Below are 130,023 nucleotides of genomic sequence, written 5' to 3'. Positions count from 1 at the left end.
AGCCGCTGAGACCCTCCATATAATGCTTGAGTGATTCCGACAGATTCACAGTCTGAGCCGGTGATGTGAATCAAGGGGCTTAATCTGAATGAAGTTGATGGGCAAACACACATGCTGATCAGCTGAGAAATGTTGTGTGGCTTTGGGAAACTGCTCCTTTGAAATATATTGAATCAGTGCATGTGGATGTGTTTTATACACACAGCTACGTCAGAGGGGACGATGATCCTGGAGGAAAACATAAAATCATCACCGATAAAGTTTGCAGATGACACCGAGCTTGGGGGAGGGGCAAACAACGAAGAGGCCAGGTCACTGATGCAGAGTAATCTGGATCGCTTGGTAAACTGGACATAGGGAAACAATAGGCCTTTGTAATAGGGCCAACTGTAAATTTATTCAACCAGGAACAAAGAATGGTGGCCTTGCTTACAGGATGAGGGACACTATCCTGGGAAGCAGTGACTCTGAAAAGATCTGGGGAGTTGTGGTGGATAATCAGCTGAACAGAGCCCCGAGTGCAATGCGACAGCCGAAAGGGCTAATGCAGCCGTACCCAAACTATGGGTTGCGACCCCAAGTGGGGGGAGGAGGGGTGTCACGCCATCAGCGGATGGGGGTGCAGCAATCCTGAGTGTGCGGGATTGTAAAATAGCATCCTCTGCACAGCATGAGCGTGCAATATGGCATTCGCCAGGTCACGCCGCATGGAGGATGTCATTTTGCTCTACAAAATGGCATCCTCCATGGAGCATGACCTTGTGTACAGGACGTGTGTGAGCTCACACTGTGTGGAGAACGCCATTTTAAAAACGAGTCCTCTAGGCTGTCTGGGGTCACGGGAAGCAATATATCTGAAAATGGGGTCGTGAAGGGGAAAAGTTTGGGAACCACTGGGTTAATGCATAAAGAGGGGAAACTTGAGTGGGTGTAGAGAGGTTATTTTTACCTCTGTATCTGGCACTGGTGTGACCACTGTGGAATACTGTGTCCAATTCTGGTGGCCACAATTCAAGAAGGATGTTGATAAATTGGAGAGGGTTTAGAGAGGAACCACAAGAATGATTAAATGATTGGAAAACCTGCCTTACAGTGACAGACTCAAGGAGCTCAATCTGTTTAGCCTTACAAAGAGAAGATTAAGAAGTGATGCTAGACAAATTCTAACTGGAAATAAGGCATACATTTTTAACAGGGAACGTAATTAACCATTGGAACGATTTGCCACGGTCGTGGTGGATTCTCCATCATTGGCAATCTGTAAGTCAAGAGTGGATGTTTTTCTAAAAATTATGTTCTAGTTCCAACAGAAATTTTTTCAGGGAAGTTCTATGGTCTGGGTTATACAGGAGGTGAGACTAGATGACCACAATGGTCCCTTCTGGCCTTGGAATCTATGTATCCTGTAGTTAAAGCACTGGAAGTCAGGAGATCTGGGTCTTACTCCTGGCTCCCTGATAGAATCGCTTGGCTTGACACTGGTCTCACACACATTGATGTAGATGCCAATGACTTCATGATCTTACTCCTGATTCATATCTGTGTAAGTGAGACTAGACTCAGTACCACTCTGTGACCTTGGGTAAGTCACTTAACCCTGGGGCAGTTCAGATTCCCCATGGGCTATTCCTATCCCTCTCAGTCTCAGGCTGACTTCATTAATATTTCTGGAGGAGCTTTGTGATCCTCGGGGGGAAGGGACTTTATGAAGTTCCCTGTGTACAGGGACAAGGTGATGTGATTGGACACACATGGAGGGGACTGATTCTGACCTCACTTCCGCTGGTGTAACTCCACTGATGCATCAGGGTAAAACCACCATACAGGAGCCCACAGGCCCTCATTCTCCACTCACACTCATTTACGCAAGATATAACTTCACTAACGTTACTGGAGTGACTTCCAATTGACACCAGCAGGCCCGAGAGGACAATCAGGCCCCACGGAGTGACACATAGATCTGACTCAGACACACACTCTCTGTTACTCCAGTTTCATGCTGCTGTAATGCCACTGAACTCAAAGGAGTTACACTGTCATAAAACTGGAGCGACGCCTGCCCATAGTGTCAGGATGTCTTGTAAGACAATCGAGGAGCCAGGCTGATGTGCTCCAGTTGAGGATCTGGTCCAAAGTCGTGGGGAATGAGGACGGGCACTGTCTTTTGGTGGAGTCTCTCCCTTGTATAATCTCATATAACCCACTCAGATGCCAGCTACCGAACATACGTTCTGCTGCTGGGCCTCCTTGGCCCATGTTTCTTGGCAAAGCCAACAGCCCCAGAGATGCAAAATTTACCCATCAGTGACAGAAACACAGTCAGAAGAGTCACTTCTCCTCTTAATGAAATGCAGGTCTCCTCCAGAAGGAGGCTGAAGATGTATCGAGTTGCTTTGTGCTGATCCCTTGGACTGTCCCCAGGAGGTTCGAGTCAGGGCACAGTTTATTCGGGCAAGAGCAGTCAGAGCTCAGCCAGCCACGGGAGTCAGAATGAATGACTCAAGTGGCAAAGCTGTGTGTGACCGTGCAGGGCAGTTCTGCCTTTGGTGCACTTGGAGAAAAAAGAATCCATTCCCTAAGAGTCTAAATTTAACGTGCAGCTGCACCTGCTGGAACTTTCAGCCGGAGCTAATCTTAGAAGCCGGCTGAGGGAGCAATCTGCTGGAGAGACACTTAATGAAAGATCTGGTTCTCCCCCCACCCCCCAACCCACATGAGGTTAACCCCACTACTGTCTTGCTAAGCTACAGCTGATGTTAGAAGCCAGCTTGGTGTAGGGGAAAGAATGAGGAAGGCCTGAGTTCTAATCCCGGCTCAGTGCCCAGCCTGGGGCTGAACAATGTTTCATTCCCTGGCCATTTTTAAATCAAGATTGGATGCTTTGCTAAAGGATCTGCTCTAGTTCAAACAGGAATCGTTTGAGGAAAATCGTCTGGCCTGTGTTCTACAGGGGGTCAGACTAGATGATCACAATGGTCCCTTCTGGCCTTAGAGTCTATGAATCAAAGTCACATGTGGTCCCAGTTTCCTCACCTATGCAATTCTGTGGGGATAGGGAATTCTAGCACTTGCCCATTTCCCTCACAGAGGTGTTTTGAGGCTCGCTTCCAGGTGTCAATGCTAAGCATTATCGTGTTTCACTCCTCCCGTGATCAGGTTCTCTCAAAGGACCGAGAAAGGCAGTCTCCACCAGGAGACGTCGTTACAAACAGTCGCTGCTTTAATTACATGTGGCTAAAATCCAAAATGATTCCACCATTGCACAATCCCAACAAATTCCACCATTGCACAATCATCAGAGGACAAAAACTTTTCACAGCAGCCAGATTATACCATTAGCACCAACATTCTGCACTGATGTAGGGGCCAATCCAAAACCTCAATGGAAAGACCCCCCTTGACTTCAGTGGGTTTTGGATTAGGTTCTTACACCCTATGCAAACCCACTGAAATCAATGGAGAATTCAATTCGGCTTTTGATCCGGTATGTCACTGTGACCCCATGTGGGACACTAGAGTGAAAGAAACCATGACCTATGTATATTTCAGAATCATTTTACTCCATATTTACCTAGTTACTCCTTCTCATAACACAAGAACTAGGGGGCACCAAACGAAATTAATAGGCAGCAGGTTTAAAACAAACAAAAGGAAGTATTTCTTCACATAATGCACAGTCAACCAGTGGAACTCCTTGCCAGAGAATGTTTTGAAGGCCTAGACTGTAGCAGGGTTCAAAAAAGAACTAGATAAATTCATGGAGGATAGGTCAATCAGTGGCTGTTAGCCAGGATGGGCAGGGATGGTGTCCCTAACCTCTGTTTACCAGAAGCTGGAAATAGGCGACAGGGGATGGATCACTTGATGATGACCTGTTCTGTTCATTCCCTCTAGCACCTGGCATTGGCCATTGTCAGGAGACGGGATACTGGACTAGATGGATCTTTGGTCTGACGCAGTGTGGTCATTCTTATGTGCTGCTCTCTGGAACTGGGTTAGGTCCAGTCTCAATGATTTGCTTCACGTTATGACCCGGAAGCATAAATAAACAACACACTAATAAAACTGAGATGATACCATTCAAGAGGGACAAAGAAAAGAACAGGATCTAGAGAGATTAAAGACATGGGTAAAAAATGAGATTCATCTTGGCAAAGTTGAAACTAATGCATAAGGGGGAAAATAATCCAAAACCCAGATATTCAGTGGCAGGGAGAATTTGGAACCTGGCTTTGAGCAGCCACAGCCCCCAGCCCCAAAAAGCAACACTCCAACGGACACGCAGCTTACAAAACCAGCTCCTAAAATGCTGCAGTTTAAAAGCCAGAGAAGACGCTGCCTGAAAAAGACAATCAAAGTAGCTGAGCAGAGGCAGTGGGCTGCTGGGCATGCAGGAATCACCATGGCATCAGCGATGTTGTGTGTAAAATGGCCATGCAGCCCACGCACAGCCAGCTAAAAAGCAAGCATTGCATCGTGATGGGTTGTGTCTCTCTCGAACTCCAAGATGCAAAAACATACAATAGAAACAAAGAAGATGAAGAGCTCTACAGCGATGCCCTCTTTCCCACCGTACAGTTGTAGGAACTTGCTTGCATAGCTTAAACCCACCTGAGCCAAATGGAGCCAGTCCCCCAGCAGCAGATGAGAAACATCCAGGTCCCTGGCTTACAGACTCCTTGAGCTTCTGCCAGTTCAGGGGCAGCCCTTGGGACAGTGTGCCGTTTCCATTAGCTTTGGTGCATGAGCAGAATGGGATGCAGCTGTATTTGGTCTGTAATAAAAACTGATTGTCAGTTGACGAGACAGATAGGGTCATATCTGAGACTGTTGTTATCACAAACTCGGTGACACTTTGCAAGGTTCCCGTATCTTGAGGAGTCTCTGTTGTCTTCCATTCATTTCAGCTCATTATCAACTGGATGTTTCCCTCCATCTTCTGGATGGACAAATTGCTCCACAGATAATAAGCTGGAGATCTAGGCTTAATTCCTGGCTGTGCCTCAGACTTCCTGTGTAACCTTGGGTGGGTCACCTAGTTCCAGATTTTCACACACACTCAACCACCCAGCTGCTTCCTTTCTGAATAATGGGTCGGGTGTTTGGACTCCAGGCCAAACCAGGGTTTTGGCTTTGATGGCACTGAAGTCTCAAGAGCTGTTCTCGCAGACCTCCATCCCCAAATGACAACACTTTGGTGAGATCAATTGATCTTAGGCGGCTTCCACCATCAATGATAGAAAACTCAGGAGAGCTCTGCCACCTCTAAACTGCACCCAGATTAAATCTAGGAGAAGAGGCCCTCCTCGGTCTGGAGCCATCCAGATTCCAATACAACAGTGGTAAGTTCAAATCTAAAGCCCAGTCTATGCGGAAATTGCACCGAGTTAAGAAAACCTGTCTCTACGTAAAATTAGTTAAATCGGTGCACTCTTCTTGTGTGGACACTCTTAAATCATTTTAGGCCTGGTCTACCCCAGTTTTTTTATTGGTATTGCTATTTCGGTGAGGGCTGTGATTTTTCACTGAAATAGTTATATCAGTAGCAGGGCTGTAGTTATTCCAGTATAGACAGCTGCCCCCCTTCAGGTCGGAGAATAACCATAAGGCAATTTTATACGAATATAACGATGCCCACACCAGGGAGTGGGTTGTACTGCTTTAACTACACCAGTAAGAGTGGCTGATATCTTTCTGCTGATTTAATTACATTGATTTAATTAAATTGGTGCAATTTCTGTGTGCAGACCACCTCTGAGGCTATAGATTAAGGGAAGAAAATAAAAGAAACTTATGTACCAATTTTACAAGAGCTATGAATTGTTATACTGTAGTTACTCTCCTCACGTCAGTCTGTCAAAACTAATTTACCTTGTCACAATCTTCAGGTACACAGCAATTTTCCTTCTACCTGTCTTTGTCTTGTTCACACATTGTTATTACATTACAAGAACTGCTTTGAGAAGCCAGCATGTATCCCCATGAGTTTCAATCAGGCTTTTTTCTGTTCCCCTGATGTGACAATGCCAGAAGGATGTTCTGTCCCAATGGAGAAGACCTAACACAAGTGAAAACCAAGATCATAGAATATCAGGGTTGGAAGGGACCAGGAGGTCATCTAGTCCAACCCCCTGCTCAAAGCAGGACCAAACTCCAATTTTTGCCCTGATCCCTAAATGGCCCCCTCAGGGATTGAACTCACAACCCTGGGTTTAGCAGGCCAATGCTCAAACCACTGAGCTATCCCTCCCCTTACCCCGAGAGAAAAGGAGATCTTCTCTCCTCTCTGGGCCTGTCTATACTGGGGGTATTTGTACTGATTCATAAATATAAAGTAAGGCTAGAAAGTAGGAGTGGCAGAAGGACCCTAAAATTTGGGGGACCACAGGTCCGAAATCATGACCCCGCCCCCCCCGCCCCCGTGCACTGGGCTGCCCCCAAGGCCTGACCCACGCACCGTCCCTGCGTGGATGTAAATTTATATCCACGGATACGTCCGCGGATATAAATCGGTGTCTGTGGACCCGCTGGGCTCTCCCGGGAACCGCAGCGGGGAAAGGAGAAGAACGTGGGGGCACCGCTCCCAGGAGCCAGGGCCCGTCTTCATCCCCCACGCCAGCAGCTCCTCCGGCAGGGCTGTACCGCCCCCAGTACCCCACCCACTGGGGCAGGCACCAGGCTCACCAGCAGCTGTCCCTGGTTGCGCTCTCGTGTTCAAGCAGCACACACTCCCCCAGACGGGAGACACAGATGGGGGGCAGGGCTGGGGCCAGGGCTGCCATGCCGGAAGAGCTGCCAGCATGGGGCACTGGCTCCTGGGAGCGGCAGCCCCATGTTCTGCTCCTTTCACCGCTATGGTTCCCAGGAGAGCCCTGCGGTTTTGCGGATACCAATTGATATCCGCCGATATCCGCATCCGCAGATATAAATTTGTATCCGCGCAGGGCTCTTGTGGTTGAGCCCCACTTCCAATAGGGGTAGACCACACCGTTGCAAACTCTAGATTACACTAACGCAGCACATCTGCACTTGGGGTTCACATCTACGTATATTGATACAAATGTCCCCAGTTCAGACAGGGCCTTTGTGTCTTTCAGGCTAGGTCTACACTGCACAGTTAACCCAGGTTATTAGCACCCAGGTCTGAGCACAGAGGTTAGCTTAGCCCAGGCGTGAGCAGCCCCATGGCCAAGCCCTGCCCAAATTACTGAGTCCTCACTGCTTCTGCTCTCACTGGTGTCTGGGGGCCTGTCCCAAGGGTGGTTGTGCAGAGATGCTCTAGGATTCTTGTAAAAGCGGCAAAGGGTCCCGTGGCACCTTCTAGACTCACAGACATACTGGAGCATGAGCTTTCGTGGGTGAACCCCCACTTTGCCGGATGCCACGAAAACCCACGAAAGCTCATGCTCCAATACGTCTGTGAGTCTAGAAGGTGCCACGGGACTCTTTGCCGCTTTCACAGATCCAGACTAACCCGGCTACCCCTCTGGAGCCAGGATTCTTGTGTTCATTGCCAGCAAACTTGTCTGTCCTTTGGGGGAATTGTGGGAAGGGACTAAAGCACCATCAGTATCCGAGGGACTTAGGCTGGGACTGCCCATTTTGCAGTGCGGAGGCAGGCTGAGGTGAAGCGGAGCTCAGGTTCCAGCCCCACCCCCTGCTGGGTAAGCTAGCTCAGGTGCCAAGCACCTCCAGACCCGGGTCAAAGGATTTTCTGTGCGGATGGGAGATGGGTTAGGGCTAAAATCTGGATAAAAGACTGGGTTAACTGTACAAGGTAGGCGCACCGATCATAATAGTTGGGAGGGGGGAGGGAAAGAGGTGCAGGTTAGGGGGCAGGGATTGACCTTTGTAACGGAAACATTGCAGTGCAAATTGATGTCTGAAAGTAAAAACTATCACTATATAGTGATAACATAACGGTATTTATAACAGGTTTCAGAGTTGCATCCGATGAAGTGAGCTGTAGCTCACGAAAGCTCATGCTCAAATAAATTGGTTAGTCTCTAAGGTGCCACAAGTCCTCCTTTTCTTTTTGGTATTTATAACGGTTCCCCTGCCTGGTTCATCCATTGTAAAACGCTCCCATGAGCTTTTTGAGCTGTCACAAATTTGCTTTATTATGGTCACTATATCTTGGCAGCCACCTCGGAGCGCCGCAGGGGTCGTGATGCTACATACCCTGGCCGTTGGGAACGCCACAGAGACAGCAGCAGAGCTGGCCCCCAGGCTGGATCATCTTCCTCAGAAGTTATTATGAAACGTGCGGCCCTTTTTTCCCATTGAAAATTTGTGAATTTTTTCCAGCTGGCTCTAGATAGCAGGGAATAGTGGGCAACAGAGAGGGAGGACAGCCCGGTGAGTAGGGCGCCAGTCTTGCGTCCCGGCTCCACCAGACTCTGTGTGACCTTGGACAAGTCACTTAAGCTCTCTGTGCCTCAGTTCCCCCTCCGTACAATGGGGATAGTAGCACTGCCCTGCCTCCCAGAGAGGATGGGAGGAAAAATACATTAAAACCGTGGGGCCTGTTCTGACACAACAGTGACGGGGTTCCATAAAAATACCACAGACAGAACAGACCCCAGAGCCGCATCCTCCAAAACCACAGGACCCTACCACATGTTCTGTGGGAGAACCTCCTTTAGCTGCTTCCAGTAGAGGGCTATGACACACAGCTAAGCATATAAAACACTCCTCCCCCCACCAACAGTTACCCTGGAGCAGGTCACTGGAATGTCTCCCTTCCCTTCCCCTCTGCCCCCCAGAAAATCAACTATCCAAATGACCGGGACAGCCTTAGCTGCATCACACTGACAGTACGATACGACACCTCATTGCATATCTCCAGATTTAGCGTCATAGTGTATTTTTAGCCAGGTGAGTCCTGCACTCGAGGTTGAAGAGAGGGAGGGGGAAGAGGGGTAACAAACCCTACAGTTCACCGGCTTGGGGGCTGGTTTTTTTTCCTTTCTGATTCATCTGAAGGAAAAGCTTTTTCACCTGCGCTATGAGGAAGGCTGCCAGTCACACGCTGGCCTTCCGGAAAAGCCCAGCACTGATTCATGAGCGGACAGACCATTCCCAATGGGTCCAGGCTGCACGTACAGCTGTTCCTCCAGCCCCCTCCCTTCCCGGTTGTCCAATGTGTCCTATGAGAGGGTGATCGGCTTACACATGCTCCAATATGGGGGCCTTAAGCTTTGTGAGGCTGCGGTTATATATAAAGCCCCTCGCTGAGGCCGCAGCAGACAGCCAGTTGTATTAGCAGCAAGTGCTTCACATTCTTAGGGCTCCAGCTGTCAGGAAGCAAGGGAGAGCTGCACTGCTTCGGGGAAGTCTCTCGGCTGGGAGATAGGGGGGGAAAAAAAGGAGAAGAGCAAACAAGCTATTACTTTCAAGCATGACACTGCCAATAGATCAAGCAGAAGAGCTGCGTCTCTACCAGCAGACGCTCCTCCAGGATGGGCTCAAAGACATGCTGGACCACAACAAGTTCCTGGATTGTGTCTTGAAAGTCAAGGGGAAAGAATTCCCCTGCCACCGGCTGGTGCTGGCAGCCTGCAGCCCCTATTTCCGGGCAATGTTCCTTTCAGACATGGAAGAGAGTAAGAAGAGGGAGATCGACCTGGAGGACGTGGACCCCGAAGTCATGCGCAAGATCCTCCATTACATCTACACCTCCGAGCTGGAGCTCACCGAGCAGAACGTGCAGGACATTTTCTCCGTGGCCAACATGTTCCAGATCCCCTCCATCTTCACAGTCTGTGTCTCCTTCCTGCAGAAGCGTCTCTGCCTCAGCAACTGCTTGGCGATCTTCAGGCTAGGCTTGATGCTGGATTGTGCCCGCCTGGCAGTGTCCGCCCGGGATTTCATCTGCGACCGCTTTGCCCTGGTCTCCCGGGATGAGGAGTTCTACAAACTCTCCCCTGATGAGCTCATTGCTGTCATATCCACTGACTCCCTTAACATTGAGAAGGAGGAGGCGGTCTTTGAGACGGTGATGAAGTGGGTGGAAGCCAAGGACCGCGAGAGCCGGATCCAGGCCTTGCCGGTGGTCTTTGAGAGCATCCGTTTCCGCCTCCTGCCCCAGGACTACATCAGGGACCATGTGGAGAAGCACCCCATTGTGAAGTCCATCCCGGAGCTGCTCAAGAAACTCCAGGTGGTGAAGGACGCCAGCGAAGGCAAATTCATGGTGGTGAAAAAGAAGAAGGTGAAGAAAAGCAGTGAGACAACAGCTGGGGACAATGCTGTCAATGGAGAAGTGGCCGAGGGGGATGATAATGAGGAGGATGTCCTCCCAGGGATCTTAAATGACACAATGCGCTTTGGGATGTTCCTCCAGGACCTCATTTTCATGGTGAGCAGTGCTGGGGCGGTGGCCTATGATCCCAGCGCCAACGAGTGCTATTTTGCCTCCATCTCGGCTCAGATCCCAAAGAATCATGTCAGTCTGGTAACCAAAGAGAACCAGATCTTCATAGCAGGTGGACTGTACTACAATGAGGACAACAAAGAGGACCCCATGAGCTCCTACTTCTTACAGGTACCGGCTTTGTTACTCTTTTGCTTCTATGGTCCACTAGAAGGATCATTGATTTTTAGGTTCTGCATAGCACAAAGCCAATGCAACTCACCGTCATGTGTGTTAGTTGTATTTGGCTTGTGTGTCCCTTATACAAATGCATGCCACAAGCATTTTATTGCTCTGTCAGACATTGTAGAGACTGATTGAATATGGCTCGCTGTTACGCATTAAGTCAATGGCTTGTTACATAGTAATATGTAGGCCATGAAAATATTTAGATACTCATGTGATGGTACTATAGAAAACTCTGAGACAGACAAATTAGAGAGATAGAGAGAGTGAGAGAGAGTGTATGGAGATAGATAGATAGATAGATAGATAGATAGATAGATAGATAGATAGATAGATAGATAGATAGATAGATGTGTTGCAAAAAGTTTGGAATTTCCAAATAGGGCTAATGTGGTGACGACTGGGTGAGGATCTTTGGCCTGTGTTATGAGGAGGTTGGACTAGATGATCATAATGGTCTCTGCTGGCCTTGACATCTATCAGGGAGGTTTTTATTTCAAAGCTGGTTTGTCCCTCTCTAACAGCAACTTGTCTTGTGAGCTGGCAGCAGGCTAAGCCCTGTTTGATTTTGCAGCCCTGGTGAGCAGTGCTGGGGTGGGAAAAGCACAGAACCATCATTTTATTCTTACGTTACTTGGGGGAGTGGGCTGCATTATGGAAAATGCACAGTTAACTCCCATTGCCAAAAACTATTCTGATTAAATCTCTTTTGAAGGCTGGGAGACAGAGCTAAAGCTGAGGTGGTTATGGTATCAGAGCTCCTCCTGGCACAATGATTGCTCAGTAACCGAAAAATTTGAGACCAGCTCAGCCCAAGGAGACTGAGCTGTATAGAAACGTGCAAAGTCATCGTCGAGTAGCCTTCCATGAAAAGAGAAGAGGCCATTTCTACAGGGCACTTGGGTCCTGTTTATCACCATACGTGTAGGAGCCCCCATCATGGAGCAGGACCCCACTGTGCAAGGCACTGTATGAGCCCGGAACAAAAAGACAGTCCCTGCCCAAAGACCTTGCAAGCTAAGTATAAGACAAGAGCCAGCAGGTGGATACAACTGGAGCACATGGAAACAAGCAAGGAAAGGACCCGCAGAGAATCTCCACCCTGGGGCTGCTTAGCAGGAGGCTGCAGAACTGGGCGTGCCCTTTGGTACCTGTTGGAATGGGCTCAGTGCTTTGTCACTGCATGCTTGGCCCCTGATATTTTATTTTAATTTAACAAATTGACAGAGTAAGCAAATCCATTTATACGTCAGAGAGGGACTGGTGCATAGAATCATAGAATATCAGGGTTGGAAGAGACCTCAGGAGGTCATCTAGTCCAACCCCCCGCTCAAAGCAAGACCAACACCAACTAAATCAGTGCATACTGTACCCTCATGGCTATTCGTTTCCTTGCAGTATGATCACCTGGACTCTGACTGGCTGGGCATGCCCCCTCTGCCTTCCCCCCGCTGCCTCTTTGGCCTGGGAGACGCAGAAAACTCCATTTTCGTGGTAGGAGGGAAAGAACTGAAAGAAGGAGAACAGACCTTGGACTCCGTCATGTGCTACGACCGATTGTAAGTGCCTGAGAAGCGAAGCAGCTAGGCTGGGGTGTGAGAATGAATCCATCTGTACAGGGACCTAAAAATTGATGTCACATCTAGAGACAGTCTCTGAATGCTAGATCCAGTCACCCCAGCAAGTGGAATTGTCCCAAATCCAAATCCCTCCCTTGCAGCTCTGATCCATCTCCGGTACCATCTGTTGGGTTTATTGCAATTGAAACCTCCAAGGGAAAGGGGATTGAGGCCGTTAAGGGGCAGCCAATCAACACTAATTTTATCAAGGGCTAGACTGTGCCTTTGGCTATATTCACACAGGAACTGCCCGGAGATCTCAGAAGGCAGGATATGGCCCTTAATGTTTTGGGCACCGGGGCAGTCTCATGGGTGTGTAACAGCCCTAAGTGCAGCCATCAGCAAACATGCCCCTGGTAGATGGTCACGGGCAACAAAACTGGACTCTGGTCACAACCGCTTTTTAGAATGATGCCGATAAAGGGATTCAAAATCTCTCAAACCCAGACCTCTCAAGGGTCCAGATCCTTCAAGGTTTTGTGGAGGATACTCAGAGGATCAGGCTCATGGAGAATCTGTTGGCCTCTATTTACAACCAAACTTGAAATGACCCTTTTCCTGGAGGATTGCAGCCCCTGACCCCAATACACCCCATAGGGTGCTATCCTTTGCCACCCAGCTGTTGAACATCATATGCTCAGAAGCATGAACATCAATTGCCCTTGCCATCTCAGTCCCAGCGAGCGTAGCTGTGGACAAGAATAAGCGATCCAAGTGACTGCTTAGGACTGATCTGGCACCAAAAGGACCAGCCTGATTTCCCTCCCCTCTGGCAATGAGACCAGAAAGGGAGAGCGCACCCTACCAAATTCTCCTTCATCTATGGGAGCAGAGAAGGTGGTGTCATACCAGTCATTTCCCTGTAAAGCTAGTTGCCTCATTAATATCATGCAGCAGGGAATTCCCAGGGTTAATAATACATTGTGGAAAGTATTTCCCTTTCTCTGTTTCGAGGTATTTGCATTCCAGTTAGGTTGAGAGCCATGATGCACAGTTTGAAAAATTAAGCGTACACCCACCCCTCCGGCTCTTATATTTTCCATTATCCAGTCATCCAGTGCAACCCATTATGGACTCAGCTGTTAAAAAGCAAGAAGCAATGAGTCATCTGGAAAGATGGAGGTTCACCCACTTCCATCCAAGACAAGGATAGCACATAAAAGATATGGTCTAGGTCAAACCAGAATTATTTGGGGGAAGTTCTATGGCCTGTATTATACAAGAGATCAGACCAGATGATTACAATGGTCCCTTTGGGCTTTATCATCTATGAATCTGTGAATCATAACATATCTATTCCCAACACCTAGCTTTAATCTACTCTGCAGAAAGCCACATGTCCCATGCACTGTAAGTTCTTCTCATTGGAAAAAAGCATCAAACTGTCTTTTCCCACTAATCTGGAATTACAGGAGCTGCCCGGCTTCCCCACAGTGGTTAAGACTAATCTTAGCATATGCTTTGTATACTGCACTATGAACTGCCTGAAGTATTAAATCTCACTGAAAGGCAAACAGAAATGCCAAACAATCTCCCTGTCGGCCTGCAATAAGCTAGAATAGCTAGTGAGCTGGAGTCTTTTACTCAATTTATATTTAGACATGTCTGAGCTGTTTTATTTAGGCATGTCTGTTTCATAGGCAGAGATTTCAAACCAGTTCCCATTCCTATCAACCATGGTGTTTATCTGTGCCCTAAAACTCTCTTGGGGGCGGGGGCTCTCTTTGCTAAGTGGCCTGAAGTGCATGCAGCTGAAAAAGATTATAACCAGGGAGAGCTTTCAGACTGTCTTCTATGCAACTGGGTTTCAAAGTGACCAGCACAATAATCATACACGGCCCCACTTTATTGACAGCTGAAATTTCAGCAAACAGTCTTATCTTTTGATGAATGGATTATTCCTGCTTGAATTAGGGGGTTAGACTTGGTAGATCTAAGGCCAATTCAATCCAGAACTTTTTGGTTTCTATGGAAGTGCCTTTCTCTGGTCTTCAGTCTGTAGAAAGAGAAATTTGTCCTTGTGTGTGAGGGATTGTTTGTACAGCATGGTGGAGTCGTGTGTGCAGTGTTCGTACAGAATGGTCGAGTGGCTACAGAACAAGATGGAGTCAAGAGATCTCCATTCTAGTGAGGGCTCTGACTGTGACCTGCTTTGGGAACGCAGACGAGATACTTAGGTCCAGATTTTCAGATGCGGCCTTGAATTTTAGGTGCCTCCATATGTGGGTGCCCAACGTTAGAAAACGAGAGCCTGATTTTAAGAGGTGCCGAACACCCAAAACCCCAACTGAGTGTCACATGTAGGGCACCTGAAAACTGAGCTACCCCCAAATTAGCGGTAACTTCTGAAAATGTGACCCTTAACCTCTCTGTACATCAGCGCCTCCCCCTCTGTAAAACAAGGATAATGCAGGACTAGCTACCTTACAGAGGTATCAATCAATGAATGTTTGCAAAGTGTTTGAGATCCTGGGATAGAAGGTGCTGTATAAATATGAAGCCAAATATAACAAGCTAAGCTGCTGAGAGGATGCTACAGAAAAGAATGCGTATTATAGCAAGTATCCCGTATGGCGTTTCTTTTTCTTAGTGGTTGACTATGACTTTTGTTAATGAGTTTTTAGACTCCATGCACTTTGGGCAGGAACTGCATCCATCCACCTACGGGGTTGGAAAGCCCCTCGTGTCTTCTGGATGCTACCCCCATCTAAACAATATAATACCCTTGCTTTTCATAATCCTTATACAGGTCATTTAAATGGGGCGAGTCAGATCCGCTCCCCTACGCAGTCTATGGCCATGCTGTGGTATCAGACAAGGATCTAATCTATGTCATCGGAGGCAAAAGAAGTGACAAGTAAGTGAAAGAGCAAGGGATATAAAAGGAGTGGGAGGGACAAAACACCTCTGATGGCACGTGGGTTTGGCTGCTTTCATACCCTAGGTCATGACTACAAGAAGGAAGTTGTGGAAGGAGCTCTGTTGGGTACATAAGTAGCATTCTAGGGTAACCAGCAGATTAAGGAGTGGAGGGGAACAGACGAATCAAATGGGACTGTGGGGGGGCCTAAGACATGGAACCCTTCACTTCCAGGCTTCTGGTCTGAGTCCAGCCTTGACTGTGTTGCTAAAGTTTCTCTCAGGGCCCTTGGACCACCTGTCTAACTCCATTGAGATCAATGGGTGATCTGCACAACGAAAAAGGACAATATAAGGCCACAATGGAGAAAGGATATCCTCCTCCTTCCCCATGTTAACAAGCATAACAAATAGCAGGAGAGGACAGAAGAGACATGAGAATCCCTTAGCAGGGAAGCTGCCTGTCATCAAACCAATGAGCCCAGCCTGGGAGAAGGCTGGTGTGGCATAGCAAGATCCAGCTGTCGCAGCTGCAGTGGTAGAAAACAACTTCACAAAACAGTCCCTCACTCCCAGTTGCCATTTATTATCTGCAGGGAGCAAGGCCTCAGCATAACCTGCCTTAAATGAAAATTCCAGCCATTGTAAAACAGCAAAAATAAATATTGACAAAATAAGCCTGGCCTACCACAGCAAAGATAGGCCCTGCACCAAAGAGATTACAGTCTGGAAAGAGGGTATATACACAGCCATATACCTCCTAGATTGTAAGCTCTTTGGGGCAGGAACTCTTTTTATTAATTTCTGGTACAGTATCAAATTTCATCATCAGTACTTAACAAATAAGGCCTGCTGCTGGGTGCATGCATACAGATCCCTGATTTGCATATAGCTAGACAGACACATAGCTAGTAATGAGTGTACACTCTGATGGGTTTGGACCCTTTGGGGTGTCACCTGATGTGCTGGGATGCCACTAAGCCACCCTATTCTGCCAGCCTGGGTCCCCTTTACCTGGCCTCTTCCAGCCAAGCACACAGGCAGGGCCATGCCCAGCTGTACAGAGAGACAGAGATCCATTGTGGGATGATTCAGGGTGCTCGCCCCAGCACTCTGGTGCCCACTCCCTTTAAGGGGTACAAACCCAAAGGTTTTATGAAATTTGCCCCTTCCCTCAATGTGGAGGGAGATATGCACAACTTCTCCCCCCCACCCCCAGTTAGAAATTACATAAACTGAGTTATGAACAAGAAATAAGTTTATTAACTACAAAAGGTGAATTTTAAGTGAATAGAAGAGATAACAGACAGAACAAAGCAGATTACTGAGCAAATAAACCAAAGTATTCAAGCTAAGCTCAATATACTTAAGAAACAGGTTACAAAATGTAATTTCTTACCCTAAATGTTATTTTAGGCAGATTGCAAAGTTTCTGTGTTTCAGAGTTCCAGTTACATTCCTTTTCAGACTGGCTCAGTCACCCCTGGCTCAGTCTGGACTCCTCCTTGTCTTCCCTTCAGGTGTCTTTTTCAGTCTTTCTTCCTGGGCAGACAGGTCTGGAGAGGAGGAGTCCCATTTGCCTTCCTCCCCCCGTTTAAATAGGATTTACATAAGGCGGGAATCTTTTGTTTCCCAAAGATGACCCCCCTTCCCTTCCAGTGGAAAGTTACAAGAAGTCCAAGGTAATGTTTAGTATCAGGTGACAAGACCACCTGACTCTGTAGAATCACAGCGTCCATGAGTCAGTGGCTGTGTGGAAGGTCTGCTGGAAGGCCAAGCCTTTTCACAATTCATTGTCCTCTCTGATGGGCCATCAGCCCTGTCTGGCTTTTCCATTGTTGTACCTGAAGTGTTAGTGGTGGGCATTACCCACAGCAGCATAGCTGAAATACAGATACATAGTCAATATTCCTAACTTCAGATACAGAAATGATACAGGCATGTAAACTGGATAATTGCATTCAGTAAATCATAACCTTGCCAATGATATCTTACAAGACCCATCTTGCATAAAGTACATCTCAGTTATGTCATATCCAGACCATGAGCATATTTTCATGAAGAATATGGAGTGAAATGTTACATACACAACACCAGGGTGCTCGGGGTCAATAGCGTGTACACAAGAAAGGTGCATGTTGTACAAAGGAAAGGCATCTATTGAACTGGGCTCAACAGTAAAACGCACCGACCCCAATTTCAAGTGTAGCAGCAGAGTCTGAAAGTTGCCGACTTAGATCGATACTCCAGAATTCCCATCCCTCGGCCCAATGGAACCATTCCATGTAATAATTCAGTGAGGTTGCTTTTCCCTCTTGCCCTTTCGCAGGAAGTGCCTGAACAAGATGTGCGTCTACAACCCGAAGAAGTTTGAGTGGAAGGAGCTGGCTCCCATGAAAACTGCCCGTTCTCTGTTTGGAGCAACCGTACACAATGGCAAGATCTATGTGGCAACTGGCGTGACCGACTCTGGCTTGACTGACTCGGTGGAAGCATATGACATTGCAGCTAACAAGTACGTACCACGGCTCATCCTTGGGATGAAAATGCTCTAGGGAGCAGTTGCAGGAATGTAGGAAACAACCTGCCCCCGATCAGCCAATGATTTGAAGCTGTCTTGGCTCCAACCATTCAGTTCCTTGTGCAACTGATGCACCTCTTCATCTGGTGTTAGTTACTGCCAATTGCCAGTGCTGGGCCAGGGGCATTTGTCTAGCTCCAGAGGCTTGGGGCGATATCAATAGCTTGAATGCCCAGAGAGCCTGGAGAGTGGGGTCACTCAACCAGGATGGAGGCGGAAGGCCTGAGCCGTTGCATCCCCAAGCATTGGGATGGGGTCTCCTTCCTGTCTGGATATCAGGATATATTGCAATTTCCAGGGGCAACTCTCACTTCTCAGCCTGGCGAGGGTCTGAACGAAACTCAGCTGGGAGGGGAGATTTCTGACTCCTTCCTGCTCACTAACAGCTTGATCCCCACTGACTTCAATGGGCGTGAGATCAACCCCTGAGAGCGCTCCGTGCACAGGCCATATAGCTCTAGGAACTCGGAAGGGGAGGAATCCTCCCCAGGGCTGTAGTAGCCCTCACACTGACCACGCTGCCCCTCCATGGTTTTGTGTAGTCTTAGATCTACTCCATTGCCCTACCCCAAAAGCCCCTGGTGAGTTTGGTGCTCTGTAGTATGCAAGGAGGTGCAAACTCTCCCCTCTCCCCGCCTACACACACTCAGCAGAAGCCCACCAGTCACACTGTGTAAAGCATGACAAGCAGGCACTCATACTGCACTCCTTACTGGGGCATATAAGAACCTATACAGATCAGAATAGGACAGATTGTTTCTGGTGTGTCCAGGGTCTTCTCCATCTACCAAGGGGAGTTGTGGGGGCTCAGCACTCCTGAAAATCAGGCTGTGGATGTCTGAAATAGGGCACCCAAAACTGGAGGCTGCTTTTGAAAAAACTGGACCTAGGAGCTTGTCTGAGGGCCACACAAGCCGGCGAGTCACACTACTGGGATTAGCGCTCCGAACTCACCAGATTCCAGGCCCACATCCATGCTGACGTAGCTGCACTGATAGAGGGTGGCCAGAACACCTTGCTAACGAGTCTAACCTTTCTGCCCGGCAGGTGGGAGCCCTTCACTGAATTCCCCCAGGAGCGCAGCTCTGTCAGCCTGGTGAGTCTGGCTGGCAGTCTGTATTTACTTGGTGGATTTGCCACAGTGGAGACGGAGTCAGGAGAACTGGTGCCAACCGAGCTCAATGACATCTGGAGGTAAGGGACATAGCCATTGCGAGCAAAGGGCATGGCTGGGGGCTGAGTTCTTCTGGGGTTTTAACTAGTGACGGTTTAAAATCCATTATTCTCTTGCCTTTAAGCAATACTCACTTCTCCCCAGCGATTTTAAAAAGATTTAAAAAATGAAAGAGGGTACAGAAATGAGGGCCACAAAAACGATTCAGAGGCTGCCGAGGATGCCTCACAGTGAGAGATTTAAGGAGCTCAGCTGGTTTAGCTTATAGAAAAGAAAACTGGGAAATGACAAGCACAGGGTATCACCTTCATGGGGAGAAAATACCAGGTCCTGAAGGGCTCTTTAATTGAGCAGAGAAAGACAGAATAAGGGCCAATGGCTGGAAGTTAAAGCCAGACAAATTCAAACTGGAAATAAGACACCATTTTTGTTTTTGAACAGTGAGGGTGATTAACCACTGGAACAAACTAGCAAGGGAAGTGGTGGTTCTCAATCTCTTGATGTCTTCATATAAAGCCTGGGTGCGTTTCTGGAAGATACGCTTTAGCCACACACAGGTTATTGGGCTCAAAACTGAGGTAACTGGGTGAAAGTATATGGCCTGTGTTATACAGGGGGTCAGACTAGTTGATCATAAAGGTCTCTTCTGACCTCAAAGTCTATGAAACTGGAAATTAAATCACCCTTTAACCAAGGCCTTGTCTGCACTAGAGAAATTTTGCACAAAGTTTCCCGCTATTGCTAACTCTGGGGTTGAGTCCCACTGGTATGTGCTTAATCTTGGTGCCAAAAGGCAACTCAGTGTTCTAAGTGCAATAGTGACCAAATCTGCTTTGAACCAAGATGAAATGCGAGACCGCTTCCAAAGCAGGTTGATTGTCAAGACCTAACAAACTTGGGAGGAGAGGGATCTATGGGATGAGAGCCTCAGCTGTGTCAATTCCCTGAGCTCCACTGACTTCATGTGAGCTATGGCATTTTATACCAGCTGAGGATCTGGCTCTGTCACTTCTCTGGCATGGGATCATAGCAAAGCTAGGTGCGTATTTACCAAGCGATGGGGGTTGTTTGAGTCTTGGGGGCCTCAGTCCAGTCCCCAGTGGAAAAATACCTACTTCCCCAAGACCGCTCTAACTGGCACCCTTGTCAGCAGTCTCAGCAGAGAGACCACTGCCATTCAGTCCGTAGGAAGTGACCTATCCCTCCCCACTAAATGTGCCCCATCAGGGGCAGGGGGGCAGGTATACTGGCAGGGTACCATAAGGAAATTTGCTAGTTGATGCCTGTACTGTAGCAGTTCTGTGGAGGGGACTCAAGCCTCCAGAACTGTCAGTCTGGCATTTTTCATCAGCTCTAAGAGCCAAATTCAAAGTCTCAAGACTTCGATGGACTTTAGATAAGGCCTAAGTCGATATTCAAATGACAGATACTGACCAAACAAGTCCTTCCTGCCAATCTTGTTTACCAAACACCGCACTCTGTCTGGAACTCTACACACAGAGACATCTAGTGGCTGAATAACATACTACAAGTAAACACATCACTAGAGCAACACTGAATCTGACTATTTGTTGTAGCCAAAGCTGGGATGGGGAACACAGTTGAGAATAGAGTTCTTTGCTGACCATAATATTTTGTCTCCCTCCCTTCAGGTATGACGAAGAAGGGAAGAAGTGGGAAGGTGTCCTCAGAGAGATCCAGTATGCCTCAGGTGCCACCTTCCTTCCCGTGCGCATGAATGTTTTACGGTTAACAAAGATGTAAATGACGTGATGATTTATGTTGTTCCTGGGTTTTTCTAAGTTCACATTTATTGATGTGAATGGGGTGGGGAGGGATTTTATTGGTTAAGCCAGAGAAACATTATATCTGTGATTTGTTGCCATTTTACTTCACCCAGCAGGGAAAGGGGAAGGGAAAGAATTAGAATGGACCCTTACAGGAGCTTAAAGGCTAAAGCACTACTTAGAACCCAGATCTGGAGAACGCAAGGAGCTGTGGTGGCCTGAGCACTGGACTCATTCTATCTCTCGGAACAGATTTGTTTCCCTCTTCCTGGTCAGGAAAGGAACAGTAACCACATTTTCCCTTCAGGGTAGAATCCTCTGTTTTTCAGGAATTCACATCCTCCCCTTCCCCATTTTCTCCCTCCATCCAACAAGGCCCTTCATCATCTCAACCACGCTTCTGAATGGGGAAGGCTGGAGGCCGATCCCAAAAGAATGGAGCAAGCCAGAATGGCACAAGGGTCACCCATGCAAGGGAATCTCAAACTCAGCTCCTCCCCACACCCGGTAGCCAGCCTTACCACACAGGGGTCAGTTGTCAGCAGCAAGGGAAGCAGGAGGTCTGTGCTGTAGGCATTTGGAGCTGGTCTGAAGCATGTAGCATTAAGCCAAGTGAGAAGTCTTGGCCGATCTTTTGAGCGGAACTCACCATAGAAAGAAAAGAGTAAGTGTTGGAATGGGTAGGGGGATTTTGCATGCTGGAACAGCAAACAGCGCACGAGAAAGGTAGGGCTAAAAGGAGTGAGCACTGAAGAACAGATGCAATCAGACCAGACCAGACCATGGTGATAGATGTCTCAGGACAGACACACACCCTCAGACTGACCTCCACACCTGCCTTTTGAGTTTTATTTCCTGGGCCTCATTTAATCTTTGCATTCAGATGCTCAGTTTCTGCTTCCTTTGAACAACTGTTACAGAGGCAGAAGGGGAAAAATGCCTTCTTGATGTCGTCAGTTATTAGCTCTCCTTCCCACTAAGTAGAGGACCTTCATCTTTCTCTTCCTTCTAATGTAATTAAAGAACCTCTTCTTATTGTCTTTTATGTCCCTTGCTAGGTGTAACTCATTTTGTATCATAGCTTTTCTGATTTTGTCCTTACCTGCTTGTGCTATTCTTTTGTACTCCTCCTTAGCAATTCATCCATGTTTCCACTTGTTGTAGGATTCCTTTTTGATGTTCCGGTCATTAAAGACCTCCTGATGGAGCCATATTGGCTTTTTACTATTCTTTCTATCTTTCCTTTGCATCAATGCGTAAAAAGTAAAGGTAAAGATCTATAACAAGTTGATATATCTATTTGCTTAAGAGCAGTACTTTGATGCCTGCTCCAAGGAGGTGAGGGCTACAACGTGGGAGAAATCCTCTATATTTGTGGTAGCAGCTGCAGAAGCAGTTGACTTGTCCCTATAGTCCCGGTAGTTTTATTTCTGTTCAGTTTGATTAACTACCTGGAGTCTGCATCACCCTGTTCTTCACAATAATAGAACCAACAAGTCACAGACTGCAATGATCACACACAGAACTTTGAAAGGCTTTGTTGCATCAAATTTCATTTTTCATGGGGTTGTTTTATATTTACGATGTCACGGAAATTTGTAATGTCCTTTCCTTATTTTCTCTTAAATCACAGTTTGCAAAATAGATCAGTAAAAATCAAGATCTCAGCAGCTTTTGAATCAGTGGAAGCATCCTACCAATGAAATGTGCATTTTTTAGGCGCCGATAACAATTTTTGGTAGAAACACAATTATACTTCTAGTAGACACAAATCTTTGTTGAAGTGAAAGTCTAAGGACTCTTATGTTACTTGACCAGTGTTGTATTTTACAATAAAAAATGTGAAAGACACACAGTGTGTTTATGAGTGTGTGTGTGTGCGTGTGACAGACAGAGATGAGAGATATAAGTAGGAGCATTGCCAGATCCAGGGACGTGATCATTCCCCTCTATTCGGCATTGGTGAGGCCTCATCTGGAGTACTGTGTCCAGTTTTGGGCCCCACACTACAAGAAGGATGTGGAAAAATGGGAAAGAGTCCAGCAGAGGGCAACAAAAATTATTAGGGGGCTGGAGCACATGACTTACGAGGAGAGGCTGAGGGAACTGGGATTATTTAGTCTGCAGAAGAGAAGAGGGGGGATTTGATAGCTGCATTCAACTACCTAAAGGGGGGTTCCAAAGAGGATGCATCTAGACTGCTCTCAGTGGTACCAGATAACAGAACAAGAAGCAATGGTCTCAGGTTGCAGTGTGGGAGGTTTAGGTTAGATATTAGGAAAAACTTTTCAGTAGGAGGGTGGTGAAGCACTGGAATGGGTTACCCAGGGAGGTGGTGGAATCTCCCTCCTTAGGTATTTTTAAGGTCAGGCTTGACAAAGCCCTGGCTGGGATGATTTCGTTGGGAATTGATCCTGCTTTGAGGATTGCACAGGGGGTTGCACTCCTGAGGTCCCTTCCAACCCTGATATTCTATGATTCTGTGACCATTTCATAGCAACTAAACATTAGAATCAAATTGCAGCTGCATTGAACAGGTTGGAAACTAATTGTCATGAGCTCAGCTGGCTCTGAGCCTCGGTGCTAGGCAACCCAGCAAGCTCATCTGGTCCCACTGAGCCTTCTTCAAATGGTCCTGCTTCCTAACTCGGCACAGGAGCCAGTAGCCCGCTACTTGAGTCTGGCAGCTTCAGCAGCACGGTGGGTGCTCAACGTGTACCATGCCGTGCCCTGCTTTTGCTTCCACTTCCTGCTCCAGCCCTGTTCCTGCCTTGCCCCTGGCCCACTTCAGTCTAGTCCTTCCTTTCCTGCTCTCATTCTGACTCAGGCTCTGACCTTTGGCATGGCTCCTCACCTGACTTCAGCTTAGGGTTCCCAATCCTGACTCTGGTTCTGATCTTTCGGCTTGGCTCCTCGGCCCAGACTCTGGCTTCATCCTCAGGCCGGGACCTGACTCCTGGATCTACCTTCACCATTCCTCCACACTGCTGCCACACCCACCGGGCAGGGCCCTGCTCCATCCACTAGGTCAGTTCAGTGCATTGGTTAAGTCAGTTCAGTGCATTGGTTATTGTGCCAGCAACCTTGACCTTGATTATCTGAGGTCACCCTTCTTTCATGCACACGTTAAGGAGAACACATCATCTATCTAAGCTTTTATACCAACCTAATTCCTATTATTATATTTATCGGTGGCATCATAGTAGCAACTGGAAGCCCCCGTGGAGCTTGGGACCCCACTGTGTTGGCTGCTGTACATAGCCGGAGGCAGTCCCTACCCCCAAAAAGTTTGCAATCTAAATAGACAAGACACAGGGAGGGAGGGGGAACAGGTAGGTGAAGTATCTTGCTCCCAGACCCACAGGCAGTCAGTGGCTGAGCTGGGGACAGTGTCAGGCACTGCCTCTGACAATCAGGCCTAGTGGTTGGAGCATGGGTCACAGTGAGGTGTAGGGTTGGGCCTGAACCAAGGGTGGACCTGGAATCGAGATCCAGGGACAGGCCAAATTGGGACCGAAGCCAGGGTCCAGATACGCGTCAAATGTCAAAAGCCAGGGAGAGTCCGAGGGTGTCAGGAGGATCAGGAGGTGGAGGCCAGGCAGGAGCAGGTCAGTGGCGAGGCTGGAATGAGGTTAGTGCGGGGCCAGAGCAGGGCTCAGGCAAGGCTGGGGCAGGAGCAGGCTGCGAGTCTCTGGAGCGAGGCAGCAGCAGGACGGTTCCTGGGCAAGTAATGCTGTTGCTCAGACTGATCTGCAGCTCTGCCAGGGCTGTGGAAATACCTGGGCCAGGGGTCATCTGACCCAGGCTCTGCTCGGGGATAGGTAGCTGCTGCCTGCCTGAGGGCTGACTCGTCGCAGCACCTGAGCGAGTAGCTCTGGTTTGTCTCACAAACAGAGGCCAGGTCTCCCAAGTCCTCGTCCCGTGTCCTGTCCACTGAACGACACATACAGCACAGCCTGTGCCAGAGCGTTGGACTCCTGGCGCTTTGGAGGGGTGGGGGTGGGGGTGGGTCTATAAAACGTGGCCGAGAAGCAGCGGTAGGGATTTACCACCTCAGCCGCGTCGCCCCCTGGCCTAGCCGGCCATGGGGAAAAGAACGTCGCCCAGAACAGAGCAGTAGAACAGTGCCTCGCTCCCAACAACCCAGCGCATGCCACTGGGTCAGTTGTGGGCCTAACAGCCACTCACCATAGCTCCTGCTCTGCTCCTCTCATCTCCCTCTCTTTTCTCCCTGAAAAACAAAGCCTTTGGAAGCCACCAATTATTTCTGTTCAGCTCTGCCCCTGCCCCTTCAATCAGTCTCCCTGCCCAGCCCCATCAATTGACCACGTGTAGCTTTCCCTCCCCATTTCCCCCAGCTGGCCAATGCTACGGGGTGCCCTCTGCTGAGCTGCATGGTGGTTCGCATGCAGATGCATCAACGGTGGGCAGAGAGAAGGAGATGAAGATTCTTGGCTACTTCAGCTAATTTCCTCTCTCATGCTGACAGAGGCAGGATGGCACCAGATGCTTGATCCCCCAACAGAGGAACCATGATTGCTCGGTGGCTCCAATCCAATATCTTGAGCCACTCTCCTTGGGCCCATTCTTATCTTACTTCTTCTACCAGCATAAACCAGAAGTGGCAACAAGAGATTTACTTTAGTGGAGAACGAGTGAGAGGCTGGAATCAGGACTCCCGCTCCCATGTATCATCTTCTAATAGGATCCAGTGTTAAAATATGAGAATTAGGTGAAGCAGGGCTAAAATGTAAGGGCCCGATCCCACAAACTGCTGAGCACTGGAAACTCACATCAAGGTCGATGAAGGTGGAGAAAGATCACCATATTCCAGGACTGGGCTCCAAGTGAGAAAATCCAGGACTAAATTGTATGGATTGTACCTAAAACTTCCACAACCACAACAAAATCACACAGATTTTGCGGGAAAAACTGAACAAATTTTGCCAACGTTCTCAGCAGTTTCTTGTTGTCCCGGTATTCAAAACCAAAGAAAGAAAATGAGTCTTATTTGTGGCCATATTTACGCTACCTACCCAGAGGATAGTTTAAAAACAAAAACAAAATAATTATTTTTGTAACTTTGTGACTTTTAGTCCTTACCCGGAGTCAAAATGAAGCTGAATCGAGGAGAAAAGAAAGGAAAGCGAGCACCCCATTTAATGAATATACGGTCATTAGTTTCATTATTTAATGCTGAAAGAATGTATTGTTTCCGTCTTGTGAATGATAGTACTGCTGAGTGCATAGCATCTATCAGAGGAAACAGACCGAACACAGACCACTAGTAATTATTAGCACCAGTGGACAGAGATGCCTTCCCCCACTGCTTCCCCCCCCAGAGATGCCTTCCCCCACTGCTTCCCCCCCCCCCAGAGATGCCTTCCCCCACTGCTCTTTGTCTAAGCACAGCTACAGGAGTCTAACATTATAATGCTATGTACACAACGCTGTGGTTATGAGGGAAAATTATTAATCACGGATACATACCTCCAACTGGCTTCTTTGTTAAACTAGGGAGGGGCACTGTGAGATCCTGGAGCAGTACAGGGTGTGACTGCTTGCTTAACTTTAAGCACATGCATAGTTCTATCCCTATTCAGCAAAACTACACTGAAATCCATGGAAGCAAATTTAGGCGCCTAACTTGAGGATCTGGGCCTAAGGGCCTGATTCAAAGCCCATTGGAATCACTGGGAGACTTTCCATCGACTTCATGGCATGGATCAGGCCCTTGGCCACTTGCTCAAAATTAAGCATGTGCTTAAGTGCTTCTTCTGCAGCCTTTGAAGCCAATGGCAAAGCTCTCCGTGGTGGGAGATCAGGTCCCATGTGACTACGCCGATCTGGTTTTGTAGCCATTCTTTTATAAAGCAGCACTTACGCTGGTGTAAATCGGGAGACGAAACCGCTCAGGCTATGTGGCGTCCCAGTAGATGAAGATTTGGGCCAAGGTGCAGAGTTGATTTACAAAGAGAAGGTAAAATCTGCTCATGTGAAACAACCTGCCCTTTCTTAAAGTGCACCCGCCCCATCCCCAAAGCAATCTACACACAAATGGTTTTCAAGTACTTGACACTGAGGATGGACAGTTTGGCACAAAAGGGTGGAGTGAACCCAGGGTCCTGGAGGCAGCTCTAGGTGAGGGACCAGGGAAGCCATCTCCTTCCTCTTTCTCCTCCCCGACAGCAGTGTGGTTGATTCCTGAAAAACTCAGATCTTTGGACTATCTCTCCCACCTTCCACACCTATCCTTGGTGGCTAGGACTCTGTTAAAGAAACTGGGGAAACAAGAAAAGTCTGGGAGAGCATCAGTGACACATGCACACAGAAGCGTGTGCTCCTGTTTGGAGATTGTTCAGTAGGACACAGTTAATAAGGTATAGATTCACAGATTCCAAGCCAGGAAGGGAACATTGTGATAATCTAGTCTGATTTCCTGTATAATACAGGCCAGAGAACTTCTCTGAAATAATTCCTGTTTGAATTAGAGCATATTTTACACAGGAATCCCACCTCAACACCCTGAAATCAGGTGAAAAATTCCAGGTGTTGTAGCTACAAATTTGGGGGAATGGGACAAAATCAACTGCCAAAAATTGACAGCACTGGTGGTGAATTCAGTCCTCTGCCATCTCCAATTGCAGCATGTTCACTCCAGTCTCCTAGATGATCATTTGATACAACGCTCTTTAAAACATAACAAAATGAAAACTGTCTCCAATGAGTCTTTAAAGCCTAAATTCATCCAACTGGTGTTGGAATGGTGGATGTACAAGATAAAACGATGGGGGCAGAGGGGAGGAGAAGGAAAGATGCACTAGACTTTCAGATCTTCACTCATGTGTTTTACATCCAGCTGAGCACATGATTTGCAGGAGCAGAGAACAACCGCAGGGTGTCCCATTCGAGGTGTGCAAAATATCTATTAGCAAATGAAAATCTTCAGCGTTTGGGAGGGAGGGTTCCCTTTTTGTTACAAACTCAAAAATCATCCCATTTTTCTGGAAAATCTTACTACAGAATGCAAAGCTTCAAGAAAAAGAATTTGTAAACCCGTTTTCCAGTGAGACTAGGGATGGTGCCCAAGCAAATATACAACCATTGGTGAGCAAGAGCAGCCTTTGTATAAAACAATTTTTTTTTAAAAAAGCACACACTTCTTTTGAGTTTTTCATGCAACATTTTCCGTCCTTTTGCCTAAGTGAAAACAAATCCTGCAACTAAAATAGAACTTGAAGGGCTATGAAACTGGTTGAACTGGAGAAAACTGTCATGTGAGATTTTGCAATTAGTAAGTGTGTATTTTCCAGAGCTCTGGTGTATGTGTGTGTATCAACATGCACATAACACACATCCTACATGTTCATTTTATCGAATGTAAAGGATTCTGAAACCTTTGTTAAACCCTTTGGAGGTGGGAATGGCAGTTCACACCCTCCACTATAGAAGCAGTCTAAAAACTGAACAGTTGACCCTAACCCAGTTCACCCTTCCCCTGAAATTCTGTACAGTGAGTTAAATTGTACAAACTGCAATTTTGTAGTGCAAACTCTGCTGCAAACCATCCCTGTTTTGAAAAGTTAAAACTGGACTGATGAGCTTATGCAAAATTCAAACCCAACTGTGATTCCCCCCCTTCTCATGTGCACCCATGACTGTCATTTAAGATGTGTTTGTACAGCACTTAACACAATGGAGTCCAAGCTGGTGTGATCTTTAAGTGTTACAACAAATTAAATAAAATAATAATAATAATCATCCCCACTGATAACACAATGCTGGTTACTGGTGCATACGGAAAGGGGACAAATGTACTCCTTAGATTTTGCAAGATACTGATAGTTGCAGCTGTCTAATCCAGATTTTCAAGCAACAAATTATTCAGGCAGACATGCAAACATAAGCACACAACCAATGCACCTAAAAAATGGGACAGAAGACCTGGAGCTTGATCCATTTACGGAACATCCTACAGAATTTAATAGTGTCATGAAGACGACACCACGATCCTGGGAGTGACGTGGGTGCCTGGAGCAGAAGTGACGGTGGCGAGTCGTTACCAGAAGAGGGCGCACTGGCTAACAGAGCTGATCCCCGGGACATCCAGCATGGGGCGCCATGGTGGTGAGTCCCACCCCATCACTGGCCCCAAATCAGTAGAGCCTTTAAACTCCATCTTAAAGTTCATCTGTACTCAGAACTGCACTTACCTCTCTTAAGCCTTTCCCATTCTATTGACTTCAAGGAGACTTTGGCACCTGCTTAAGCGCTTAAATGAATCAGAGGAATAATGGGGTTCTACAGAACAAAAGCCAACAGAATTCAATAAAGAATGAGATCCTTTCTATAGGCTTCTTTTAAATCCAGCCTACAGCAAGGGTATCATTTATGTTACAGGAGAAAACTTCAACTCAGAAAATCAAGTTCTTTTTGAAAATGTGGTCACCAACTACTTTTATAGGTAACACCTAACCTACCTTCTCTCATTCAGTATCAAAAGGTCAATTCCCACCTCTGATCGGCCCATGTCATCCTCCATTGCTATGTGTTATATTCAAACAAGCACCTTCCCACTTTCTTTTATGCTGCCTTCATGCTTGGGAGGAGCTCCCTGTAAACATCTGCAAAACTAACTCATTATCTTCCTAAAGCCCTCCTTTCCTGTGATGACTGAAAGAGTAACAAGAAAACGTTCTACAAATACATTAGAAGAGGAAGATTCTCACAATCATGACAGCGGGACCAAGGACTTTAAAAAAAAACAAACAAAAAAAACCCCCACCAAATATCACGAGGTTCATAATAAAAACCACAAGAGTTGGCAACACTGAGTATCTTACTCCAGATAGGTTTCAGACTAGCAGCCGTGTTACTCTGTATCCACAAAAAGGAGGACTTGTGGCACCTTAGAGACTAACAAATTTATTTGAGCATAAGCTTTCATGAGCTACAGCACTGAATGCATGTGATGAAGTGAGCTGTAGCTCATGAAAGCTTATGCTCAAATAAATTTGTTCACCTCTAAGGTGCCACAAGTCCTCCTTTTCTTTTTACTCCAGATATAATCTCCTTGAAATCAGTGGCTCCACCTATGGAATAAGATACTACTCAGCATATGTAAGTGTATCAGCATCTGCTCCCTGATTTTCTTCCATGGATATGCACAGCTACAGACTAGGGACCGAATGGCTAGGCAGCAGTTCTGCAGAAAAGGACCTAGGGGTGACAGTGGACGAGAAGCTGGATATGAGTCAGCAGTGTGCCCTTGTTGCCAAGAAGGCCAATGGCATTTTGGGATGTATAAGTAGGGGCATAGCGAGCAGATCGAGGGACGTGATCGTTCCCCTCTATTCGACATTGGTGAGGCCTCATCTGGAGTACTGTGTCCAGTTTTGGGCCCCACACTTCAAGAAGGATGTGGATAAATTGGAGAGAGTCCAGCGAAGGGCAACAAAAATGATTAGGGGACTGGAACACATGAGTTATGAGGAGAGGCTGAGGGAGCTGGGATTGTTTAGCCTGCAGAAGAGAAGAATGAGGGGGGATTTGATAGCTGCTTTCAACTACCTGAAAGGGGGTTCCAAAGAGGATGGCTCTAGACTGTTCTCAATGGTAGCAGATGACAGAACGAGGAGTAATGGTCTCAAGTTGCAGTGGGGGAGGTTTAGATTGGATATTAGGAAAAACTTTTTCACTAAGAGGGTGGTGAAACACTGGAATGCGTTACCTAGGGAGGTGGTAGAATCTCCTTCCTTAGAGGTTTTTAAGGTCAGGCTTGACAAAGCCCTGGCTGGGATGATTTAACTGGGAATTGGTCCTGCTTTGAGCAGGGGGTTGGACTAGATGACCTTCTGGGGTCCCTTCCAACCCTGATATTCTATGATTCTATGATTCTATGATTCTATATCTTTAAAACATTCCATGACAGTCTACATAAAGGAAAATCAAATCAGAAAAACAAACATTTTAAAAACAAATGAACAAACAAACCAACCCAAGCTGACTGGGTCTTTTTAAATGTTACAGGATGGTTAACAATAAAATCCACAGAAAGGTTAATTTCTATTAAATTCTACAGGACTTTTCCCGAGAGGACACAGAAGACTTCCAAAACTAACTGGAGAAGAAACGTCACATATACAATAGCTTCCATAGCATAAAATCAATCAATCCATCAATCAGTCATTTCCTGGCAAAGCAGAAGAGCACCTGTAGCTGTGGGGTATTTGGACACAACCACTCATTTTTATTGCTGGGCTCTCAAAAGCAGTCAGTTGGCGATAAGGTATAAATATATATATAGTTCCTTATGCTGGAGGCTACACAGACATGCAAACCATCCCTGTGATGTTGTGTATATGCGAACAGATGATCAGAGGCCACCCGTTGGCATCGCAATTAACAGGTACCTCTCAATAGCAACTCTACTGATAGGAAAGGGTTGACATAAGTAACATGTGGAGGAGAAAGAAAGTGGCACCTTAGAGACTAACAAATTTATTTGAGCATCTGCTTTTGTGAGCTACAGGAGAGTCACATGAAGCACCCACAAGCCAACCAATATGACAAATGGATTAGAGACCATCCTAATGTTGTTCCCCTATCACTGTCCCAGAGTTAGTGGGTCTGATTCTCAGCTCCAGTGAGTAACTCCATTGATTTCTGTGTAGTGACTCCAGATCTACATGCCGGCAAGAGATCAGAAGCAGACCCAGGATTTTCTGCACTTATCCCACTTGTGTGTTGTCATAACCCTTCTCGCACGTACTGGATCACTCCCCAAGGAGGAAAAGGCAGCTCCTTCTCCTCGTTACCAGTTCAGAACTGCCACTGTGCCGATGACAAGTGACTGCTTCCAGAACAGACTGCACAGCCAGGAGGTGTCCAATGTGAAGGTCACACACTGGAACCTACTATGCCCAGCTGGGAATTGGACACAGGCCTCCTGAAAACTACTGAGCATAGTGCTTACTAGTGTGAACGCTACATCAAAGTCAGTGGCCCAGTTTTCCTACCTGTGCTCATGCTGATACCTTACTCTCCAAGTCTTCCTGATGAAATCAACAAGACGAGGTGTGGAGCATGGCAAAAGTGGCAGAACAAGGCCCATTGGGATGATACTACTGTACTTTAGCAGTGTCTGAAGGATGGGGCCTTTCAAGAATTGTCCATCACTCACGGACATTAACGGAATGACTCCCATTGACTTCAACAGGCACTGGACGAGGTCCTTAGTTCATAAGAGCCTCCACAATCCACATCCCTGGGGTAGAACTGAGGCCCAGCGAGCAGCTCACATGCTAATCTCTTGGGGCCATGACTCCCAGTGACTTTCCTACAGCCCAGAGCAAGAACAAGGCACCTGCTCCACCCCACCGAGGCGATACTTAGAAATCTGGAATGCAGCCCAGGAGAGATTCTCAATGGCTCTGATCAAGAAAGCTCAGATGTAACTGAACAACTTTCCCGTTCCTCAAACGTCACAAAATGGAACATGGCAATGGCTGCGAAGTGGACTTTCTCATCCTAAATATGTCCCACCAGCTAGAAGAGGCAGCCTCTGTTCAACACCGGAGGGGGTCAGGAGCGTTCTGCGTTATGGAACTTTCAAGAATGTCCTGCTAAGGGGCCACTTGTGGAAAAGTCCTATGGAATGTATTAGGGCAGAAATTGGTAGGGGCTATAGAAACCACTTTTGAAATCCTATAGATTTTAATGGACAGTGAGGTCCTTCCTGAAGGCTATGTTTAATCAGTCCTACAGCACAGATAGAATTCTCCATTCAATTCTATAGGGCTTTTTCATGGAGATAGCTTAAGAACATAAATTCACAGGGACAAACCATTGAAGCACCAGCAACTTCTAGAATCACTGGCATTCTGAGGTGATTACTCTACCAGCTGTGCAAAAGGTGCAATTTCTAAGCGTTATCAAAAATTCCTCATATTCTCCCAAGCCACTTCATCTCAGATTGTCTTGACCCCAAGGCGAGATCTTCATATACCTCCTCTGAGAAACCCTGCCACATGGGCCCATGTGCAGATCCATTCCAGAGAGGGGTTAGAGGCGTATGTGGTACACAGGATCCCACGTTTCCTGCTCTGCCGATGCAGCTGACGAAGCTGGATTCCAACCAGCTCCCAGGCACTGTCTGCAATACGTATCTCATGCTTTCGGCTGCGGTGATTCATGAGGCTTCCTCTGGTGGTACAGGGGATCTACATAGAAACCACCAAAAACACACAAAACGACACTCAAAGACAGCTTGACAAGACATAGTGCAGGCACTCCTTCTCTCACACACACTGCTAATCCCAGAAAGCAAGGTTGCGTCTAGTGAATATCTCCACCTTCCGTACACAGATATACTCTTTTCAATGACTGATGTTCTTGGACTCTGTCTCAGCAGCATTCCGGTGCAGCGTCAGTTCTTGGCTTCCTCCTGCCGTTCCCAGCCCAGGTGCGTATGTTTGCATTCAGAAAAAAAGCTTTTCATCCCACCTGGGGCCCCCATACCTTTGTGGATCCAAACACATGTTGAAGTACACACTGGCACAAGCTGTTGGGCACTCCAACATAAACCGGGGAGTACTTCACACAGCTATAATTGGTGGAGAAAAAAAGCAAAAGATAACTGAGGATCAGACTCCATTAATAAGAGCTATTTGTGGGCCAGTCAAGCCAATCTCCTTCCCCTTCCCTATGCTATTATCTTAGACCAAGCCTGGTACATGATATCAAGTAGATCTCTGTGCAATACATTTTGCCTTAGAAGAGGGTTAATTCCCACCAACACCTTTCTGGCACTGGGATACCCAAGACCTGTTAATAAGAACCAGGTTTTTGAGTGATGCCCCGAGCCAGTCGATTCCACACCGCTTGGTTCCTAAAATATTTTATCCCATGGTTCTTTAGCTCACCAGTGGTCCCTGGATCATGGCTGGAGAATCACTGAGTAAGGCAGCTTCAGTGTCCTCAGCGTCTCACCCTGTAATTCTGTCCTGCAATGGAAACTGCTGATGAGTGCCGAGCAGATTCCCTTGCTCTTCAAATTCAATGTACAGCTCCAGGAGTCAGGGCCAGGGGCCAGAAAGGAGACTAGGGCTTTTCAGCTAAGGAATCAGTCCCGCCCCCAAAAAAGAAAAGAAATGGTCTTACAGATAAGAGGGCCAGATCCTCAGCTGGTGGAAGCCAATGTATCTCCACTGACGTCAGTGGAATTGTGCTGCTTCACATCGCCAGCTGAGGACATGACTCAACAAATATTCACAAGATGATCATTCTCCCCAGAGGTGCTAGGTTCCTGGCACCAACAGGCTGGGTAAGGCCAATGCTGTTATTCAAACAGGGACATTCTGACCCGCTGCTGGCCAGACGGGCAGACGAAATAACCTGCCTGGTCTCACTTTTCAGCTCCGACACGATTCCAGTCACAGCTGCACATGGAGACAAAACATTAAGCCACTCAGCAGCACAACAATGCGCCGGTCCCACCCACTGTCCACTTCAACAGCCACTTTCAATAATGCCCCAGAGAAATATGTCCGCATCTGTCTCCTTCTCTCTCAAGCCACCAGCTAGCAGTACACACTATTCTTTCAGGGCCCGACCCAGAAGTTGTGATGTGGGTGCAGCAGGATTGGGCCACAAAGTACCAAACGGGCCAATCCTCCAGAGCCCCTCTTCGCCACAGGATTTCCTGAAAAGGGGGCAAGAGACAGAAAGTGATGGGCTTGAATGACAGCTAATGCTTTCTTTTATAAAAGGCAGATTGTTTATTGGTTCAGGCCTTCCTCTTGCGACCTCTTTGGTAACAGTCAGAATATTACTGTGCTGGTAGGGTGCAGACCCAAGGGCCTGATTCTGATCTCGCACACCAGTGCAACGCCCTTGACGTCCATGGGTTTACTCCCCATTTGCCCTGGTGGGAGGTCAGAGTCAGGTCTCAAAGGGTGACCACAAATTCAGCCCATGGAGATACGCAATGCGGTGCACATTCCTCCTGAGCAGCTGCAGCTGGCAGCTACCAGAGCACGATGGTGCACCTCGAGCTGAACAAAAGACCACCTGGATGGAAATGCACCCTGGGGTCTTCGTCACAGGTTTCCCTCCAGCGTGACAGACAGTTGCGATCTCAGGCAATTTGGTGCAACCCTTGCAGGTTCCCAACCACTTGCCCACGTGGCTCTCAGCTGAGCCATATTGGTATGCACCTGCTGTAGCTGCTGGCACAATGGCCCTCGTGATCTCCTCCCACATGAGAGAGGATAACCTTTGCTTTCCCACCCTCCCCGTACATCAGACCATCCCAAAGAGAGTGCTGCCGAACTTGGAGTTAAAGATAAACATATATTGATTACACCTGGTCATTAAAAAAAAAAAAACGTCGTAATAATACATTTCCTAGAACATTACTTAAGATGCTTTTGGAAAGCATCCAAACTCCCCCGACCCCCTTCCCCGTATCTACACAGAATAAAGTGCTTCATTTATTTTGTTCACAACTAGTAGAGCCACCGATACACTCTTTACTTGGCATGTTTGGGCAACAGATACTGAATGCCATAAAATAATACACAGCCAAACGTCAGGCATTAGAAACTAGTTTGAGGCAAGTGAAGTGCGTGTGGGTTTTTTTTCCTGTCCATTTGTTTCCTTTAAGTTCCATGCTACCGAGGTTGTTCTTTTATTAGGTTCTACCCACCCCTTCCCTTCATGGATGACGTGTCTCTAGGCAGGGCTGTGCTGGAAAGCGGCTTCCATCCATGCGGACCAAAGGTGTCTGTCTGTCTGCAAAGAGTTAAAAATCAAGGTTGTCCAGCAGCTGATGCCAATTTGCTATTGCACTGTGTCACAGCCATCTCAGTCCCTTACCCCTCTGGCTGCGTTCTCGTTATGGCTGTCGGCCAGGGGGCCAGCCCTGCTTTATGAACACTATGAGGCAAACTGGTCTGGCCTACCAGGCTCCTGGGAAATTGCCCCCTCCCTGCAAGTTCAACACAAGAAAATGAGGCAGGGCGAGTGGGCAGGGTTGTGTGTGTGTGTGTGTGTGTGTGTGTGTGTGTATAGAGTTGTTTGCTGAACGTTCATTAACTGCTAGTGGAAATAAAGCCCCTCTCATACTCGTGGTGCATTGTAGGAGGGATGCGAGGGGTTAAGGTGCAAGAATTCAAAGAATAAAATGCTTGACAAGAACAGGCCAAATTTCTCCCCTGGTCAAACTCAAGAGGCTTTGCAGGAGTTCTACCAGGGACGAACAGGGGCCAATACGCTTCTGGAACCATTCGCTTCAGCTCTCGGTAGGGTCACAAAAATACCCAAATCGACACATTCAGACTCAATAAGGGTGTAGACAAAAGGGTTGGCAACGGCGCAGGATTCCTGGAGGCGTCTCTCAGTCCTGGCCTTGGGGCACCAGGGATCTGACTCCCCAGGGGTCCATGTGCATGTCCTGCTCTGCTGTCTCCAGGCTGCTCTCTGGGCAACGTTTTAAAATGAATCCAAATGGGCAAACAGGCGCGGATGGGTTCTTTATGCACCAGGGTCTAAGCCGGGCAGCTGCAGCAGCTGTATCACCAAGTGGCAGAATTCTCCTCCCGCTTACACCCGTTTGACGCTGCCTTCGGTGGGGCCACGTCCAGGTCCCCTAGCGGCATGCTGTGGCAGCTTTAGTAAGACATGCAACAACTCACTTGCACATCTTAGGCAATCCAAAATAGCGCCCTCCACGCGCCGTGACCTCGCATGGGCGAGAGCACACTGGACGGAGGATGCCATTTTGTTTTACAGAATGGGGTCCCGCGGGGGTGCATCCCACGGGTTGCCAGTTGGACAATACACAGCCGATTGTGCACGCAATGCATGTGTTGCGTACACAGACGGCATCCCACTGGATTTACCCCCGCTTGTGGGGAAGAACAGGCCCCTGAGACAGGCACACTGAGAAACTGCAGCAGGCTGGGGGAGAAGTGAGCGATTCTGATCAGATTCTAGGCAATTAGTGACTTTCCCTTTTGGATAGCGTGCACTTGTGCGAGTCGATTCAGTGCTGGGGAAAGGGACCGGTTTCTCGGCCATGGAGACTTACATTTTCTGGCCACGGAACAGCCCCATTACGGGCAGTGCTACCTTTCCTCACGGCGCCCTGCTCACCTGCCGCAACCCTGACGTGGAAGAACAGGAGTGGCAGGGGAAATCAGTGCGCACAACCCTTTCTTTCCATGACCTCTGTTGAGACTGCCCACAAGGGCTAGGCAAGAGGGACAATGATGGAGGTGGCTTTTAATGACACGAACGCCGAGCCACTGGGATGAGACCATCAAACCCCCTATGGCATAGGCCTTCAGCCAGCCATCTTCAGAGGATAAGACTTTCCAGTCATGACCAAAGTGAGTTGGGTTCACACCAGTGACCTAAATGCCTGAGTGTCTTAGCTCATTGCCAAGCTCTTGAGCCATCAGGTCTCCTTGCAGACACATGTGATATCTGAAAGATGCTGGACAGTCCTAACAAAACCCAGGACGCTGGACCTGTGGAAGTAGCTGAGTTGGACACCCTGTCCCATGGGATATCTGCCACTGATCCGAGAAGCTGCAAGGTGCTCACAGCCATACCGGCAGCCCATTCAGCGGCCGCCTCACTCTACATGAAGCAGAACCACACTGTCTGTGAGCACAGAATCTACAATACACGACGTTAACTGATTGCGATATAGAGGCTGCGGCTGACACAGGCAAGAGAAATGGTCAATGGATGTGAAAAGCGATGTGCCTTTCAGTGCCAGCTGGTGCTCGAACGAGGAAGTGCCAGGCATGGGGGACAGCACAGGAGGTGCGCTTGGGATGCCAAGCAGGAGGGAAGTGGATCAGTCATTTAAAAGTGGGTCCGTCATTTAAAGTCACAAGTCAGCAGTCTTGCCCTAGTCAGCAATGCACTTAATCTCATGCTTAACTTTAAGCACATGGTTAAATCCCATTGACTTCAATGAGGCTTAAACACATGGCTGTTAAATAAAGATGGCCTTCAGCATGTGTTAAATGCTGTGATGAGTTGGGGCTACAAGGACACATCACTGCAGCTTCTGCCTTAGCCAGACACGGCTCAGAATCTCCACGCATGTAGGTGTCTCAACTGAAGCTATAAAGCCAACACAACAAACTGCTAACAAGAAAGGGCTTCTTCAGCTGACTACATGTCTTCTCCCTCCTGCCTCCCTTCTTCATATCCCAGTGGCAGGGCTCACATTGCCAACGATGAATCTGGCCAATGTACTTTTCTCCTAGATCCTGCTCCACCACACACTGGCACCATTAAGTAGACACCTAAGGGGCAATAAAATGACCACAGTCAGCACTGCCCTCTGCCACTCGGCAAGGTGCTGAGCAGCTCTTAGAGTGGTGCAAAACACCCTCCAACACACACCAATGGGAGTTGAAGGAGTTGCCTCCTAGCAGATGCTTAGAATCTTGCAGGATCTAGCCCTGAGGGCTTGTCTGGACTAGGGAAAGCCACTAGACGAGGGTAATTACATCAACGTGGTTACACCGTTGCAACCTTCTAAAGTACAGGACACCACACTGCTGCAAAACAGGGCTTATCCTGGGGTAAGTCAGACAACTGCGAGCCCCACTTTTAGGCCATGGCAGGTAACAAGAAAGCCATTCTAGACAGGGCCTAAATGATCTGCCACTCCAGGATGATGGCACCTGCCATCAGGGTTATAAGCTGTACTCCACAAGCGCAAAACGCTCCTTAATAAGTGAAATGCAAGATGAGAATTGTCAGTGTAAGAGACAGAAAAGCCCACATGAATGATGCAGCTTCAGACAGAGCCAGCAGAGGCTGGGATTGGTACTGTTCGGCCGAACTTCAGTGGCCTGAGCTATCTCCCCCTAGAGGCCAATGCAAAAAGGCTTCCCTAGCCTGAAATGGCACTCAAAGTAACGTGGCACAATCCCACATCAGTCGAGCGGTATCCTGGAGCCAGGCGAGGGAGTTAAATTTGCCGGGCCTGAAGCTCACATGGGCTTGCAACATTTTATAAGGTGCTTGTCCTTCTTGCCAGGCCCCTTCACCTATAAGGCAGCCTCTGACTAGAGGGCCACTGAACTCTAGTTGCCAACTCCATGCTAAAGCCCTCAAATACACTCCCTGTGTACAAAGGCTCACTGTGCTGTGACTGAAGGCAAAACTAGATTCCTAAAGGAGAGTTAAGTATTGGGGCCGAGGGCCTATCAGATAAGACATGAAAGGAGGAAAAGGAGATTGAAGGAGCTGAGCCACTGCCCTTCCTTGGTACTACAGGCAGGTTATCAGATCTGATGTGCAGACTTCAGGCTAACCAGACTCCCGAGCACACACCGGGAGCTTACTTTCAGTAACTGTAAGGCACTATTATGAAGAGTAACCTCCAGGGAAGTTCAGCCTAGGACTAGATCCTGCTGCTCCGTTCAGGCTGGAGTGCAGCGACTTTCCAACCTCTCTTTTAGTCTAAAGACCAATGGAGCGCTCACCACGGGAACGCTGCAGCTCCATGGCCATGGCCACAGACAGCTTCAGCCCATCTCTAGAAATATGGAGCTCATTTCTAGCACTGGAGCTGGGATTATCATGGGTCTTAACCCCTTTGGGGAAAAAATCATATCCAGCTAGTGAATCCTTTTATTAAACCCAGCTGTCTGGGTTGGGGCTTTAGTCTAAGAAATTGCAGAGGAAGCGGGGGGGCGGGGTGTGGAATCCCGGTTGGGAGGGAAGACATAACAAGGGCTGCTAACGAGAGCAGGCTGTGATGGTGGGTTTTGAGACGTGGGCCACTGCCCACGAATACACAGCCCCCTAACTCACGTCATGTGGACCACTGGAGATGCCAGCTAGTGGTAACGTCTCGTCCTCCCTAACCTGGCTTGGATTCCTGTAATGAAGTGGTGAACTCATCGAAAGATCTCTCCTGCAGCACCAGCCTCTCAGGACAAGGGACGGGCTCAAGCACAAATACGCTAGATTACCTATAACAGCCACTGCCTCTAATCTGCATAGCTGCCATGAAACATTACCATCCTTTGTTTTCATAGCCTGTGTCACTTAGAAACCCCCCTCCGCCCACAATGCACAGAATAACGTAGCATCTCTGCCTTTCCTTGTGACTATTCCTGTGGCTGACTCACTGTGTGAAATATCCCGCTGGCCAATCTCAAAGGGAGTCTAGTTTCCATGCCTTCGTGCATCTCTGTGTGCCCATGCCTTGTGCCATTTTCCCAGAGGATGATGATTTGGGCTGAAAGTTCCATTTCGGTGGTTAGAGCAGGGTTACCAAAGGGTTGGTCTACACTGCAATCAGAGGGGCGTGACGGCAGCACATGTAGGCATGCCCCAGGCAAGCTTTGATCTAGCTAGATCCAATAACAACAGAGGTGAGGCTACGGCAGTACAGACTAGCTGTTTGAGCACCTCATCAGGACCCTGGATGGGCTTGCAGAGCCCGTGCCCCTGCAGTTTCACTGCGAGCGTTCATCAAGCTAGCTAGCTCAAAGCTATCTCAGGTACGTCGACGGGTGACGCAGTGACACCTCTGACAGCACTACAGACGTCCCAAAGCGTGCAATGTGGCAACCCTTATCTTTACCACAGATGCGTAGCAAGCAAAGACTACAGCTCCCAGCATGCTCTGTTCCTTCCTTCTCCCAGCAGAAAGCCATTCTGAACAGCACTGCATGCTGGGACCTGTAGTCTTTTCAGGTTTTTTCAGCAGCATACTAAAGAGGGGCGGAACCCTGATTAAACATTTCGCATAGGATGCATCGCGGACAAGTTCCTGACTAATAGCCAGAGGCAAAGCTAAAAGTGCTGCCTCACGAGACAAAAACACCCAAAAAAACCTTACTGCTGCTGTGGGGAACTAGTGGAAATGGCTTGATGGAGCTGAGCGTGAGTTGTGCACTTCGTTAGTCTAACGTAATTGCACGAAACATGCAGGTACACACAAAAGCGGGAAGGCATTGTGGCAAGGGCTACCCTGATACAATAGTGCACTAGGCGGCAGAGGTAAACAATGCCTCGTGAGGTGGGAGGAGTCTGAGCAGGGCTTGGGAAACGCTAAAGCCATGGAATGAGGAGGGAAGGAAGAGCCGTTTGTCTACACCCTGATTGAACGCTGGCACGCCAAGCTGCCTGGGAGCTTGCTGTGGCCCAGAGCACCTGTCCTTTTGACGGAAGGCTGACGGGCTCATCATAAAACCATGGGGGGGTAAAAAAACGAAAGAGAGAGAATTAACCGCCTCCCTCCTTCTCCCGGCATCATGCGAACAAGCAGCCCGCTGGGCACCCCTGCGTGGCAGAGCAGTCCGTGCACACGCTGTCCTAGTTGTTCGAATTGACCCGCCCAGCTGGGAACAGGGGAGGTGGAGGCGGCAGGTGCGGAGGAGGGGGCAGGGGGTGGAGCAGCGGCAAAGGGAGGGCGTGGGGGTGCTGCGCCAAGTGAGGCAAGGGGGCACCCTGGGGAGCGGAGAGGCTGCCGCCGTTGTTGGCGGGGTTGGCTGTGTCCGAAGCCAGGGGGTTGCTGACCCGGAAGCACTTCTCCTTGTGGGCCTTGAGCATGTTGGAGAAGCGGAAACGCTGGCCGCACACGTCGCAGGGGTAGGGCTTTTCTCCCGTGTGGGTCCGGCGGTGGCGCTTCATGTTGGGGCGGCTGGTGAAGCTCTTGCCGCAGATCTCGCAGATGTAGGGCTTCTCACCTGGGGGATGAGGGGATGGCTGGTTCAGGGACCACTCCCACCTCTGCGTGGGGGTGCCCATCTCCCCCTCAATGGAGGGCTTGGCCCTTGCCACCCATAGCCTCCCCCACTTAGCTCGGGAGAGCTGGAGTTCCTCCCAAGCCTATCAATGCCATTCCCAGCTCACCAGCAGAGCCCAGACTGAGGAGCTCCCTCCCCGGCTAGGAGGTTAGTTCCTCCTCTCCGTAGGGTGGATGAGTAATCCCGAGCTCCATTTCCCACCTAGAGCCAGATTTGCGCTGGGCCTGTTTATGATCACCCAGCCCTTCGACGGGAGCAGCAGGGCTATCCCGGGATCTCATCGGCTATAGCTCCTAGGCATCGCTAATGTTCCCATCTCATTATTATCCAGGTGCCAGTGAACAGCCCATTGCAGAACAGAACCTGACCCGACACACTGGAATTGGGGCGGGGGGGAAGGGGAGTGTTAGGATATAGATATTCAGGCCTGTCTGCAAAGGCCTGTACTTTAAGAATTTAGGTGTATTCTTATCACTTGGCTAGTTATAGAGGTATAAAAGAAAGAATCAAAATCACTGTCTGCCAGTGTAAGGGCCTTCTCTTACTGTGACAGTCTGAGGCCCTGTTCTTAGGCTAAGGCCTTTGGCTAAGCAGCAGAGGCAGCCATAAGCTGGGAAGCGATGGGCTGATAGGATACAATCCTGTCCTGATAGTGCCTATCACCGCCAGAGAAAGGGCAGTGCCTAGAAAATGTAAAAGGAAACTTAGTTTGATAGCATCCTGTCTGGCAAGAACTCACTTATCAATAGCTGGGATGTGAAATCCTCACTTCTGTATTGTTTTGTCATTATAGTTCCCACTTTGCTATTGTTTGTTTGTATAATCTCTGTCTGGTTCTGTGATTGTTCCTGTCTGCTGTATAATTAATTTTGCTGGGTGTAAACTAATTAAGGTGGTGGGATACAATTGGTTACATAATCATGTTACAATATGTTAGGATTGGTTAGTTAAATTTCAGGAAAGTGATTGGTTAAGGTATAGCTAAGCAGAACTCAAGTTTTACTATATAGTCTGCAGTCAATCAGGAAGTGGGGGTGGGGTGTGTGTGTGGGGGGGAAATGGGAACAGGGAATGTGGGTAAGGAAATTGGAATCATGTTTGGCTAAAGGGGGAAATGGGAACAGGGAATGGGGGTAAGGAAATTGGAATCATGTTTGGCTAAAGGGGCAAATGGGAACAGGGAATGGGGGTAAGGAAATTGGAATCATGTTTGGCTGAAGGGGGAAATGGGAACAGGGAATGGGGGTAAGGAAATTGGAATCATGTTTTGCTAAAGGGGGAAATGGGAACAGGGAATGGGGGTAAGGAAATTGGAATCATGTTTGGCTAAAGGGGGAAATGGGAACAGGGAATGGGAGTAAGGAAGTTGGAATCATGTTTGGCTAAGGGCAGGAATGGGAACAGGGACACAGGCGTAAGGCTCTGTGGTGTCAGAGCTGGGAAGGGGGACACTAAGGAAGGAAACTGGAATCATGCTTGCTGGAAGTTCACCCCAATAAACATCGGATTGTTTGCACCTTCGGACTTCGGGTGTTGTTGTTCTCTGCTCATGCGAGCAGGACCAGGGAAGTGAGTGGGGTGAAGGAATAAGCCCCCCAACAGGGAGCAGCAAAGATATTCCTTGCTCCACACCCCAAGAGGTTCTTGGGGGAGGCAGAAGCTGAAGCAGGGCGCCCCCGATACCTGGGGGGCGGGGGAGGGAGTTCTCACCTGTGTGCGTTTTCATGTGCTCGTCGAAGTACTGTTTCATGTTGAAGTCCTTCCCGCACCACTGGCACATGAACTGCTTGTGCCCGATGTGGATGCTCATGTGCGAGCGCAGCTGGTACTTGTACTGGAACCGCTCGCTGCAGTTCTGGAAGGGGGAGGAGGAAGTGAGAGGCGAAGGCAGGCGGCTGAACAGCAACAGCCCAGAACAGGGGCGGAGAGGTTTTCAGCTGCAGCGGTCTCTCACGCATTCAAGCCCAGTCATGGGCGGTGATCTCTGTTTTACAGAGGGGAAACTGAGGCGCTGAGGGATTAAGTGACTTGCCCAAGGTTCACGAGGAGTCAGTGGCAGAAGAGGGACTCCTAGATATGAACTAAATTTTATCATGACCCATTCCAAATAACTAGGCTTATGAGCAGGGGCCAAACCCTGATGCCTTTACTCAACTTCTATTAAGCCCTTGCTCGGTTTTTATTAAGGCCTCTCCTAAAGACTTGAAGATTAATAGGTCAAATAATAATTCAGCCATGCATAGTGCACTAAATCCTGAAAGGGCTCCAGCTTCCCAGAAAGAATCCCTCTTGGGCTGAGCTAAAAGCGGAAGGGGCTCGCTGACCCACGTACGATCCCGTCTGAGAGCCTAGGTACGTACTCAGGTGGTTTGCCCCTTCTGCCGTTTGTGCTTCCACGGATACACTTCACACGCTAGCTCCGTCAGGGCTAGCATGGCGATGGCTGCTCAAGGTGGACATTCCACCTTCCGACTCCAGGGTGGACATACCCAGAGAGCCTGCTGACGTGCACCATCCTAAATCAGCAGATCAACTGATCCTAGGGGAAAATATCCTGGGGGGTGGGGAAGAGGGGGAGGTAGTTTTAAGAGGTGGCGGTGGATGGAAAGGTATATAAATCCCATTTCCAAAGCTACCGCTGCAAGATTATTCTTCTGCTTTCAACTCACACTGGTACCCAAATGGCTTAGTCTGCGCTGGCTGTAGAGTGGTTTGTAAGCTCCTCAGGGCAGAGATTTTGTCTGCTTATTAGTTTGAGCAGCCATAACCACATGGAGAAGCAGTGTTTTACTGATGTCAGGACCATTTAAGTAACAACTGGGTGGGTCATTGGCAGGGATTGAACCTAAGAGCTCTGGGAGGGATAGCTCAGTGGTTTGAGCATTGGCCTGCTAAACCCAGGGTTGTGAGTTCAATCCTTGAGGGGGCCATTTAGGGGCAAAAATTGGGGATTGGTCCTGCTTCAAGCAGGGGTTGGACTAGATGACCTCCTGAGGTCCCTTCCAACCCTAACCTTCTATGATTCTATGACTGCCTGAGCTATCGGACCTGGTCCATTAACTTGAAGGAAGGAGTCCATAACTGCCTATATGTCATCCAGCTGCTAGAGAGGGGACAAAGATCCTGGTATCAATGTGGGTTACACCAAAACTCCTAAAACAAAAAGAGGGCAGTTGCGCTAACCTCTGTAGATTGTCCCACTCGATGGGACTGCACTTGAGTACCAAAGTTGAGATCAGAGCAGTAACAGGGAAACATAAGCAACTATTAGCACAGGCACTGCGATCTAGAGCAAAGAGGAAGCCCTGCACTAAGCACCACAAGTTCTTAATTCAAACAGTGTTATGTTTATTACCATTTAAAAAAAAAACCATTATGGAGAAGCACGGTAGAGCGCCAGAGCGAAGAGGCCTCCAGCGCAGGGCTCTCTTTGCATCCACCCAGTAGCAACTGCAGAGGCAGAGGTGGTGCAAACTATCCCCAGTGCTGCCTTCTCAAGGTGCTTCAACACAGAGCCAGGAGGACCCACTCAGTGGGCGAGACAGTCATTCAGTCTGGTGCCCATTCAATCCTTGGCTCCCTCTGCTCATAAGAACGGCCACACTGCGTCAGACCAAAGGTCCATCTAGCCCAGTATCCTGTCTTCCGACAGTGGCCAATGCTGGGTGCCCCAGGGGGAATGAACAGAACAGTTAATCATCAAGCGATCCATCCCCTGTCACCCATTCCCAGCTTCCGGCGAACAGAGGCTAGGGACACCATCCCCGCCCATCCTGGCTAATAGCTATTGATGAACCTATTCTCCATGAATTTATCGAGTTCTGTAGCTCACGAAAGCTTAAGCTCAAATAAATTTGTTAGTCTCTAAGGTGCCACAAGTCCTCCTTCTTTTACCCTGTTATAGTCTTGGCCTTCACAACATCCTCTGGCCAGGAGTTCCACAGGTTGACTGTGTGTCGTGTGAAAAAATACTTCCTTTTGTTTGTTTTAAACCTGCTGCCTATTAATTTCATTTGGTGACCCCTAGTTCTTGTGTTATGAGAAGGAGTAAATAACTTATTTACTTTCTCCACCAGTCATGATTTTATAGACCTCTTTCATATCCTCCCTTAGTCTCTCTCTTTTCCAAGCTGAAAAGTCCCAGCCTTATTAATCTCTCCTCATATGGCAGCCGTTCCATACTCCTAATCGTTTTTGTTGCCCTTTTCTGAATCTTTTCCAATATATCTTTTTTGAGTTGGGGTGACCACATCTGCACACAGTATTCAAGATGTGGGCATACCATGGATTTATATAGAGGCAACATGATATTTTCTGTCTTATTATCCATCCCTTTCTTAATGATTCCCAACATTCTGTTCGCTTTTTTGACTGATGCTACACACTGAGGGGATGTTTTCAGAGAACTGTCCACAATGACGCCAACATCTCTTTCTTGAGTGGTAAGAGCTAATTTAGACCCCATAGTTTTATATGTATAATTTTCCAATGTGCATTACTTTGCATTTATCAACACTGAATTTCATCTGCCATTTTGTTGCCCAGTCACCCAGTTTTGAGAGATCCTTTTGTAGCTCTTTGCAGTCTGCCTGGGACTTAACTGTCTTGAGTAGTTTTGTATCATCTGCAAATTTTGCCACCTCACCGTTTACCCCTTTTTCCAGATCATTTATGAATATACTGAATAGGACTGGGCCCAGTACAGATCCCGGGGGACACCACTCTCTCCATTCTGAAAACTGACCATTTATTCCTACCCTTTGTTTCCTTTCTTTTAACCAGTTACCGATCCATGAGAAGACCTTCCCTCTTATCCCATGACAGCTTACTTTGCTGACGAGTCTTTGGTGAGGGACCTTGACAAAGGCTTTCTGAAAACCTAAATACACTATAGCCACTGAGGGTAGCGACTAGTGCCAGTTGTGGTGCTGATTTTGTGGCATGGATGCCTGTCCAATAAGAACTGGGCAAAGATCCCTCATAAAACAGCCAGTGGTTGTGGACTGGTGACCTGGGAGGTGTAAACCTCTGTATCTCAATACCAATCCCCAAAACATCCCGCTGCTTTCCTCCACGAAACACAGGAATTGCCAAGCTGGATCAGTCTCACGGTCCATCTAGTCCAGTATCCTGTCTCCAACAGTGATCAGCACTAGCTGCTTCAGAGGGTACATCAGGTAGGTACTTTATGGGATAACCTGCCCTCCTGGGAAAGTTTCTTCCTGACCCCCAATAGTTACAGGTTGGCTTAAGCCCTTAACTTACTCCACAGGACAATGAGTGAAAGCTGGTAGCAGACAGAAGTAATGGGATTGTGAGTAAGATGCAGTACTGAGAGCTAGGACTCCTGGGTTCCTTCCTCAGCCTGGCTATTTACTCATGAGAGTCTGGGCAAGTCAGAACCTCTAAGACCTCAGTTTCCCTGCCTGTAAAATAAGCACAGTACTAATGTAACTAGTCTGCTGCCCACTATGGCTACTGATGGCAAGAGTGGCCATCCACATAGACCATAGCTTACCTGGGCTAGAAGGAGACTGTTGGCTATTCAATTTACACCCAAAAGGGGGCAGTGATGAACACTCACACTAGTGATGAGCAGGGATCCTCAAAATCCGTTTGCTCCGGAAAAACACGGAATTTGAATTTTTACAGAGAATCTGGAGGGGCTCAGGCCATCAGATTTCATTTTAATCACAGAAAAATCCGGATACGTATGGGGTTTTTTTAGGGCTGTCGATTAATCGCAGTTAACTCATGCAATTAACTCAAAAAAATTAACTGCGATTAATTGCACTGTTAAACAATAGAATACCAACTGAAATTTTTAAAATATTTTTGGATGTTTTTCTACATTTTAAAATATACTGATTTCTATTACAACACAGAATACAAAGTGTACAGTGCTCACTTTATATTATTATTTTTTATTATAAATATTTCCACTGTAAAAATGATAAACAAAATAAATAGTATTTTTCAATTCACCTCATTCAAGTACTGAAGTGCAATCTCTTTATCGTGAAAGTGTAACTTACAAATGTAGATTTTTTTTGGTTACATAACTGCACTCAAAAACAAAACAATGTAAAACTTTAGAGCCTAAAAGTCCATTCAGTCCTACATCTTGTTTAGCCAATCGCTAAGACTAACAAGTTTGTTTACATTTACGGGAGATACTGCTGATTGCTTATTTACAATGTCATCTGAAAGTGAAAACAGGCATTCGCATGGCACTTTTGTAGCTGGCATTGCAAGGTATTTATGTGCCAGATATGGTAAACATTCGTATGCCCCTTCATGCTTCAGCCACCATTCCAGAGGACATGCTTCCATGCTGATGATGCTTGTTAAAAAAATAATGCATTAATTAAATTTGTGACTGGACTCCTTGTGGGAGAATTGTATGTCTCCTGTTCTGTTTTACCCGCATTCTGCCATATATTCATGTTACAGCAGTCTCGGATAATGACCCAGCACATATTCGTTTTAAGAACACTTTCACAGCAGATTTGACAAAACACAAAGAAGGTACCAATGTGAGATTTCAAAGGATAGATATAGCACTCGACCCAAGGTTTAAGAATCTGAAGTGCCTTCCAAAATCTGAGAGGGAGAAAGTGTGGCGAATGCTTTCAGAAGTCTTAAAAGAGCAACATTCCGATGCAGAAACCTCAGAAACCGAACTACCAAAAAAGAAAATCAACCTTCTGCTGGTGGCATCTGACTCAGATGATGAAAATGAACATGTGTCGGTCCGCACTGCTTTGGATCGTTATCAAGTAGAACCCATCATCAGCTTGGACGCCTGTCCTCTCGAATGGTGGTTGAAGCATGAAGGGACACATGAATCTTTATTGCATCTGGCATGTAAATATCTTGCAACACCAGCTACAACAGTGCAATGCGAACGCCTCCTTCTCACTTTCAGGTGACATTGTAAACAAGACGTGGGCAGCATTATCTCCTGCAAATTGTAACCATTCTTGTTTGTCTGAGCGATTGACTGAAGTAGGACTGAGTGGACTTGTAGGTTCTAAAGTTTTACATTGTTTTATTTTTGAATGATGTTATTTCTTGTACATAATTCTCCATTTGTAAGTTCAACTTTCATTATAAAGAGACTGCACTACAGTACTTCTACTAGGTGAATTGAAATATACTATTTCTTTTGCTTTTTACAGTGCAAATATTTGTAATCAAAAATAAATATAAAGTGAGCACTGTACACTTGGTATTCTGTGTTGTAATTGAAATCAATATATTTGAAAACGTAGAAAACATCCCAAAATATTTAAATAAATGGAATTCTATTATTGTTTAACAGTGCGATTAATTTTTTTTCATTGCTTGACAGCCCTAGTTTTTTTTAATTAGAGAATTTTGTTTTTTTTATCACGGAAAACTAGGATCCCTGGTGATGACTAGCCGGTTCGTTAGGTATTATATCCTTCCCAGGGGCCTTATGGAAGGCTAAATTAGCCTTTGTTAAGCATATGGCGAGGCTTGGATGACAGAAAGATCCTCTGGGTTACAAGAAATGGAAGAGATTAGTACGAAAGGGTTCAGATGCCGAAGGGCTTCTGGTGGGGGCCAGGCATGAGTGTGTGCTAATTTCAGACTGGAAGTCTCCAGCAGAAAGCAGGTGACTCACCATGTTGAGGGTGTGAGGGGAGGGATTTTTTTTTGCGGAGGGGGGTGTCTGCAGAATTTCTTCTCTTACCTCACATTTAAAAGGCTTCTCTCCAGAGTGCTGAAGAGAATGGACTTTCAGGGACATGCTGCGTTTGAATGACTTCCCACACGTCTCACATGTGAACGGCATATCCTTGGTGTGAGCTACAAATGAAGACAAAAAGGCAATAAGGCCTGATGGGGGAGGTGTTACGTCATGACCGTAAGAGTGAGAACGCGCTGGTGCTCCCGCCAGGTGGAGCCTATTGCTGGCACGCCAAAGCAAGGCGATCTGGACTTCGAGCCTCCGAGGGCTGCCATGTGAATGAACGTGAAATGGAGCTACTTAACGTCTGTGTAAGATTAACAGCTGAGCCAGCTCAGAAAGATGGGGCAAATGGCATGAAGTAATTTTTAAAAAAAACAGTGATAACTTTTATGAAACAATACGCACACCTCCCATAACTCACTGGCCACGCTGCCTAGCCGCCACTGTATTCTCTGAACATTTGTATTCATCACCCTCTCTTTCAATATTTATGAAACAAAAAATTATGCTGTCTCCTATTTTGTTTCTTTTTAATAAAGAGTAATAACTACTGTCTTTCAATAAATCCAGATCAAACTTGCTCAGTAAAGAGGTTTTTTCCTAACCAACAGCCCTGAAAACTCTTCCTGGGATCTCAGAGTCCAGCTGGATTCTTTCTTTCTCATGCATATAACAAACGGGCCAAATTTTGCCTGCCCTACTTCCTTTCAAGCACCACTGCCCTCAATGACTGAAGAGCAGCCTTTGACCATGTAACTTAATTAACAATCCTGTTGATCATGCACGAGGAGGAAGAGACCCTAGCTCACCCTCCCATAGCTGTGTTGGCTCTGCAGGGCTAACAAGCACCAAAAGCTCATCCTGCCTCAGTTTCCTCTGACTCTGATTGAGAGCCATTGGAAAGAAAGGGTCACATTTATATAGTCACCTTTCTGAGCAGACCCCCACTTGAATTCTGTCACAAGCCACTTGAGACCTGTGACAGATATTACAACTACATGCATCATCTTTGGGGCGGACATATTGTATTTTATGATTAAATCAGGCAAACCTCAAAAAGGCATTCTTTTGAGACGGACCAAACAGTATGAACTATAGACTATTCCTAGCCCTCTGCACTGATACAGGCAACGTGTATTTGAGTGTTCTTGGCCTGTTGAGTTGGTTTCCTGCAGAATACGGACTCACCAGAGAGTGATTTATGCAAAATTTCAAAACTGGCTATGTAGATTCCCAGCCTTTGAAGCTTGAGCTCCTGGGGCACTGGGGGAGCGACTGATTTTACCCATTTTCAGGAGGCTGGAGACAAAGCAAGACTTCGGGTATAAAAGGTTGAGTTTAAAGAGGCTTCCTTTTGATTCAGCAGACAGACAGGACCTTTGGTCTTAGGGCAGCCCCAAACCTGGTGGAAGGACTGGAAAAACTAGCGCTCCCTCCATGTGGAACGCGGGTGATTCCTGGTATGTCTGGTGAGTGTTTAAATCTTTTTATTGGTTGGTATATGTTTTCTTGGTGATGCTTTTGCCCTAAGAATAAATGTACTTTGCTTTGGAAGAGCTGTGTGGTCACCGGTAAAAAAACAACAACCCTGTCATTATCTTTGGAGAGAAACTAAACACCGGGGGACAAGGAGTTTGTCAGATCCGCTGGAGATATCATAGGGTGTGCCAGGGGGCTGTGCAGCCATAAACCGCCAGTCAGAAGGGAGTGAGACAAGGGTCCCTGCCCAGAGACAGGTGATGACTGGAGGCCAGAGACCAGACTGGGCACTTCTGAAGTGGATCTCACAGGGAAAGTACAGGTGCAGTTACCCTGAAAGTATGACAACCTGCCAGTACTAAAGATTCACCGTAAGAGTTGCTTTCTTTTAACACTAAATGAGGAACTTTATTAGCATAAGGAAAACAGCACTGTCTCTAAAATGCCCGTCTCTCATCTCCTCCATAAACTAGTTCTGGAGAACACTTACATTTCATTTAGTGCAGGGCAGGGTGAAATTTTTTGGCCATTCTTTTTTTTCAAGCAAAAATGCAGGTTTGACAAGACCCAAACGTTTCACGAATTCAGGTGTCAGTTTTGCTGAACTGTTCATTTGAAAGCAATTCAGAAAAATGAAAACGTTTTGTTTAGACATTTTTTAACCAAACGGTTTCAATGTTTTGTCTTGAAACAAATTTTATTTAAAAATTTCAAGTACATTAAGAATGGTCAGAATTGAAATGGCTTGATTTTGTCCAATGAAACATTTAATTCAACCGGAATCTATTTTTTCCCGACTTTTCAGAACTGCCACTGAACTGAAAAATCTGTCATTTGCCCAGCTCTAATTTCATTTTTTTAAGAGATACGTGGGAAACCTCTTCAGCGCAGTATGGGGGTAGGGTTAAACTGCATCTCCATTAAGCATGATGCCCCTGCGGCCTAAGCACAAACACCCATCCACTCACCAACCATGTGTTTCCGCACATGTGCCATGGTGTAGAATTTCTTCTCACAGATTTCACAGGAGAACTTCTTCTCTGCATAGCCATGGACAATTTTATTGTGTTCGTGGAGAGACCAGAGTTTCTTAAACGCTTTCCCGCATGTCACACACTGCAAGGGAAGAGAGGAATAAGACAGGGGCTGAAATATGCCAGAAGGGGGAAATATACAGGGAAAATATACAGCCCCAGCTGACAAAATTAAACGTAGCATCATGGGACAAACTGTCACCTTACAGTGGGTGGTACAATAGGGGGTGCGGACAGAATTTTTTCACTCTATGCACCTCCCCTGTGCACTCCTAACAATCGCACTCCTCTTGCCCACTTGTGTGATACGAGGTCAACCGGAGAAAGCGAATGCATGGAAGAGCAACACCTCAGCCAAGCTGTTCTGCACCAGCCAATGGAGATGGCTACTGCACTGGGGGCGATGTGGTTGTAGCAGAGCAGTTCGGGAAATGGGATAACCCCGGAACATTTTTGACAAAAATGAAAACAAATGAGTTTCTTGAAATTTTCTCTCAGAAAATGGTGACCTTTGGTTGAAAAACCCAGAAGTATTCGTTCGGCTTGAGCGGAACATCCAATCTACGGTCAGAAAAGTTTTGATGGAAAATTCTTGACTGGCCCTCGTTTACAGGGTGCAGCTGAGGGCCTGTGCTGTAGATCCAGATCCTGATGCATGCAGGCTGGATCCCAGGGATCCCAGGGAGTGGGACATGCGTGGTGGTGGGGCTGGGCATCTGCTGTTGTGTGGATCCTCCCTTTCCTCCCTTGGGCAGAGGACGCTACCATCTTTACTTTAGCAAGCAGAGAGGGAAACAGAGTTACGGTGAACAGACTAAGCAGCAGCATGTGGGTAGGGGGATGGATATCCTAGACCACAGCAAGCCTGAGGTGTTGTTCTGAACGTAAGCCATAGGCTATGTGTCTTCAAACCATCAGCAATGCTGGGGGGAATCGACGCAAAACCCAGTGGTGTTTGCAGGATTGATTAGGATCCTCCTGAGCTTCGCTTTGGATTCAAATGAACCGAAAGACGGAGCAAACCTCAGCCAGAACCTCTTAGACTGGCCTGACTCAGCCTTTCTTTCTCTTCAGCTTCAGGCTAGTGCCAGTTTCTTCCCTGGCTGTACATACTCTAGGGAGGGGGAAGGCAGAGGACGGAGAGAGCCTGGAGACACCCTTCCAGCTGCTAGCTGCACTACAGTGTGGGACTTGCACCAGGACCAGCTTGTCCTTGGGAACTAGATTCTCTGGGGCTGCCTCCCAGCTGGGGATGGTGGTATCCCAGCATGCAATGAGTGCTAGTCTCCTGCTGCATGCAAGCTCCTTGTATTCCCCGGAGGCCCTACCAGCTCCCATGCTGGCTCAGACCTAGCATGAAAGCAGCAGCCATCCCAAAGGAGTCCAGCCAGACATCAGCATCAGCTGGGCGCAGAATCGCCAAGACCATGGATTCTCTGGGGCAGGGACTGTCTGTGTTACCTGCCCATACAGCACCTAACACAATGCGGGCCCTGATCCTTGACTGGGGTTCCAAGGCACGACCGTAATGTAACTAATAACGCTCACATGGCATAACCACCTATAGCCTCGCAATCAGAGCCCAGCACACGCCCAGGTTTCCTTCGCTGCCTTTCCAGCTAGCATTGGATCACGAAGAACCCCACAAAGTCCTAAATCTGCCTCTTATTACAGCCCTCCTGCAGGAGCAGGCATTGCAGCTCCAGAGTTCATTCACTACGGGACTCGGCTAGAACTGACCTGTGAGCAAGGCTTCACCTTCACCGCACCCCTGATGCTTTCACGAGGAGCCATCGCCGCGAAGGGGAATGACAGTGTGAATGAGCAGCACCGTCGCTGAGGGCAAGAGCGAGCAGGGCAGGAATTGACACAGCTTCACCAAACTTTTTCATGACAAGCCCCACTCGTTGCTACAGGACACGCAGGGAGCACTTCGCCCCCACGCTGAATTGCAGCCTTCTCTGGGTCGGGGGATGAGACGTTTAACACAGTATAACACCAGAATACCGATCCCACTTGTCACTGGAGGAGGGATTTACGGAGGCTGAATATAGTTAGCTCAGGGGCATCTGACCAAAAAGCTGCCTTGGGATCATTAATGGCCTGTCGGCTACAGCTTCAGTTTTATGTCACATTCAGACGAGGGCCTCTCTCAGCACAATGCCCCTACTGCCATGCTTGGGCGCTGGCTCAGCACCAACTGCCCAGAGAAGATTGCCCCTCTTGGATTACCACACCACTCCCTGCGGCTCCTCTGTCTCTTGGAGATCTACTGCTGCTCAACAGGGAAGAGCGAAGATACGAGCTGCCCCACCGCATCAGCTGCTCAGGGTGCTGAGCACACACACATCACCCTGCTCCACCCTGCTCAGGAACGACGTGCATTTCCCCACTAGCCCTACTCAACAGTCAGTGGCTCACAGAGCCATAACCTGGCTCTAGTTCTCTCTGCTCCACTTCCAGGCGATAAACTTTCAGAGCTACCCCTTGGAATAGGCAAGTCACAGGACTGCTAAGGAATCGCTGACTTCGGATGATCAAGCATCCCAGTGTCCTGTACACACCTTTACCATGAAGGAGTTAGAAACAGGATAGTGCGCTTGGTATAATCCCTTCGCTGTGTTTACCCAGCAGCAATGATTTACTGAGACACAAGGACACAGCGCCCCTTCACATTTCACAGGCAGCAGTTCTCTTTTATTGGCCTCCCAAGTCCCTCTCCTTTTGCTAATCCCCACCCCTATCTCGTCCCCTAAGCTTGTATCCGTCACATTCCACAAGGAGACTGATTGCAAATTTGGTTTCAAGACCCGTTTAACAAGCACAGCTCAACGCAGGGCCAAAACTGCAGGGATTAACCCACTCTCTGCTTCTCACGGTACCAGCTCAGTCCGCTTCCACTGCCACGCCAGCTCTGGCCGCCAGGGCTGGTGAGAACAGAAGCTAAACAGGGTTGGACGTGGCCAGCATTTGGATGGGAAACCCCCAAGGTTTTGGATGGGAAATCCCCAAACCCCAAGGTCTGGAGACTGCTGAAAGACGTGACAAAGTACTGACTCACCAAGGTAATCAAAGCCCCAGCAGAGGGGGCACATGCTGTAATTTGGATGGGGCTTGTAAAATCAAACATATGTGGTCACTGAAGACCCCCAGGGCACTTTGTGTAATCACCGATGTGGTAAATCTAGCATCCGGGCTTCACTCCAATTTTGGCCATTTTATTCTGTCAATCCCAGTGTATCTGCATTCTCAGTGTGGAGGGAAAACTGTTCTCCCTTTCCTGCCCAACTCGCTCGACATCCGTTAGCCATGTGTGTAAAGTGTTGTGGGATCCATTCAGGGCTGGTATCAGATGTGTCTGCTGCTTCAGTTCCCCATATTTCTCCCAGGATCTTCAACAGGCCTGCACGCTACCCGAGTGCTTTCACAGCTCGTCTTCAGCGTTCCGCGCTCTAGCCACAAGGCGTAGCTCAGCCCTTCCCGAGAACGAACTTTCCTTCCCCTACATTAGCTAGCAGCACTGTATACGTCCAAAGCAAAGTTCCCACTGACTTCAGACTGGGCGTGCTCAGCACTTCGGCTAGTCACGCCCCAAGTGTCTGAAGGTGGACAACCCAGAAAGAAAGAACTAAAGACAACACAATGGCCACCTGGGAAGTTTGGTTTAAGTGACTTGCCCAGCATCAAGTAGTAACTCAGTAGCAGAGGCAGGGACTGATTCCAATTCTTCAGGGCAGCATTTGCCTTAGCCACAAGACCCTCCTTTCTCTTCCTGCAGTCCCCTACCTCATTCACTACACAACTTCTGCAGCTTCCGGATGTCCCACAGAGAACAACCTCATTAACTACACAATCCCAGTTATGCTCCGAGCACTGTCCAGCAGATTCGTATTATTCAGAAAGCCATTTTCTTGTTGAAAAAAAATGTCATCCGCATGTTTTCAATCAGCCCTACTCTCTAACCTCCTTCCTGTTAGATACTTGTACTTTCCCCAACCTGGCACAACGTCACTACACTCTTCATATTCCACAATGCTATTCCCCTCAATCCACAGATCAAAGAACTGAACGTCTCACTGCTGTACAAGCTTTGCATCACTGTCAGACACAGAAAGAACATAAATTCGCTCAAAATACTTATTTTACCACAAAAATGCACAAAAACTTCTATAGATTTTCACTAAGATTTTAAAATAATGGCTCAACTGTACAAGAAAACAGTACCAGGCAAAATCCTTCACATGCACAATAGTTTGTACGTAGATTTATAAAATAGATTAGTTTAAATTCAAACTAATCAAAATATTTGCCTGAAAATTCTCAGAAAAGTGGCAATTTTGGTTGAAGTCCAGCACTCAAAAGTTAGGAAATGCCAGAATTAAGGTTGTCTGTACAATTTTAATTCTGTTCCCTTCTGCGTATGCATTATGATACAATCTTTAATTACATGATCATCTACCATTTTTCCATGGGACTTCTGCCTTATTGAGTATGTCTACACGGGAACAAAAGACGAGCAGCATGGCCGCTGCTGGCCCGTGTCAGGTGACTCATGCTCAGGGCTCAGGCTGTGGGGCTAAAAATTGCTGTGTAGACATTCCGGTTCAGGCTGGAGTCTGGGCTCTGGGACTCTTCCCTCTCGTAGGGTCCCAGGGCTCAGGCTCCAGCCTGAGCCCAAATATCAACACTGCAATTTTACAGCCCCGCCACCCAAGCCCTAGGAGCCTGAGTCAGCTGACACAGGCCAGCTACGGGAGTTTAACTGCAGTGTAGACATACCCAGGGTTACAATATTAAGGCAGCTGAATGCTGCCCTGGAAATTGGATTCTATCCCTGCACAGTTCCTATGTGATGCTGAACAAATCACTTCAATCAAACTTTTCACAGGCAGCCACTAATTGCGTGTCCTCATTTTCTGGGTTCATCTTCAGATTGGCAGAAGTGTTGAGCGCCCACAGTTGCCAGTGAAGTCAGTGGGAGCTGTGCCCTAAACACATAAATTGCTATTTAATGCAAAGTACTCTGAAAAATCAGGTCCTAGCTGCCTCAGACTGGTTGCCCAAAATCACTGAAAACTTTTAACCTTAATCTCGCTCTGCCTCAATGCCCCATCTGTAAAATGGGAATAATACCATCCCTTCACCTCCCAGGGGTGATGGAAAGATAGACTGGTGACTGTCTGTGAAGCACTTGGATAGACAGTGATGCGGGCCACAGAAAAGCCCATAAGGGCATTAATGATTTCATCTTCATAGCAGGGTTTGAATAGTGTGCAGTAAAATAACACAGGGGTGCACTCTGAACAATGAGGAGAAAACCAAATATTGAATAACTATCCTGTGCACGGAATGAGGCAAAGGTCCTGTGGAAAAAAAATGGTATCTGATCATCTAAAAAGATTGTACCATAATGCATACATGCAAGGGGCTGAATTAAGGTTGCACAGGCAACCTTAATTCTGACATTTTCAAATGATGGAGATTGCAACTGTAATATTTTAATATTAATATTTTAATTAATAATTTAATATTAATCTTTTAGGTTATTGTGTGTGTAATTCATACAGTACACTGAAGTTTAAATTCTGCTTTAAGTTCAGTTTCAGGACCTTAGGACCAGGTTCGGATATTCAAACTCACATTGAGCAGTGCCTTACTCCACGAGTGGATGCAAATGGGTGTGAACCTTAGCTGGTGGAGCTGATGTAGCTATTGACTTCAGTGGAGCGATGTTGACTTACAACAGGTGACAATCTGGCCTGCTGACTTCAATAGGAACGCTTGGGATAAACTACTCTTCAACCTGAGTAAGGATACCAGAACGTGGCCCATAACTAGGGCTCCGTGTCTGTCATGGAGGTTGCGGGAAGTCACGGATTCTGTGACTTTCTGCGACCTCTGTGACTTCTGTTGCGGCCAGTGCGGCTGAACCCAAGCAGCAGGCTCTGGGGACCACCTGAGCAGAGATCTCCAGGGTGGCCAGAGCAGCGCTACCCCGGCAGCCCCTGGCCACCGGTGTCATGGCTGGCCCCGCCTCTCCCCCCAGCAGCGACTCCCCAGCGCGCCTGCCCCCCCGCCACAATTTAGTCAAGGATATTTATAGTCTAAGTCATGGACAGGTCAGGGGCGTGAATTTTTGTTTATTGCCTATGACCTGTCCATGATTTTACTAAAAATACCTGTGACTAAATCGCAGCCTTACCCATAACTATGGACCATTTATTTTTTCTCCTTCTGATGTGGCTTCTCCATTGTGGGAGGTTCGCAACCATGGTGGGCCTATACTGAGCCTCCCTATTTCCCCCAGAAATATTGACACAAGAAGTTGGTTATAAGCAATGTTATTTATGCTTGGAGTGAACCTATCTTATTTGAAGCCTTCTGCACTCCTATACTTCCTGCATCTTTTACGCCAAGTCCTTATCCCTCAGTATCCCTCACACGTGGGTAGTGGAAGGGCAAGAGTTTGAATTTTAGGCGGCTTCACCAACCTCATGGCCCATAGCTATAGTTTTAGGGATAACCCACACAAAATCAGACCTGGATTAATTTAAAAAGAAATCACTCAAGCACTGGAAGGATAACATGGGACCGTCTAGGGTTTTCTTATCTATATTAAAAAAAATGACATTTGTAAGATGATGTCAGTTCAACATGGATTAGAAGATTCACTGGAGAATTTTTTAAAAATGCTTAACCAATGAAGCTGCAGCATTCAGTATTATTAAACTTTTCCTGGATTCTGATTGGTTCATGTCACCTGTAACGTTCCAATGTAGCAGCCAGCCAATAAATTACTCTTAAAGAAGAAAAAAAAAGGAGTACTTGTGGCACCTTAGAGACTAACAAATTTATTTGAGCATAAACTTGAGCTGTAGCTCACGAAAGCTTATGCTCAAATAAATGTGTTAGTCTCTGAGGTGCCACAAATCCTCCTTTTCTTTTTGCAAATACAGACTAACACGGCTTCTATTCTGAAACCTGTCTTAAAGAAGAGTTGGTCTACATTAGAAAAGTTGCATTGGTTTAACTGAATCTATTTTAAGAATCCATTAAATCTAGTTAAATTGGTACAAACCTCTAAAGCAGACATACTTAAAGTGATTTCTAAAAGGATTAAACTAGGTTAGCTGAATTCAGAAATGCGTCGACACAAAAGCTAAACCGATGTACAGCAAGAATTAAAGCTGTTTTATGTCACACAGCAAATTTCCAAATTAAGCTAAATCAATTTAAGACAGGGTTAAATTGGCTGACGTGTGTCTATGTTAGGAGTTTGTGTCAATGTAACTGGATTGATTGACCGATGTTTAAAATCAATTTGAATAAACTGGTGCAACGTTTCTACTATAGACAAGGCCTAAGTACATAAAAGTACACGTATAAAAATGACAAGAAACGTTAGATAAGTACCTATATACAGTAGCATCATGGATTATCCGAACTGATTGAGTGACACTGCATGTATTTGGGTAAATTGGGAGGGAATATCGGAAATAGACCTGCTAGCAGTTCCTTGGATCAGGGCATTTGGATACAAGGGTTGTGCTGTGTGTGTGCTGGGAGGGGGCTGTGCTCTGTTTGTGGGGTTATGCTGTGTGTGTGTGTACACACGTATGTATACACAAAGAAATCAGCTTTACTTTTTCCTCACGTCTACATACTAAACAACCCTGATAAAATCCTTGGTCATTACTGCTCGAGGTTCCAATTGTACCAGACAAGCCCATTGCTGCCCAGACACTCACACCGGTAGATAAGGAATTTTCTTGTGTCTCAGTGTAACACTCTGGGGGTCAGGGGGCAGTGACTGCAGAACAGGAGAGAAATGCTTGAGTGGTTTGGGGTAACAGAAACCCAGCGTTTTCCTTGATTCCCTGTTGCTCATATTTCACGTTTACACAATAACATGAGGATGCACACCACTGTCCACTCGCTGCAGTGCTGCAATTTAGTTTCTTTCCAGCAGTTGGCACTGCAGTTCTACAACTGACATTTGTCAACACCCTAAAGCAGTTTTCAGAGTAGCAGCCGTGTTAGTCTGTATTCGCAAAAAGAAAAGGAGTACTTGTGGCATCTTAGAGACTAACCAATTTATTTGAGCATAAGCTCTCGTGAGCTACAGCTCACTTCATCGGATGCTCAACCTTTCCAAAGTACTGTCCCCTTTTCAGGAGCCTGCTTTGTCATGTGTACCCCAAATTTCACCTCACTTAAAAACTATTTGCTTACAAAATCAGACGTAAAAATACAAAAGCGTGACAGCACACTATTACTGAAAATTGCTTACTCTCTAATTTTTACCATATCATTATAAAATAAGTCAATTGGAATATAAAAATTACTTACATGTCAGTGTATACTATATAGAGCAGTATAAATAGGTCATTGTCTGTAGGAAATTTTAGTTTGCATTGACTTCGGTAGTGCTTTTTATGTAGCCTGTTGTAAAACTAGGCAAATGTCTAGATGAGTTGATGTACCCCCTGGAAGATCACTGGGTACCCCCAGGGTATGTGTGCTCCTGGTTGAGAACCACTGCCCTAAAGTAAGAGAACTCCCGTGGGTCTGATGTCGGAGTGGTGGGATGTTTTCTGGTGGGAACTTTTCTGGTGTCAGAGCTATGGATCTGCAATGCCACTGTTAACACGGGCTTCAAACACACTGGCGCCAGCCATTCATCACAGCCTTAAGTCTCCTAGATTTCTATGCCATATTCTCTCTGTGCCCACAGCCTGCCCTCTATAAGATGCCACACCAGTGCTCTCTGACACTAGGCCAATCCTTTAATCCTCATTATGAGCCCCTCTAACAGCATTTCAGGGCATGTAGCTTCCAGGATCCTTTCAATTCCCTACCCGCTACCCTCACCCCCATGTTTATATTTTTATTCCTGCCACTCAAAGACCCTGTTATTTAGGGACATCCCCACCCCCCAGCCCTCCAAGTCTTTCAGTCAGGAAAACTGGACAGAGCCCCACCTCTGCCGGCCCTTGTTTAAAATACAAAGCTCTCCAGCAATAGCTCAGAAGGCTATAGTAACCCCACAGGACACAGCAGTATCCTGGGCCATGCCTCTACTTTACCTCAGTGTTTTTGTTCCTGTTATAAGGTGGTCAGAGCCATGCAGTGTAGATCACTTATTGCCTCTCCTCCGCACCCACTAGGAATCGGGCTGTGCTGGGTAACTGGGAGCTAAAGTGAGATCTGGTACCACTAGAGCCCCAGGACAACACACACAAACCCCACTGCCATAAGGAGCACCAGCCGCAACCTCAGAGTACTTGGAGCATCACTTGAGGCTCTGTTGGGAGGGTACCATGCCCAGTCCCCGCATACTTCTGGCATGTCACCAGGCGGTGGCACAGAGTGCCCGGGCCCCTCTGCAGCACTCTGGGGCCAGGCGGGGCATGACGGCGGCTCACCTGGATGTTCTTCTCGCAGTCCGTCTGGTGGTGCAGCAGGAGCTCGCTCTCCAGCAGGAAGCGTTTGCCGCACTTGTCGCAGATCTGCATGCGGCTGTGGGTGACGTTCATGTGCTTCTCCAAGTACCAGCGGTTGTTGAAGACGCGGGGGCACTTCTTGCAGGGGTATTGCTGTTTCTCCTCCAGCTTGACTTTCGGGCCCAGCCCATCCTGCTCCTTTTTCCTCTTCCTCCCACGCTGGCCCTCCTCTTCCTCCACCACCTTGGCTAGATCCTGGGACCTGGTGGACATGGTGGACTTGGTGGCCTTGGACAACCTGCTCCCCCTGCGAGGCTGCCCAGATTTTTCCCTTTTCACTTCAGACGCCTCTTCATCGTCGTCCTCTTCCTCCTCCTCCTCGGTGGTCTCCTCCAGGTCTTCCTCTTCGCTGTGCTCCTCCTCTTCCTCCTCCCCCACCTCAGCATCCTCCTCCTCCTCCCCCACTTCCTCATTCTCCTCCTCCCCTTCCTCCTCGGTGTCATGTCCATCCCTGTCTGGTCGGGTGATCACGGCGGCAGCTTCATTGGCGGTGGGCTTCCCTTCCGTCCCCTTGGAGACATTGAGGGTTTGGTTGTTGAGGTTCACCTCCACAATGATCTGCTCCCGGTTGTAAGAGCCCTGGCTGTCCAGATCCTCCTCCGACTCCCCACCCTCTATTTTACACATGGTGGCCAGGCCACCATCCTTCTCCTCCTTGTAATACTGCTTGGCAGCCACAGTCGGGAGGTGCTGGTTGGCGCCTCCACCCACCCTGTCCTCTACTCGCACCGAGTAGGGATCGGTACCTTCCCGGGCATAGATCTTGGGGTGCGGAGAGTCCACCTCTTGCTTAATCTCGCAGTAGTACTGCGGGGGGACGGCGTTGCCGCAGGCGTCGGGGGGCAGGGCCATGTCGCTGGCCATGGCCAGGCTGAGGGACCTGGTGTTGATGAGCTCCTGGCAGGAGGCGGCGATGTTGCTCATCTGCAGCACGGTGGCGGCGTTCAGGACGTCCTGCACGTTGCAGGCGTTCACCAGCAGCTTGGAGGTGTAGATGAAGTTGAGGATCTGCTGGAGGCCTTGGGAAGTCAAGGCCTCCAGGGACAGCTCTACCCGCTGCAGCTGCTTGTTCTGGGTGAAGAGAGAGTGGAAGAACTGGCTGTAGGCGGCAAGGACCCCCTTGTGGGCGGGGAAGATGCTCTTCTGCTGAACTAGGACGACGTCCACGTCGCACAGGTCCGGCTGAAACAGGCGCTGCTCGTTCAGCCTGTCCATCAAACACGTGAAGTGGAGGGCTACATCCTCCACCAGAGAGTATTCAGCGGAAGGGTAGTCAGTTGTCTTTTCAACTATCAGCTGCAGAGAGAGAGAAGAAAGGAGATGCAAGAATTCAAGACTGAAAAAACCTTTTCCTTTAAATGGTCCCTCCTTTCCCTTCCCACAACAGAAGCTAGATGCCAAGGGAGGCAGCTTAACCTAGTAATCAGACCACCACACTGATAACAAATACACCTGGCTCTACTCCGTGACTGATAACTTCTCGGTAACATTGCCCTGGGCTCCACCACCTCCCCCGTCTGTCCCCTCACAATTGTGAAGAGGGAACAATAATAACTGCCCACTTCCATAAAGTGCTTTGAGATCCCTGGATGACAAGCACATTGCAAGTGTCAGGCTTTATTATGATCCGCTGCCGTGGGACTTTGACCTGAGAGAATAGGTTGTCCCCATCTCCTTACCCACCCACCCTGCTCTGGTTATCTGTGCAGTCTGAACTTGGGATCTCCGGATTCAAAAGCCCGAAGCTCTGCTACCTGAGCTGAAAGCCCAGGTCCATAAATGCAATAGCTGACTCAAACCTCCTTACAAGATCCAGCCACTAGAGGGAGACAAAGCCCCAGGTTGATGTTAATATGAGTTCTTCAAGAATTTGGCTACACAGTCTCATCCACAGTGTGAAAGGGGAGTTCAGGCCAGTTCAACCCTTCGTCCGTCGGCAGAAACTGTCAACGATTTGTGACAAACGCAATTTGCGGCTCAACGGATGCCTGTTCCCTGGGAACTGGATTGAGAACACCAAACCTAGGCCACCATGAATGGCGAAACGCCCTCCCCACCCTCACTCCATCAACTTTCAGTCATTACCATTCCAACGCAGCCCTGAACAGGCTTAAATGATCATTTGAAATGGAGACGAAGGCGCACCTGAGCCACTAAGCAAAGGGGCAAAGTCACTTGGACTATGACTGCAGAGACGTGGCCAGAGCTGCCTGGTTCAGACACAGATCAGAATGCCCCCGACTGGTGGCGGGGGATTTGGGTTCGGATTGAGGTCCATCTCCACTATAGCACATTAGATACTAGTATCTTCATCCCTGATATGCCCCAAATGCCCAGAAGGAATGGGCCCAATTCCCAATTGCTCTCTTGCGGCACTTGAGGGAGGGACAGAGAATGCAGATAGGGGGTAAAGAGGACTTTAAGTTACCTTTGCACTCCCCATTATGGCTGGTCAACGTTTTTCATTCAAAACTTTTTTTTCCCCTCCTATGAAAAATGGCTTTGTTGTCAACACAGAAACCTCCATGGGATGTATCGATTGCCAACAACATTCTTCAGGTTCTCAAATGTCAAAACAAAACCTGAAAGTTTTCAGCCCCAAAATCAAAATATTTCTGTAAAACATCTGAAAACAAAACAAAAAAAATCCAGATTTTGGCCAAAAAATTAGGATTTTCCAGTTTTTTGATGAAAATTTGGGGAAAAAGTTCTTTTGCAGAAAAATTTCAACGAAAAAACGAAACAAGAGTTATTTTCATCATAATTTTTGCAGAAACAAAAGACCATTTCCCAACCTGCTCTGCTGCCTGTGTTGTGGGGCTGCTCAGGGACCTGCCGAGCTCCCACCGTATGGCAGAGCAGCCTCGGGGCTGTACAAAAAACAGAATAGTCCTCGGGCAGTGCTCTTTGATCACGCCTCCAAACTGCTTCCTAGTTAAGAGCTGGTCAGAAAATGGGCTTTTTTCTACAGAAAATTTTGATGAAAAAAAGAATAATTTTCTCCAAAACCCCACATTTTCAACAGAAAAATTTGACTCCTTGGCAAAAAAGCAACAACTCAAAATATTTTAACGAAAAACAGAAATATTCCACTTTGGATACACTGCCCTGGTGCCTCATGGGAGTTGTAGTTCAAGTACCGCATGCTCTTATTTCTCCTCTCTAGGCCGGCCTGCCTGGTCTAACGGTGAAGCACTGGAATGCGTTACCTAGGGAGGTGGTGGAATCTCCTTCCTTAGAGGTTTTTAAGGCCCCACTTGACAAAGCCCTGGCTGGGATGATTTAGTTGGGGATCGGTCCTGCTTTGAGCAGGGGGTTGGACTAGATGACCTCCTGAGGTCCCTTCCAACCCTGATATTCTATGATTCTATGATCCCCATGATGCCATTTGTGGCTTTCAGTCAAAATATTTCAATTTTTGGGTCTGTGAGTTTTTGACCCCCCCAAAAGTGTGTGTGTAGAAAGCAGACAGTTTCTGTGAAAAACTGAATTCAGCTGAAAACCCAATTTTCCATCTAAACAGTTCTGATGGAAAATTTTCCACCAGCCCAGTCCTCCGATGCTGGGGCTGTGAGCTAGGCTGTCGGAGAGCTACTACATACCAGCCAGGCAGCCTCGCTGCACAGGAGAGCTTGTTCCAACCACTTTAAGGCTCCCTCTATGCTACTAGAGTGGCTTAAAGCATCCTTAGCATAAGTCAGGCCTGCTGTCTTCAGAGCACTTTATAGCTTTAGCCCCTTGGTTCTCTGTTTCAGCTGATCAAAAATCCACCATAATAAAGTCATGAGATAAGAGCGTGCCCAGGAGAATCTAGGCCTAGCTACTAGAGAGGCATGCATGCTGGATTGCTGGCCTCCCCCACCCCAACATGCAGCACTAACTAATCTCCGTTATTAGAACTGTTGTGCTTTTTATTTGCAACCCGTGGATTAAAGATGCCTCCTAACAACTGCTCTGAGAAACGCAAGCAGCAATGGGCTCCCAGCGAAAGTAATTCCAGCCGTATCTGTGAGCGGCAATTACCTTCCAGGCTCTTGTGGTCCTGGCAGAGGGGCAGTGGGGGAGAGATTTAGTCAGAATGTGTAAGTAACCTAGAACTCTGGATGAAGATTTCAGATGCTCGAAAGATTAACCCTTTCCCTGCCCCAGGTACAAGGTATCACTAAGGCATTGATCTTCCTGGTACCCAGGTGCGTGTGTGTGAAACAGCCTAAATACTCAATTCAATTAAGAACTGGTGACTTTAAGCCTAACAAAAATTTCTAACCTGGGTGGTCTGAAGTTAGGCACCTAAATTCTTATTGCAGACACTTGATTTTCTGAGATGATGAGGACTAAGTCACACACATGAGGAGCCGAGTCTCTGAAAATCAGGTGTCTAAATAAGAATTTAGGAACCGAACTTTAAATACCCAAATCTGAACATTTTGGGTAAAATTTCCAAAGGAGCCTCTAAGTCCCACTTTCCAAAGTGATGCAGAAACCTAAGTCCCATAGACATTTTCAAATTTTACTCGTTAGCCTTAGGACAAATAAAGGAAAGCAAACATACACACATGTGCGCCACCTACTCACCCTGTGGAACTCACTGTTGCAGGAGAGCACGTCAAATACTACAGCTAGCTTGTTTTAAGAAGGGCTAAGTCATTCTTATGACCCACAACTTTTACAAGCATGCAGGAGAAGATCAAGGTGATCAGATTTCATGCTTCAGGGCTGACCACCAGGGTCAGGAAGAAAATATTTCACCACCGCAGAGCACAGCATTGCACAGCTGGCTAGGTGCCTCATGCAGTGTTCTTGCTTTTGGAGAAGCACACAGCTCTACCTCATCCTTCACCACCTATGACCACACCACTGCCACCAAGACGGCCCAGTGCTCGGACAAGGTCAGTTCATGGATGAAGAACAACTGTCTGAAGCTGAACCCGAGCAAGACAATGGTCATGCTGGTGGGCAGAGGAAAGCATTCTGAAGAGTCTGCTGCCAGCACGGTGCAGTCTCCTTTGGTTAAAAGTACATCCCCACAATTGGTCAATTCAGACTGTGGTTTAGGAGTACTCCTGAAATCCTTGCTGATGCTGAGCTCTCACAGAGCAGCATCCATGAGTAATGCTTTCAATCACTTCTGGTTGGTGCTGAGACTCGGTCCTATCCTAGCAGACGGTGACCTAGCCTCAGTTATTCACCCTTCCATCACCTCTCAGCTGGTCGAGAGCAATGGGATATACCTGGGCATGAAAACTTCAGTGCTTTGGAAACTCCAACTAGTACAGAACGCTGCAACACAGACTACCATGAACCATCCAGCCTGTCCTCTGCTCTCTACACCGGGAGAAGAGCAACTCAAGCTCAAAGTCTCTGTCCTTATCTTCAAGGCGCTCAATGGCCTGGGCCCAGGATAGCTAGAAGTCTGTCTAAAGCTCCACAATGAAGACCGTGGTCGACAACGCTGCTCCTCTGGCATAATGGAACTCTCTATGATCAGGGTAAAGCTCGTCTGCAGGAGACAGCTTTCTGAGGGGCTAGTTCGAGACTGTGAAATGAACTCCCCCAGGAACTAAGGGCCGTTACAAACCTCACCACCTTCTGCTCCCAGTGCGAGGCGCATTTCTTAGACCTGGCCTTCTGTAATATAAAACACAGAGCAACAGGTATCGATAGTAAAAAAAAAAAAAATTACACAAACTGCATACGCTTCTCCCCCGGGGAGAGGCTGAGAGAACAAACAACACGCGGCAGATGTTAGTCGCTTAATGCATGACTGGAAGACATTCAGATACTGCAGTGATGAGCGCAGTATAAGAACCTATGTAGAACAGCAGAGACTGAATGAACGGACACAGGGAAAGTGCCATCAGATCAAAATTGAGGCAAGTTGGCCGTAATGCCAGGGGAGAACAAAACCAAACCACAAGGAGATCCAGAGCAAGCCAATGGCTCACGTTCATGGTGGAAAGGCCAGAAGGGATCTTTGTGATCATCTAGGTTCACCTCCTGCGTAACACAGGCCACCATAGTTCGCCCAGTAATTCCTGAATCAAGCCCAGTAGCTGCTAAAGCTTTACTTTTAGAGAGACCTCCTATCCGGATTTAAATCAAATAGTAACAATCCTCAGCGCTGACACAGTGCTTGTCATCAGTGGATCTCAAAGCCCTTCACAAAGGAGGTCAGTATCAATATCCCCCTTTTACAGATGGGGAAACTGAGACGGATGGAGGTAAAGTGACTTGCCCAAAGTCACTAGCAAGCCAGCCGCAGAGCCAAGAATTGAAACCCAGGTCTCTTGATTCTCAGGTCAATGGTCTATCCACAAGGCAGCACCGACCAAGACTTCAAGTAGTAGATCATCCGCCACGGCACCTGCTGAGCTCTTCTAAGAGCTAGGAGTTTTTCAGCCACTAGCTCAGTGACGCATCAATTGCATTGGGAGGCTAAAAGGAATTAAAATTGGAGAGCAGCACAGGATGTGGCCACGTTCCCAGGTATATGGAGTGCCCAGGTAAGCAAGACCCTTCCTGCACAGAAAGAGTCATCCAGAGCACCGACCCTTGTCAGCAGTCTTAGCAAAGCCTCCAAGAGCTGAATGGGCCCAGAGGACTGAACTCCCCTCCCGGCTCGTGAAAAGCCCCTGGCTTTTCGAGAGCATGTTGGCTGGCAGGGCAGCGTGGGTGCAGTTTGTTCTGCATTCCGCCATTCCTGGTCTGTGGCCAGCTGAAAGAACTCCCACTGCAGGGCCTTCCACACAGCTCTTGAAGGGTACATTTATAAGCAAGGTTATAAATGGTTCTGATGATGGACAGACGGGAATTTTTTCCCCCCGACTCGGTAATCATAGAATCATAGAATATCAGGATTGGAAGGGACCTCAGGCGGTGGTCATCTAGTCCAACCCCCTGCTCAAAGCAGGACCAATCCCCAATTAAATCGCTTGAGCAGGGGGGCAGCGTGATTTTCCAGCTGCGAGAGCACAGCCCCTCCAGCTGGGAATTAACGGGTGTTATGTGGGCGTATGGAGAGGGGAGACCACATTTCACACAAGCCTTATCTGTTTCAGAAGCAGCTCTGAAGACCAAGGGCGCGATTCTCCTCTACACGAACGTCCCCTTGGCCCCACACTGGCAGTGTAAACGGGGCCTTACAAGGAGAGTAAGCTTACATCCACCTGAAGGCTCCTATACACTGCCAGAGCGATGCCAAGGGGCATTGGCGTAGATGAGAATTTACTCGACAAGAGTGGCAGCATGCAAGTGCTATGTTCCTTCCTGCTTCACATGGGCTGTGACAAAGCGGGATCTGGGGGAAAGGCATCACCGGGCACACACACCACACACCTCTCACACTAAGTCTGGGGAAAGTCACAAGAGAGCCAGCGTGCCCTCGGCATCCATCACCGCGGGCTGCAGCAGGCACAGTGTTCCTGCTCAACCCAAGAGCTGGAATTTATAGTAAAAAGTCCTGAGGGTCACTTTGGCTTCTTTCCTCAAACCACAAAAGGAACCAGACAAGCATGTAGGCTTGTAGTGATTTCAGCTGCTTCCCTCCCCTGCTACTACTTAGCATCTCTGAGCTTAGCACGATCAGAACCTCAGCGGCGCTCAGCGTTCCATACGGCAAGTCAGCCCGCATCCTGCGGCGAAGTACTGCACCGTACACACACCCACGCACAGACACACGTTACAGTGAGATAAACCCAAAGGCTGCAGACAAGAAACAATGATGGTCTAAAACACACACACGTGGGGAGCTGGGGCTAGAATGCTGGTCCTACAGTTCTGGGGGATAAAAATTACAGGGCCTTTATTACTTCAGAGCGCCCACAGGTGACAATAGGAAAAGGGGGACTTGTGGCACCTTAGAGACTAACCAATTTATTTGAGCATGAGCTTTCATGAGCTACAGCCCACTTCATCTATCCATCCATCCATGGCCAGTCTGCATGGGAAAGTTTTTTCTATATAACCTAAGGTGTGAATTTAACCAGAAATAGCCATCCTGGTGTAACCCCCTGTGTGGGCATTCACTTATTCTGGTGTAAGAGTACTTTTTTTTTTTTTATACACTGAAGATGATGTTTTATTACCAGTATAACGATACCTGGATAACTGCTAAAACTTTCCCACATAGAAAAGCCCTTAAGGCATTTATGCAGCTCTCATCATTGGGGTATCTGAGAACCTCACACTATTTACTGTATTTCTGCTCACAACACCCCTGTAAGGTAGGGAACATATTATCCCCTCTAGTGAATATGGAACTGACCTGTGAGAATTTATTACTGCTGCCTGTTGGGTCTGGCTATCAGGATGGTGTTTTCCGTGTTTGGGTTTAAGTAATTCTTACTCAGCCAAGAGTAGAGGGAAGATGGAGAAGATGACCTAGACAACTACCAGCTGACACTGAAGACTGTTAAAGGGACAATGCAAGGACTATTAGTCCAGTGATGCTAGCTCAATCCCACACTGAGCCTACCTGACTGGATGGACCAGCACGGGCCAAAGCTCACCAAGACTTGAATAAGCCTCTCTCTCTAAATCATAGAATATCAGGGTTGGAAGGGACCTCAGAAGGTCATCTAGTCCAACCCCCTGCTCAAAGCAGGACCAATCCCCAATTTTTGCCCCAGATCCCTAAATGGCCCCCTCAAGGATTGAACTCTCAACCCTGGGTTTTTTAGCAGGCCAATGCTTAAACCACTGAGCTATCCCTCCCCCATCCTGTAGGACGAAGAAGGCTGGCAAGATTTAACAGGACAGACAGAGTCTTGGGGAGTGCAGGGGAAACCAGACGGCAACTAGAATCAGACCCAGGAACCCACTGGGCGTGTCTGGAGATTCTAGGCCAGGCAGTCCTTCTGGGATGGTAGACCTTTAGGTAAGATAGACGTGTATATGCTGTTTGTTAATGTAAAATCTTTTTTTGTCTAGTGCTTGTTCCTACTGTTAAATAAAAATCACAAGGTTTTAAGAAGGTCACTGGCTCTCCATAGGAAGAAAATCAGGTGCCTGCACCCAGCTGGACCTGCAAAGGAAGAGGTGGTGTCACCAGATCATGGTCTGTGAGGGGAAGAACGGGGAACTCCACCCGGGGACAGGAAAAGGGCAAGAGGCCCAGAACCTGAGGGGCTGCCCTCAGGGGGGCCAGAAGTGCAGCTTGCCCTGTAACCATGACATCCTCACTTTCGTCAATTCCAAGGCCAGAAGGGTCCACTGTGATCACCCGGTCTTACCTCCTGCATTCCAGAGGCCAGAGAACGCCCCCACCCCCCCACAAAAAAATTCCTAGAGCAGATCTTTCAGAAAAACATCCTATCTTGACTTAAAAATTGCCCGTGATGGAGAATCCACCGTGACCCTTAGTAAATTGTGCCAATGGTTAATCGCCTTCTCTATTTAGAGGTGGGGAATTGAGACATAGAAAGACAAAGCGACTTGCCCAAGGTCACTCAGCAAATCTGTGATAAAGCAGGAAGTTGAACGCAGATCTCCCAAGTCCCAGTCTAGCCCCCTAACCACTGCACTGTGCTACCTCAGACAGAAGTTACACATCCCTTGTCTACAACGAGCCCACAGGATAACGTCACTTGCTCATACACCCAACGCTAGTACATCACAATGTATACTAGCTTCTAATTTTTACTAGGCTATGTTTCCCATTTCCCTCCCCCGCCCCTTCACTTCAGTGCTAAGTTACATAGCTACTCTATCCAACACGGTTTCTCTCACTGTTATGGAAGATGGCATTCTCTTCTTGACCCCCTAGCCATAAGTACATACCTTGCAGAATGAGAGGGCCCCGGCACGGTGAAGAGTTCAAAACCAAAAGGTTGGTCTTTTTCACATCCATTAAATGAAGACTCAAAAGAAAAAAAGCTGTAAGCAGGGAATGAAAGCTGTGCTGTTAAGCAACTGGGATAACTCATCCCCTCGTCCCCCGCTCCTCTGCCCAGCAGGGTCAGCAAACCATCGGAACAAATCAATAGCGACTTCTCAAGCTAATGGAAAATAATGGAAAATACGGCCGATGTTGCTCAGCCTCATGAGTCAAGTCTGGTTTCTTTAGCCACCTGCCTGGGAACATTTTCACTCAGGGCTCCTAGGTCAGCCCCAGGATGGATTTATTGAAGTCAGTGGGGGTTTTACTGCTCACTTGAAGAGCAGCTGGCCTAGCTTCCTCTATGTTCTTGGACAGAGAACAGGGCGCAGCAAAAGTTCCCGCAGCGGTCTCTCAAAAGGTGCTGCATTCTGCCTGCCAAACCCACACACCTGTTAAAGGCAATTACGCAATTACAGGACACAACACTCCAACTCCCATTATTTAACTAATTATCAGCCCTGGTTAGGAGGATTTAAGCTGTTGTATTTCTTGTTGCCTAAGGCAAGGCATCACCTGGAAAAATTTAAAGCCAGGCTGGAGCTGTTTAGTAGCAGCCCGAGGCTGGAGAACAGTGTAATTGGTTGCTCCCTCTCGAGCTGTACTTTGCTTTTCTTTTGAAGGTCAAGGTCCCTAGATCCTACAATGTGTCTTGCAGCTCTGGGGCACTGCAAGACAGGGATCTAATCACCCCCAGCGAGAGAGAAACCCCTCCATCTTAGGCGTCCGCCACCTGCGACTGTCCACAGCTAGCACAGCACAGGGTATTTAAGCAGCAACTCTAGGAATACGTTCATGCAGCCTAAGGCCAGACAGGACCACGACAATCATCTAGTCTGACCTCCTGCGTCACCCAGGCCATAGAACCTCACCCAATTTCTGCATCCAGCCCTGTTTGAGCTACATCAACTCTTTTAGAGAGAGAGCAGTCTTGACTTAAAGACTGCAAGCCATGGAGACTCCCTGGTGTTCCTAGATAAGTTATTCCAATGGCTAGCGAACAGGAGCAGCAAACAGGGGAGTTCTGCGAGGGAGGCAGATACACCTAACAAACAAATTCTCAATTTAGGCCAATAATCGCCCCCAAAAACAAAGAACAAACAAACAAAAAAGACCCCTGCCAGCGTAAAAATAATGCAGGCAGAAGTCCCGCAGCAGAGTGGGGGCAGTCCAGTTTATTGCACCAAATGCAGCATGTGTGATTACCTGTCTTGTGGGCAGGCAGCAGGTGTGTGCATTTGGTGCAGGTAACTCATGGCCCCCAGAGACCAAGCACAGGCTCTGGAGACCAGAGTGGCTAAACTGGAGGAGCTACGGGAGACAGAGAGGTACACTGAGGAGACTTTCTGGGATGCTGTTGAGTGGTCCGACCCCCAGACTGACAGCCTCTGTGCTTGTTTGGGAGGATAAAAGTCTTGAGGAAGAACATCAAGCTGGAGTGGAGGAAAGGATCCCACAGCTGGGACTCTCCTTCCAGATGATGTCATGGTATCCCCTCGCACTGAGGATACCCCTCCTGGGGAAGGGACCCCCATTATTAGGAAGAGACAGGTAATAGTTATGGGGTCGTTGGGTTTGTGATGGTGGGGAGAACCGCATGGTGAATTGCCTGCTGGGTGCCAAGGTTGCAGCCCTCTTGAGACATCTAGACAGACTTATGTGCAGTGCTGCAGAGGATCCAGTGGTCATGCTACATGTAGGGTTGCCAGACGTCCGGTTTTCGACCAGAACACCTGGTTGAAAAGGGACCCTGGCGGCTCCGGTCAGCATAGCTGACCCTGGAGTTAAAAGTCCTGTCAGTGGCACAGCCCTGATCCCCCTCCAGCCCTCCGAACTCCTCGGTCCCAGCCCGGAACACCCTCCTGCACCCCAAACCCCTCATCCCTGGCCTCACACCAGAGCCCGCACCCCCAGCCAGAGCCCTCATCCCGCCGCACCCCAACCCCCTGCCCCAGTCCTGATCCTCCTCCTGCCCCCCAAGACCCTCAGTCCCAGCCTGGAGCATCCTTCTGCACCCTAAAACCCTCATTTCTGGGCCCACCCTGGAACCCGCACCCCCAGCCCAGAGCCCATACCCCCTCCCGCATCCCAACTCACTGCCTCAGGCCAGAGCCCCCTCCCATACTACAAAACCCTTGGCTCCACCCCCCCAGCCTGGAGCCCCCTCCTGCACCCCAAACCTCTCATCCCTTGCCCCACCCCAGAGCCTGCATCCCCGAACAGAGCTCTCACCCCTCCCTGCATCCCAACCTACTGCCTCAGCCCGGAGCCCCCTCCCACACCTTGAACTCGTCATTTCCAGTCCCACCCCAGGGTCCGCACCCACAGCCGGAGCCCTCACCCCCTCCTGCACCCCAGCCCCCGAACCAGCCCGGTGAAAATGAGCGAGTGAATGAGGATCAGGAAAGTGAGCGACGGGGGGGAGGGGGCATGGAGTGAGCAGAGGGCGGGGCCCTGGAGAAGGGGCGGGGCCTAGGAGGAGGGGCAGGACAAGGGTATTCAGTTTGGTGTGAGTAGAAAGTTGGCAACCCTGAAGTAGGACAGAGAGGTCCTGGAGGCCAAATTTAGGCTGCTAGGTAAGAGAGCAAAGTCCAGGACTTCTATAGTAGCATTCTCTGAAATGCTTCCAGTGAAACACGCAGGGCCTATTAGGCAGAACTGCAGAGTCTCAGCGTGTGGAAGAGATGATGGTGTTGGGAGGAGGGATTTAGGTTTGTTAGGAACTGGAGAACATTTTAGGAAAGGAGGAGTCTCTCTGGAACAATGGGCACCACCTAAACTAAAACAACAGATTCCTGACATGTAAAATTAAAAAGCCCAGTTGCCAATCCTCCAGGATTGCCCTGGAGTCTTCAGGAATTAAAGATTAATCTTTAATTAAAGAAGGTGTCATATGATGAAACCTTTGGGAATACACCCAATCAAAATTGGCAACCCTAGGGAATGCTGACAGGTGCAGAGGATCACATGGTTTGGACAGAGACATCCCTTTGGGGAGGATTTATTAAAAGGATACTCTGTATTCTAGTAAAGAGGAGAGGATAGACATTGGTAATGTAAAGGTGGGAACTGAAGAGAAACAGTCAAATGAAAAACAGTCCCATTCAATTACATCACATGAAGGCAGAGAACTAAATACTGACACATTTTATAAGTGCTTGTATACAAATGCTAGACATCTAAATACTCAGATGAGTGAACTTGAGTTTCTGATCTTACATGAGCATATAGATATAACAGGCATCACAGAAACTTGGTGGAATAATGAGAATCAATGGGACACAGAAATATCAGGATACAAAATAAATATACAGGAATGGCAGGGTAGATCGATCTGGTGGGGGAATGGCACTATATATGAAAGAAAGCATAGAGTAAAATATAGCAAAAATCCCAAATGAACCAAACTGTACCATAGAATCTTTATGGATAGAAATTCCATGCTTGAATAATAAGAGTGTAGCAGCAGGAATATACTTCTGACCACCTGACCAGGATGGCGATGGTGACTGTGAAATGCTCAGGGTGATTAAAGATGCTACAAAAACAGAAAACTCCATAATAATGGGGGATTTCAGCTATCCCTATACTGACTGGGTACGTGTCACCTCAGGATGGCATGCAGAGATAAAGTTTCTAGACACCATGAGTGACTGCTTCTTGCAGCTCCGAGTCCTTGAACTCACAAGGGGAGAGGCAATTCTTGATTTAGTCCTAAGTGGCGCACGGGATCTGGTCCAAGATACTGAACTGCTCGGTAAAGGTGAACACGATGTAATTACATTTAGCATCCTTGTAGGAGGGAAAATACCAAAGAAACCCAGCACAGTCGAATTTAACTTCAAAAAGGGGAACTCCATTAAAATGAGGAAGCCAGATAAACGGAAATTAAAAGGAACAGTTACAAGAGTGAAATGCCTGCGAGCTGCATGGAAACTTTAAATACACCAAAATAGAGGCTCAAACCAAATCAACAAAACCAGTAAGGGAGCCAAACATGCCACCCTGGCTAAGCAGCCAAATAAAAGAGGCTGTCAGAGGCCGAGACAGGGCACTAACTGTAGCGCCCTGGTCCCTGACCTTGCTGCAGCATGAAGAAGGCTGCAGGCTCAGCTATGAGCAATTGAACACTTTCTGCTGGGGGATTGTGAGCAACTCAATGGTGATCACTGGGCTAACGATGGACTTGGGAGGATATACGGGGAAGGAAAAGAAAGAAAGGGGAGGCGCAGAAAAAAAACAGAGGAAAAATCATGACTGGTGGAGAGAAAGTGATTAAGGAAGTGTTATTTACCCCTTCACATAACACACAAACCAGGGGTCACTGAATGAAATTAACAGGCAACAGGTTTAAAACAAACAGAAAGAAGTATTTCTTCACACCACACACTGTCAACCTGTGGAACTCGTTGCCGGGGGATGTTGTAAAGGCCAAAAGTGTAACTGGGTTCAAAAAAGAACTAGATAAGTTCACGGAGGATAGATCTATCAATGGCCATTAGTCAAGATGTTCAGGTTCGCAACCCCATGCTCTGGATGTCCCTAAACCTCTGACTGCCAGATGACAGGGGATGGATCACTTGATGATTACCTGTTCTGTTCATTCCCTCTGGGGCACCTGGCATTGGCCACTGTCGCAAGACAGGATCCTGGGCTAGATGAACGATGGGTCTGACCCATATTGGCCATTCTTATGCTCCTATTCTTATGTAATGGTTCATTTCCCTCGCTGTTCATAGAATCATAGAATATCAGGGTTGGAAGGGACCCCAGAAGGTCATCTCGTCCAACCCCCTGCTCGAAGCAGGACCAATTCCCAGTTAAATCATCCCAGCCAGGGCTTTGTCAAGCCTGACCTTAAAAACCTCTAAGGAAGGAGATTCTACCACCTCCCTAGGTAACGCATTCCAGTGTTTCACCACCCTCTTAGTGAAAAAGTTTTTCCTAATATCCAATCTAAACCTCCCCCACTGCAACTTGAGACCATTACTCCTCGTTCTGTCATCTGCTACCATTGAGAACAGTCTAGAGCCATCCTCTTTGGAACCCCCTTTCAGGTAGTTGAAAGCAGCTATCAAATCCCCCCTCATTCTTCTCTTCTGCAGGCTAAACAATCCCAGCTCCCTCAGCCTCTCCTCATAACTCATGTGTTCCAGACCCCTAATCATTTTTGTTGCCCTTCGCTGGACTCTCTCCAATTTATCCACATCCTTCTTGAAGTGTGGGGCCCAAAACTGGACACAGTACTCCAGATGAGGCCTCACCAATGTCGAATAGAGGGGAACGATCACGTCCCTCGATCTGCACGCTATGCCCCTACTTATACATCCCAAAATGCCATTGGCCTTCTTGGCAACAAGGGCACACTGCTGACTCATATCCAGCTTCTCGTCCACTGTCACCCCTAGGTCCTTTTCCACAGAACTGCTGCCTAGCCATTCGGTCCCTAGTCTGTAGCTGTGCATTGGGTTCTTCCGTCCTAAGTGCAGGACCCTGCACTTATCCTTATTGAACCTCATCAGATTTCTTTTGGCCCAATCCTCCAATTTGTCTAGGTCCTTCTGTATCCTATCCCTCCCCTCCAGCGTATCTACCACTCCTCCCAGTTTAGTATCATCCGCAAATTTGCTGAGAGTGCAATCCACACCATCCTCCAGATCATTTATGAAGATATTGAACAAAACCGGCCCCAGAACCGACCCTTGGGGTACTCCACTTGATACCGGCTGCCAACTAGACATGGAGCCAGCTTTCTACCCACCTTACAGTGTATTCATCCAGCCCATACTTCCTTAGCTTGCTGATAAGAATACTGTGGGAGACCGTGTCAAAAGCTTTGCTAAAGTCAAGGAATAACATGTCCACTGCTTTCCCTTCATCCACAGAACCAGTAATCTCATCATAAAAGGCGATTAGATTAGTCAGGCATGACCTTCCCTTGGTGAATACATGCTGGCTGTTCCTGATCACTTTCCTCTCATGCAAGTGCTTCAGGATTGATTCTTTGAGGACCTGCTCCATGATTTTTCCAGGGACTGAGGTGAGGCTGACTGGCCTGTAGTTCCCAGGATCCTCCTTCTTCCCTTTGTTAAAGATTGGCACTACATTAGCCTTTTTCCAGTCATCCGGGACTTCCCCGGTTCGCCACGAGTTTTCAAAGATAATGGCCAATGGCTCTGCAATCACAGCCGCCAATTCCTTCAGCACTCTCGGTGCAACTCGTCCGGCCCCATGGACTTGTGCACGTCCAGCTTTTCTAAATAGTCCCTAACCACCTCTATCTCCACAGAGGGCTGGCCATCTCTTCCCCATTTTGTGAAGAGATTTTTTTCTGTTAAAAATCTGCACCTTATTTCTAGTCTGAAGCTTCAGCTTCCAGCCAAAGAATCTCATTATGCCTTTTCCTTATCACCTTCAAATCTGCTACTGACAACCAGCGCTGCCTACTGCAGAGTGCGAGACCCTCTCATATGCCAATAAAAGGACAGTTGTTCTGGGTGGGCCTGCTCTGAGGCCCTTTACTACTCATTTGCATTACAGTAATGCCTAGAAGTACTCCTGCTTGGTGCTCTGCGAAGCACGTAATAAGACACAGTCTCTGCCCCAAACAGAGCACGACATAAATAGTTAGGACAGGTAACGGGTCGGGGGGAAACAGCCCAAGATCACACTGCAGTGCAGTTTAAGAGTTGGGAATAGAAACACCCCTCTCCCTCTAGGCCAGTGTCTATCCACTAGACAGCACTGTCTCCCGTATTTGACAGAAGAACATTTGAAGCAGAGGTTTCATTTGAAATGTTTGGAGCAGGAAGGGGGTTACAAAAGAAATGGCTTTTTGGTCAAAACAGACATTTCAGTGCGAATTTGGGCGGGGGGAGGGAGTGTTGACTGAAAAAAAAAACACAAACCTGAAAAATTCCGATTTTGGGGCAGAAAAATTGTCGGGTTTTCAATGAAACACTTTTGCAGCGTGTGGGTGCGTGTCGCCTGCCAGGATTATCTGGGTACATCTCATTTAAGGATTCCCCTGCCACTGCGGGGGCCTCAGGCACTTCAGTCCTTCCTGTGGCACATAATAGCCTTCTGTGGGCTATAACACTTGGGTCTCATTCTGGTTGTTGGGTTCAGTGTGCGGGTGCTGGGTGGCAGTGGTGGCCTGTGATCTACAGGAGGTCAGGCTAGAAGAACTGGGGGTCCCTTCTGGCCTTAAACTCCACGACTCGAACTTTTTCATCAACATTTTTGGTGGGAATAAAAATCATCTCTTGAGCAGCTCGAGCGTGAAGGCCAGCAAGCGGGGACAGGACAGGCCGACCCATTCCACGTCTGCTTGGCTCCACTCTGACCCGTACAAAGAAGACCTAGGGGATGTCCATGCGGCAGACCAGTACTCTCAGTTAGTGGAGAAGAACAAAGCTTTTCTTGCCCGTTTTCCTTTAGCGGCTTCGGGCGTGGAAGAAGTGCCAGAAGCGTGAAGCAGCAGGCTCTTACCGACGGAAGCAAAATACCTGAGTCTGATTAAATCTCCCAGAAACTAAAAACAATCCGAGCCCAACCGCACTAAGAAATTGTTTTGAAAATATTGCGGTGGATTTAAAGAAAGACCCGAGGGCCCTGTGGGGGAGCAGGGAAAGGGCCAGGGTGGCATCCATCATCCACCCCACTGCAGCTTATGAAGGCAGAAGCAGACGGGCAGGCTCTTTAGGAGAGCGACAGGTCTCACTGACAGTGCCTGACAGCTCTGGTTTTTGCCCGCAAAGCTGCAACCAGGCTGCAGACCCACGGTGAGATCTGTGGATCTATCTATGATGATAAACTGTATTTTTTTTTAAAAAAGGATCGTTATTTGGATAGCACTGTGCGTGTGCAAGGCGCTGTGTCATTACTAAAACAGGAATTCACTAGAATCTAGAATGCAGACTGCTTGCCAGGGAAACACTTGGAATGCTATGTGAGTTGTGGAGGGGGACCCTACCTTACTGAATGGACCTGTGTAAAACTCACCCCACATATAAGCCAACCTCCTGTTGAGTGAGGATGAAACTAACAAGCAAGTGATGCCGATATAAGTCGACCTCCACAGTTGCAGCCATCTCGGTGCTGCCTTGTTCCTCGTAACAAATTCATTCTGCACACGTGAAATCCGCAACCCCCGCTCGTATTTTATCCCACCAGGCAGCTCTAATCAATCCCAGAATCAGCGATGACAACGCACGTCTTAGCTGCGTCCTGCCACTGACCTAAGCTTTGCTTTTCAGCAACAGATTTGCTCGTTATTAATATCAGATGCTTTCATGGTCTCTGTGACATTGCACTCCATTTGGAATACACCCACGTGAGGGACAATCCGATAACCTGTTCCAACGGGTAATGACACTCACCGTTAAAAAATCATGGGTCCTGTTTCTAGTTTGGCATTTACTGACTTCATTTTCTGGCCACTGATCTTGTTATGCCTCCGTCTCCTGCTTTTGATTCGTCTTTCAGTTTGGCAGGAACACGGTGACCCTGGCAGAAGGGAACCTCCATCCGGTCCATAAACCAAACAACTGACTCGAGAGAAGCAACAACCCTGGTGAAGCGGTGGAAGCTGGCTGGAGCACCCTCCCGTCACTTTCACAGGTGAGAGAATATACCTGTGTTCTATGCAATGGACTTCGCCAGCCTCTGGCAATACCAACAAAAAATCAGTGCCTGGATTGATAGCCCCAGAGACCAAAGAGCTCTCTACCCACAGAGCAAGTACATCATGGACTGGGGCAGTGTTAAGATCAATCCACAAATCCTCCCCACACCATGACCTGGAGAGACACTGGATTCCAATCTCCAGGACCCATACAGGTCATGGAAACAATGGGAGGGGAGAAGCTACTTTTAACTTATTTATTGTTAGGAGATACAACCGGTGCAGCTCCGCTTAATTCATCCCAAAATACCAGTGCTGCTATTTTTATTGTCGACTCACCCTCCCTCGTCCTGGGGCACTCCCAATCCAGTGCCACCAACTCAAGCCCAACTAGCTTCAAACGAATTGAAACAGGCAGGTTTTGCCAGTAGGTGCAGGACAGACCAAACTAAATCAGGGTCTGAGCCCAGTGCTTGGTGTTGGCTTGAGTCTATGGGGGGCGGGGGAGGAGGGATAGCTCAGTGGTTTGAGCACTAGCCTGCTCAAGGAGTTCAATCCTTGAGGGGGCCATTTAGGGATCTGGGGCAAAAAGAAAAAAATGTGGATGATTTAGTTGGGGATGGGTCCTGCTTTGAGCAGGGGTTGGACTAGATACCTCCTGAGGTCCCTTCCAACCCTGATATTCTATGAATAAAAGGCAAAGCAAGGAAGAGCCGGGGCAAGCAGTTTTTTGGCATCTCTCACTGGCAGTTAGCGACCTCTGAGCTCATTATGCCTCCTGCATTGGAGCTAAGAGCTTTGCTGGCAATTTATTTGGAGGGAGCTGGGCCAGTTTTCCCCCCTTGGCCTGACTTGACTTCACCATCAAAACTTTATGACTTGCCCAGATCTGCAGCGCTATTCCCAGGAGCCCTAATAACTCTGTTCTGCTGGGGACCGATGTTATACGTTAAATATTGGGTAGGAGGGAAGGGTTGAATACATTCAACCCGGAGAGGCGGGAGGGAATTATTAAAGCCATCTGCAGAAAGAAAGAGCCGCCGCCAGCATGTGTTATGAAACGAGCCACAAGAAAGAGCAGCGGCATAACTGTAGCTTGCCAGCACCTGAAAATGGAGGAGATAAGCTCACAGCCACAGGCCCTCACTCCTCCTGGCCAGTCTCATTGCATCACAGAATGTGTGCCCCTCTGGACATCCTTCAGCCAAGGGACATTTGTGTTTATTATAGTCACGGGGCACAGTTCCGGGACCTGAAATGCAGAAGTGGTCCTGATCCCGGGAAGGTTAGAGCCCTCAGAGCTCTCATCAGCGTCCCGGGGTAGCTGCGGGGTGCTCAGAAAGTCAGGCTCAGACCCTGACTTTGTTTGCATGGACGCCTCACAAATCCCCGGTAAGTCCAGTGACAAGGGACCATCCGCAAGAGGTGTTCTGGCACAGGATGAAAACTGGAGCAGCTTTCCCAGCATTCTGTGCTGCCCAGAAAGACGCTCGAGCGCGTTTGAGATCTGGGCTCAGCAATACCTTGCTTTACTGTTTCACTCACCTCCAAGGATGCTCTCTGCCATTTTTAAGTGAAAACTAGAGCTGGTTGAAAATTTTTGACCAAACCATTTTTTGATGGAAAATTAGGTTTTCGACCAAACTAAGTATTTTTTGTGCAAAGTGTCTGCTTTCCACCAGAAAAATACATTTGAAATAAATCGAAGCCTGAAAACCTAAATAATGCAGCCAACATCCAAAATATTTTTATTTGGATATGTTGCTAGTCACTCATGGGTATTGTAGTTTGTTTGTTTCATGGCCCCATTTTCCTCGATTTGCCAGGCTCCCTAGCTGGACTAGATCTCCCATGATACACCACAACTGGGGACTCCCATGATGCACCACCTCTTCTCTCTAAAAGGGTGCACTGAGTTACATCCTGGGAAATGCAGTCAGACCAGGCAGCTCAGCCTAGAGAGGGGAAGGAAATCACTAGGTACTGCAGAAGCAATTCCAAATTGAAAATTTTTCAGCTTTCATATTTTCACTGAAAAACACCCCAAATGATTTTCTGACTAGCTCTAGTTAAAACATAAGCTCACACTGAGTTTGACCACTTCCATGTCACTACAGAACATTTCTTTATAACATATTTCTGTGTAGATAAAGGAACTATAATTATTTATCCGGTAAGCGATCACATGGATTCTAACAGATCAAATGGCCAATAGCGGCCAACGGCAACCCCAGACCACAAATCTATTCCTCTTTTTCTCTTTAGATTAAGAAGAATTTGTATTCTGTTTTTCCAAACAAGAACCACACAGCAGGGTCTATGGCCAGTTTGCCTCAGGGAGCGCTGGATACAACAGAAAAGAATCTGCAATCAGGTTTTGACAGAACAATATAAAAATAAAAGGGGAAAAAATTATTATACGCACAATCAGATCAAACCATCACTCGCTGCACTCAGTAGAAAACAATGGGCTCCTCATTAGCAAACAGACAGCATGGCAACTGGTGCCCTATGAATATGTACCAAGGAACAGTCAGGACTGAGGGATTCAACCAAGGAATCACCTCTGACAGTAAATTACTTTCTCCTTCCAGGAGAAATTTGTTCCCGAAGCAGCCTAGGTGACTCTGTCTGCACTGATGGGATGTCCAATGAACATTTGTGGTTAGAGAAAGATATATTTTTTTCACACTGTGCCTTATAAAAGAAAAAAATACCATATAATTTTTGTTCTTAACTCTTGATCTGTATATTCATCCCCTGCCCCTGGATTATGTCAAACTTGCTGAGCAGGCCTTTCCTGATGCCAGTTCGATCTAACCTTGAAAGGATCATGAAAATCCTGGAAACATGATACATTTGCACGGGCGTGGACAGAATCTGTAACCAATCACCCAATCTAGGCATCTGGACTCCCTCACTGGAAACACCAGATTTCACTAATGTAGCTGGAAACAGCTCTTAGGTACTGGGAGCATCCCAAGTTCTAACCCTGCCTTTAACTCCTTCTGCAGGGTTGGGAAAGTTATTAAGATGTCTCAGATAGAGAAGGCCCAAATCTTCAAAGGTATTTAGGTGCCTAGCTCCCACTGAAATCAACAGGAGTTAGGTGCAGCCTGGTATATGAATAAAACTTCAGCCCAACATCTGTGATGATATCACCATGATGGGTAGGACAAGCAGCTCTGTAAACCCAGTGGAATAGAGACCTGCGTGTCTGGTGCTGAGGGACACCAGAGATATCATTAGGTCTGCAAGTATGTCACGGTGGGGAAGAGAGTCACATATAGTGAGATTTTCCCATTTGGTTGTGACCTTTTTGCATGACTCACCCCACAGCAGTGGCTTCTGCAGCTCCTGTCCTGAAGGGGTCCTGCCGGCTCCCCACTCCAGGCACTGTGACTTGGCACTCAGGGTCGCAGCCCATCTCAAGTTTGGCCCAGCTGCCCCCTACCATGAAGGGCCTAGGGTCGCAACACCCAGAGTGGGGAGCTGGACCCAAGCCGGGGGGAACACAGGAGCTGCTGCTGCCCATGCCTTGAGTGAGTGCGGGACAGGCTCACAATCCAGCCCTCTCCACTCTGGGGCCACCTCTCCCCTCAGCATGGGGCTGGGATTAAGGTTGCTGGGGAAGAGGGCACTGCTGAAGCAGTCAGTCCCTCCTCCTCTGTCAGGGTATTTTTTATCAAACCTGCAGAGCAGTCACAGACCCCGTGACTCTGACTGAATTTTCCATGCGGGCGCTGTGATTTCTGCCAAATCAGCAGCCCTAGCTATCACCCACGCCACCCTCTGATCAGTGAGCATAACCCGCTCGGTGTAGCGCCGTCAGCCTCCCGTGGTGGCTGGGCCACAAGCGGGCTGATGGGCTGTGACAACTTTGGCCAACAGACATGCTCGTGGCAGCCCTGCATTACTACACCTTGGTTTTGAGGGGTTCCCCAACTCTTCTTCCCTCCCCTCAGAGGATCCAATGTGATCCAAGCACAGGAAACGGGGATCCAGGAACTCCCAGCCCCAGCTCCGATACACATCACCGTTGGAGCCTCTGTAAGGCCCTCAACCTGCCTTCCTCAGGTCTCTCATCTGTAAAATATCTGTCATGCTGCTTCCTTACCTATCGCTGGGGGGCATTCATCTCCATGCAGCACTCGGAGATGAACAATACAAGCCCTAAGCAGTCTTACTACTGACCACTGCACAGGTAGCTTTACTGTGGCAGGCAATGATATGAAAACTGTAACCAACCACCCAATCTAGGCATCTGGACTCCCTCACTGGAAACACCAGATTTCACTAATTCGCGCAGCTGAAGTAACAGGCATGGAGCACTAACATCAAGAGGGGTGAAAGAGGACAAGGCTAGAACTCTCTCTCCTGGAGCACAGGGAGCCAGACTGCGCTGGCTTGGGAGGGGAGAGGCGGCAGTTTGCATCAAGCTGGATCCATGGGAAGAGGAGGCTACTTTGCAAGTCAGGAGAGATTCAAGAGCAGACTGTTGCAAGGGAACATTTCTAAAGCCAGAGGGCCAGAGCCTCAGCTAGTGCAAATTGGCCACAGCGCCACTGAAGTCAGTAGGGCTATGGTCATGAAGCGCAGCTGAAGATCTGCTCCAGGGGACTTTAGAGGGCACGATGGGGGTGGATGGGAGGCTCCCGTGTGTTAAGCCTTTCATCCTTTCAGCGGCTCCTCCTCCTCCTCTTCCCCCGTGCTGCAGTAATCCCAGAGGTCTTGGTTCTCAGCCCCCATCTGTTCCCTACCCGTGGGTGACCTCACCTGCTTGCACTTTTGTGCTGACCCTCAAATATACCTCTCGCCTCCAGATCCCTCTGTCCCTACCTCTCCTCACCTAGCTCATCATCATCTCAAGTTCAACGTGGCTCAAGCCAAGCTCATCAGCTTTCCTCCCATGCCTTCTCCACTTCCTCCAGCCTCCCTCCCAGTTGAACATGCCGGTGTCCTACCTGCCACCCAGGCTCAGCACCTCAGTGTTATCGTCAACTCCTTCCTCTCCTGGCCCACTCACAAATCAGGTCACTGATTTCCACACTGCTAAACTCTGCCTCTTCCTCCCTGTCCTGACGGCCAAATCGCTCATCCACAGCCACAGCTCCCTCTTTCGGGTCATTGATACCTGGCTGACTGCCTCTCCAGACAATCCATAATGCTGCTGCTTCCTTGTGCGTCACATAGACTGTGGCATACGTCCCGTCAATGAGGAGTCACTGCATTGGCTCCCTGTTGTATGGCACTCAGCTTCACTCTTCCTGTCCTTGCCCTATGTCACGTGGCCCCTCCCTCCAGCTCCCACCTGGTCTTCCATGGAGTCTTTCCTCCCTTCCCCAAGCAAGCCAGCCTCATTACCCTACATCTTGGCCTCATGTAGGGATCACCATACCCACTTCCACACCACCCCCTTATGACTGGAAGGCTTTCAACGAAGCCTTTAGGTCAAGCCACCTCCTTTGTGTCATTCAGATCCCTGCTGAAAACTCACATCTGTGGCTAACCCTATGAGAAGGGGAGGACAGGGAACAAAGAACTGAATTGTCACCATGGGCACATGCCTGACCCAGTAACCATGTGGTCTGACTGCCACTGTATCCTTGGTATTATCTAATATTGGTATGATATAGGTATAGGTCTTCCAAGCCCTGATCTAACGTCCTAACCGCTAGGGAGTGCCACTTCCGTCTCACTTGGGCACTCACGTGCCTGTCTTTGATCCTCACCGGCAATGTTTAATTTCGTTAGCACGCTCTTTCGGGTAGGGCCGTGACAGCACTTGTCATGGTGAGGCGCCCAGCCCATATTTTGTGTGGTTGTGTGGTCTGCACGGGAGTAACAGAGCATCTGGCTTGCAGAATCTTTGCTACCTACATGCTAGAGAGAGCACAGCTCGGCGTTCACATCTTCCAGGCCTGGCGATTTAAACCCTATCACAAAGCATGGCTTCACTTGTAAACTAAACACGTCTGATGTGGAGTCACAGAGACGTAATGAACCAGATTTTCAGCTGGTGCAAAAAACCAGCGTAGCGCCAGTGATTCCCACTGCACTGTGCCAACAGACACGAGGTGACGATCTGGTCCAGTCAATGTGGATTCCCCTGATACCTTTTCCCCAGGTCGCTTTTCAGAGTGGAACTGCACTGGACAATTTACTTATCAGAGGCAGTTTTCTTTGTGCACTGGAGAGTGAAACAAGACTCAGCAGTTTCATTTTGTTTGTAGCCATGTCCTGTGGTAGTCGTTTTGTTTGTAGCCAGTGCTGGAGGGAGACGGTTTAAAATATTATTGGACTAAGAAATTAAATAAATGAAAACATTTCTATTTGATTTTGCTTTCCCTTGAAGTTGCATGTGTAATTGACCATGCTTAGTTGACAACAGGATTTGAACCCAGATCCTTCAGAGCTAACAGCATCAGCCTTCCCTGTTTGAGCAAAAGGACTAACACAGACCAGTCATTAGAGAGAGAGAAAAATGCTTTGTTTCTGTGGATTGCACACCAACACTCCCGAGCCTGCAAAGGAAATGGGTTTGCAGAAGCCTGGACTGATGCCTGCCTGGCCTCCCCAAATTCCCAATTTGCAAATGCACGTACAGCAGCGTGCATGAAAACAGGTGCACAAAAAGTGTGCAAAGGCCCAGTTACTGAATATCAGCCTGACATGGGGCCAAAGTACATTTACTAATGGAAACCTACAGAGTGGAAAAATACATTTGCTAAAGAATCAAAGGCAAAGCCACATTCAAGAGCACACACTGAACAAGTGGGAGTTTTTCTTGAATACAGAACAAAGAGGGGAGCTGTTCGGTGTCCGTGCATGGTAGCGACTAGGAAATACACAGCAAGACAAGCAGATTCACCATGCCAGTGTATATAAGGTTTTCTCAAGGGACTAATCATTTCGGGTGCCCAACATGAGACACCTTAAAAGGGCCTGATTTCCAGAAAGTGCTTAGTACCCCCCTTGGATAGCCAGTCCCCTTTAAAGGCATCTCAAATGAGGCACCCAAAAATCACTAGGTACTTGAGAGAATCTTGGGTCTTATTTTCTTGTGAGCTCTAGAAATGGCAAGTCACAAGGGGCCCCCGGCTGAGAGTGGGAGTGGATCGTTACAGGCTGATTTGCATGGTCATATTTTAATCAGATAACATCACACCTGCCTCAAGTGGCAAGCTCTTGAGGCCAGGGACTCTCTCTCCATACTGTGCTTGTGTGGTGCCAGGCCTACTGTTGACATCATGGTTACCGGGCTAGCTGCACCTCTGACCCCTTCCCTGGTCTCTCTGAGTCCACCCCACACACAGTCAGAGGCTTCATGCTTCTGTGCCCCTCAGTGGAGTCCTGCATAGAATCATAGAATCATAGAATATCAGGGTTGGAAGGGACCCCAGAAGGTCATCTAGTCCAACCCCCTGCTCAAAGCAGGACCAATTCCCAGTTAAATCATCCCAGCCAGGGCTTTGTCAAGCCTGACCTTAAAAACCTCTAAGGAAGGAGATTCTACCACCTCCCTAGGTAACGCATTCCAGTGTTTCACCACCCTCTTAGTGAAAAAGTTGCACCCTCTTAGTGAAAAAGTTGCAGAGTGCATCTCCCACTCTGAGGCCATGTTGCACGTTATCACGCCCTGTGGGTCCACCGTGCTTACCCAGCAGGCCTGCGCACCTGTGGTTGCTCCTTACAGGAGTCTGTGACCAGTGGTAAATACTGTAACCCCGAGCCTCAAACCCAAGTATCATTGAATCTCAACAACAGGAACAAAGCAAGACATAAGAGCAAGGATATCCTACCCCAGGCCCTGACCACAGGGCATCAGTCTGTTCCCCAACAACCTGCTTCCGCCCCACAAATCCTTGTGGCCTCTTCAAATCCAGCCAGAGCTCCCACGCTTGGCCTGGGGACCCAAAACCAGTTTGGCGAGCTCCCCACATGGTTGCACCAGGGCATCAAGACGAATGACACGGGTGTTTGCAAAGATGATGTTATCTGGGCTACCTGCCTGCATTTTCTGCTGAACCTGCTATTGAATTCACTCGCTCTATGCATGTAGTAAACACCGCAATGACAGACAGAACATGTCAAACCCACGCTTTATTACAGAGCTGTTCCCAGTCCATCACACTAGCATGAACCAAACAAACTCTCTGAAAACCCCGGCAGCTTGGCATAGATTCCAGATTCCCTGATCTGCACCGACAGACCCAGCACTTCCACGCCAACCAGGCTGAAATGGGCAGCCAGCACTGTTCGTTTAAATCCTGCTCTCCCCTCCAACTCACTAGCAACCCTGCACTACTGGAATCAGTGGGAATTTAACCCCAATTCAGCAAAACTGGAGGCTGGATTGTCAAAGGTGACGAGTACTTCCAGCTTCCGTCTCCAAAGTGACAGCACCATGGAAGTCCCCTGAAAGGGACTGTCAGCGCCGTGCCCAGGGGCAGCCAATAATAAACAAACTATAGAAGCCTGGATCCAAAGGGAAGGGCGGAGGGGAAGGGCACCGACCCAGTGACCCTCAAGCGTTCTTTCTCAAGATCCATTTACCTCTGCTTTGCAGCTCTAGTTTTACCTGTGAGAGCATTTCCAAGCCATCCTCCCACTCAAATCTGTGCAACCTTCTTTGACTGTCTGTCCCAGACCGTCTCCGACTCTTCCTCTCCTTACCACATGGACGCTAACACCCAGAGAACACCCAGCAGGTCAAACCTGGAAAAACGACAGTCTCTAGGACCCAGAGGAAGCGTGGACAAAGCCAACTGATGAGAAGGGAGCTTGAAGCCCTTGGATCAGCAGGCAGCTGAGTGAGTCCAGCTGCTTGCATTTTGCTTTCTGAGTCCCAAGCTGCAGCGTTGCAGAGCCTGGATCACATACCCCCTGCACCCTGCGGTGGGAGGCGGAGGGGGGGGTTAATTGCAGATGGGGAAACTGAGGGGACCCAGATCAGAGCCAGCAATAACCATCCTTCCACACTCATGCTACCCAACGGCAGAGAAACAATCCATAGCTCCATGCATGCATGTGCGTTATGTAAGCGTGGCAGGGTGAGAGAGACGGGAAACACACAGAAGGGTGGAGGGAAAGAGTACGCCAAGCCAAATATTGCTGCACGTTCGGGGTAACCTCAGAGCATTCGGGTGGCAGAGGGGCGCCAACCAGGGGTTAGCTAAGGTCATACCCTCCTTGTGAACTTATGGACAGACTGCTGAGCAGGCTCTGACTCACATTTCTCTTGCCCTTCATTTTTTTATGTACAGACAGTCCCAGATTTCCTTCCTTCTCTTGGAGGCCCGAGGAAGCTGGCTCCTATTAATCTTACAGGGAGAAAAACCCAGGAGCGACAGAATGACAAGGGAAAAAGCAAAAGCTGAATATCGGGAAATGTTTGCTAGCAGAGACACGTATTTGATCCTGGAAGAGTCTCTCCTGGGGAAGCAGAAGACACCCCAGTGCTTCCACCATGCTAGGACATTGGGAGCAGGAGGCAATGCACTGCAGGGAACGCTCTTGCAGTGGCCGCAGGGGATGCACTAGACAATGCTTTGCCAAGGGGACAGGCGAGCTCTGAAACCACAACTGAGTACTTGTGATCGGAGCCTGCCCCGGGCAGGGGCTGCCCCTCCAGCACTGACAGACCTAAGCTACCCCTGCTAGCGGTGCAGAGAAAGCAAAGCCCAGGTGTGACCCGACTGGCACATTATATACATTTAAAGAAAAGCTGTTTTTTTTCAGGGGGTTGTATCTCAGGAACCCCTTAGTTAAATGGCCCCAAAGTTGGATCGCTAACAGAACCCTGCAGCTGTATGATTCGCACCAAATTTCAAGGCAATCCAAGCAACCATGCAGATTTTAGAGCATTGAGAAGAGTTGAAATTTAAACACAAACTGATACGTTCTCCTAAAGGATTTTATTCTTTCACAGGAAACAGGCCTAGTTTAGCAGTCTGAACACAGGACTGGGAACCAGGATCTCTTGAGTTATAGTCCCAGCTCTAACACCAGCTTCCTCTCCACCCTTGGAAAATGTCACCTGGAAATGTCACTCTCTGTGCCTCAGTTTTTCCATCTGTCAAATGGACATACTGACACCTACCCATTTCACAGGGGCACTGCAAGTATCAACAAAGTAGTTTGCAAACATTAAGTGCTGCTCACACTTCAGGATTTTCAAAACCACTCAGCCCCGGCTTCAAACCTCTCCCATGGTGGTAAAAATCCCAGGGAATCCAATGGGAGGTGTGTGAGATAGGCCAATTGTGGGCCCTTTTGAAAAACTGCACTCTAATACATGAAGGGTTATCACGCCCTGTGGGTCCACCGTGCTTACCCAGCAGGCCTGCGCACCTGTGGTTGCTCCTTCCAGGAGTCTGTGACCAGTGGTAAATACTGTGACCCCGAGAAAACCTCCTCAAACCCAAGTATCATTGAATCTCAACAGCAGGAACAAAGCAAGACATAAGAGCAGGTATACTACCTCCATGAAAGATGGAGCAACTCCATGAAACATCTCCATTGCTTGCATATTTATTTATTTATAGCCGAGACTATTGCACTCATCACCATGGCAGCTGAGATCATGAATACCCCTTGACATGGAGTTCATGAGTCACATCAGAAGTTACTAAATGGGGTACAAGCTTCAACACTGCCTGTAAAGAGGGTGCCCAGATTATACCCCACTTGGTAAATGAAATGATTGGATTAAACGGTAAAATAAAGGGATACAATAGTTAGGACCCAAGAGTAACATTAATTTGCCTCTCCTGGCAAAATTAGTGCAGCTATGGCTTTAACACCATGCCACAGACAGGGGTAGGCTGCTGCGGAACTTTCACTTTCTGTTCTTAATACAATTGCTAGCAGAGGTGGTCGGGAACCAGAATTCCTGTTCCCCAGGAAGTTCTGCCTACTGGGGAGGGGAAGAATAATCCATTCAGAATTGGAATGAAAAGCCGAAATTCAGAATTTCCCGCAGAACAGAAATCCTAAAAACTTCGATTCAGGAACATCAAAATACTTCATTTAGACTTTTATATTACATGAAACTATTACTTGAATATGTTATAATTATATATATTATGAATATGTACAGCATAAACATTTAAACAAAACATTTTGATTCCCCCCCTCTTCTAAAATGTCATAGAAATAACCATGTTCCTGCCAGAACACTTTGATTTCAACAAAAGCTGCATTTTTCAGTAGAAAACTGTTCCAGCAACATTTTTCAACTGGCTCAAGTTGTTAGTGCTATAAGCAGGACTTTTATTAATAGAAATACAATTTCCTGTTGCAGTTTATTTCTCCCTGGTATGATGCATGTGCATAAAAAGCCACTCCACTACATAGCTGGCCTCAGGCAAGGAAATCCATGCACCATCTACAGTACTGTCAACCCCCCAGCATTCAAAAATCGTGAGTCAGGCCCTGAAAAATTAGATTGGATTTAAAAAAAACAAAAACAAACCACGAACCTTTTAAAAAAACAATAAGCGTGGGGTTCTTTTTATTTGTCCTCTCCTTTCTGAGCCTTTAGGTCATGTTATGAGGCATTTTGTCACAACTATGAAGGCAAAAGACTAACTTTTCTTTTTTTAAATGAAAGCTGAGATTCTTACATGTTCACATGGCCCCAGGCTCCAAAACAAAACAAATTAAAAAAAAAAAAAGAACCCTACAAAATATCAAGAAAGCTGAAAACACTTCACCTGCCACTGACTTACATGTGACCCTGGAGAAACTGAGGCACGTAAAAGTTAAGTGACTCCTAATCTGAAATATATATCACTGGGACTTAAGAAGTGCTCCACCAGATCAGACCAGCAGCCCATTTCCAACTGTGGCCAGTACCTAATGCCTCAGAGGATGGTGCAAGAAATCCTGAATAAGGTGGTCATGGAATAACCTGCCACAAGGAAAATGTTTTCCTAATGCTTATTACAACATTAGAACGGCCATACCAGGTCAGACCAATGGTCCATCTAGCCCAGTATCCTGTCTCCCAACAGGTTTCAGAGTGGTAGCCATGTTAGCCTGTATCAGCAAAAACAACGAGGAGTCCTTAAATTTATTTGGGCATAAGCTTTCGTGGGCTAAAACCCACTTCATCAGATGCATGGAGTGGAAAATACAGTAGCAGGTATATATACACAAGTACATGAAAAGACCCTGACCCCGGATTGCCCCATGACTCTCATTTCTGACTCTGGCTCTAGCCACTAGGCCATCCAGCCCGCATGCCCCTCCCGCGCATCACCTCTGTCCTCATATTGGCTGTAAAAATTTTTTGCAGTAGAAAATTGTCATCTATAATATTTAGACATTCCAAGGATGTTTTAGCACTGACATGAGGAGACCTCCAGCATGTGTCTCTCAAATTGAAATCCCCGATGATCATGCAGTTTAGATTGTTTTCCCCTTACACATTATAGACAGGTGCAAACAGGTGGGAACACAGAGGCACATTTCACTTAGGCCCGCCATCTCCTAGCAACCACAAGAGCTGCATCGCCCTGCCTTCTCTCAGAGGCATGCTCACCCTTGTTCTCTCAGAGCTCCCGGTGAAGAGCGCCCACAGCAGGCTGCTTTCAGCGCTGGCTCTGGAACACCCGGCAAACAAGGCCAGGATTCGACAAGCAAAGCATTAGGTCTTCAGTAACTTTTAAGAGCTTAGTAAGTGCTGCTGCAGCACAGTGCGTGGGATGATTTTTTTTTAAGCCTTCCCAGGACAAGGGGATCTCAAAATACAGAAGCTACAAACCAAAGGAAGCGGAGGGGAAAGTCAGAGGTGAGGCCACTGGCTCGTTTAGACAGAGGCTGCCCATGACAAGGGCAGATTTTGTTGTCCTGCTGCCAGCAGTGAGAGCGACACTGAAGCTTTTTGGCTGTTTCAATGTGATGGAGAAAACCAGATACCCCAGAGCTGAAAGGTCCCTTCCCATCTCTTACTGACCTTTGGATCTACAGCTCCACAACATGAAAGGCTAAGAGGCAGCTGACACAGCAAGAACGTTCCAAGGGGTAGGGTTCTAGCTGGAGATCTGGGCTCTGTTCCTTCCTCTGCTACCAACTTCCTGTATGCCCTTGGGTGAGTCACTTAATCTCTGTGTGTCTCAGTTCCCCATCTGTAAAATGGGGGTAACAGCACTGCCCTGCATCACAGGGGTGTTACATTAAACACCGAGGCACTCAAGCAACGGGGGCCATTCAATTACCTAAGAGACAGGAACACAAGCACCGTTGCAGTCAATATTTCCAAGTGAACTACCAGGTTTAATGTAGGACAACACAGCAGCACCTGGTGCCCATGCTGACGGTCTCCAAGGCACCCACCACCATGATACACCCGCACCTAAACGAAACTAGCTTGGTGGTCTCGGTCCCAACCCTCAGTGGGGCAGATGTCAGCCTCATATATTAAGAGTCATGATCACAAATAGGACCAAATTCCCACCCCATCCTTAGGGAGGAGAGCAAGGATTTAATGGGTCGTGGACACTGACCTAGTAGCATTCTGCAGTTTGGCAGCTCTCAAGATCGAAACAACAGCACATGACTTATGTCACCAAGGAGTGCTAACCAGCAGAGCTGAAATTTTGAGTCCAGTGAACCAGGACACTGTCTAAGATCCATCCTGGGAGGAAGAGTTGTGTCAAGCATTTGTTCAGACTGAGGCAGCAACTAGTTTTGAGATCATTAGGATCTGACCATAGGACAGTCCATGAGCGGAAGGAGGCAGCTAGTTAACCTGGTCATTCACTCACCTAATAGCTCTGGCTATGGGAGGAGCTGATGTTTGGTTAGAGAGAGACTTTAAAGATTTGAGGCCAAATTCATTCCTGGTATAATAACCCCACTGCTTGCAATCGGCTGTCAGGGATTAATTTGGTCCATGCTGTAGTCTCAACAAGACAAAGGAAGTAGTACTATCCCCATTTGACACATGGAAAACTGAGGCACAGAGAAATTAAGTGACTTGCCCCAGAACACACAGAAAATCTGTAGCAGACCTGGGACTTGAACCCAGAGTTCCTGAGTCCCAGGCCAGAGCTGTCGCCACAAAACTACCCTCCTCCTTGCACAAAGAGCGCAGCTGTACAAAGGACAGGGAGTTCCGGTCACAGGTGGCGGGTTTCTCAGCGTTCAGCACTTGAACAAGCCGCGGTGGGAGAAGGAGCAGATGAGAAGTGAGGAGGCTACAGGGGACCCTGAATTGTGCTTAGCTGCTCAGCACAGGAAGGAACAATCTGACTGCTTACGACAAAGAGAGGGGATGGTGCGGCACGGCCGGTACGGAGAGGGAATGGAAAGCCAGCAAAAATCCACGCTGGAATTCCTTCGCACAGGGTCCCGCAAGGCCCAGATTCACCTCAGGCCCCTGCAGGCCTGCTGCTCTTTACTGCTTACTCCATAGGATTTCAAGCTTAGGAAGCGTGACTCATGCAACCAAGGTTGCAGAAAGCTTTGTGCATGTATTAAGAGGAGACAGTCTAAAGTATCCTACTTAGAAGTTAAAATCCCCTGCCCACTCCTGGATCACCTCCCACCCACACCTTACGGCTAGAACCTACCGCAAAAACAAAATCAGTGCCTTTCTAAACAGGACACATGTAACTAGCTGCCATGGTAGTAAAAAAACTCCTGGCCTGAGGGTCAAAGGCCCCCAAGGCTCACTCCACAGTCACAGGGTTTGTTTCAAGCAGCATCTCTTTGTACCTCTTCAGCATCTTTCCCTCCTCCAAGCACCTTCCCAGCACTACAGTGATTCAGAACCGAAGTCGGGCCTCATCAGCATTGTCTGCACGGAGGGTGGGGGAGAAACAGAGACAGGGCCAAGAAAAGTCACTTGGCCAAGGTCAGCACTTGACACTCAGGGTTGCGGAGTTCCCGGCTCCCAGCCTTGGCTCACCCTGTTCTCTCCCTGTGATAATGAAATCAAAGGAAAACGCCCCCTTATGGATTTTCCTTCTTCGTAAGGAACTGTATGTTTTGAGGCAGAGGGAGACCAGCAACAGGGCTGGGATTGCAAGTCAGGAGCCCAGTTGACTGAATACCTTTGCTGGGATTTCCCAGCATCCCAAGCTTTCCTACAGATGAAGGCTTTCTTTGCCTTGCTCGGAGCAAGGCATACGTTTGCACCGGACAGTCACAATGAATTCACAAGCGAACCGGCGCAAGGGAAACTGGAAAGCAGAATGTGGAGGGGCACAATGGGGGTGAGTTTGCTTCACATGGGAGCAGATCCTGGGGTGGAAATCCCACACTGGGTGCCTATGCCCCTACAAAACAGCCAGCTGTCTCATTAAGGAGTGAGAGATCGGCTTCCGTCAGCAATCGGTCTCTCTTCAGCTAGGATTCCTCTGCAGCACTCCAGAGCAATCTTGTTCAAGGGCATCCCCGCTCAACTGTGCGCCCTATTGTCATACCTGTTGCTGCTTCGCTTCAGATCTCGCTCAGGTAAATGTTTACCAACAACACTCAGCGCGGCCGAGTGCTTAAAGGGAAAGGAAGAAAAGTTGGATGGGGAACAAAAAATACAAGGGGGATTTACGCCTGAGCCCTTCCAATATTGTCTGATGGGATCCTGAGGGCAGGGCAGGGCTCTGTGTCTACAGCGAAATCCAGGGCCTGGGCAGCCACAGTGGGAGGCCTGAAACCTGAAGGAAGCCGTGTAGCACAACAGAGCAGCGGGTGGTTTTCCCTGCGCTCAATTAGCTGTGCAGGGTAAATCACCAGGACATGGTGTGAGCTAGATCCCACCTCCCGGAGACTCTGCCTGTGCCTGCCCCATGTTTAATACAAAAGCATCCCCAGGCTAACGGGGAGCATGGGGATTAGAAAAGGGGGCCGCAGCAGGATGGCATCCAAGGGAAGGAAGCCCCAGCTGAGGGGCTGCCTCTTTGCTCCCTGCATCGAGTGCTTCTCCACGCCCCCAGTTCAAGTCTCAGGGCCGCCCAGGGAAGGCCAAGGCCAGGGTCGCCTGAGGAGGCCAGAACAAAATCAGCTCTGCTCACACAACAAGCTCCGTGGGGTTGGGAATTTCAACTGGTGGCTTAGAACCAGGCTCCTCACCCTGAGGGGGTCATTGCCGAGAGCCTCGATTCCTTCAGGACGAGCACAGGGCCAGCCCACCACCCCAGCCGAGTCAACACTGCTCAGCCAGGCACACCACCTGCCTCTGGACTCTGTGCCCAGAGGCTCCAACCGAGATCAAGGCCCCATTGTGCTAGATGCTGTACAAATATACAGCAAGAGGCAGCCCCCCACCCTGAGCACAGATGATCATATTAGCTCTTAGGTAGCACTTTTCATCAGTAGATCTCAAAGAACTTTACAAAAGGAGGTCAGCATCATCGTCAGATGGGAAAACTGAGGCACAGAGCCATGAAGCAACTTGTTCAAGACCACCCAGCAGCCCAGTGGCAGAGCTGCAGTTAGAACCCAGCTCTCCCACCTTCCAAGCCAATGCCTACCCATGCTGCCACTTTCTCAACTCCCAGCAGCCACTGGCTGTTCTGCCACCCCAGCCCAAATCCCCCTAACGACTAAGGGGCAAAGTTAGTGAACATTAAACCCAGTCATCCAAATGGCTGGAAGAAACTGAATGAACTCAATCCAAGCCAGGCATTGAGAGAGGCACTGGGCCTCTGTTACGCTCTGAACCTCAGGGGAACACCCAGCACCCCCATGTTCATCTTTGTAAAATGACTGTGTGGTATCCAATGCAAAGTTTGTCATGTCGGGAGTCTTTGGAAGGCTCATGATGCACTGAGCATTGTTGTTACAGTAATGTTATAGGTTATAATTTCATGTATATAGTTATGAGGCTGAAAATGTGTCTTCATGGCTTAAAATAAGTCCAGGCAAAAACTCTCCAAGAACAGAGAGGCAGTTCACACCTCATCAGCGCATGTATGGGACAAACCCAGCCCGGTCTCACAGGAACAAAGGATGCTGGCCTAGGCAGCAACAAAAGGATCTGTTGGACTCTCGAGTGAGTCACCCCCCTTCCTTTGATCAGTTTGAGACTGCGATGAGGTAATGCTCACCTGACTCTTTGGCGGGGGAGGTCCCAGACGACTGGAAAAAGGCTAATGTAGTGCCCATCTTTAAAAAAGGGAAGGAGGAGGATCCGGGGAACTACAGACCAGTCAGCCTCACCTCAGGCCCTGGAAAAATCATGGAGCGGGTCCTCAAGGAATCAATTCTGAAGCACTTAGAGGAGAGGAAAGTGATCAGGAACAGTCAGCATGGATTCATCAAGGGCAAGTCATGCCTGACTAATCTAATTGCTTTCTATGACAAGATAACTGGCTCTGTGAATGAGGGGAAAGTGGTGGACGTATTGTTCCTTGACTTTAGCAAAGCTTTTGACACAGTCTCCCACAGTATTCTTGCCAGCAAGTTAAAGAAATATGGGCTGGATGAATGGACTATAAGATGGATAGAAAGCTGTCTAGATCGTTGGGCTCAACAGGTAATGATCAATGGCTCCATGTCTAGTTGGCAGCCGGTATCAAGTGGAGTGCCCCAAGGGTCGGTCCTGGGGCCAGTTTTGTTCAATATCTTCATTAATGATCTGGAGGATGGTGTGGATTGCACCCTCAGCAAGTTTGCAGATGACACTAAACTGGGAGGAGAGGTAGATACACTGGAGGGTAGGGATAGGATACAGAGGGACCTAGACAAATTAGAGGACTAGGCCAAAAAAAATCTGATGAGGTTCAACAAGGACAAGTGCAGAGTCCTGAACTTAGGACAGAAGAATCCTATGCACCGCTACAGACTAGGGACCGAATGGTTAGGCAGCAGTTCTGCAGAAAAGGACCTGGGGTGACAGTGGACGAGAAGCTGGATATGAGTCAACAGTGTGCCCTTGTTGCCAAGAAGGCCAACGGCATTTGGGGCTGTATAAGTATGGGCATTTCCAGCAGATCAAGGGATGTGATCTTTCCCCTCTATTCCACATTGGTGAGGCCTCATCTGGAATACTGTGTCCAGTTTTGGGACCCACACTACAAGAAGGATGTGGAAAAATTGGAAAGCATCCAGCGGAGGGTAACGAAAATGATTAGGGGACTGGAACACATGACTTATGAGGAGAGGCTGAGGGAACTGGGATTGTTTAGTCTGCGGAAGAGAAGAATGAGGGGGGATTTGATAGCTGCTTTCAACTACCTGAAAGGGGGTTCCAAAGAGGATGGATCTAGACTGTTCTCAGTGGTAGCAGATGACAGAACAAGGAGTAATGGTCTCAAGTTGCAGTAGGGGAGGTTTAGGTTGGATATTAGGAAAAACTTTTTCACTAGGAGGGTGGTGAAGCACTGGAATGGGTTACCGAGGGAGGTGGTGGAATTGCCTTCCTTTGAGGTTTTTAAGGTCAGGCTTGACAAAGCCCTGGCTGGGATGATTTAGTTGGGGATCGGTCCTGCTTTGAGCAGGGGGTTGGACTAGATGACCTCCTGAGGTCCCTTCCAACCCTGATATTCTATGATTCTATGACTTTGCAGCCGGGGGTGGGAGGGCGGGGACAAAGCCAAGAGGGAAGAAAGGACATGATAAAAGGGAGACATTTGCCATGCTCTTTCTCTCTCTTCCACCTACATCTACAGACACCACACCAAGCGACTGAAGTGCTGATCAAAGGGGAGAGCCTGGCTGAAGAGCAACCAGCCAGCCTGTGGTGAGAAGCATATAAGTTTGTAAGGGCACTGAAAGTGTTAAGATCAGCTTAGAATGCGTTTTGCTTTTATTTCATTTGACCAAATCTGACTTGCTATGTTTTGACTTATAATCACTTAAAATCTGTCTTTATAGTTAATAAATCTGTTTGTTTATTGTACCTGAAGCAGGGCGTTTGGTTTGAAGTGTGTCAGAGACTCCCCTGGGATAAGAAGCCTGGTGCATATCAAATTCTTTGTTAAATTGATAAACTCATATAAGCTTGCAGCGTCCAGGGGGCCTAACTGGACACTGCAAGACGGAGGTTCCCAGGGTTGGGTCTGGGATGGGAGATATTGGCTAGTGTCATTCAGTTGCACAAAATGATCCAAGGAGCAGTTTACATGCCAGAGGCTGTGCGTGACCAGCCCAGGAGAGGGGGTTCTCACAGCAGAGCAGGGTAAGGCTGACTTCCAGAGTCAAGGATTGGAGTGACCAAGCAGATCACCGGTCCAGATAACACCAGAGGGGAACATCACAGCCTCATAGGTTGATGGACAGTGATGGACAGAGGGGTTAAAACCAATGGCTGAGCAGCAAGAGCTGCACCAGGTACTGAGTACACAGGGAAACAACAATTCTAAAGGGAGACCACAGCAGGACTCCTGGCAAAGATGATGGTGCCTGCTGAGACCGGCTCACTGCACCATGTGACTAAGCGGGGCCAGCAAACCCTGGCAAAAATCTGGGGGGGGCATGTGACCCCATGTACCACCCACCCAGGATCGCCTCTGACTGCTGGGTTCCACGCTACCACAGAACTGCTGTGTGATCGCCAGCAAGTCACTCCCCCTCGCTGGGCCTCAGTTTCCCCCATCCGTCAAACAGGGATAACGATTCCGGCCCTTCTCCTCCATAAGCAGGGCGAGGAGCATTGATGAACAGTGGGAAAGCGCTTCCGGATGCTGAGGTGGGAGGTGCTGGCCACAGAGCGCTGGGGGTAAAATTCTGCAAAGCCTCTCAGTGATTCTGAGGCCTTTCTTCCACCCCTCAGAGCCCTGAGTAACAGCAGCGATGGGGTGATGGCTGCTGAAAGTCGGCTCCAGCCGAGCCCCTGGTGGCATTCAAGGTCACTTCCACCCCGGCCTCCCTCCAGCTCTGCTCCGAGGGGAACGCTATTGTCATGACTGAACAGGCACCCAGCGTGAAGAGCAGTGGAAAGTCTGTTAATTACTGTGGTCTCTATTGCTAGGATGTGAACTGTTCCCACCCACCCCCGCGTGCAGGTGGCTCACAGTTAGTAACTCTCCATCCCTCCCCAGTCTAGCTGCCGCGGCTGCTGCTGGCTTATTCTGCCCTTTGCTTTTCAGGGAAGGGCTGGAGCTCACATTAGGGAAGTCCACACAGCCAAGAGGCCAAAATTTGCAGCCGTTTTAAAGGCTGCCCAAGTTGCTCTAGTCTCAGTCTCACAAATGCAGCAACAGTGTCTTCAGACTTGAACCAGCTCGTGCTGTCCCAGGGGGTAGGAACAGTGCATGGGGCACAAGCCGCGTTCCGAGGCGAAGGGTTGTCTTGGGGTTATGTCACAGCAACGGGACTCGGGAGTGCTGGGTTTGATTTCTAGCTCTGCTACACACTCCGCGGCAAACCATGGGCACATCACTTATCCTCCGTACCTCAGCTCCCCTTTCTCCTTACCCTCCATCTAGTCTATTTAGCCTTGCACAATGGGACCCTGATTTCAGCTGGAGTCTCTGGATGTCTAGTGTCTAAGGACACAGCGACAACATGCCTCACGGGTCATATGCATCATCTGCGAGACCATCAGCGGGGATGCCGAGGGTGATTGAGCCACCGGTGAGACCGCTGGGATGCAGGGAGAGGGGCCTCTGACTGCGAAGGATCAGAAGAGGCCACTATAGCTTGTGACATGCGACAGATTCCCACAAGCCCCCTCCCTCAGAGACAAGGGCTAGAGACCAGCCCAGTGTAATTTCTGATAGCTCAACACACTACGTGCAAATCTGGATTCTTTGTGGACAGAAGCAAGCCCTAATTTTATATTGTTCTACCTACGTCCTGCCCAGGCCCCTTCATCACCGTAAGATCCAAATACCTGCCAAGTGTGTATGGACTTATCCTCACAACACCCCCGGAGACAAGGATATGAGACATGTGAGACACAACACCCCATTTCACAGCTGGGGAAACTGAGGCACAGAGCAACACCGTGAACTCAGTCCAGTGTCTTAACCACAAGACTATCCTTTTTCAATCCTGACAGCCGGGTGAAGGGTACATTAGAGACACGCAGCCAGGGCTTTCAGTGAGACACCACCTCAAAGAAGGCTGGTGCAATGCAGAGGGCTGCACACATTCATCACGGAAGGGTTTAGGCAGCAAGGGAGTGGAGAGTTATTTCCCTGTCGGGCCTGCATCCAATCAACCAGCAGCAGTAGTGGTGAAAGCTCTAGTGTAGACAAGGCTCTGGCAGCTCCAGCCCCATGTTAGTGAAGCCTGCGGAAGAGCCTGCCCTCCGGTACCCATGGTTGATGGACGGGGCTACACTCAGCTCAGCCCAGCAGAGCTGGCAGGGGGAGGGGGACGACTGGTTGGTTTGATTAAACATGGGAGCTGAACACCCCGGACTCTGGAGTCCCGGAGAGACACTAGGCATGGAGCCCAGGGGCCTCTGACACAGTCATTTTCCAGAGCATAGAGCACTTGAAAACCAAACTGGACAAAACACTGGACAATCCACCACAGGGGAAACTCCTGCCCTGTCCCCATCACCTGCTGGGGTGCAGAGCCTGGGGAATACGCCACAATTCTGCTAGCCCTCAGTACAGACTGCAGGTAACAATCCTCCCCATGATAGGCCTTTTCCACTCCTAATTTCTATTCAGATTCACCGATCAAATAAGTCAAAGCGCTGGAGGCCTAAGTCTTAAATGACTAGACGAAGCTGTTCTCTAGACATGAGAGGTGATCAAAACTCCTCGGAGCAGCGACTACCAACCCCCCCGGTTGACTATGCCATGGATTCAAGGCAAGGAACCCAGCTTCCACCCCTCACATCCCCACAGAGTATGCAGAACCAGCAAAACATTCAATGTGAAATGTTCTTCAACCACCTCATAGGAAGCTGAAGGGAATTTCTTATGCCATAGAGAGCTGCTATGGAGTACGCGCATGCCTGTGTGCTGGAATCGGATCCTAGCTGGGCTGCACATGAAAATCAAAATCAGGAAGTTTTAGGAGTGGATTGATGGGTCCACAAGTAAATCATATAGATGGCGATTGGGAAAGGCATTAACGCAGCTAGCATTGGAGTTTGATTGAATACCAACGGGCTGCTCGTTAAAACGGGACAGCTCAGCGCTTCTGCAGTCACGCCAAGGTCAGCCACTTTTGGCGGTCGGAAAAGAGGCAGCGGACATGCAGTGGAGCACGTTACGGACTAGCTATGGCTGGCTATGGGTTTTGCTGGGGGCGTCTTTTAACAAGTATCAGGGCTTCAAGCTACGGGCTTGATGTTCAGCGGCACTCAGCCCACGCAGCCAGTGGGAGCTAAGGGCACTCAGCCCGTTTGGGACCCTATATCTCGTGTGGGCTGGCACGTGCATACAGGGAGCCGGGGTTCCCCTGCAGAGGCTGTGATAGAAGGGAAGGGACAGAATCGATGGGAACGGGAGGACACGGGAGGGGGGAGACAAACCAATGGAGGCCTTCCAGAAAAACTGGATTTAAAAAGGGGATATACAGAAGGCAGCTCAGCCATAACCTTCCGAGCTGCCTTATGCCCCATTCCCCTCAGCCCCATTAATGGGGTCTGCTCGCATCTCAGAGCAGGAAACCAATTAGCCCGTTGAGCCACGTAACACACTGCTCCTTCGCCCCTAACTTGCACCCACCTTGGACCCAATCCTGCGGAGTGCTGAGCACCTGCAGAGTCCCGAGCACCTGCAGAGTCCCAAGGAAATCAAGGGGAGTGGGGGGCACTCAGCACCTAGTGCAGGACATTCCACACTCACAGGTCTTGCCCGCAGACACTGCTGCCCACAGACAGGCACAGTCCAGGCTTAGACCTGGGGGTCCAAGGGCAGGTCAGCTGTGGGAAGTTATGGGGAACAGCATAGGTGGATCTGGGATAGCGGGGGAGGAGCAATGGCTCAGAGTGAGAGATTGTGCTGGGAATGAGCACCCCTTCATGTGCTTCCCCACCCCACTTCTGTGCCTACAAGGTTCTGCGTCTGGGGAGGAGGCCATCAGCTGCTTCACACGGGGTGCAACGAAGCCAGCGTGAGTTACGGGCAGTACGAGCTTTTGGGGCTGGATTCCATGGAAGATCCAAGCAGAGCTGCTGGCCCTCTGGAGAGCGTGGAAGACCCTGGAGCTATTTCACTCCCCGGGGGCCTCTCGCTCCACTCCCAGGCGAGCAGGGAGAAGGAACCCTTTGGGAGGCTCTGCAGTGACCCCCCGGCGGCCAAGCCAAGTGGCTCAGAAGGGAGGTTTCAGCCAGCCTGCCTTTGGCCATGAAAGGCTAAAGGGGATAAGAGGCAGGAGAAGGGAAGGCTATTGAGGGCCTGCTGACCGTGAATAGCACAACGACAAGAAACAATTCTCAACCTCTCGTCCTTGCTTTACAGAAAGCTGGGTTTACCCCAGCTGGCCAGGGCGAGGCTGGACACTACTTCCCAGAATTCAATATTTATAGAGCCCTGGGCTCAGCTGAAGACACGTCTTTCCAGTAAGCGGATTGGAAACAGACACCTGCTCTCACGCCAAGAGAAACCTCCTCCTCCCCCCGACCCCCAGGCAAAAGCCGAGTCCAGCAGGTTTGCTGTTTACTCGACCTGGGCCAGCTATCGTGCAGCAGGAACTTTTCCAGCCAGGTCCCAGGTGTGAAAATAAACAGCCTTTGGAGAGCAGGGCTGGCTCTGGAGTGGGAGAGAGGTCCAAGTGGCCTGTTCAGCCAGCCCGCCTCAGCCAAGCCTGGCAGCCAATCCGAGGCATTCTCCCTCTTGTGCAGCACAAAGTTCATCTGGCCGAGCGGACAGGGTGACTTGGCCAGGGCAGGACGGTCTGACGGGGCGCGGGTGCCTCTCCTGTGACACTCTGGGCCCTCATAAGAGAGCCTGCCAGCTGGAGATCTCCAAGCACTCAGCAAGCGTCAATGAATCACCACTCCCCTGCGGTGGAGGAGCAAGGTATTGCGGATGGGGAAACTGAGGTACAAGGAGGGCAGGTGACGTGCCTGGATGACACTATGGCTGGCCCTACGCTAGCACTTCCAGTTCTGCTCACTCCAGTGACAGAGGAAGCTGCGAAGGGAGGGAGAGAGCTGGGGCCAGTGGGGTCAGACTTCACCCTAGGCTCTCAGGGCGGGGGAAACACCTCATCTTGGCCTCTCAGCAGCCCCATTCCCTGGGGCCAGTCCACTCAAGGAACCCCCAGGGCTCCAGAGGGAGCAGGGTCTAGCATTCCCCAGCCAGGCGAGGAGCCTGCTGGCCTCTTAGCAGGGGACATGGCATGGAAAGGGGCGGGTGTGGCTCTTGGCTACCCCCTGGTTTGGCAAACACAGCTCTGCTGGGGCAGAACTGTCAAGCTACTTTAGGTCGTAAAGTGAGACTGGAGTGAGCGGGGGCTGTGCCTTCCAGGATCTCCTCCAGCCCAGAGCCGGCCCTAGGGCAGGGAATGGGCTAGGAGCTGGAGCCCCACTATGGCCGGAGAAGTTGAACCGCACCAGCCCTCGCCCTCTGTAGAGCAGAGCGGTACGACTGCCTGACCGTCTCCTGTGACAGCAGCACGGTCCTCCGGCAAGCTGGTCCCTTCCTCCTCCCCCACCCAAGCTGGGCTAGGCTTGAGTGGTCTGGCCACTTCCCTCCACTTACAGCTTGGAGGAAGAAAGGGGAGAACTCCCTCCTCAGTGTAGCACAGACCCTGCATGACAGCAGCTGTCTGTCTGTCCATCCGTCCCCTGGAAGGGGCCAGCAGTGGCTATCCCAGACCTTACCCACAGGAGAGCACAAAGGAGGAGTCAGCAAAGCACAGGATCGCTCTCCAGGTCTAGTGATGCGCCCGCACGCTCGGGGATCACGGCGCCAGGCGGTGTGTGAGAACTGAGCGTGGAGTGTTTCTTCAAGGACATTCCAGGTCGGGAACATGGTGCTGCAACTGGAGGTGACGCTTGGAAGATCCCTTTGTGGGTGGGACTGGTTGGACAAAGGAGGTTAGCTGCTTTGGGATCCTGCGCCCAACTCGGGGAATTACACTTTGCTTCCCAAAATCCCTCACTGCAGTTTCAGGTGCTTCTCAGTCCTCTCAAACTGTGCAGCATTGCTATGGGTTTCTAAGCTGCTGCCATGCCCTGCATCAAAACTGGCTGCATTGTGTCATTGCTGTGAAAGTTACGGGAACAATCCTGCAACCTCTGCTCACCCAGGTGGTCTCAGCCTTCCAGCACAGAGCCACAGCAGTCAATGCGAGCAAGTAAGCACACTTGACACAAGCCAGGCTGCTTGGCATGGCAGAGCACTTTGGGACGAGGCACAATTCGCGGCCCGCCTGTACTTTTGCAATGCCCGATGCACAGATCTCATTTGCACGCTGACTGGGTGCATAGGCGTGCACGCTTGAAAATCTGAGCCTGCATTAATCAGTGCCAGGTATCAGCACCCCTATTTGCGCAAACTACTCGGAGAACACCTCTCTCTCCCCATATCAGTTCTATGGGAACAGGTAAAGTGATTTGATCAGTGCCATTTGAGTACTCTAGATCAGTGGTTCTCACCCAGGGGGTATGCAGAGGTCTTCCAGGGGATACATCAACTCATCTAGATATTCACCTAGTATTACAACAGGCTACATAAAAAAGCACTAGCAAAGTCAGTGCAAACTAAAATTTCAGACAGACAATGGCTTGTTTATGCTGCTCTATATACTATACACCAGGGCTGAAAGTAAGTTAGAGGACTTACCAGTACCCGGAGTCCTGAGCAGGAGGCGTGGCCTCAACCAGAAGAGGCAGGGCCTTAAATCCCCAGGCCCTTTAAATCTTGATTTAAAGGGCCAGGGCTCCAGCTACGTTAGTGGCGGCCAGGAGCCTGGAGCCCTTTAAATCACCCCCGAGCTACCAGCTGCAGAGGCGGCTGGGAACCCCAGGGCTCAGGGGTGATTTAAAGGGCCCAGGGCTCCAGCTGCCGCTACTGCAGCGGAGCCCCGGGCCCTTTAAATCACTGAGGAGCCCTGGGGGCTCCCGGCTGGCACCGCTACCCCGGGACTCTGGGCTCTGGCAGAGCTTTAAAGGGCCTGGGGCTCTGCTGTGGTAGCAGCTGCTGGAGCCCCGAGCCCTTTAAATCCCCACCTGAGCCCTGGGGTAGCGGCGGCCGGGCTCCATCAGGGATATAAAGGGCCCCGGGGCCCTAGCCCTTTAAATCCACTCCGGAGCCCCGCCACCACTACCCCAGGGCTCGGGCAGCAGGGCTCAAGTGGAGATTTAAAGGGCCCTGGGGGGGTAGATTTAAAGGGCCCTGGGGTAGCGGCGGCGGGGATTTAAAGGGCCGGGGCAGTTGCGGGGGCAGGGCTCTGGGGGAGATTTAAAGGGTGGTAGCAGTGGCTGGAGCTCCGGGGCCCTTTAAATCCCCACCGGAGCCCCATCGCCGCTACCCCAGGGCTTTAAATTGCCTTCTCGGAAAGCCGGTCCCGGTACGGCGCACCGGCTCTTACCGGTACACCGTACCAGGGCGTACCCTCACTTTCACCTCTGCTGTACGCTGAAATGTAAGTGCAATATTGATATTCCAATTGATTTATTTTATAACTACATGAGAAAAATGAGAAAGTCAGCAACTGTTCAGTAATAGCATGGCTGTGACACTCTTGTATTGCTGTGTCTGATTTCATAAGCAAGCAGTTTTTAAGTGAGGTGCAACTTGGGAGTATGCAAGACAAATCCAGACTTCTGAAAGAGGTACCGTAATCTGGCAAGGTGGCGAGCCACTGCTCAAGGTATGCTTGAGGAAGGGGTTCAGATCCCTGTGGCTAGGAAGTTCCAAGGCTGAAGGTGTCACTGGGAACCCCACACAGGGGTCAAGAAAGACTGAAGCGCCTTTGGGGCTTGCCCAGCTTCCAGAGGTGGGACTGCGGAAGGCTGGAAGCCCTGATCTTCCCCACCCCGCTGGCTGGGAGGGACCTTGCCTCCACTGAGCTCTCTTCACCGAGAGATCAGCCGCAGGGCAGCCACAACCGGACAACCGGACTGCAGAGATCACCTTGCCTGGGGACTCTGTGGCTCTCACCCGCCAGTCATGGAGAGGGGAAGAGGAGGAGATAGGCTGCTGGGGTCTGGCCATGACAAGTCTGTTCTCCAACTTCAAAAGGATTTTAGCTGATTAACGCTACCACCCCCAAAACCTCAACACGTCCATCTAGCTCCTAGAAGAGGGTCGCTCGTCACTGGTCACTTACAGCAGGTCCCCCTGCTTCCTTCCCTGTGCCAGATCCCATCTTTCTGCCCTTGGCCTCAGCCCGTCGAGTTCTGTCTCCTGCAAAACCTGGACAGGTCCCTGTTCTCCTCCCCACACAGCTTGGGGGGGCGCTAGTCAAAGCACAGCCGCCGACCTCCCCTGCCATCGAGGGTGAGCAGGTGTGTGGCAGGGAGAGTGGGAAGGGTGCAGAAGGGGGAGTTGGGTGGCCGAGCTCTCTCTGAAGCAACCTGGCAGGGCTTGGAGCAGCTCTGGAGCAGGAAAGAGACGGAGGGGAACAGGGTTGGAATTCGAACCCCCCAAGGAAGCCGTTTTCGGGCAGCATCAACCAGCTCCCACAGCTGTGCGAAGGAGGACAGGACAGTGGCGCGGCGGGGCCAGTCCTCCACTGCTGTTTGCCCGGCACAGTCGCTTACCCCCGTGCAAGGTGGGGGTGTAAAGTGCCACCCCGCCAGCATGTGCACAAGGGCACCGGCGACACGAGGGGAACGGGAAGAGAACGCTGTGCTCCGGCAGGCTCGGCTCCACCGGCTCTTCAGGTCGGACCCTCCAGGAGAAGCCCCCTCCCCTCTTTTGACAGGGTCACGGGGCAGGCCCTGAGAAGTGAGGCCTTTCTAGGACACACGCTCCCCCTCCTCCCCTCCTGCGCAGTGAGTCACAGAGCTCCTGCCAAGCACTCCGAGCCATGCAGCCCCAGGACACACAAGATCTGCCAGCCCAGCAGAGGCTGACAGCCCTGCTGCAATCTAGCTTGGCATCTCAACAAAGCAAGGAGGCCTGTTCGGGGGGCTGGCAGGAACTTTACCCCTTCACTCCAGCTGGGAGCGCCGGCAGGAACACTGAGATCTCGCAGCAGCGTGATCTGCACAGGGTTAACTAGGGTCGGTTACATTTTTTTTTTTTTAAGCCCCGTTTCCTTGCCAGCTCTTCTGCGTATCTTTCTCCTTTTGTTCTGCATGGACAGCCCAGGGCACCCGAGCCACAGTAACGCTTTGTTGTGGTAGGAGCCAGAGAAACAATCCAGGCTGGCAGGGACAGCTTTGAGCTCCGACTTCTCTGCTCAAGCCAAGCCAGAGCTCAGAGACCCGATTAAGTTCCCCTCCCCAAATCTAACTGCCCCAGCCATTCCTCTTGGGAGCCAGAGCAAAGACCGGTCAGCAGTGGGGCCCAGTCCTGCACCCAAGTCTGCAGAATGCAGGACGGCAGCTCTACATAGTTATTTGTATTTCCATAGTGCCTGGGATCCCCAGTCCTGGCCAGGGGACCATTACACTAGGTGCCGAACAGTCACAGAACAAAAGGATGTTCCCTGTCCCAAAGAGCTTACAGCAGTCGATTCAATGCTTGTCATTCTGGGTGGTTTCATATTGTAAATAGGTGCTGGCAGATTTGCTTCTTTATATTAAACTCCTTTTTAGCACCCCAGGTACATATGGAAAACATAAGAACGGCCATACTGGGTCAGACCAAAGTCCATCTAGCCCAGTATCCTGTCTTCCAACAGTGGCCAATGCCGGGTGCCGCAGAGGGAATGAACAGAACAGGTCATCATCAAGTGACCCATCCCCTGTCACCCATTCCCAGATTCTGGCAAACAGAGGCTCGGGACATCAACCCTACCCATCCTGGCCAATAGCCATTGATGGACCTGTCCTCCATGAACTTATCTAGTTCTCTTTTGAACCCTGTTATAGTCTTGGCCTTCACAACATCCTCTGGAAAGACATTCCACAGGTTGACTGTGCGTTGTGTGAAAAAATACTTCCTTTTGTTTGTCTTAAACCTGCTGCCTATTAATTTCATCAGGTGATCCCTACTTCTTGTGTTATGAGAAGGAGTAAATAACACTTCCTTATTTACTTTCTCCACACCAGTCATGATTTTATAGACCTCTATCATATCCCCCGTGATCTCTTTTCCAAGCTGAAAAGTCCCAGTCTTATTAATCTCTCCTCATATGGCTGCTGTTCCATACCCCTAATAATTTTTGTTGCCTTTTTCTGAACCTTTTCCAGTATATCTTTTTTAAGATGGGGCGACCACATCTGCACGCAGTATTCAAGATGTGGGCATACCATGGATTTACATAGAGGTGATATGATATTTTCTGTCTTATTATCTAGCCCTTTCCTAATGAGTCCCAACATTCTGTTCGCTTCCTTGACGGCCGCTGCACATTGAGTGGCTGTTTTTGGAGAACTATCCACAATGACTCCAAGATCTCTTTCCTGAGTGATAACAGCTACTTTAGACCCCATCATTTTATATGTATAGTTGGGAAAGCAGGTGCTTTCAGCACTGAAATCTGACAATAAAGACTCCTGTCCCAATATTTATCCACCACCATCGTAACAGCCACTCTCCACCCAAACATGAACCTTCCTTCCTATATCCAGAAATTCCCAGCCTTCCAACCCTCCGTTCTGGGCTGAACGAATATGCCCAGTTTGGGTTACTGTACAGGAGGCTGCATCTAAGGAGCAGAGACCAAAGACTCAATGAGCCACCGAGTCTGATCCAGCTTAGCCACAGACGTGGTCCCTCCAGATCAGTGCTGAAACACAATGGCATCCGGGAGACACCGCAGTTGTCCATCCGGACTCGTTTTGTGGAGAGATTTCCGTCTCCAGCTCTGTCAGTTTGCCACCTCTCCCCATGGCAGCGTGGTGTGGTACGAAAGGTGTTATTCACACTCGTTTGGGGTGACCTGCATAACTCATTCATGCATGCAGCCTCATGAGAAGTCTGTCCTACCACACCCACTACACTAATTACCACACACATTTCTGCCCTGTGGAGAATTATGAGGGCCGTGCAGGCTCCCAAGTGCGGATGGCCAATGTGCTGCTGAACCCAGGTTCTGGATACTGCCAGGTGAACAGGACGGGTGTTATTATAATGGTGTGTCAGGCACACAAGTAGCTGGGGGAAGTGTGGGGTGGAGGCGGCGATGGCTGATGTGGGTGCAGGGATGCGGGGGGGAAACACCTCAACCCACGGAGTGGGTTTGTTTAAATTCTGTTTTCAAAGGGACTGTGGACCAGTGGGTCACAAGTAGGAATGGACTGGCACATACAAGCCCATCTCTGCTCATGGGATCCCTGGCCTCAAAGTTCCCGGATGCAGGAGAGCATCTAAACGACGCCACAAACTTGTTTCCCTCTCCCTTCCTCCTCCCATAGGAAAGTTCTAGAACAGAGGCCGCTATCAACCAAGCCACAGTTATCCGTCTGTGTATGTTATTCAGAACACACCCAGGCAGGGCAGTACAATACTGAGGGGCTGCAGTAACAAGAGGATAGACCAGTCTGGGTTCTGCAGACTGAATGAGACTCCCTCAAACTCTCTGGAGACGGGGACAGGTCACCAGTCCAGCAACCTGAGCCTCAGTTTACCCATCTGTAAATGGGGCTAATACTTCCTGTCTCCTAACCTTCATCTATCTTGAGTTGTCAGCTCCTTGGGGCAAGGACCATCTTTTAGTCCTGCATTTGTACAGCGCCGAGCACAATGGGGTCCCAGCCCATGTCTAGACTCCTAGGTGCTACAGTAATAAAAAACAAGGGCCTGTCACTTGCTCTGCATGTGTGCAGCATCCGGCACAACGGAGGCCTTTAGGTGCTGCTGGAATAACATTAGCTCCCTCCACAGAATCGTTTGGGAGATCCTGTCGCAAGGCCAGGATCCACGTAAAGCTGGACAAAACGTCCCTCCAGCGGCCAACACCACGGGATTTCTGAAGGCTTGGGACTCATGGGGATAAACCCTCTCATCTCACAAGCCCCTAAGTTATTTCTCAGGCTGCAAATGTAGGGTGGGGCCAACCACAGTTCATACCCCAGGGGGAGACATCTGGGGTGGGAGACTTTTCCAGTTTGATCCAGTAACACTCCCCTTGCTAATGAGGTGACTGTGGGTGGGCAGCACTTGACAATGTTACTGGGAGCTGAAAGCCCTGGGAAGGGAGCAAGACAGGACTAAGAGCCACGTTTTCCCCCCAGGCTTTTTAGGCTTTACACGGAGGTGGTGTTTCCCTCCCTCTGCCCGCGGAAGCTACATGGCTCCCCAACCCTGCCCATAAACTGATCCTGCAGGTCCCCCTCTTGGAGAGGCCAGCAGTAAGGAGAGACTGAGACCGGTGGGGGGGAGAGACTGAGCTCAGAGGTGGCCTCCACTCAGCCAGAGCAGAAAGGTGAGAGGCCAGAGTCACTTTGGGGGGGCCGGCCCCTGGCGAGCAGTGGAGGAAAGAGCTGCACCGGCTGGGGGTCGGCACACAGAGCACGAGCTCTGGCAAGTTTTGTAATTTCGCTATAGGAACGTGGAGGGACATAGGACCCTCCCTCTGCTCCAGGCCTGCGCAAGCTGGAAGAGGGGGCTACACCCCAGGTACTGCAGTGCTCTGCACCCCTCTCCTGCCGCCCCTCTGGGCCCCCTGCTGGAATCGGGGCTGTGACCCCCGTTTACCCCCCCCGACACGGGAGTTTGTAAGCAATGAATTCACGGAACCATGCACATGCTGGCTACGCACCCACCCCACCCTAGCAGGGCAGAGCCAGTGTGGTGCCCAGCTAAAGCCCTGTCGTGGCAGGGAGCCACATACAGGAGAGGGAGGATGGGTCAGTGTCCAGAGGCCCCCCCCGGGGACTTTCCTCCAGGGGGCTGTGATTACGCCGCTCTAGGGAGGGCTAGGAGTACGATCAATGCAAAGAGCAGGGCCCTGAGAAGCGGTCGGGGCGGAGTTCTACCTCCGGCCAAAACTGCAGCTCCTGCAGCGCAGATCCCAAAATAAGCCCTACAAGGAGCAGTGACAAGTACCTGACTGGCAGGATCTGCCCAGGACTGAGCCAGCAGGAAGAGTTTCCAAAGCCCCAAGAAAGGGAAATCCAGGCGCCAGGGAGTCCAACATCAGCCCTAAGCTACAGGTGCCTGCAATGTATTTTGTAAAGGTCGCCAAAGTGACATTAACCTTAAGCCACAGCAGCCGAGAAACACCCCGTCTCGTCAGCAAGGGAGATGCTCCCCACACAAGAAACTGCTCCTCATGTCCAGGGCTACACATTTCTGCCCATCCTCCAGGAACTCTGACTGAGGGCCTGAGCCAGACCCACCGAGCCCTGTGGAAAGGCTCCCACGGACCTGACTGGGCTCTGGATCGGGCCTGTAGCTGGCTCTAGCTGGGACTCCTCGCTTGTCACAGAGAGTGTACAAGAAATAAGAATTTGTTCAGTTCTGGAACAGGCAACCCAAATCCCCTTTGGCATCCCAAGGGAATTCTCCATGCCTGAGAACAGGCAGCTTAGCCATTCCACACACACACACAAATTGCTGGTACGTATTGCATGGGATTGAGCCCCTCACACTCTTTAATGCATTTATCCTCACCGCACCCCTATAAGGCAGGGCAGTGTTACTGTCCCCATTGTGTAGATGGGGAACTAAGGCACAGAGAGGCTAAGTGACTTGCCCAAGTTCACACAGGAAGCCTGTGGCAGAGCAGGGACTTGTACCCAATCTCACCAGTGCTAGGTGAGCACCCTAGCCAGTGAGCTACCCTTCCTCTGCAGACAAGAGGGGTTCACAGTTCTACTTGAGGGCACTGAAACAGGCTCAAAAGTCAGTACCAAATTGCTGCCTCACGTCCCGTGTGCACCAGAGCAGCTTTCCATCCCCTTGCGGTGGGGTTCAGAACCCATCAGCAGGCGTGGATGCCAACTGCCGCTGGTCTCCGTATCCTTGGGGGGAAGCCAGCGAATGCTCCTGTGTCCAGTGCAGTAAGCTCGGCTGTGGGCAGAGATTCCCCGTTTTGGGAGCAGTCGCCACCACGGGTCCAACCCAGATGCCACTTGAATCTGCAGCAGCACTCCCATTAGCGTCGGCTCCTGTATACAACCCTTGGACAGCAAAGGGCCCCTGAAGCCGCCACCCAGATTTCAGGGGGGTGGCACACAGAGGTCAGACCTCAACAGCCAACGCTTTTGTCCCCAGAACGTAAGGAGCCAAATGGAGGGGGCAAGGAAGGGCCCTGAACTCAGTCGGTTATGGGAGTGCTGAATATGGCTGCTATTAAGAAGCTGCATTTGCTTCCAGCTATTGGAGGAATCCGGCTGGCTTCCGTGGGCTTTGGATCTGGCCGCTGGAGCGCAGCTGGGTGCTGAAGGAAGCTAAGTGACACAGGGTGAACACACGAGCGACTCTCCGTCTACACAGGAGCTGCCCCACTGCTACCATACGCGGGACATTTTAAGGGAGGAGGCCAGTACAGACAGAGCCCTAAAGGTGCAGCGATCCCTCCTGTTTAACCCACTTATTCAGGGGTGCTCAGTCTGGGGAGCGGAATCATGATCATCCTGCTCTCCCCTACTGCTGGCTGGGAGGGGGTTGAGAACCACAGGCTTTCTGGTAATCAGTGCTCCCTTTCCCCAAGTAACCCACTCCGCTCTGTTGCATTAGAGGCCCAGATCCTGCCCCCACAAAGGGCAGCGGACGTTTTGCCTTCCATGGCAAAAAGGCCAGTCCCTAACGGACCAAGAAAAACCAGGTTTAGCAGCAGAGGGAGTTCAAGGGGGGAAACATGGACAAAACCCAACACGCACTTCCCCCACCTGGGCCGTGGGCCAGGTGTCTGAGCGAGAGGCCGGCTCACCAGCCATCCCTGACAGAAGGCGGGCCAAGGCCAGCGGGGGAGAGGCGGCAGGAGGCCAGCCCCTCCCTCCTGGCTCGGGGCCATGCTGGAAAGCGATGGGCCAGGAAGGGACGCGGGGCCAGGCCTCCCACAGCTCTCTCGCAGCCTGGGCAAAGTCAGGAAAGTCTCTGAAAGTCACAACCAGTTTAACCACCACCCCACTCCTCACCCCCATCACATTACAGAGGCAGAGTTTCTGGGTCTGCTGGCAGCAGTCACAGCACATGCAGCCCTGGAGGAGCTGGCCAAAGGGCCTGCTCTGGGGAATCCCCTGTGGGGTTTTTACAGAGCCTGTGCACCCCAGCAGAGGAGAATCCTTCCCAGGCTCCAGCTGGGTACCTTGTAACGAGGGCCCAGACAGCAGCACGCTGAGGTGATGTCCATGCCCAATGCTCACCGCCATCCCCAGCCCATCACCCTATCAATGACCCCCGTGCTGATCAGCTGTTAGTGAGCAAACGCTGGACGGTGCCCAACTGAGAACCCTGGAGACGTGTTGTCCCGTTAGGGACATTACCTAAAGCTGCGCTCTCCTCTCTCCAAGAAAGCGAAGATCACACAGAGCCTGCCTGCTTTCATTAGCCACACGAACCGCAGGCCGGCTTCAAGCAAAAGGCTCCTGACTCTGGAGCAGCAAAACAACACTTGTGTCCGCAGATCCACATGGTTTCAGCTCAAGAATCAGATGGGAACTCTGAGAGCCAGACAGAATTTTACTGCGAGATCTGTGAATTCACAGTCAGGGGAAGAGGATGTGGGGCTAGAGGCTGCAAACCCTTGTGCAGCGAAACCCAAGGCCCATTCTTGCAAACCTCCTTTCTGTTCAGGGTCTTATTATTTGTAGTAGGGTAGCACCTAGGAATCCCCATCAAGGATAACTTAGCTTGTGCTTGGCGCTGTACAGACATGTAATAAAGATGCCAGTCCCCACCCCAGAACTTTCACCATGGAGGGGTCAGACTAGGGTGACCAGATAGCATATGTGAAAAATTGGGACGGGGGCAGGGGCTTAAATAGGCGCCTACATGAGAAAAAGCCCCGAATATCGGGACTGTCCCTATAAAAATCAGGACATCTGGTCACCCTCGGTCAGACAGCACATGACAGGGGGGACAAGAGGGCAAAGGGGGCAGAGACAGGCAAGCGGGTGAGCTAATGAAACAAGCAAAGTAAGTCCCAGCTCACCACTTGCCTGACCAGTAGCCAAACAGATGCAATCGTAGGCACCAGAGCCGAGGAAGATTTTAAGGAAGGATTTAAAAGGAGGAGGACGCCGTGGCTTTTACAGATTTATGGCTCTCCTACCGCGCCCATCACTGAGGAATTGAATGGATTCCTGGAAGCCGCCTAAGTCGCATCTGTCACGTCGTGCAATCAACAAAGTCCTCAGTCAATGAGGTCCACGTGACTCTGCCTTTAACCTGGCGCCCGGACGAATTCCAACACGTTCATTTCGCTACAGGAAGATTGCAACAGCTGTATTGAGCACCCAGCTCTTCCAGCAGGTCAGCGCAGCGTTACCGAGCCCAGACGCATCTGAGAGCGAGGCGAGGGGCAGCGTGCGACATCCTCCCTCACCAAGGCCAAACCAAAGAAGTCACATTAAAAAGGGCACTAACAGCGCACACCGAGATAAGCATGGTCTAATCTACAGAGCTGCTGGCAGACAAAGGAAGATCCTGGGCCCTCTGCCCAGAGTTGGAGAGGGGTCCATTTATTGCAGTGACTTAAAAGCTGCATCCAACTTACACTTAGCGCTTGTGGAGAACAGGGGAGCAGCACTCGCTGGCTGGGCTGTAATCAAAACCATGCTGGGCTGCTCAGCGGCTGGCGATCCTCCCTCCCCCTTTCTCCGAGCTGCATTTCTTGGCTTCGCTATTTCTATTCAAGCATTTTCCCTCCTTACGCCACAGGGGACAAACCTTCTCCTGGCCATCCTAGAGCTTCCCAAACCGTGACAGTCTCCCTGCAGGGTCCATTAGGCACCAAAGTAGCCTCTGCGACAGCAGAACAAGACAGTGGACAGGGAAGCATCAAAAGGATCAAAACGTAAGAACGGCCATCCTGGGTCAGGCCGACGGTCCGTCTAGCCCAGGATCCTGTCTTCCGACAGCGGCCAGTGCCAGGTGCCCCAGAGGGAATGAACAGAACAGGGCAGTTATCAAGTGATCCATCCAGGAGTGACAGAAGCTCCCTAAAAGTGGGAGGTCCCACCAGTGCCCGAACTACCGTCCCTTCCCCGCAGAGTCTCCGCCATTGAATGGCCCATTCCCCTCAAGGCCCCACCCCCATGCCACCCCTTCCCGAGGCCTCACCCGCTCCTCTCCACCCTCTCCCCCCCCCAGCTGTGTTCCCTTAGCCCCCTGTTCCGGTGCCCCTGGATCCATGCCCTGTCATCCAGTCCCTGCTTCTGGCAGTCAAATGTTTAGGGACACCCAGAGCACGGGGGTTGCATCCCTGACCATGTTGGCTAATAGCCACTGATGGACCCTTCTCCGCCATGAATTTACCTAGTTCTTTTTTGAACCCAGTTACACTTTTGGTCTTCACAAGATCCCCTGGCACCGGGTGCCATAGGTTGACAGCACGTGGTGTGAAGAAATACAGAAGCCTTTTGTTTGTTTTCAGCCTGCTGCCTATGAATGTCAAGGGATGACCCTGGTTCTTGTGTTCTGTGAAGGAGTAAATAACACTTCCTTTTTCACTTTCTCCACACCAGCCGTCATTGTATAGACCTCTATCATATCCCCCCCTTGGTCGTCCGTCCCAGTCCCTTTACCCTCTCCTCGGCAGGCTCCGCAGAGCAAATCTCTCCTGTGCTGTACCAGCGGCCCATTGAAACGAATGGCTCCCTCACGTCAGTGGAGCTGGGGCTGCAGTTCAGGGTGACAGGGAAAATCCCCGTGACCAGCGGCCCCAGAAGCCCCCAGCCCAGACAGGCCAAGTGAGCATCATTACCCTGCAGACAAGCTGCTCTGCTCAGACTTGCGTGTACAAGTGCGGGGCTACGTGTGTACAGCAAAGGCAATGCGTGCAGGGAGCACATCGGATTTAATCCCAGTCCCCTCACAGTCAGGGGGAGTTGGGCCACTGGTCTCAGTGGGAACAGGAGCAGACTCTGACCACGCAGTCAATCGAGCCAGAAATTGAACCAGGACACCAGCCTTCCCTCACCACTGACAACTTGATGAAGAGACCCCGGTGCAGGTCTCAGCCCAGCCAGCCGGGCAAAGCAGGCTGGACCATGAGATGTACTGCAGCATGGCTGTCATGGGGCCACCCGCGGGGGCTGTAGCTTGAGGGAGCAACCCTGCAGATCCTGACTACACAAGGAGGGCTTGATCTATGCGGCTTTCACCAGTATTGCTGTGCCAGCAAAACCCTCTAGTGTGGGCACGGTTACACCAATATAGCTTATGGACTGGCCTAAGCTATCCTGATATAACTGTGTCTATACTGGAGGGTTTTGACAGCACAGCTGTGTCAGTAAAAAGCCTCATGCACCCCTAACTAAACACTTCTTAAATGTAGACTTGTCCTTGGTAAATCAAACCCTCCCTGCTGTCAGTGGGCCAGGAACAAGGTGAGCAGCACTGCCCCCTGCTGGGGAGGATGAGGGCTGTGTGTGTGCGCACACATGTCTACACAGTGCTGAGTCTCAGAGCCCAGGTCAATGGGCGGGGTTAATAACAGCAGTGTAGACATTCGGGCTTGGGCTGGAGCCTGGGCTCTGAAAACCAAGGAGCAGGGAGATTGGGTGCCCAGGCTCCAGCTTAGATGTCCCCTGCAGCCCCAGTCCGAGTCAGCTGCCCCAGGCTCAAAGACCTGGCACCGCATTGCAGTGTAGACGTACCCTGTGAGTGTGTGTGAAGCACTGGCCTCTCCTGAGGGAAACCAGAGCCCTGTGCACACACACACACCCCCTAAACAGGAGAGAAGAGTTCATAAGCTCACTACCTGTCAGCAGGGAAATGGCTCTTTTCCCCCAAGGCTGGGATGTGAGAGAGAAAGGGGATTAAAACAAAATGTCCTCTCCAGCAGCCCAGGGGGGAGTCTCGCCATGAAGCCCTGATTCAGCAATGCACTTAAGCGAACGCATAGGAGTGAGGTTTACCAAGAGCACCTAAGTGATTTGGGCACACAAGCCCTATTGAAAGTCAATGTGACTTGTGCATCTAACTCACTTAGGCACTTCTGTAAACTCAACCAAGTTCTTTGCCTTCATTATTAGACACTAGCATCAAACTTTCTATTTCATTTTTATCAAGAGGAACTTCTTTCCAGGGCTGGCTAGAAAAGACCCATGAAAACAAAAAAATCAGCTAAAAGAAAATGGGAAAAGATATACGTTTTTGGAGGAAAAAATTTTAATGATTCCTTTTTTCTGGCCAGCCACCGTCAACAAGCAGGAAAGGAGATTTGTTGAAAATGTGTGAACATCACTGGTATTTCTAAACATATATTCAAACATGTAGGCTCTGGCCACACTGCAAGGGAAGGGGTGATTGGAGTACAGGTAGACACACCTGTGCTGGCTTTAATCTAACGAGCCAGGTAACAAATGTAGCCTAGAGGCGGATTTAGAATCCAGCATGGGCGAGCAATCTGGGAACATACTCTGGTTGCTAGCCCATGCTGCCACGTCTACACTACAATTGTTCCATGTGCTAGCTAAATCAAAACCTACCTGTGCTCCAGTGAGATGGTCACTGGCAGTGTAGACATAGCTTGGCGGGCCCACTAAGGGTATCAAGCTGGACGAATGCTGCACAGCGGTGTTTGCTGCATACGTTAGCCAATGAATTCTGAGGACATGCCTAGACTAGGTTTGCTGAAAGCTCCCTAGGGCGGGAAGGGACCTCCTGGCTCACTGAATCGGGTCCCCTGCTACAAGAACATCCATACTGGGTCAGACCAATGGTCCACCTATCCCAGAATCCGGTCATCTGACAGTGGCCAATGCCAGGTGCTTCAGATGGAATGAACAGAACAGGCAATCATAGAGGGATCCATCCCCTGCTGTCCACTCCAAGCTTCTGGCAGTCAGAGGCTAGGGACACCCAAACCACGGGGTTGCAACCGTCTCGACTAATAACCACTGATGAACCTATCCCCCCATGTACTTATCTAATTCTTTCTTCAACCCCATTATAGTTTTGGCCTCACAACATCCCCTGGCAATGAGTTCCACAAGTTGACAGGCAGTTCTGTCATATCATCCTGTTCATACAACTGATCCAGCTCCATCTTAAAACCAGCGAGGTTTCTTATCCCCACTGCTCCTACAGGGAAGCCGTTCACGGAACCTCACTCCTCTGATGGTTAGAAACCTTCTTATGACTGCCAGACTCAGCGTACCCATAATCAGTTTATCCCCATTTGTTCTTGTGCCAGCACTGTCCTTTAGCTTACATATCTCTTCTCCCTCCCTGGTGCTCCCCTGCCCTGCTCGGTGATATTTAGAGAGCAAAATCCTATCCCCTCTCTGCCTTCATTTTACAATTCTCCCTGCTGGGAAGGAGGACAGTGCTGTCCCGGGGTACTCAATTAAGGGCTCCATTCTTCATATCAGCCACTGGCTAGTCAGGGTCTGAAATCGGAAAAAAGAAATGCCAACCCCTCTAGTTACCAGCCTAAGGCGTTACAGTGGCTTAAGTTGGAATTTATGCCAGGGATGGGAGGTAAAGGAGAAAACTAGAGGCCATGGTAAGACTCAGTGCTCACTGTCTTCTTACAGATCTGCTGACCACCAGTGGACCGGACAAAGGCGCCAATTCTGACAGCACAGTAGCCCGGCCGTCTAGGAACGGGATCTCAATCGAAGCAGGGTTGAGCCTGTTCGGTACAGGAATGAGACACGAAGCAGGAAGATTTCAGAGTAACAGCCGTGTTAGTCTGTATTCGCAAAAAGAAAAGGAGGACTTGTGGCACCTTAGAGACTAACCAATTTATTAGAGCATAAGCTTTCGTGAGCTACAGCTCACTTCATCAGATGCATATCGTGGAAACTGCAGCAGACTTTATATATACACAGAGAATATGAAACAATACCTCCTCCCACCCCACTGTCCTGCTGGTAATAGCTTATCTAAAGTGATCATCAGGTGGGCCATTTCCAGCACAAATCCAGGTTTTCTCACCCTCCACCCCCCCACACAAATTCACTCTCCTGCTGGTGATAGCCCATCCAAAGTGACAACTCTTTACACAATGTGCATGACAATCAAGTTGGGCTATTTCCTGCACAAATCCAGGTTTTCTCACATCCCCCCACCCCCATACACACACAAACTCACTCTCCTGCTGGTAATAGCTCATCCAAACTGACCACTCTTCAAGTTTAAATCCAAGTTAAACCAGAACATCTGGGGGGGGGGGGTAGGAAAAAACAAGAGGAAACAGGCTACCTTGCATAATGACTTAGCCACTCCAAGTCTCTATTTAAGCCTAAATTAATAGTATCCAATTTGCAAATGAATTCCAATTCAGCAGTTTCTCGCTGGAGTCTGGATTTGAAGTTTTTTTGTTTTAAGATAGCGACCTTCATGTCTGTGATTGCGTGACCAGAGAGATTGAAGTGTTCTCCGACTGGTTTATGAAAGAGGTGTCAGTGAGGCACGGTAAGAAGGAAATCCCATCCTGCTGTGTAATGATCCAGGTCAATTTGTATTATGATATTGTCTATATAAGCCCTGAGCAAGACCAGGACTCCACAGTGCCAGGAAGGGTACAGAGATGTAACAAGACAGTCCTTACCCACAAAGGACTTACAAGTTAAACAGACAGGATAGGCAAAGAGAAGGTCTTAACTTGCCCAATGTCACAGCAGAACAATGGCATTGCTGGGACTAAACTATGGATCTTCTGACTCATAGCCAGATGCCCTATCCACTAGACCATGCTGCTATTCCCAGGGCTGCGGGGGCAAGGGAGAGGGAATTCATTCCTAACCCCCACTAGCAATGAGGCTTAACTACTCCTCTAGCTAAGGAGTTATACTGGGCTTGTCACTCTGTATCCAAGAACCTTAACAAGACAAAGACGTTTCTTTAACACACACAGCTCTCCCTTCCCTTCACTCCCAGGGTACAGAGACGCAATTGTTGGTTGGTTTTAAATTGCTGTTTATCATCATCACAACTAAGAATGGTCTGTATTATTCAGTCCTTTTAAAACAAATATGTTTAAACCACAGATTTAAAAAAAAAATCGAAGTAGATAAGTTCATGGAGGATAGGTCCATCGATGGCTATTAGCCAGGATGGGCAGGGATGGTGTCCCGAGCCTCTGTTTGCCAGAAGCTGGGAATGAGCTTGATGATGACCTGTTCTGTTCATTCCCTCTGGGGCACCTGACACTGGCCACTGTCGGAAGACAGGATCCTGGGCTAGATGGACCTTTGGTCTGACCCAGTATGGCCGTTCTTATGTTCTTATTTTGTCTCCATTCATCAAAGGTTTGGACAAACCTAATTAGGGCTCTGATTAGGGCTAGATGCCAGTTAATGCCGAGATCTGTTATCTGGTGTCTAAAATATACTATTCAAGAGCCACAAAATCGCTACAGCGGTAAAAGATGGAGCGCAGAATTTCCCAGACACGCAGCTACAGCACAGAATGTGTCAGGTAAAGGTATCTTGCCTGCAGTTTCCATATAGCCTTTTGTCTCCTTCAGAACTTTCTATCCCAGAACAGGAATCTGTCTCAGCTACTAACACCATTTATCATCATTTTAATTTCACCTTGGCTGATGCTTCTCAGAGGACTGACTCACCAGTTTGCTAAGATCAACCAGAGTATTAATTTAACATTGGATACGTCTTTACATGGGGACTGCAGGTGCCCTTGGAGTGGAATGGAGTTAACCTAATAGGTATTTTCCACCTCTAGCTGCTCGGATCCAAAATCCAGCCTCCCTTTTCTACCAAGGTATGTAAATCAGATTTCCCTTCACTATGCAGAAGTATTTGGAAGATGATCCAGTCCTCCCTCCAGCCCCTGCCAGTCAACGGTTTAACAATTTTATGACGGCACATAAAAATTGAGTAACATTTTTTATTGCCACTGTCCAGCAAATTCAGCAACTCTGAAAGAGAGACATTAATCAGATCGGTTAACAATCCTCGCTCCACAGAAAAGGACAGACTGCCGCATGGTACTGGAAAAGACAATTTAAAAAAGCCTCTTACTGATTGCAATTAACCACTCTGCACAGCTGGTTAAGAACATTTGCCCCGGAGCATCATTCCCCCGACCCGTCCCTCTCCAGTTTGCCCCACCCCTGCCTCAAGGTTCGGTGTCATTTCTCTATTCCAGCCACTGTGTCTGTGAGCCAGCTGCTGTTCACCATTTTACATATCCCTCAGCATCTGGGTTTTCTGCTGCACATTGTACAGAGCAAATGCATAATAAACGGTGATGCTTTCCAGCGCTAGGTACTTCCATTGTGAGACGTGAACTAACCTTCCAAGCCCCTTTGCGAGTCAAATACAAACCATCTCTCCCATTGTACAACTGGGGGAATGGAGGCACGGAGCAGCTAGGGCTCCGCTCCAGCAAAGAACTTAAGCATGTGCTTAGCTCAGTGGTCCCCGAACTTTTTACCTCACACCCCTTACCTTACCCTGGTTCGCACGCCCCCTCCCCCCGAGCAGGGAGCACGGCCGCAACTCCAGGGGGAGGGGGGGGGGTCACGGACAGGGGCAAGGGGGCCGAGGCTGGGGCCACAGCCGGAGGCGGGAGCAGAGCGGAGGCCAGCAGTTGGGGCCCCGGGCTGGCAGCCAGGGCCAGGAGTAGAACTGAGTGGAGCTCCCTCCCTATCCCTGTGGGGGCTGGCCCATGCCCCAGCCATGTCCCCCCTGAACGTTCCTCAGCGCCCCCCAAGGGGAGCACACCCCACAGTTTGGGGACCTCTGGCTTAGCTATAAGTCTGTGAGCAGTGCACTGACTTCAGTGGCATCACTCACATGCTTAGAACTCAGCACGTGCTCAAGAGTTTTGCTGGATCGAGACCTTACTGACTTGAAGGAGTTAAAGGCAGGATTTGATCTCGGGAGTCCCCGACTCACCCTGCCCCCTGCTCAGACCAGATGCTGGTCATTTTTGCTACAAGAGAATTTTACACGTACGTACAGCGAGTGGTGCCCAGCTATGCCAAGGAAAACTTTTCTTTCCAAAGGGGGTTTCCATGCGCTCAGAGCTTGCTGAGCTAGGGCCAGATTCTCCCAGGACCAATCCTGTTCCCATGGAGCCCAGGGGCAATACTCTCTCCGATTTCAATAGTGCAAATGCAAGCCCCCAGAGCTTTTGGCTTTTCACATCTTCCTTGCTCCACCCACAACTCACACACATCACCCTTCCCAGGGTTCCCATCTTCATGGACCCTTAACTGCTGGATATAAGCGGGCATCAGAAGACGCCTGATCAAGACTGAAGTTGTTCAGGCAGGAGAAGGGGTGAGAAGAATCTATAGGTCACAAGGTTGGGGGGGAACCCTACAGACAATACCTGGTTTCCCCAGCACCCCTTCTCCCCACACATACAGTATTTCATCTCCAAGCGTCAAAGGAAGTCAATAGGAGCTTTATCACAGGCAAAGACAGATGAAGGAAAAAACCCTAAAAGCCACAACATTATGCTGTCGTGCTCATCCTTCAGTTTCACTCATGCCCTCAGAGGGACTACTAGAGGGTAGGAGGCTACCGCACAGGCTCAGGTAATTTGCGATACAAGTAACGGAGAGACGTGGGAGTTTCCCCATTTCCTCTGGGCTGCATTTAAAAAAAAAAAAAAACAAGAAAAAAGTTTATACATAAAGAGGCGAGAGACCAGGCGATGCACCCTTCCCATATGCCCTTCTGAGCTGACAAACTGAAATGCAACAGCCCCAAAGACTGATCAGTTTTATTGTCTAGTGAGATACGGTGGATCACGTACACGCAGTCAGAAAGCGTTTCATGCAAGATGTTCAAAGAACGGCTGATGTTTTGACACATTCAGTTCATATGCAAAAAGGTTTATTCTTATTTTTCTTAAGCAGATCTCCTGTACATTAATTCCATATCTTAAAAATAACCAATATTTAATCTACTCACAAGCAACAATCTCCCCCATCTCTCATGCACTAGAAATTTCACAGAGAGCACCATGTTATTTTCGTAAACTACATCACCTGGCTTTCCTATACACAGGGGAATGGAAATACTGGGCTCTTTGACTTTTATTATTCTAGCATTTGCCTTACAACATTCAAATATGTGATAAAGTCCTTGCAAAGAGAACAAAGATAACCTGCGTTTCTAAGAAGGAAGCAAAAGATTGTACAAGTCTGCTAGGTTACCTTTTGGGAACACACCAACACAAGCTTGTGCCATTGCATTTACTTACAGCTCAAAACCAGATCCAACTGACTGGATAAATTGCAACAGTAGGAGTGCTAGCATTGTATTTGCATTGCAGAAAGTTTTATTTCAGGTCCAGAAACATTACATTAAAAGGACATTAAGATTTTAGAAAAAAAATCCTTCCCATAAAACGGCTTTCCTACGTTACTTAATGATCTTGCGAATAAAGCAGATTTTGTGTTTTAAATCTGGTTTACTTTTCACCATTTGCTTATTTTTTGACTCTGACTCCCGCCGGACAGTGAAACGCAACTGGTCAGTTTCACTTCCCAGTTCTCAGGGATTTAGCTGGATCCGTGGGGTTTGGATGGCAGACTCTGCAGGGGGAATGCTTCAATCCAAACCAAGCCTGCAATCTGATCCGTGTGGCGGGGCCCAAGACCCACAAAGACTCCCATTCAAGCCAAGACTGCAGCATCAGGGTCCAAAACAGCTTATCTCATTTCAGTTTATTAAAAAAAGTCATAAAACATTATTCATATTTGTTGTGTAAAACCTCATGGACTCTATCCTTGGGCACGAAAGGACCCGGCAGCATTCCTCTAAATGCTGCTCCTAAAGAAGCTACTGAATCTCACCAGGCCACTCCTGCACTGCACCATCAGTGGTCATTTTTAGTAAGCAAGGAATCAGGCACTACGATTAGGCTCTGACACTCTTGCCTTGTCTACACAGAGGACAGTGTCTTCAGGGACTGTCTCTTACTCCGTACAGCGCTGAGCACAATAGGGCCCCATTCTCGGTTGACTGCTAGGTGCTACTATAATACTAATAACGGACCAACCCTTCTACCCACCCACTTCAACGGAGCCCACCAGTGACCACACAGCCTCTCTGTGTGGGCCCCACTGCAGGATCAGGGCCGTAGTGTGGGTCAGTGCACTGCTGAGCCGGTTCAACAGCAGGCTTGTTAAGGGAAGAACTCGGCACATCCCAATAATGATCTCACACACACCAGAGCAGGGCACACTCATATGCCCAAGTTGTTATTATTTTCAAACCTAGCACTTTATTGCTATTTCCTAAAAGCTACTCAAATTGCCATCTGTGTTATTATGGGCATGGTGCCATCGCTCTGGCAATAACATAATAGTAGACTTTTACTGAAAGAGAGGAAAAAAGGAGCTAGAGAGTATTTGTTTGGTGAGATCCATGGATTATTGGCTTCATTCGTAGCAGATTTCCCGGAGAATACGCTGCTGAGCTGTCGTTAGATGAGGGGAACTGGATTTCTGTTTACATGTTTCAGTACTTAGTTGAAGGCCTGCTTTCTGCAAGGATAAACTACCCAGCTGTAAAAGTCTGCACCTCAAGCATGTCACCACTACGGGGCCAGGACCTACACCCCTCGCAAACCCTGAACTCCCACCAACCCCAAAGGAAGTTTGTTGCTGCTTGGACTGGGCCCAAATCTGCATTCCTGGCAGCTCCAATCAAAACGGCCCAGCCAAGTCGATACAGCTATTGACACAGATCCATACAGCACCACTTGTGTGATAAATGCCTAGACCAGGGGTCGGCAACCTTTCAGAAGCGGTGTGCCAAGTCTTCATTTATTCACTCTAATTTAAGGTTTCCTGTGCCAGTCATACAGTTTAACGTTTTCAGAAGGTCTCTTTCTAGAAGTCTATAATATATAACTAAACTATTGTTATATGTAAAGTAAATAAGGGTTTTAAAAAGTTTAAGAAGCTTCATTTAAAATGAAATTAAAATGCAGAGCCCCCCCGGACCGGTGGCCTGGACCCGGGCAGCGTGAGTGCCACTGGAAATCAGCTCGTGTGCCATAGGTTGCCTACCCCTGGCCTATACATACTCATATACATCTGCAACTTGATTCCAATTTCCAATTGCGCTCCCACCAACTTCCTTGTGCTTACTCCTGATTTGCACCAGCGTGAAGTCAGAATGAAACCCTTAAGTCAGCCATTATGGAACAACACATTAGATTCGAATCTCACATCAACTTAAAAATCAGACACTAATGGACAGTGAAATGCACTGCATGACACCGGGATATATGTAAACCCACATTCAACTCCATACATTCCACCCATGGCAGAGTATTCATGCCCCTCTTGCTATCCAGATCAGGGCAGCAAGCCTGTGGCGGTCAGGGCTTTAAATCTCAAACACCTCCACAGATGCACTGGGAGAAAAGAGAAGAGAACTTTCCCCAGCACTTAGGACTCAGATGGAAAAATGCTAGCCGCATATGAAGGGGATGAAGCAGGGAAGAAAGTTGTCTAAATGAGGGCGTCATCTGGAAGGGGTGGGGGGCACAGGGGAAGCTGCTGATGAATGAATTCTCTATTGGAGTGTTAAGCACAAAGGGACAAAATAAATCCAACTTGAGTATTTTCCACATTCCAGAGAACAAGCTCTGACACCTGCAGGTAAGATCCCCCGTTTGCAAAGTAACCCCCCCCCCCCCCCCATAGCCAGAGACAGTAACTGTTTCGATTCCTGCCCTTGAGCAGAAACCTGACCCCTTCCCCCCAGGCCCCAACACCCTCCATTTGCTCACATCTGCAATGCAAAGTTCCACCACCTCCCCTCTCCTGCAAGGGGAGGGGGGGGGGGACCCAGTACAAACTTGCTCCTTGTTACAAACAGGGGAGGGCAAATAAATCCAACGAAAAAACAATAACCCAGCCCAAGTCTCATTCCCAAACAGCTGCCCTTTCTAATTCAAGATCCTCGGGGGGATGGGGTGGTGGTGTCATTATCTTTATTGCACCCACCTACAAGCAAAATTCTCAGTGCTGCGTTTGGGGGGGGGAGGGGGGAGGGCAGCGGGGCATTAAAAAAAAATCAACTTATAATTAAAATGCTTGGATTGTGACCTAACCCTTTGCAAAGGCATCAGCCTGCTATGAAGGAATTTAACTCTTTGCATGCAACAAGACAGCTATCGTCGCTCCAGCTACATTCCCACTTTGCAAATCCACTTTCAAAATCCAGAGATGCCCCTCTCTTGGCATCGTTTTTCCAACCCCCCCCCAACACACACACAACGAAATAAGAGCGCACTCCCCTCCAACCCTGCCTCTTGACAGTGGGCATAGATCTGTATTTCCCCTCACACAATCTGCGGCTGCAGCATGCACATAAAATAAACCATGCACCTCTTTTTCAGCCCTCCCCCACCCCCTCCCCCAACGTGGTTGCAATTATTTAGGCAAGTTTCAGAGGCCTCTGCAAAGTCTGCAAAGCCCGGGAGAAATCAACAAGAGGAAGAATCAGAGAAAGGAAAGGTTTGCAGCTCTACCATTTTGATGCAAGGGTCTCAGCTCAAAGGAGTCCTGATCCTCCCCAGCTTGCATGGGATTTTTGCTCTCCATGAAAATGTTGGGTTGGGTGTTTTTTTGGTTTTTTTTTTTTATATTTTTTCCCCCCCTCTCCCTTCTCCTTTCCTCAGCTGCAGTCCCCCCCTGCTGCGCTGTCCGCCCCGCGTGTGTGTCCGGGCAGCTGCTGCTCTCACATCCCCCTGCGTCTTCACCTCCCCCTCATCCTGCCATCGCCATGTTAGCCCTTTAGGAAGAGGGAGGAATGCAGAGCCCAGGCTCCTGCTGCTGCCAGAGCCCAGGGGCTGCTGATTGGAGCCGCCGCATCAGATGGGGCTGTGTCTGGGCCTTTAAAGAGACAGGGCACTTATTCTGCTGGCTCTGTCACACTCAGTACCCCCCCCCCCCCCCACACACACACACTTCTCTTTCTCCTCTGCCTGGCACTGATGCCTCTGACACACAACCCCCCTCTGACCTACCCTCCCTGCACACATCGGGTGTATGACACAAATGCCCGGTCGCACCAAGTACGCACCCCTCTGACAGATGTGTCAGGTCACAGACCCCTGTGAACACAGCTCAGACACACACGCATCCGACACAGGTGCCCCTCTGAACACAGCTCAGACACACACGCATCCGACACAGGTGCCCCTCTGAACACAGCTCAGACACACACGCATCCGACACAGGTGCCCCTCTGAACACAGCTCAGACACACACGCATCCGACACAGGTGCCCCTCTGAACACAGCTCAGACACACACGCATCCGACACAGGTGCCCCTCTGAACACAGCTCAGACACACACGCATCCGACACAGGTGCCCCTCTGAACACAGCTCAGACACACACGCATCCGACACAGGTGCCCCTCTGAACACAGCTCAGACACACACGCATCCGACACAGGTGCCCCTCTGAACACAGCCCAACACACACACACATCCGACACAGGTGCCCCTCTGAACACAGCCCAACACACACACACATCCGACACAGGTACCCCTCTGAACACAGCCCAACACACACACGCATCCGACACAGGTACCCCTCTGAACACAGCCCAACACACACACGCATCCGACACAGGTACCCCTCTGAACACAGCCCAACACACACACGCATCCGACACAGGTACCCCTCTGAACACAGCCCAACACACACACGCATCCGACACAGGTACCCCTCTGAACACAGCCCAACACACACACGCATCCGACACAGGTGCCCCTGTGAACACAGCTCAGACACACACGCATCCGACACAGGTGCCCCTGTGAACACAGCTCAGACACACACACGCATCCGACACAGGTGCCCCTGTGAACACAGCTCAGACACACACGCATCTGACACAGGTGCGCCTCTGAACACAGCCCAACACACACGCATCCGACACAGGTACCCCTCTGAACACAGCTCAGACACACACGCATCTGACACAGGTGCCCCTGTGAACACAGCCCAACACACACACGCATCTGACACAGGTGCCCCTGTGAACACAGCTCAGACACACACGCATCCAACACAAATACCCCTCTGAACACAGCTCAGACACACACACGCATCTGACACAGGTGCCCCTCTGAACACAGCTCAGACACACACATGCATTTGACACACCTCACATACATGTATCTGATACACACACACAGGCAGGAGACAGACAGTTCAATCCTGTGAGACTCTAATGGCAAGACAAGCTATACTTCTGTTGCCAAAATATAAGAAAATGGCAGGCCCCTCAGAAGACGGGACACGCAGTCTTTGGGGCTTGATCCCCTGAGCCCATTTGGCAGTACTGCTCCAGATCCCCATGCCATCTCTCTCCCTTGGCCAGGCCCAGAGTCCCCTCATTGTCTGGTGACAAGAAGGCTTAAGATTGAGAAAACCTCTTTCTCACCCGTGTATGTCTCTTGGTCTCCATCTCTGAGAAAGTTGGCTAGATTGTCAGGCTCAACGGGTAGTGATCAATGGCTCCATGTCTAGTTGGCAGCTGGTGTCAAGTGGAGTGCCCCAAGGGTCGGTCCTGGGGCTGGTTTTGTTCAATATCTTCATAAATGATCTGGAGGATGGTGTGGATTGCACTCTCAGCAAATTTGCGGATGATACTAAACTGGGAGGAGTGGTAGATACGCTGGAGGGGAGGGATAGGATACAGAGGGACCTAGACAAATTGGAGGAGTGGGCCAAAAGAAATCTGATGAGGTTCAACAAGGACAAGTGCAGAGTCCTGCACTTAGGACGGAAGAACCCAATGCACCGCTACAGACTAGGGACCAAATGGCTAGGCAGCAGTTCTGTGGAAAAGGACCTAGGGGTGACAGTGGACGAGAAGCTGGATATGAGTCAGCAGTGTGCCCTTGTTGCCAAGAAGGCCAATGGCATTTTGGGATGTATAAGTAGGGGCATAGCGAGCAGATCAAGGGATGTGATCGTTCCCCTCTATTTGACATTGGTGAGGCCTCATCTGGAGTACTGTGTCCAGTTTTGGGCCCCACACTACAAGAAGGATGTGGAAAAATTGGAGAGAGTCCAGCGAAGGGCAACAAAAATGATTAGGGGTCTGGAACACATGATTTATGAGGAGTGGCTGAGGGAACTGGGATTGTTTAGTCTGCAGAAGAGAAGAATGAGGGGGGATTTGATAGCTGCTTTCAACTACCTGAGAGGTGGTGCCAAAGAGGATGGATCTAGACTGGTCTCAGTGCTGGCAGATGACAGGACAAGGAGTAATGGTCTCAAGTTGCAGTGGGGAAGGTTTAGGTTGGATATTAGGAAAAACTTTTTCACTAGGAGGGTGGTGAAATACTGGAATGTGTTACCTAGGGAGGTGGTGG

The 130,023-nt window shown here is 49.1% G+C and overlaps 2 protein-coding genes across 9 annotated transcripts; one reads left to right on the top strand and one right to left on the bottom strand.

The window, feature by feature from the left end:
• The first annotated feature begins 9,400 nt into the window (after positions 1-9,400).
• On the top strand, positions 9,401-20,597 carry KLHL40 (kelch like family member 40). Its single transcript, XM_073334800.1, has 6 exons — positions 9,401-10,546; positions 11,999-12,159; positions 14,969-15,076; positions 17,408-17,593; positions 18,707-18,853; positions 20,486-20,597. The coding sequence occupies exons 1-6, from the start codon at positions 9,401-9,403 to the stop codon at positions 20,595-20,597; spliced, it is 1,860 nt and encodes a 619-aa protein (XP_073190901.1).
• Positions 16,430-129,137, bottom strand: ZBTB47 (zinc finger and BTB domain containing 47). Of its 8 annotated transcripts, none has more exons than XM_073334798.1 (7): positions 129,087-129,137; positions 61,071-62,444; positions 51,580-51,727; positions 49,133-49,248; positions 43,123-43,267; positions 41,183-41,352; positions 16,430-16,961 (listed from the first exon to the last, which is right to left on the bottom strand). In XM_073334798.1, the coding sequence occupies exons 1-7, from the start codon at positions 129,108-129,110 to the stop codon at positions 16,944-16,946; spliced, it is 1,995 nt and encodes a 664-aa protein (XP_073190899.1). In that variant the 5' UTR covers positions 129,111-129,137; the 3' UTR covers positions 16,430-16,943. The 8 variants fall into 8 exon arrangements, with proteins under 8 accessions (XP_073190899.1, XP_073190898.1, XP_073190900.1 ...); XM_073334797.1 differs by lacking the exon at positions 16,430-16,961 and adding an exon at positions 35,100-35,413; XM_073334799.1 differs by lacking the exons at positions 16,430-16,961; positions 41,183-41,352 and adding an exon at positions 35,100-35,413.
• Between the last annotated feature and the right edge of the window lie 886 nt (positions 129,138-130,023).

Source organism: Lepidochelys kempii, chromosome 2 (assembly GCF_965140265.1).
Source record: "Lepidochelys kempii isolate rLepKem1 chromosome 2, rLepKem1.hap2, whole genome shotgun sequence".
Taxonomy (NCBI): Eukaryota; Metazoa; Chordata; order Testudines; family Cheloniidae; genus Lepidochelys; species Lepidochelys kempii.
This window is presented reverse-complemented; position numbering and strand designations above follow the sequence as displayed.

Coding starts and splice junctions, on each gene's coding strand:
- KLHL40 (XM_073334800.1), top strand. CDS start 9,401: ATGACACTGCCAATAGATCAAGCAGAAGAGCTGCGTCTCTACCAGCAG. Junction 10,547..11,998: donor TGAGCTCCTACTTCTTACAG/GTACCGGCTTTG, acceptor GTTTCCTTGCAG/TATGATCACCTGGACTCTGA. Junction 18,854..20,485: donor GAGCTCAATGACATCTGGAG/GTAAGGGACATA, acceptor CCCTCCCTTCAG/GTATGACGAAGAAGGGAAGA.
- ZBTB47 (XM_073334791.1), bottom strand. CDS start 129,110: ATGGAGACCAAGAGACATACACGG. Junction 43,268..49,132: donor AGAAGCCTTTTAAATGTGAG/GTAAGAGAAGAA, acceptor TCCCCCTTCCAG/AACTGCAGCGAGCGGTTCCA. Junction 41,353..43,122: donor GCACATGAAAACGCACACAG/GTGAGAACTCCC, acceptor CTCATCCCCCAG/GTGAGAAGCCCTACATCTGC.